Source organism: Hylobates moloch, unplaced genomic scaffold, assembly GCF_009828535.3.
Source record: "Hylobates moloch isolate HMO894 unplaced genomic scaffold, HMol_V3 SCAFFOLD_5, whole genome shotgun sequence".
Taxonomy (NCBI): domain Eukaryota; kingdom Metazoa; phylum Chordata; class Mammalia; order Primates; family Hylobatidae; genus Hylobates; species Hylobates moloch.
In genome coordinates this window covers 84,162,406-84,295,941 of record NW_026652280.1, presented here as the reverse complement: position 1 = coordinate 84,295,941, position 133,536 = coordinate 84,162,406, and the positions used below count along the sequence as shown (strand labels likewise).

Genomic DNA, 133,536 nt, shown 5'->3' with positions numbered 1-133,536 from the left:
GGACTAGAGCTTTTCATTCCCTATTTTTTTCATTTTTAAACTTTATCTCCCCTTAGGGGTACACTGTTCCTGGAGGTACTGCAATGCTAGGTAAATGTGTGGAGTGGGTGGGGCAAGCTCCTATTCCATCTCTTAGTTCCAAAAATCTATTTAATATAGATTGTGTCCTCGAATACAGGACATATCAGATATTAAACTGATAAAACAGATACTACACTTGATCCTACCCAAAAGGCTGAGAATGGAGCTTTGATTCTCCTCTACATGGGCCTCCCCACAGGACTGCTTGGGCTTCCTCACAGCATGGTGGCTGAATTCCACCATGAATTCCACCAAGAAAACAGAGGCTGCCAGTTCTGTCTTAAAGGGTAAGCCCAGAATTGCACACAGCATCATTTCCACCATATTCTACTGGTTCAAAGCAAGTCATAGGCCAAGTCCAGAATTAAGGGGGTGGAGAAGTAAACCCCACCTTTCCATGAGGGAAGGGATAAGGAATTTATGAGCATTTATAATCCACAAACCTAACTAGGAGTGCAGTTTCATGCTGCTTGGATTGAGGAATTGACTGATTGGTTGGATAACTGACTGGGTTTGATTAACACAAACTAAGGATTATTTCTCATTATATCTGTTTCCGCATGGTGGGCCTTTTCTGGAGTAACTAACACTGCAGAAAAGTGGCCTTGTCCCACTTTCTCTCACTCACCCCTCCCAAGAAGTAGAGAAGAGACTTTTCTTGGTGAAGTTGTTAGAAGCAACTATGTATGGGACCCAAAGTGAGGTAGGAGGCAGCTCTCGATTCTGGAGGTGGGGCTGGGACACCAGAACAAATTGAGGACTTGCTAAAACAGGGATGGGGTGGAGGCAGTTTTCCGTAAGACACACCCACCAGTGTGCCATGTCAGTTTACCATTGCCATGGTAATACCTGGAAGTTACTGCCTCTTTCTGTGTTAATGACCAAATGACTCAGAAGTTACCACCCTATTTTTAGAAATTTCTGCATAATCTGCTCCTTAATTTGCATATAATTAAAAGTGGGTATAAATATGACTGCAGAACTGCCTCTGAGCTGCTACTCGGGGTAGCCCTGGTGTACAAGGAACAGCACATCTGCTGATGTTGTGCACTGCCACTTCACTAAAAGTGTCTGTGTAACAGCACTGGCTTACCCTGGAATTGTTTCCCGGACAAAGCCAAGAACCCTCCCAGGCTAATCCCCTATTTGGGGGCTTGCCTACCCTACATCGAAAGAAGGAGAAACCTTTGGGAGCAGAGTGGGTAAGTCTGTGCAACTCTGGGACGGGTACAGGGACTTCAAATGGCATTTTCTCAACAACTCTATTGGTTACAGAAGTAACATTTTTTTCTCTATCATATATGTCTGTTTTTCAGATGGTACTAAACTTGGGCAGGGAAGGACAGGGTGTTATGTTGTATGCCCTGTAAAAACCCTTGCTCTAAATCTGTCACATACTTGGCGCTCAATAAAAACATGTTAAATGTTAACTAAAAGAATGTTGACATCAGGTGTGAGAGGTTTTCTTCTTCTTTTTTTTTTTTTTTTTTTTGAGATGGAGTCTCGCTCTGTCGCCCAGGCTGGAGTGCGATGGTGCGATCTTGGCTCACTGCAACCTCTGCCTCCCGGGTTCAAGCTATTCTCCTGCCTCAGCCTGCCAAGTAGCTGGGACTACAGGCCCGCGCCACCATGCCCAGCTAATTTTTGTATTTTTAGTGGAGACGGGGTTTCACCATGTTGGCCAGGGTGATCTCGATCTCCTGACCTCGTGATCCCCCCGTTTCAGCCTCCCAAAGTATTGGGATTACAGGCGTGAGCCACGGCGCCCGGCTGCGAGATTCTTCAAGCAGTCACTATATCAACAGACACAGATGTTTCCCTTTCTTCATACGATGAAGCTCAGGGATCCAAACCTCTTCGTAAAGCTAAAGAGGCACTATTGGTACCCGTTGGAATAGCAGGTTTTGCAGCACTTGTTACATATGGATTACACAAATTGAAGAGCAGGGGAAATACTCAAATGTCCCTTCATCTGATCCACATGCGTGTGGCAGCCCAAGGCTTTGTTGTAGGAGCAATGACTGTCGGTATGGGCTATTCCATGTATCGAGAATTCTGGGCAAAACCTAAGCCTTAGAAGAAGAGATGCTGTCTTGGTCTTGTTGGAGGAGTTTGCTTTAGTTAGACGTCTCATTATTGAAGTTATGTGTTATTGTGGAAAATAAACTATTTGAGTGGGTTTAGATGGTAACACGGCATTTTGAATATTGGCTTCCTTTCTTGCAGGCTTGATTTGCCTGGTGACTGAATTACTAGTGACTAGTTTACTAACTAGGCCATTCAAGGAAATCAAGTTAGCATAAAAGAAACATGTCACCTAAATGCACTAGATGGTGTTGAAATGTCCACCTTCTTCAATCGTGAAGATGAACTTAGTTCTAAAGGAGATAACAGGCCAACCCTGAAGTACTCCCAGTTTGCTGCAGGATCTCACATGTTTTGGATGTTATATAAGAGTCCTATTTGCCCCAGTTAATTTAACTTTTTTCTGCCTGTCTTGTGGACTGGCTGGCTCTTTCAGAACTCCGTCCAAAAAGTGTATGGAATATAACTTGTAAAGCTTCCCACAACTGACAGTATCTATGTGTGTGTGTTTAAACCAAATCTAGAAAGCTTACATTATAGCTGCATAGTAGTGGTATTTATTAAAGAATCACAGTTGTAAACATGAGAATAACTTATGGATTCGAGTTCAGTTATTTTGTAATTGCAGAATTATATTTTTGCTGCTGTTATAGCTGAATAATTTTTAAATGTCATCTTGAGATAGAAATATGTATTTAAGCACTCATGCAAAGGTAAATGAACACTTTTTATTTATTTATTTATTTTTGGAACGGAGTCACGCTCTGTCACCAGGCTGGAGTGCAGTGGTGTGATCTCGGCTTACTGCAACCTCCACCACACGGGTTCAAGTGATTCTCCTGTCTCAGCCTCCTGAGTAGCTGGGACTACAGGTGCACACCACCATGCCTGGCTAATTTTTATACTTTTAGTAAAGACGGGGTTTCGCCATGTTGGCCAGGATGGTCTCGATTTTGACCTCGTGATCCACCGGCCTCAGCCTCTCAAAGTGCTGGGATTACAGGCATGAGCCACCGTGCCCAGCCCAATGAACACTTTTTAAATGTGTGCACTGCTTATTTTTTCCATAAGAATTACAAACATTAAACTAATCAAATTACCTATAATGGAATTGATTAATGACTTATGAGCAAGCTGGTTTGGCCAGACAATATACCCAAACTTTTATAAACTATAGAATGTTATTACATTTGTGAAATTCTCTTGTCTAACCTGAATTTACATTTCATGGTGATAACATTGTATAAGTACTGTTGTTAAAGTAAGTGACCATCTCAAAAAAAAAAAGAATGTCAACATCATTCTGACAGGACAGGAATTTGGACAATGTAGCTTTTACTTATTCATTCTTCCACTAATGCATTCATTCAGCAGATAGTCAAATACCCTGCAATTAGCTTGTGGATCTCTCTACCATGAGACTGAAAGCTCCATAAGGTCAGGGAATGTATTTTGTTCTCCACAATGTCCTCAGAACCTGGCCTGGGGCCTGAACACAGTAGGCCCTCAGTAAATGTTTGTTAATTGAAGGAATGAGATCAGAGGCAAGGGAAGTCCAAAGGCAGTCTAGACAGACCAACAGACAGACAAACTGACCTCATGTGTGGTCAGTCCCACATCCAATGCACACTTCTTGGTGGGGGGTCATTCAGGGAAAGTTGGAGGGTCTGGCCTCCCAGGCTGGAAGTACCTGGAGTGTTCCACCATGGAAGAGAGAGAATAGTTCCTCATTTTCTCTTTCATGGAGGGAGAATGTGAGAATCCAGATGTTGTTGTCAAAAATGTTGAAAAACTTTAAGCCGAACGCAGCAGCTCATGACTGTAATCTCAACACTTTGGAAGGCCAAGGCAGGTGGATTGCATGAGCCAAGGAGTTTGAGACCAGCCAGGGTAACATGGCAAAACCCCATATCTACAAAAAGTACAAAAATTAGCCAGGCACGGTGGCGTGTGCCTGTAGTCCCAGCTACTCTGCAGGGCTGAGGTGGGAAGATCACTTGAACCCAGGAGTTTGAGGCTGCAGTGAGCCCTGATCATGCCACTGCACTCCAGCAGCCTGGGTGATAGAGCAAGACACTGTCTCAAAAAAAAGCCTGGTGTGGTGGCTCACATCTGTAATCCCAGCACTTTGGGAGGCCGAGGCAGGTGGATCACAAGGTCAAGAGATGGAGACCATACTGGCCAACATGGTGAAACCCTGTCTCTACTAAAAATACAAAAAATTAGCTGGGCGTGGTGGCGGGCGCCTGTAGTCCCAGCTACTTGGGAGGCTGAGGCAGGAGAATCGCTTGAACCCAGGAGGCGGAGGTTACAGTGAGCCGAGATCACGCCACTACACTCCAGCCTGGGCGACAGAGGAAGACTCCATCTCAAAAATAAAATAAAATTAAAAAATACTTATCAGTTCATGTTTTCTGTTGTGTCTTAGGTCAGTTTTAGGGCATCTTTTATTTTCTAGGAAATTGTCTATTTCTCCTAAATTTTCAAATGTATTGCCATAAAATTGCACCTACTGCATTCTCATTATTTTTAAATTTCTGCTGTGTCTGTGTCTGTTTATTGCTGTTTTCATTCATTATATTATTTGCTTGTGCAAACCTTATTTTCTTGACCAGTCTCTCTGGAGATTTGTCTATCTTATTAGCTTATTCAAAGAGCCAGCTTTCAACTTTGTTGTATTCTATTTTAACTTTATCTATTTTCTTTTTTTTTTTTTTTTTAGACAGAGTCTCGCACTGTTGCTCAGGCTGGAGCACAATGGCGCGATCTCAGGTCACTGCAACCTATGCCTCCTGGATTCAAGCGATCCTCCTGCCTCAGCCTCCCCAGTAGCTGGGATTACAGGTGCCCGCCACCACGCCCAGCTAATTTTTTGTATTTTTAGTAGAGATGGGGTTTCAACATGTTGGCCAGGCTGTTCTCAAACTCCTGACCTCATGATTCGCCTGCCTCAGGCTCCTAAAGTGCTGGGATTACAGGCGTGAGCCACTGCGCCTGTCCTCTATTTTCTTAATTTCTATTTTGTCTTTGTTATTTCCTTACCTTTTTTATTGATGTAATTAACATACCACAATTCATTATTTTAAAGTCTACAATTCAGCCAGGTGTGGTGGCTCATACCTGAATCCCAGCATTTTGGGAGGTTGAGGCGGAAGGATCACTTGAGGTCAGGAGTTCAAGACCAGCCTGGGCAACAGAGTGAGACTCTGTCTCTACTAAAAATAAAAAAAAATTAGCCAGGCATGGTGGCATGTGCCTGTAGTGTCAGCCACTTGGGAGGCTGAGGTGGCAGGATCACTTGAGACCAGGAGTTCCAGGCTGCAGTGAGCCATGACCGCGCCACTGCACTCCAACTTTCGCAACAGAGCGAGACCGTGTCTCAAAATAAATAAAGTATACAATTCAGTCGTTTTTAGTATACTCACAAAATTGTGCAAGCATAGCCACTATCTCCTCAAGAACATTTTTATCACTCCTCAAATAATAAACCCCATACCAATTAGCACTCAGGCCCCATTCCCCATGCCACCAGCCCTTGACAACCACTAACTACTTCTGTCTGTGTGGACTTGTCTATTCTGGACATGTAACATAAGTGCAGTGATATGAATGCTTTTTTCACTGAGCACAGGGTTTTCAAGGTTCATCAATGTTGTAGCATGAAGCAGTACTTCATTCCTGTTTACGGCTAAATAATACTCCATTGTGTGGATACATTACATTTTGTTTAGCCATTCATGGACATTTGGGTTGTTTGTACTTTTTGGCTATTATGAATAACGCTGCTACGAATGTTCTTGTACAAGTGTTTGTATGACCAGATGTTTTCAGTTCTCCTGAACATATACCTAGAAGTAGAATTTCTGGGTCATATGGTAATTTTATGTTTAATTTACTGAAGAACTGCCAAACTGTTTTCCAAAGCATTTACACTATTTTACATTCCCACCAGAAATACATAAGGGTGCCAATTTCTCCACATCTTGCCAACACTTGTTATTGTTGGTCTTTTTTTATCATGATGATTTTAGTGGGTATGAAATCATCTCTCTATGATTTTGATTTACATCTCCATAATGAACAGTGATGTTTAACATATTTTTTGTGCTTATTAACCATTTTCTTTTCTTTTTCTTTCTTTTAGAGATAGGGTATCTCTCTATCACTCTGGCTGGAGTGCAGTGGCATTATCTTAGGATCATAGCTCACTGCAGCCTCGAACTCCTGGGCTTGAGCAATCCTCCCACCACAGCCTCTTGAGTAGCTGAGACTACAGCCACCTGCCACCACACCTGGATAATTTATTTTTTGTAGGAGGGGGGTCTCACTATGTTGCCAAGGCTGAGAGGATTGCTTGAGCTCAGGAGTTGGAGACCAGCCTGGGCAACCATGGCAAGACTCTGTCTCTCTACAAAAAATACAATAAACAAACAAACAAATAAAAATTTAAAAGACAGACCTAACCATTCTCTCCCTAATGGATATGTGGTTCTATTGTCTTGTTTTACTATTTCAAACAATGCTGTGGCAATCATCCTTGGACTTAAAATCTTTGGGGTCATGTACAAGCTCTTCAACAAGATAGATTCCTGAAAGGGGAAAATCTAGGTCAAAATGTAAGTTTGCTTTCAACAACTTTTATGTCAACTTAACTGAGGTATAATTGTATGTTAATACAATAAGATTTGCCAGTTTTAACATACAATAAGATTAGCCACTTACACAATTTGGTGTGCTTTAACAAACGTGTATAAGTCAGGTAATTACCACCACTATCATGATATATAGAATGTTTCCACTATCCAAAAAGTTTGCTTGTGCCATAGAGCAATCTGTCCTCTCCCCCAGCCTCTGTCCCTGGCAACTACTTGAGATGCTCTCTGTCACTAGTTGTATGAACATATATTTGCATTTATCTTGGGTAACTTAAGAATGGAATTGCTGGGTCATATGGTAAATGTATATTTAACTTTGTAAGAAATTACCAAACCTTTTTTCAACATGGCTATACCGTTTTGTATTCCCACCAGCAATCTAAGAGAGTTCTAGGTGTTCCACATCATTACCACCACTTTGTATGACATCTTTTTAATTTAACTATTCTAGTAGTAATAGTATGGCATTGCTTTCAATGAATTTATCTAATAATTGATGATGTTGAGCACATTTTTATGGGATTATTCTCATCTGAATATCTTTGATTAAATGTCTGCTCAAAATGCTGGCCCATTTTGTATTAGCTTTTCTTTTTTTATTATTAAATTATAAGAATACTTTATGTATTCGCGATATGAGTCCTTTGTCAGATATACGCTTGGCAAATATTTTCTCCCAATTTTTCTCCCTTTAACTGTCATTTGAACAGCTAAAGTGTTTAGTTAGGATTAAATCCAATTTATCAATTTGTTTCTTTGATAGTTTATGCTATTTGTATCCTATTTAAGACATTTTTGCCTAACCCAACATTACTAAGATTTTTTTATTTTCTTCTAGAGATACTATAGTTTTAGGTTTTACATTTAGACCTACGGTTCATTTCAAGTTAAGTGTTGTATATGATGCAAGGTAGGGAATGAGGTTTTTTGTTTTCGTATGGATATCCAATTATTTCAGCACTTCTGTTGAAAAATCATCTTTTAGCCAGGCACGGTGGCTCATGCCTGTAATCCCAGCACTTTGGGAGACTGAGGCAGGCAAATCACCTGAGGTCAGGAGTTCCAGACCAGCCTGACAAACATGGTGAAACTCCGTTTCTACTAAAAATACAAAAATTAGCCGGGTGTGGTGACGCGTGCCTGTAATCCCAGCTACTTGGGAGGCTGAGGCAGGAGAAATGCTTGAACCCCAGGAGGTGGAGGTTTCAGTGAGCCAAAATCACAAAAATCACACCAACTGCACTCCAGTCTGGGTGACAGAGCAAGACTCTGTCTCAAAAAAAAAAAAAAGAAAGAAAGAAAAATCATCTTTCACCATCGAATTGCCTTGTTACCTATATTGAAAATCAATATATTGCGGGGCGCGGTAGCTCACGCCTGTAATCCCAGCACTTTGGGAGGCCGAAGCAGGCGGATCACAAGGTCAGGAGATCGAGACCATCCTGGCTAATATGGTGAAACTCCGTCTCTACTAAAAATACAAAAAATTTGCCAGGCGTGGTGGTGGGCGCCTGTAGTCCCAGCTACTCAGGAGGCTCAGGCAGGAGAATGGCGAGAACCCGGGAGGCGGAGCTTGCAGTGAACGGAGATGGCGCCACCGCACTCCAGCCGGGGCAACAGAGCGAGATTCCGTCTCAAAAAAAAAAGAAAATCAATATAAATGTTATTCTATTTCTGGACTGCATTCTGTTTCACTAACCTACATGTCTGTCTTTACACCAAAAACCACACTGTCTTAATCACTGTAGCTTTATAGCAGTCTTTTTTTTTTTTTTTTTTTTGAGACAGAGTCTCATTTTGTCACCCAGGCTGGAGTGCAATGGTGGGATCTTGGTTCACTGCAACCTCTGCCCCCGAGTTCAAGTGATTCTCCTGCCTCACCCTCCCGAGTAGCTGGGATTAGAGGTGCGTAGCTGGCATTACAGGCGCGCACCAACACGCCCAGCTTATTTTTGTATTTTTAGTAGAGACAGGGTTTTACCATGTTGGCCAGGCTGGTCTCAAACTCTTGACCTCAGGTGATCCGCCCACATCAGCCTCCCAAAGTGCTGGGATTACAGGCATGAGCCACCATGCCCAGCCTATAATAAGTCTTAAAATCAGGTAGTGTAAGTTCTCCAACTTTGTTTATACTTTGCAAGGTTGTCTTGGAAATTATAGGTCTTTTGAATTTTCATATATTTTAGAATCAGCATCAATTTTTTAAAAATGCCTACTGAGATTTTGATTGGAATGGCATTAACCCTATAAATCAATTTGGGAGAAATTGACATCACAGGAGTATGGAGTGCTCTGATCCATGGATATAGTATCTCTCTCCATTTATTGGATCTTTACTTTTAGCAATGTTTTATACTTTTCAGTGTACAGGTCTTGCACATCTTTGATTATATTTTATTATTAAACATTTGCTTTTTTTTTTGAGACGGAGTTTCATTCTTTCACCCAGGCTGGAGTGCAGTGGCGCAATCTCAGCTCGCTGCAACCTCTGTCTTCCGGTTTCAAGTGATTCTCCTGCCTCAGCCTCCTGAGTAGCTGGGATTACAGGCTCGTGCCACCACGCCTGGCTAGTTTTTTGTTTTGTTTCATTTTGTTTTTTGAGATGGAGTCTCGCTCTGTCACCGAGGCTGGAGTGTAGTGGCGCGGTCTCGGCTCACTGCCAGCTCTGCCTCCTGGATTCACACCATTCTCCTGCCTCAGCCTCCCAAGTAGCTGGGACTACAGGCACCTGCCACCATGCCCGGCTAATTTTTTTTTTGGTATTTTTAGTAGAGACGGGGTTTCACCGTGTTAGCCAGGATGGTCTCAATCTCTTGACCTCATGATCTGCCCGCCTCGGCCTCCCAAAGTGCTGGGATTACAGGCATGAGCCACCGCACCCGGCCATGCCTGGCTAGTTTTTGTATTTTTAGTAGAGACGGGGTTTCACCATGTTGGCCAGGCTGGTCTCGAACTCCTGACCTCAAGTGATCTGCCTGCCTCAGCCTCCCAAAGTGCTGGGATTACAGGCGTGAGCCACCGTGCCTGGCCAAACATTTGATTTTTTGAAGCTATGTAAGTAGTATTTTGAAATTTTCAATTTCTGATTGCTTATTGTTAGTTCTTAGAAGCACAACTGCTTTTTTTCGAGGCATGGTGGCTCATGCCTGTAAACCCAATACTTTGGGAGGCCAAGTCGGGAGGATTGCTTGAGCCCAGGAGTTCAAAAGCAGCCTGGACCTGATAGCAAGACCTTGTCACTACAAAAAAAATTTTTTAATTAGCCAGCCATGATGGCATGCACTCCACCCAGCCTGAGGAAGTAGGCAATGCTTTTTGTGATATTTGAGGAGAAAGACATTCCTGGGAGAAGGAAAGACATATGCAAAAGGTGATGGGCCCGCCTGGGGCACGGTAGGGATGGTATACCTGAGGCCCCACAAACTGGGCATTATGCCTGAAGGGCAGAGTATGGGAGGGAAGGCAAGATGTGAGCTCAGGTGTCAGGAGATCTCTCTGGCCGTTGTATGGATAACAGATGAGGAGGAAAGCACAGGAAAGGGGACTGTTGCATTTTCCCAGGCATGAGATGATGATGATCTGGACTAGGACAGTGGCGGTGAAAATGGCAAGGAAAGAATGAATTCTAGAGACACTCAGGAGGTAGAACCAACAGGATGTCCTCTCTTGCCTAATGCACCACCAGAGCCTCCTAACTGGTTTCCCTGCTCCCACACTTGCCTTCCTCCCCACTACAGATTATTCCAACACAGGAGCTGGAGTGACTTTATTTTTTTTATTTTTAGGTTTTTTTGAGACTGAGTCTTGCTCTGTTGCCCAGGCTGGAGTGCAGTGGCACAATCTCCGCTTGCTGCAAGCTGCGCCTCCTGGGTTCACGCCGTTCTCCTGCCTCAGCCTCCTGAGTAGCTGGGACTACAGGCGCCTGCCACCACGCTCAGCCAATTTTTGTATTTTTTATTAGAGACAGGGTTTCACCGTGTTAGCCACGATGGTCTCGATCTCGTCACCTCATGATCCGACCACTTCGGCATCCCAAAGTGCTGGGATTACAGGGTGGGCCACCACGCCTGGCCTGGAGTGACTTTATTACACCTAAGTCAGGGCATGTCACACCTCTGCTCAGCACCCTCTAATGACTTCTCACGTCACTCAAAGGAAAAGCCAAGGTCCCTGTGATGGCCAATGCCATCTTGCCCTGGCCTCTCTCCTCCTACACACCCTTCACTAGTTCCACTATAGCCACACTCATATCCTTCAACAAAGCAGCACCGCTCCACCTTTATTGAGCTGTAACTCTTTACCCAGACATCCACTTGGCTCATAATCTCACTTCCTTTAAGTCTTTGCTCAAATCTCACCTTCTCAAGGAAGCTTACCCGATTATCCTCGCTGATACTGCAACCAGCTTCAAGTACCCCACCACATCCTGATCCCTTTTATTCTGTTCTACTTTTTTCCTATAGCACTGATCATCTTCCAGCATATTAGATTTTTCACTTATGTCTATGGTTTGCTGTCACATCTACTAGGATAAGCTCCACAAAGGCAGAGATCTTTATTTTGTTCACTGACTTCCTAAGTCCCTAGAACAGGAGACACTTGATCCATATTTGTAGACTAACTGAATAAATGACTTAATTACCAGTTTGGATGTGGGGGCAGATAGTGAGCATGATGCCCGCTTCCGGAGCTGGGGTGCAGACAGTGTCTAGGGACACTGAACTGTTTTAAAAGCAGGATAGATCCCGGCTGGAGACATGGAAATCATCAGCACCTGGGTCAGGGGGTGGAATGGAGCAGAGGAAATCATGCAGGAAAAGTAAAGAGAAGGCCATCAGGTAAGGAGAAGAGGTCACATGCATAGCCAAAAAGAAAAGAGGAGCAGAGGCATGTGGATCACAGAAGCTTAGGGAAGAGACTTACAAGAAGGGGAGAGAGGTTGAGTCAAGCAAGGGCTGAAAGCCAACCATTGGATGCAGTTACTAGAAAGTTACAGATAGGCGAGGTGTTGTGGCTTACGCCTGTAATCCCAACACTTTGTGGGGCTGAGGTGGGAGGATCGCTTGAGCCCGGGAGGTCGAGGCTGCAATGAGCCCTGATGGCGCCAGCGCACTCCAGCCTGGGCGACAGAGCGAGACCCTGTCGCAAAAATTAATAAGCAAGTAAATAAAAAGAAAAGGGGGAAAAAAAGTTATACGTGGCCTTACGGGGAAGCCAACTCTGACTGGTTATAAGCTGAAACTGTCAGGTCAACAGGTGGCAGGGAAGATGGCTGAGACCAACAGCACAGAGCTTTAGAGGCAGACAGACCTGGCGCCAATCCTAGGACAGGTTTTGATAAGCCTTTGAATGTCAATTGCCCCACGTTTCGGGGGAGGGGGTAGCACCCCCTAGCTCATAAACCTTAGATTAAAATGATTAAATGAGATGACGGAGGAAAACGTAAGGCACAAAGTAGATGTATTAGCTCCATTTTGTTAATCAGCAGCCTTAGTTGGCTGCGACCCAGACATGAACTAAAATACAGTGCAGCCCAGGACCAGTGGGAGTCTTGCTTATGGCTCAGAGCTGAACAACACATGGACAGCAAAACCAGACACTGAGATGCGGGCAGGCCTGCGACGCTGAAGTCAATTCCTTTGAACAAACACAACACTTCCGTCCCAAGATTAGCAGGAATTAATCTCCCAGTCTGGGGTACACCTGGTTGTCCCTCCCTGTCCTGGCGCGGCAAACGTCCCCGGAGGCCAGCCAGGGATCACCCGCCCAAGGACTGAGCTTTCCCTACTCTCAGCCAACTGGAGCAGGACCAGGGCCTAGGCAACGCAGCTGTCCGCCCCTAACAACCACTCACCTGCTTTCCCCTTTCTATAGGCCAGCAAAGGTACTTTCTTTTTCTTATTGGGCCGCGTAACTTATCGCAACCAATCAGTGGCAGCCACGGGACCCAACTCACTCCCACACAACTTGGGGGGGTGATCATGGAGAAGACAAGGTTTTGTTTTCCGCATCCAGTTCTCTCAGAGAGCACCGTATTTGTCAACCTGTTGTGACTCTCCCTAAATGTTTAAGAAAACATTTCATTCCCCTGAGGTTTGTACAGTCTGTCCCTGGCCTACACCCCCTCCAGGTGGTACAGCCCGCAAGCGGCTCCACCTCCCAGCTGCTCGCGGGGCCAAGTCCCCCAGTCGGCTGAGGCCACTCAGCGCAGGGGCCATACCATCTGTGACAAATAAATAATAGGGGGACCTCCGACTCCCCCCTGTTGCCCTATTACCTTCTGACCACCTCTCGGACCTCTTGCCCAGCCCTTCCCCGTAGACATGGCCCCAGATACGGTGGTGACACCATTGCTATGGACCCACGTAGGGCGCAGTGCGAGCCAGGGCAGGACGCACTTGGTACGACCCACGCCGCGCCCCGCGCCGCCGGAAGTGAGGTGTCTGACCCCCGAAGTTCCGGTTCGCAGGGGGTGGGGAGTGTTGTTAACCGGAGCTGCAGCCGCAGTCGTGCGGATTGAGCGGGCTCGCGGCGCTGGGTTCCTGGTGAGTGGGCCGAAGTCTAGCCCGAGTTGTGGTTGGGGTCGGGACCCGAACCTTCCCTTTGAGGTCTCCGGAGTCGGCGCGCCCCTCAACCCCGCCGCACGCTTTTGGCCTGTCAGCTGGCCGGAGACCTCAGACGCCGGTGCGGCCGCTCTGCTCAAGCCTGGGCCCTGCCTGCGACACCCGCAACTCCTGGTGCTCACAGGTGCGCGGCCGCGAGGGCGACCCGGCTCCTCCCGTCCCGCTGCTGCTCTCTGCCGGTCGGCCGTTCTTGTGGTGCCCTGAGTTGACACTACTCCGGGGGTCAGGGGACCCCAGGATTCCAGGCTGACGTTCCCCGCCCGCTCCCGCAGGGCACGCGTCCGAACTGCCCACCCTAACACAGCTGTCACCGGCGCTGTCGCCTGCCCAGTCTGCTACCCTCTGTGCCTTGGCTGCTCTTAGCCCTGGCTGCGCGTTCCCGCCCCTGGAGCAGATTTCTGCTGTTGCCTCCCACCCCATCTCCACCCGAGGGTCAGCGGTGCAGCTCCCCCTCCTCCAACACTGCAGCTTTTCCTCATCGCCTCCCTAGAGGAGGCGGCTTGGCAGGCAGCGTGGAAAGAGCCCTAGATTTGAAGCAAGACTGACCCAGGTTCCAGGCCTTGCGTCAGTGTGATCACTGAACCCCTTCGAGTCTTATTTGTAAAATGGGGTAGCGTAAGCTATTCTTTGATGATTTGGAGGGCGAAATGTGATTTTCCCCTCACTTTATCCTATTAATTGAGGCTGTGCCAGGCACCGGGCTATTTTGCACAGCACGAGCATCACGTAAGTTATTTTCTTGCCCCATGCAGGTCTCCGGGCCAGGGCAATGTTCCGCACGGCAGTGATGATGGCGGCCAGCCTGGCGCTGACCGGGGCTGTGGTGGCTCACGCTTACTACCTCAAACACCAGTTCTACCCCACTGTGGTGTACCTGACCAAGTCCAGCCCCAGCATGGCAGTGAGTTCAGGGCTCAGGGAGGGAGGAACTCCCTGGGAGGGAAGGAGGAGTCTGCCTGGGCCAGGGGCGGGGCTAGAGGTCAGGTAAGTAGGGAAGTAGCCGCCAGCTGCTTAACTTTGAATAAACTGTGATGAGGATGTGGAGGATCCTGCATGATGAGTTCCAAGCAGAGGAAAGCGGAAAGTGACCTCAAACCATAGCCTCTCCCCACTCCTAGGTCCTGTATATCCAGGCCTTTGTCCTTGTCTTCCTTCTGGGCAAGGTGATGGGCAAGGTGTTCTTTGGGCAACTGAGGGCAGCAGAGATGGAGGTAAGATGTCGGCTGCCCCAAAGGTGAGGGCAGGGTGCTGGGAAAGAATGTTTGGGATCCACATTATTCCCTGCCTGGCCCCCAGCACCTTCTGGAACGTTCCTGGTATGCCGTCACAGAGACTTGTCTGGCCTTCACCGTTTTTCGGGATGACTTCAGCCCCCGCTTTGTTGCACTCTTCACTCTTCTTCTCTTCCTCAAATGCTTCCACTGGCTGGCTGAGGACCGTGTGGACTTTGTGAGTCAAGTCAGGGAGTTCTGGAGCAGGTGGAAGCCAGGGAGTGGCCAGCGGGCAGGCTTAAGGAGCAGGGAGGGCTGGGTTGAGGATGTGGGGTGAGCCCCAGGCTTCCTGACAGGCCTCTTCTGTGCTCTGTCTCAGATGGAACGCAGCCCCAACATCTCCTGGCTCTTTCACTGCCGCATTGTCTGTGAGTGAGATTCAGGGGAGGGGAGGGGAGGACTGGAACGTGAACCGTGGACCTGTACTCCAGAGCACAGGCTACCCCCGACAGCTGTACAGGAAAGATAATTTAGGAAGTTAATTTGCATAGTCTCTGTCCTGTTCCACTCCAGGGCTTCTCAACTGCCTGGGCCCTGAGCCCTTTGCCTTCTCACCTGCAGCCTGGGCAGCCCCAACGACTCCCCCTCCCCCAGGAAGTTCCCAGAGGGCCAGGTTCAGTGGAGTGTGCCCACCTGACTAGATTACTGGGGCCATGGTGGGCTTGAGGGTGGGGCTGTCCTAGAGCATTAAACAGCTGTTGGGCCCTGGGCTGACCCCCCCTACCCTGCATGTGTCGGGGTCCCCACAGCTCTTATGTTCCTCCTGGGCATCCTGGACTTCCTCTTCGTCAGCCACGCCTATCACAGCATCCTGACCCGTGGGGCTTCTGTGCAGCTGGTGTTTGGCTTTGAGGTAAAACTGGCTTGGGAGGTTGAGAGGACAAGCCCAAGGTGACCCCACATGTGCCATGAATAACCCAACAGACCCTTCCTCAGCACCTGCTATGTGGCCAACATGTGCTGGCCACCAAGGGGCAGTGATCAGATATGGCTCCTGCCCTCCACACCCTCACTCCTGGGTGATTGGGGAGGAGCACAAAGAGGCTAGGACAGAGGAGGAGCCTCAACCTGGGGCTCAGGAGAGGGTTCCTGGAGGCTCGTGCCGGAGCTAGCTGGTAATGGACAGGAGAGGATTAGTTCGATGGACAATTGGAGGCATGTCCCTGGCAGAGGGAGAATGTGTTCAGTGACAACAGCTCATATTTGTTGAGTGCGAATTTCACACCAGGCCCTGTGCTGAGCTCCTGACCTGCATCTCTTATTCAGCAAGACAACACTGTTATAAAGGAACAGTTAATTCTGTCATTTTATAGATAAGTAAACTGAGGTTCACTGAGTTGCCAAAAGTCACAGCTAGTAAGTGGAGGGGCTAGGAGGACCCCGGGTATGTCTAGAGCCTGTGATTGTACCACTGCACCTGCTGTGCAGAGGCCTGGGGGAGCAGTGTGGGTGCAGCAAGGGGGAGCTGTGTGTTTACATCCCCCTCGTCCCCCTCTCCCTTCAGTATGCCATCCTGATGACGATGGTGCTCACCATCTTCATCAAGTATGTGCTGCACTCCGTGGACCTCCAGAGTGAGAACCCCTGGGACAACAAGGCTGTGTACATGCTCTACACAGAGCTGTTTACAGGTGAGGGGGCCTGGGCCTCTCCTGATCTGGACCAGCATCCTCCACTCTGCCTCCTGGCCCTGTGACCTGCTGCTTTCTGCATCCCCTCCCCTCAGGCTTCATCAAGGTTCTGCTGTACATGGCCTTCATGACCATCATGATCAAGGTGCACACCTTCCCACTCTTTGCCATCCGGCCCATGTACCTGGCCATGAGGTGAGCCCGGCCCTGTCCCCCGATCCTCCTGACCTGATCCCGTCCCTTCTCCTGCTTTCACTGACTGTCTTTTCAGACAGTTCAAGAAAGCTGTGACAGATGCCATCATGTCTCGCCGAGCCATCCGCAACATGAACACCCTGTAAGTAGGCTTGTCATGGCTGCTGTCCCAAGCTCTGTCCTGGGTCCCTCTGCTTCCAGCTCTGGACCTGATACGCCCCTGTCATCCTAACCAGGTATCCAGATGCCACCCCAGAGGAGCTCCAGGCAATGGACAATGTCTGCATCATCTGCCGAGAAGAGATGGTGACTGGTGCCAAGAGACTACCCTGCAACCACATTTTCCATACCAGGTGGGAGGGGCCCTGGGGAGTCTGCACAGCAGGGCACAGGCCCCAGAAGGCAGGCCCCTAGGGACCTGCTGACCTCTGCCTGGCCTTGACCCACAGCTGCCTGCGCTCCTGGTTCCAGCGGCAGCAGACCTGCCCCACCTGCCGTATGGATGTCCTTCGTGCATCGCTGCCAGCCCAGTCACCGCCACCCCCGGAGCCTGCGGATCAGGGGCCACCCCCTGCCCCTCACCCCCCACCACTCTTGCCTCAGCCCCCCAACTGTGAGTATCCCCTTGTCTGGCCACCCAGCATACCACTGGATACTTGCCCTGGGCAGGGTGTGGAAGATGCTGGGAAACTGGAGAGTCCCTGCCCTCCAGAATCTCAGTCTGGGCCAGGGAGGGATGAAAAGATGAGAAATAGATGCTTGCAGTCAGTGTGACCAGTGCTGGGCTGAGGGCCTGTGGGAATAGGACAGAGCTCTCAATAGCCAGGCCCCCTGCCTGGGAGTTGGGTCTGTGTCCATTTGGCCCTTTTCTTACCTCCCTGTCTTCTCTCTGCAGTCCCCCAGGGCCTCCTGCCTCCTTTTCCTCCAGGCATGTTCCCACTGTGGCCTCCCATGGGCCCCTTTCCACCTGTCCCGCCTCCCCCCAGCTCAGGAGAGGCTGTGGCCCCTCCATCCACCAGTGCAGGTGAGCCTTTGGGTACTGTGACAGCCAGGGGGTGGCAGGGATGGAACACTCACTGACTTCTTGTTCCTGCTCTTCAGCAGCCCTTTCTCGGCCCAGTGGAGCAGCTACAACCACAGCTGCTGGCACCAGTGCTGCTGCTGCTTCTGCCACAGCATCTGGCCCAGGCTCTGGCTCTGTCCCAGAGGCTGGCCCTGCCCCTGGTTTCCCCTTCCCTCCTCCCTGGATGGGTATGCCCCTGCCTCCACCCTTTGGTAAGCTGGGCCACTCTCTGGGTTCTTCTTGGGGGTGAGGTTGGTGTCTGGCCCCAGCAGCCCAGACTGAGCCTCTCTCTCTCCAGCCTTCCCCCCAATGCCCGTGCCCCCTGCGGGCTTTGCTGGGCTGACGCCAGAGGAGCTACGAGCTCTGGAGGGCCATGAGCGGCAGCACCTGGAGGCCCGGCTGCAGAGCCTGCGTAACATCCACACGCTGCTGGACGCCGCCATGCTGCAGATCAACCAGTACCTCACCGTGCTGGCCTCCTTGGGGTGTGTGTACAGGGGAAGCAGAGTGGGTTTGGTGGGTCAGGAGTGGAGCTGCCAAGAGGTCCCCAGCAGTGGTTCTTGGCCTTTGACACCTGCCAATTCAGGCTACCTACCTACAGGCCCACCAAGGGTCTCCAGGAGTTCTTGGTAACTCCTGGTGCCTGTATTTCCCACTCCAGAAAGCACGTCTGGATCTAAGTAGGAGTGATGTTTATTCGAGAGCTGACTTTAGATCTTACTCCTTTTTATTTTTCCAAAGTCAAATTATTCAGAATTTACAGTGCTTTAGTTCATCACATGATTTTCTCCTGAGATGTGGTGACACTTAGATTGGCAATTGCTGCCCCCAAACTGAGGGAGCGAATAATAGGAAGTCACTTGGAGCCATCCTGGCCGAAGTTCAAGCACTGGTCCCATCACTCGTTTTTGACCTCTCGTTATTTGAATAAAGGGGTCTTAATTCATATTCATAAGTGATGTGTACTGCCAGATACACACCTATAATCAGCACTTTGGAAGGCTGAGGCAGGAGGATTGTTTGAGCCTAGGAGTTTCAGGGTACAGTGAGCTATGATTGTGCCACTAAATTCCAGCTTTGGTGACAGAGCCGAGACCCTGTCTTTTAAAAAAGTGACATGTACATAATGCCTGGCATCTAGCAGTGACAGCACAAAGGCTTAGAGAGGAACTTGAGTCCAAGGCTTGAGCACTGTGGCTTATTGAGTGAGTCCCCTATAAGGTGCCTGACTCCCCAGGGTGGAGACTGCAGGGTAAGAGTGAACAGGTCAACAGTCCCTGCCTGCAAGCACCTTACAGCTAAGGGATAGAATCACTTGGCCCTTGAGTCAAGTCACCCTGTCTGAGTTCATTCAGCATGTTCACTTATGTTTGCCAGGCACTGGGGCCACAAGGGCACATCATTCTATACTCTGTTCTGCAAGGCTCACCAAGGGCAGGAGAATCTGCCCAACCTAGGATGCCAAGGCCAGGCCCGCCTCTCGTCCCTTCTCTTCCCAGGCCCCCCCGGCCTGCCACTTCAGTCAGCTCCAATGAGGAGACTGCCACTACAGTTGTTGCTGCTGCCTCCTCCACCAGCATCCCTAGCTCAGAGGCCACGACCCCAACCCCAGGAGCCTCCCCACCAGCCCCTGAAACGGAAAGGCCTCCAGGTAGGTGTGATTGGCCTCCAGCCGGGGGAGCAGGGAACTTCTCTAGGTTCCACTTCCAGTCTCTCTGTCCCCAGCTCCTGAGTCAGTGGGCACAGAGGAGATGCCCGAGGATGGAGAGCCTGACGCAGCAGAACTCCGCCGGCGCCGCCTGCAGAAGCTGGAGTCTCCTGTTGCCCACTGACACGTCCCCAGCCCAGCCCCAGCCCCTGCTCTCTTGAGCAGCCCTCGCTGGAACATGTCCTGCCACCAAGTGCCAGCTCCCTCTGTGTCTGCACCAGGGAGTAGTACCCCCAGCTCTGAGAAAGAGGCGGCGTCCCCTAGGCCAAGTGGAAAGAGGCTGGGGTTCCCATTTGACTCCAGTCCCAGGCAGCCATGGGGATCTCGGGTCAGTTCCAGCCTTCCTCTCCAACTCTTCAGCCCTGTGTTCTGCTGGGGCCATGAAGGCAGAAGGTGCAGCCTCTGAGAAGCCCTCTTCTTCCCCCACCCCTTTCCGGGAGAAGGGGCAGCCCCTCCAAGCCCTACTTGTATGTGCGGAGTCACACTGCAGTGCCGAACAGTATTAGCTCCCGTTCCCAAGTGTGGACTCCAGAGGGGCTGAAGGCAAGCTATGAACTTGCTCCCTGGCCCACCCCTAAGACTGGTACCCATTTCCTTTTCTTACCCTGATCTCCCCGGAAGCCTCTTGTGGTGGTGGCTGTGCCCCCTATGCCCTGTGGCATTTCTGTGTCTTACTGGCAACCACACAACTCAGGGAAAGGAATGCCTGGGAATGCGGGGGGGAGGCGGGCAGCACTGAGGGACCCTGCCCTGCCCCTCCCCCCAGGCCCCTTTCCCCTGCAGCTTCTCAAGTGAGACTGACCTGTCTCACCCAGCAGCCACTGCCCAGCTGCACTCCAGGCAAGGGCCAGTGCGCCTGCTCCTGACCACTGCAATCCCAGCGCCCAAGGAAGGCCACTTCTCAACTGGCAGAACTTCTGAAGTTTAGAATTGGAATTGCTTCCTTACTAGTGTCTTTTGGCTTAAATTTTGTCTTTGGAAGTTGAATGCTTAATCCCGGGAAAGAGGAACAGGAGTGCCAGACTCCTGGTCTTTCCAGTTTAGAAAAGGCTCTGTGCCAAGGAGGGACCACAGGAGCTGGGACCTGCCTGCCCCGGTCTTTTCCCCTTGGTTTTGTGTTACAAGAGTTGGAGACAGTTTCAGATGATTATTTAATTTGTAAATACTGTACAAATTTTAATAGCTTAAATTGTATATACAGCCAAATAAAAACTTGCATTAACAATTGGTGGGGTTTGTGTCACAGAATCAATCAAATCAGTGTCGGGCTCCTTGCTGTGGCTGTACACTTGAGAATGGAATGGAATCTCCAGGAGTGAGGGTTTCCATGGAAGCCAGCACTATCCTTGGGGACACCATTGACCATTAACAGATTAGGAAGATGTGCCCATTTTACACATAGAGAAGCAGCCCAGAGTTCAGTGCCCTGCCTCAGGACAGAGACCAAGTTGGGGAGCCAGGAACTGAAAGCTGTCTTAGCCAGTTTGGGGGCAGGGTGGGGTCGCAGGCCTTTGGCCCCTGTGACTCCAAGTATGAGGCACATATGAAGGCTAGTGAGCTGGGTTGGGATGGGATGGCAGGCTGAAAGGTCAGCATATTCCTGCCTGCAAACCCTTCCCTAGCCTTGATTCCAGGTCAGGAGGCTGGTGGGCATGGCCCTATGCTGGCTGTTGAGTTCCCAGCCACTCCCTTGTGGTCAGGCCAGCAAGTCTGGTCTGCAATGGAATAGTGACCAAGAATGGGCCTCCTACCTCTCTATCAGAGCCCAGTGCCAGCACTGTACTTTGAACAGAAGATCTCCAAGACCCGTGCCCGAGTCATCCGTGTTCTCCATAACCTGCACCAAACAAGATCTGGCCTAGAGCAAAGGCTTGGGGATGTTTGCAACAGTGAGCTCTGGAGGGCCAAGGAAACAAAGTGCCCAGTGGCTCTGCCCTGTGCTGCCTTCCCCTAAACTGGGGTTGGGCTACTGCTTCCACCAAATAACAACTAGAATTTGAATTGCTGAGCCCAAGGAAAGGAAAACAAAACAGGCCAAGGTGGACCAGGCACATGGCTCATGCCTATAATCCCAGTACTTTGGGAGGCCAAGGTAGGCAGATCACTTCCGAGTCAGGAGTTTGAGACCAGCCTGACCAACATGGTGAAACCCCATCTCTACTAAAAATAAAAAAATTAGCAGGCTGTGGTGGTGGACGCCTGTAATCCCAGCTACTCAGGAGGCTGAGGCAGGAGAATTGCTTGATCCCAGAGGTGGGAAGTTGCAGTGAGCCAAGATCATGCCACTGCACTCCACACTGGGCAACAGAGTGAGACTCCGTCTCAAAAAAAACAAAAAAGAACAGGCCAAGATAGGAGGGAGAGAAAGCTGCTGACGCCCCCCATTAGCCTGGTTATTCCTATGTGGTCTCCCACATTAGGCACTCTCCCCCAGCATGTACATAGGGTCGTTTTCTCCTTCATGCAAGCAAGGCCTGACCCCAAGGTCCTTTAGCCTGAGTTTCTGTATCCCCTGTCTCAGGGGCTCCAACACCCACCTCCCTCCTCCTGAGGCCCCCTAGACTTGATCCACAGGGCACGCTGACATGCAGGCTGCTCAGCTGGGCCTCAGAAGCCTTTCTCCAAGAGCCAGGCTTTAAGCTCCTGGTCAAAGTAGCCCTTGATCCGTAGGGTACCTGTCACCTCATTGACCTGGGTGACGGGTGTCTTCCCCAGCAGCGGGCTCAGAAAATCTTCCACATCTTTCTGCAAGGCCTGGGGAAAGATGACACATCAGGTCAGGCCAAGAGTCCCTTCCCTTGAAAAGACTCCTCTCCCTTCAGCCCTGAAAGGGTCAGGCCAAGCCCCAGACCCACCCACCCACTTACCCAGATGTCCCCTTCCACTTTCCGGATCACAGTCATCTGCCGGTTGCCATGAGTGATGTCCTTGTAGACAGGGATGCTGTGCATCCGAGAGCGTCGTACAAAGTAGGGCAGGTTGGGTGGGGGGTCTGCAACAGGGAAAGACACTGTTAAATCAACTCTTCCTACGTGCCATCCCACCTCAGCCAAGGCCCTTGCTCTCAGTCTGCAGAGGGCCAGTGCACCCAGCTGGACCAAGCCACCTCTAGACTTTAGGTCAGGGGGTCTCCTCTTTCCTTCAGCTTGGAGTCAGGACCAAATTGTTCACCCCGGTACCCTAAGGCCCCACACAAGGCCTGGCACTAAGTAGGTGCTCAAGTAAAAATGAAGTCAGGGACATGCCTCCCTGGATCTTTGGGTCCCCCTCTAGGCCAACCCTTGCCCTCTTCCACTGGGTCAGGGAGGCTGAAATCAATCTCTGGAACAAAGAGATGGGGATTTACAAGCACTGAGCACTTACCATATGCTGGGCTCTGCACTAAGGGCTCTATGTACTGAGCAGATTATCTCTAATTTACTAAAACAGGTTGGGTCAAGCTAAGTGACTAATTCAAGATCACATCAACAGTAAATAAAGCCAAATTCAAACCCAGAACTGCCTGACTTCAAGCTGTGTTGTTAATTACAGTACATAGTCTGCTGGGGGGAAAGAAGGTCCAAGCTCTTGGGTTTTCTCTCTGTTGTTTACTTTCCCCCACATGGGGAAGACCTGATCCCAACAGTGCAGATGGATGAGTACCGGTGAACAACAGAGGGCTCCACTCCTCGGCTCTTCCTTGGGCATGAGACAGATGTAACCCAGAGGGATTGCAAAACAAGTTCTGAACCCACTGGAGAGTCCGGAGCCTCATGGGGGAGGCCAACCTCAGGGGAGGAGGTGATGCTCCGTGAAACTTTCAAATCATCCCTAACCACCCAGCTCACCTCTGGGAGGCTGCCAGCCACTAGGGGTAGGATGATGTTCATGCTTTGGGGGATCTGGGATCCTGGTAGCCGGTAACAGGCGCTCCACAAACTGATATTCATCCACAGACTCCACAAAGCTGGGGTAATCTGGAGGGCCCTGGGTCTGGCTCTGAAGCAAAACAAAAATCCCATTTCTCCATTAGCCTACCCAACACAGGATGGCATAACTTCAGTAAGTAGAGAATGGAAACATTACAGGCAGAGAGAATGACATAAAGGCTGGGCGACGGTGTGAAAGCTATCAGAATCAAAATGGAGTGAGTCACTTGGGTTAAAAATCCCAACAAACAGAGTTAGGGAGGGCCATGAAGAGAGAGTTCTTGTGCACAAATACTTAATAATAAGAACTATCACAAAAGACTGCAAAAACCACAGCCTTGCACAAAGGCCACTGCAACCTTACACAAAAAAATATTTCTGGCTGGGCAAGGTGGCTCACGCCTGTAATCCCAGCACTTTGGGCAGCTGAGGCAGGAGGATCACCTGAGGTCAGGAGTTCGACACCAGCCTGGCCAACATGGCGAAACCCCGTCTCTACTGAAAATACAAAAATTAGCCGGGCATGGTAGTGCATGCCTGTAATCCCAGCTACTTGGGAGGCTGAGGCAGGAGAATTGCTTGAACCCAGGGAGTGGAGGTTGCAGTGAGCTGAGATCGCGCCGTTGCACTCCAGCCTGGGTGACAGAGTGACGAGACTCACTCAAAAAAAAAAAAAAAAAAAAATTCTGCAAGGCCATCTGTCCAACTGCCTGTCCAATCTCGAACTGGCACCACCCATGTTATTCATCCTTGTAGCCAAGGATAATTATCTCAAAACAATTATGTAATACTCATTTTTCCTTTCCTTTATTTTTATTTTTTTTTTTGAGATGGAGTCTCACTCTGTCACCTAGGCTGGAGTGCAGTGGTGTGATCTCGGCTCACTGCAACCTCCGCCTCCGAAGTTCAAGCAAGTCTCCTGCCTCAGCCTCCCAAGTAGCTGGGACTACAGGCACACACCATCACACCCGGCTAATTTTTGTCTTTTTTGTAGATACGGGTTTCACCATGTTGGCCAGGCTGGTCTCAAACTCCTGACTCCAGGCGAAATACGTGCCTTGGCCTCCCAAAGTGCTGGGATTAAAGGCGTGAGCCACCGTGCCTGGCCCATTTTTCTGTTAAAAACTTTTGTCTTCTTTTACCTCCCTGATAAGCACATAGTCTATACCCATTCCCGAATAAATATCCTTTTCTTTTAGAGTTTGTTATTTAGGTTGACATAAGATAGCACCAGTCTTTGGTTTTCCATGGTGCAGGGTACAGATGGGATGGAAAGGAAGCTCAGGTACTCTGAATGGTCGGCCTCTCTTAAGATTTCTGTGTGATTCAAAAGAGTATGTGTACGCTTCTGAAAAGTCAATTAAGCCTTTAGAAACTTAAGGCTTAACTTTCTGTCTCGGTTTTAGAAATAGATATTATTATTACATCGGCAGCGTGGCCCTGTTTGTACCTCCATGATTGCCTGGCTGGCCTTGCTAACCTAATCACATCTGTGATGGGATATAGTGGTGTTTAATCTTATGATTGCCTTAAGAATTAAGGCAATCAGCCGGGCGCAGTGGCTCACGCCTGTAATCCCAGCACTTTGGGAGGCCGAGGTGGGCGGATCACGAGGTCAGGAGATCGAGACCATCCTGGCTAACAAGGTGAAACCCCATCTCTATTAAAAATACAAAAAATTATCCGGGCGTGGTGGCGGGCGCGCGCCTGTAGTCCCAGCTACTCGGGAGGCTGAGGCAGGAGGATGGAGTGAATCCGGGAGGCGGAGCTTGCAGTGAGCCGAGATCGCGCCACTACTGCACTCCAGCCTGGGCGACAGAGCCAGACTCCATCTCAAAAAAAAAAAAAAAAAAAAAAAGAATTAAGGCAATCATAATTCCCCACGCACACTCATATGCTAGGACCCCGCCCTTATCTGAAACGTTGTGGCTAATATAGACACTGTCAGGCACTGTGTTAAGTGCTCCCAAAAACACCCCAGTCTACCATTTTCCCTCTCGATTCTGTATTTACACTCAAGTTCTCCTGATCGAAAACGGCAAAACCAAGGCCGCAAGTAGGAATGCCTTAGTTTTCGGGGTTAACAATGAGGGTTAACAATGATTAACACTGAGCCTCACACCCACGCGATGCCCTCAGCTCCTCGCTCAGCGCTCTCACCAACAGCCGTAGCCCGCAGCTCCGCTGGACACCGGTTCTCCATCCCCGCAGCGTAGCCCGGAACATGGTACCTGCCATCTTTACCTGCTACGCCAGCCTTCTGTGCGCGCAACTGTCTGGTCCCGCCCCCTCCTGCGCGAGCTTCCTGCTCAGGCAGGTTCGCCAGTGCGAGCGTAAAGGGGCGGAGCTAGGACTGCCTTGGGCGGTACAAATATCAGGGACCCGCGCGGTCGCTCAACAGTGACGTGACACGCAGCCCGCCGTCTGGACGGACGTGCCCTCGCATCTTCCTCTTTCTCGACTCCATCTTCGCGGTAGCGGCAGCTAGGACCGCGGTTCAGGTAAGAATGGGGCCTTGGTTGGATCCGAAGGGCTTGTAGCAGGTTGGCTGCGGGGTCAGAAGGCGCGGGGGGAACTGAAGAACGGGGCCTGCTCTGTGGCCCTGCTCCAGTCCCTATCCGAACTCCTTGGGAGGCCTGGCCTTCCCCACGTGAGCCACCGCGACCACCTCCATCCCGTCGCGATCGTTTCTGGACCGCTTTCCATTCCCAAACCTCCTTTATCCCAGAGCATTTCTTGGCTTCTCTTACAAGCCGTCTTTTCTTTACTCAGTCGCCAATATGCAGCTGTTTGTCCGCGCCCAGGAGCTACACACCCTTGAGGTGACCGGCCAGGAAACGGTCGCCCAGATCAAGGTAAGGCTGCTTGGTGCGCCCTGGGTTCCATTTTCTTGTGCTCTTCACTCTCGCGGCCCGAGGGAACGCTTACGAGCCTTATCTTTCCCTGTAGGCTCATGTAGCCTCACTGGAGGGCATTGCCCCGGAAGATCAAGTCGTGCTCCTGGCAGGCGCGCCACTGGAGGATGAGGCCACTCTGGGCCAGTGCGGAGTGGAGGCCCTGACTACCCTGGAAGTCGCAGGCCGCATGCTTGGAGGTGAGTGAGAGAGGAATGTTCTTTGAACTACCGGTAAGCGTCTGGTGGGTGTGGGGTGCATAGTCCTGACAGCTGAGTGTTAACACCTATGGTAATAGAGTACTTCTCACTGTCCTCAGTTCAGAGTGATTCTTCCTGTTTACATCCCTCATGTTGAACACAGACATCCATGGGAGACTGAGCCAGAGTGTAGTTGTATTTCGGTCACATCACGAGATCCTAGTCTGGTTATCAGCTTCCACACTAAAATTAGGTCAGACCGGGGCCCCCAAAGTGCTCTATAAAGTTAGAAGCTGGAAGATCCTGAAATGAAACTTAAGATTTCAAGGTCAAATATCTGCAACTTTGTTCTATTACCTATTGGGCCAGCTTCTATTACCTATTGGGCTTCCAATTACCTATTGGACCCAGCTTCTCTTTAAAGGCTTGAATTGAGAAAAGGGGTTCTGCTGGGTGGCACCTTCTTGCTCTTACCTGCTGGTGCCTTCCTTTCCCACTACAGGTAAAGTCCATGGTTCCCTGGCCCGTGCTGGAAAAGTGAGAGGTCAGACTCCTAAGGTGAGTGAGAGTATTAGTGGTCATGGTGTTTGGACTTTGTCTTTTCCTGTCACAGCTAAACCAAGTCCCTGGGCTCTTACCCGGTTTGCCTTCTCCCTCCCTGGAGATGAACCTGAGGGAAGGGATGCTAGGTGTGGAAGACAGAAACCAGGGCCTGATTAACCCTCCCTTCTCCAGGTGGCCAAACAGGAGAAGAAGAAGAAGAAGACAGGTCGGGCTAAGCGGCGAATGCAGTACAACCGGCGCTTTGTCAACGTTGTGCCCACCTTTGGCAAGAAGAAGGGCCCCAATGCCAACTCTTAAGTCCTTTGTAATTCTGGCTTTCTCTAATAAAAAAAAAGCCACTTAGTTCAGTTATCTCATTGTTCCATCTTTATTTGCAAGGCCTCAGGGAGAGGTGTGGCTTCTCGGGTTGGTGTATGTCCCCTAGGAGAACAGTGAGGCAGAAAAGGTAGAAGCCCTTGGTATGGGAGGAAGAAATGGTAAACTACAAGAGAAATTTCCTGTGAAGAAACAGTAGGTACAGATCCTGGGGCTCCAGATGTAAAATTGGGGTTATTCCCTATCCTAAGTAACTTGATCAGTCCCCCCAAGTCATTCTTTTTCATCTTCTAAACAGAGAAGGTAGCAGGAATCATTGTGGTGAGAGGTTTGTTATGGAGGCAGCAATGGAAGGGATGGGTGGGGGAAGAAGTTTGTATAGAAGGTGAACCTGGCCATTCCCTGAACTTGGTACCAGCTGTGGCCTTAGAGTCCAGGGCAGGAATCTGGTCTGCCTCGGCTTTAGGAATAAATACTATGTTGGGAGCATGGCCTCGTTTGTACCTCTGTGATTGTCTGGCTGGACTTGGTAACCTAATCACATCTGTGATTGGATATAGTGAGGTTTCGGTGTTCCCAAAAGTTGGATTACCTCTGGGGCTGATGCAGGTTCCCTTCTAGCAACTGAGCCTGCCAGCACTTCTGAACCCCACTTACTCATTCAGCTAAAGTTTCTGGACCTGCCAGTTCTTGAGAAATAGCATCCAACAGGGCAAAGCCCCTGGGCTGTGGACTTTGACTGCCTGAGTTTGGACCTTCTTTTTCTTTGTACTCCAATTACTGGGTGGCTGGCCTTTGAACTAACTACTAATTTAATCTCTGCTGTCTCCAGAGCTGCTGTGAGTGTTAAAGGATGTAGATCAACATCTGGCTTACAGTAAGTGTGTGAATCTTGGCTATTTTTGTCTCTGTGGTGTTAAAGACATGCTTTGTGCCTTCTAGCAATTTAGAAAGGGGGAGGATGTGGACAGATACAATAGCATCCCAGAGAGGGCCTCTTTTTTTTGTCTTTTTTCTTTATTTTATTTTATTGAGACAGAGTCTCGCACTGTCGCCAGGCTGGAGTGCAGTGGCACAATCCCAGCTCACTGCAATCTCAGCCTCCCGGGTTCACACCATTCTGCCTTAGCCCCCCGAGTAACTGGGACTACAGGCATGTGCCACCACGCCCAGCTAATTTTTGTATTTTTAGTAGACATGGGGTTTCCCCATGTTGGCCAGGATGGTCTGGATCTCTTGACCTCGTGATCGCCCACCTCTGCCTCCCAAAGTGCTGGGATTACAGGCGTGAGCCACAGTGCCCGGCCTTTTCTTCTTTCTTTTTCAGACAAGGTCTCTCTGTCATCCAGGCTGGAGTGCAGTTACACAGTCATGGCTCACTGCAGCCGCCAACTCCTGGGCCCAGGTGTTCCTACTCAGCCTCCCAAGTAGCTAAGGACTACAGGCATGCACCACCACACCTGACTAATTTTTTGTACTTTTTTGTAGAGACAGGGTTTTGCTGTGTTGTCCAGGCTGGTCTTGAACTGGGCTCAAGTGATCCGCCCACCTTGGCCTCCCAAAGTGCTGAGATTACAGGCATCAGCCACTGTGCCCAGCCGAGAGGGCCTGTTTAAATGACATGTGTGAGACCTGAGATGAACCAGTCAAGTGATCAGGTAGGGGAATATTTCAAGCCAAGAGGACTGTATGAAGATGGGGAAGAGGTGATGTCTAGGGATGGGGGCAGATGCTGCAAGGCCTTGTCAGCCATGGAGAGGAGTTTGGGTTTGAGTCCAAGTGCAATGAAGGGTCGCAGAAGGGTTTTGAGTAAGAGATGGATCTCATCTGACTTGTGATCTAATTTCTCTGGCAGGTTTTTCTGGAGGGCTGGCAAGAAAGTTAGGAAAAACAATGTGTTGTCATCCACATGAGGGGTCAGGAAGCTTAGACCACCAGTAGTAGTAGGGATGCAAAGAACACTCACAGTTTGGTTCATCACACCCCCCACTCCACCACAAGAGTGAGCTCTATTAGAACAGGGACCCCCGGCTCCCTTTGATATGCATTGTGTTCTTGGCACCTAGAATGGGGCCTGCACTTAATAAGATGGATGAATAGTGGTATTTAATGAGAAGATACTTAAGAAGAGGCAGTTTTGGAGGAAAAAAATCAAATAAGAGCTCAGATATTTCTTAAATACTGCTTTTTATTTATCTTTTTGAGGTGGTGTTTCTCTCAGTGGCCCAGGCTCCCAGGCTGGAGAGCGGTGGCGCGATCTCGGCTCACTGCAACCTCCACCTCCTGGGTTCAAGCGATTCGCCTGCCTCAGCCTCCAGACTAGCTGGGACTACAAGCACCCGTCCCCCACGCCCGGCTAATTTTGTATTCTTAGTAGAGACGGGGTTTCTCCACGTTGGTCAGGCTGGTCTCAAAACTCCTGACCTTAGGTCATCTGCCCGCCTCGGCCTCCCAAAGTGCTGGGATTACCGGCGTGAGCCACCGTACCTGGCCCCAACTGTCATTTTATTTGTCTGTGTTCAGCGCAGGGATGCATCGCCTCCCGTAGGCTTGGCACAATTAGTGGCCCAGGGTAGGTGCCTAGTAAAGATGGATTTCTGCCACAGCACATTATAGTGCTAAAAAGAGAGGGTTTTTTTTCTCTTTAGACGATCGGGCCACGTTTTGGTGTGCCCACTAGGGGGAGACGTGACACCGGCGGAGCGCTCGCCAGACCCATTTTTCCGCTCCTTGCGTCATCGCACAGGGCGGGGCTCGTACCTGACGCCTGGCTTCTGGGCCTGCTCTCGCCCTACTAGGGAAAGGGGTGGTGCTCGGCTTTCGGGCGTGGGCGGAAATTGCCGAGAATCCTCGGGAGCTTTGCGAAAAGAAAGCGCGCCGTCGGCCCCGCGGCGAACCGGAAGTAATCGAAGAAGCCCCGGAAGTTTCGAACTACCGCCGGCGTGCGCTCGCAGGTAGATCGCAGTGCCGGTTGTCATGGAGCCGGTCGGGCCCTGTGGCTTCTGCCCGGCGGGGGAGGCCCAGCCAGCGCGTTACACCTGCCCTCGCTGTAATGCGCCCTACTGCTCGCTGCGCTGCTACCGGACGCATGGCACCTGCGCAGAAAACTTCTACCGTGACCAGGTGCTGGGAGAGCTCCGCGGCCGCAGCGCCTCGCCCAGCCGCCTAGCAAGCGCCCTACGCCGGCTGCGTCAGCAACGCGAGACCGAGGACGAGCCTGGGGAAGCAGGCCTCAGCCCCGGCCCGGCGTCCGGCGGCCTGTCGGGACTCTGGGAGCGGCTGGCGCCGGGCGAAAAAGCTGCCTTCGAGCGGCTGCTGAGCCGCGGTGAGGCCGGGCGGCTGCTGCCTCCATGGCGGCCGTGGTGGTGGAACCGCGGAGCCGGACCGCGGCTTCTGGAGGAGCTGGATAATGCCCTGGGTAGTGACGCCGCGGAGCTGGAGCCCACCCCTGCGAGGATCCCGTCGGAAGCTGTGAAAGATGCCTCCCCCACGGAGCCCGCGGCCGCCGAGCAGGTTCTTGGAGATGTCCCGGGGGCCTGCACGCCCGTCGTACCCACCCGCATCCCCGCGCTAGTCAGCCTGAGCCGCGGCCCAGTCTCACCGCTCGTGCGCTTCCAGCTGCCCAATGTGCTGTTCGCCTACGCGCATACTCTCACCCTGTATCATGGCGGTGACGACGCGCTGCTCTCTGACTTCTGTGCCACACTGCTCGGCGTTTCCGGAGCCCTGGGTGCCCAGCAAGTCTTCGCCTCTGCGGAAGAAGCCTTGCAGGCCGCAGCCCACGTGCTGGAAGCAGGCGAGCACCCGCCGGGGCCCCTGGGCACACGAGGGGCTGTGCACGAGGTCGCCCGCATCCTGCTGGGCGAGGGCCCAACCAACCAGAAAGGCTACACGCTGGCAGCACTGGGGGACCTGGCACAGACCCTGGGCCGTGCCCGGAAACAGGCCGTGGCTAGAGAAGAGCGAGATCATCTTTACCGGGCCCGGAAAAAGTGCCAGTTCCTCCTGGCCTGGACCAATGAAAATGAGGCGGCCCTCACACCCCTGGCTCTAGACTGCTTCAGGGCTCACCAAGCCCATGCTGTGGCAGCCGAGGAGGTGGCCGCCCTCACTGGGGAGCTGGAGCGGCTTTGGGGAGGCCCCGTGCCACCTGCCCCAAGAACTCTCATTGAGGAGCTCCCTGGCTGAACGGGTTACCCTGGTCGTTAATAAAGCTGTGACTGGTAGCCCTGTTGCCTGTTTCTGAAGGATAGCTATTGTCCCACCACACCCCAGATTCCTGGGCCCACAAGCCACTGCTCAGCTTCTCCCTGATCAGTGCTGACCCAGCCAGTCCTAGGGGAGAGAAGTGCACCAAGGGTTCCCAATGTTTATCCAAAGGAGGAACACCATCTCCGATTTTGGTCACTGGTTTCATTTTTTTTCTTGCTCTAAACCACCTCTTCTCTGAGGCTGTTCATCATCAGGGCTGGGTGGGGTGCAAGCCCTTGAGTCCCAAGTGTGTCCAGGCTCCTAGTCCTGGGTGTGCTGGTGGATGAGTGGGCACATGCCCCCACCTGGGGTGGTGGAGCCGCTTCAGTAGATGTAGGGCATGATGCGGTAAGGCACACGCCGGCAGTACTCCTGCCAGGCCAGGCCGTACTTCTGCAGGCACTGCCGCTCATCCCGGGCCTCACGGTGCACCAGCAGCGCGGTGAAGTAGAGGAGGTAGAAGTAGGGCAGCAGGTGTGACACCCCTGTAGAGAAGGAGGCTCTGTGACCACCCTGCCAGCCCCTTCCACCCCTCAGTTCACAAACGTTTCCACACCTCATGGCTCATGTGGGCATCAGGGCTCAGCAGCAAAAGCTCCAGGGTCTGCAGCAAAGCACACGGTACTAGGTTGGCACAGAGGTGTCCCCCAGCCACACACTGGGTCCATCCTCAGCTCTCTGACTACTCTCACTTGTGCATACCCAAAGTAGGCATCCTGTGGTCGCTGAGCCACCTCTTCCCCTCACAAGTCCCTACTCATATCCACATGGGCCACTCACCGCAGGGCAAGGACCAAGCCAGAGCCATGATGAGGTCTCCAAGGTAGTTGGGATGGCGGACCATACCCCACCACCCAGACACCAGCAGTTTCCGCCCTGTGGCTGTAGAGATGGTCTCAAGCCCTGGGGAAAGAGCAGGGTGGGGAGTTCCCAGGAAGCCCAGCTGCCCCACCTCACCCATGGCCCTAGAGACCCAGCTCACCAGCCACTCTGGGGTCAGAAGGATTCTTTCGGAAAGTGTTTTTCTGGGAATTCGCCCCACGGAAGATGTAGTAACCAATAGCTGGTGAGAGAGTGTGAACCGGTGGTCAAGGTCAAGGGTTGCAGCCTCCTGCCTGACCCCGACCATCTGCCCAACTTGTCTGCAGCCCAGACTCTGCCTGGACACCCAGGACCCTGCCCTGGCTTTAGAGAACCCTGGGGGTTAGCACCTATGTGGTGGTGCATGTAAACAGAACATGAATCAAAGGGAGAGGGGGAAGATGGGCCCAGCCTGCTGCCCCTTCCTGACTGACCATTGATGAGGCAGATGACGGAGGCCATGGGCAACCCCAGGGGCTGCGGGTGGTGCAGCAGGAACTGGGCCTGCAGGCTGTAGGTGAAGGGCACCCAGGCTATGTCCCCAAACGCCAGCATGAAGCCAAAACCGTCATGTGTGATATCCATGGTGGTGAGGATGGCCTCCTGCAGGGACAAGACCCAGACACACTGGCTTAGTCCCCATGCGGCCCTCAGACACCTACCCTCGTCCAGTCCAGCCTCACCTCGTGCCAGAGGGCATCACCCACGTAGAGTAACTGGAAGCCATTGACCAGCCACATAGCCAGTGAGGGACTGCCCCGAAGCTCTGCCTCCTTCATCAACAGGGCCAGGTTGATGAGGACCTGGGGGAGGGGGAACAAGGCAATCATCTCCACAGAAGTGGCAGCCCTGGGCAGAGCAGTGGCCAGCCTCTGCCCTTCTCAGCTGTCAGTTACACTCCCGCTCTTTGTTAAGTGGATCTAGGCTCTGGACCCAAGGACAGAGACTGTGGACAGGGAGGTGCCCGCAGCCTGTTTCTTCTTGCCTTGTGTGTCCTAAGCCCTTGCGGGCTGAAGCTTCAGAGCTCAAACAGACCTGTTTTCAAATCTCAGCGTCATCACTTGGGCAGGTTGCTTGCCCTCTCCACAGCCTACTTTCCCCCACCCGTGTGAAAAATGGGGATAATCATAGGCCTGTCATGACTCAATGGCATCATCGTGTTTGAAGCCCTCCATGGCGTCCGTGGCAAGTGGTACGTGCTCAGTGGTGGCTAGCCGGAGCAAGCCTGAGATGGGCGCCTGCATTTGACACTGCGCTCTGTTCTATCATAAAGATTACCTTTTCTAATCTTCCCAGTAATCTTAGGAGAAAGCTTTAATTTTATCCCATTTCACAGATGAGGAAGTGGCCTCAGATGTGCCCGTCATCAGGCCAGGACCCAGGTGGGCACCTGGCACTCCTGCCTCAGGTAAGATAATTTCCAGGGCGACAGGAGAGGCCTTGCCCAAGAGTTTCTTCGGGTAATCTTGGCCACTGAACCAGAGATCACAGTTGGAATGTTGTCAAGGCCACTAGGGACGGGTAGGTTGCTAAACCCAGCGATCAATTTCAGGTTCTGCACTGCCTTGACCATAAAGCAGCATGCAGTCACTCCCTGGAAATAGATTCTGTGCTTGACTGCTTTTGAGAATTGCACGTGCTCTCCTAACGTCATCCCTGACATGCTGTATATATTTTACTTATTTTTTGTCTGTCTTTCCCACCAGAATGTAGGCTCTCTGCGGCAAAGATGTTTTTCTTGCCTCTAACTTTATTTTTGTGTCCCAGTACCTAGAGCAGTGCCTAGGGCACAGGTGGATTTAACAAATGTTTGTGGAATATGAATGATTAATGATTCGCATCTGCACAGTTTTGGCCCTGCCCTGCCCAAGCGCTGCTCACCCACCCTAACCCTCCCCCTGGCCTGAGGCCAGCTCAGTCAAGCCCAACATACCCAGCCGATGAGGCCAGGTCGCAGTTCACAGAAATATTTGAAGTCGAAGAAACAGATACGAGGGTTGAGCTCCCGTCCCAGAAAAAAGTCATAAATCGGATTGCCTGGAGAATATTGGAGAGTGAATGTACAGGCAGACGCCCCGATCTGCCTCCATCTCCACCCCAGGATCCCTCTCACCTGAGTTCCCCCCAGGTGCCAGGGCCGAAACTGGGGCTACCTGCGCCTTCATGTAGAGAAAGAGGCTGAAGATGAAAGCGGTGAGGGTGGCGACAAACGCCAAGGGCAGGAGCATTTCCGGGAGCGCCCCCAGAGGCAGCCCCGCTGACATCCCCAGCCCTACCAACAGGGCTGTCAGCACCAGGGCCTGGAAGCCTGAACCACAGCGCAAAGTGAGCCCTGGGGCTGCGCGCCTCCACATCCCCACCCCGCAAACACACACAGAGCCCAAAACTCTGGGGGGCCACAGACCCTGCCCCAAGCATTAGGCTGCCACCCTGGCCTTCAGAGAATCACCCCAGCCACTGCTGTGGTGCACAGAGTAGCAGTAAATGGGGTAAGGGTGTGGGGACGAGGAACTTAGGGAGAGCCTCCGGCGTCTGTCCTGGGCGTAACAGAGGCACACAAAGGAGCCTGGGGTGGAGGCCAATCTCCGTGGACCTCCCCGCTAGGCCTGGAGCTCCACCCCCGGCCGCTTAACTCCAGCGCGAGGGCCCGTCCCCTAGGCACCGTTAATAGGATAGCGCAGGCGACTCTTGTCCTTCAATTCCTGACCCTCGGCCACCTGCGGGTCCAAGGGGGCTCTGATAAGGCCCGGGGCGTCCTCTCCCTCGCCGAGCCCCTTCGCCTCCTTCCCCCGAGCGTCCGCGAGCGGGGCCCGCACCTTGCGCGCCGGCAGTAGGTACAGCGCCGCCTGCAGGCCGAGCCAGGCGAGCCACAGCAGCAGCGCCCGTGGGCTCCACAGCGCCTCCAATCCGGGCAGGGACGCGGGTGGACCTAGCAGGCGCGCGGGGCCCGAACGGGCTGCCAGGAGCAGGTGGAACATGGTGGCGGGCAGCAGCAGCAGCAGAGCCGCGGCGCCTGCCAGAAGGGCCATCACGTCGGGCGTCCGCCCCTAGCCCCCCAGCTCCCCGCCGGCCCCCACGGGCGCCCTGACGTCTCTGCGGGACACTCTCGGCATTCCCAGAGTGCGCCTCCGCACCCCGTCCTCAGCCCTCGGCCCCCAGGCACCCCGCTGCCTCCCAGTTCCCTTCCCAGGCGTCCATCTTGGTCCCCCGCCCCCAGGCCCCCTCGAAGACCCTCCTCCTGCTCTCAGTCGACACCATAAATCCCCGTTCTGCAGCCCCCAGAACCGGCCCCTCCTCAGCTCTCCCTCTCCAGACACCCTTCGCTGCAAACCCCCGGGTCCCTCTGCCTCCGACACCCCCAAAGCCTCCTATCCTCAGATCTCGCCCCCGCTCTTAGTTCACCCGCTCCAGCTCTCCTTCGCTCAGCCTTTGCCCCAGGTCCCCTCTCTCTGCCCCATTACCCAGGGGCCCTCCGAATTCCAGCGGGGCCCGGGGGCCCTGAGTGGGGGCCATGGTCTTGGCTCCGCCGGAGAGAGAGGGCGCTCACAATAGTCGGTCAAGGAAACACAGTCCGCCCCATTTCCCAGGAGATGGACTCGGCCGCGCGGAGGATCCGGCCCTGCGGCGCCAGCACCTGCCTGGACACCCAACGCAGACAAGGACCGCTCTTGTCCCAAGGTTTTTAAGTGGAACCGCCCCCTGCCCATGCTGGGCCCAGCACACCAGCCAATCGGAGCTCGGAGGCGGACCCGACGCGGGCGCCTCAGAAGCCTCAGCTTCAAAACCCCGCCCCCGGAAAGGCCTGCCCAGCAAGCGAGAGGAGGAGGCCACACATGTTTTTATTAGGCGGGTCCTGACACCTGCCTGCGGGGAAGGACCACCGAGACCAGAGCCTGGGTGCCATAGGGTCCCGGGACAGGCCGGTGCATGGCAGCGGCTGCGCCTAGCCGCGCTCGCAGATGACCTCGACCACACTGGGCTCCATGGGCACAGGGTCTGGACAGCGCAGGGCAGCCGAGGCCACCACTTCGTCTAGCAGTAGGTGCACGAGTTCTTCGTCGGCCACAAAACGCCACAGGTAGAGCTGCAGAAAGTGGCAGTCCACTTGCACCTGCTGCAGCCCGAAGCGCCCAAAGGTGCGCAGCCGCACACACTCCAGCAGCGTCTTCAGGCTGATCTTGATGATGCCAGTCAGCACCGACACCTGCAGGCAGGGACACAGGGAGGCAGCTTGGGGACAGCAGGTGTTGGGGGGGGGCACCCAAGTTCCAAGCAGGGGCCCGGGAGACATACGATGGAAGTAGCTGGGATGAGGCAGAAAGTCTCCGGGGCCAGATAAGAGGGGAAGAGGGATACAATGTTAGCGCCGTCATCTGGAGGGCAGGGGACAGGTAGGGCCCAGCAATCAGAGGCATCCCTGAGCTTGGGGTAAGGTGGGGCAGGGACCATGGGTGAACAGAAAACCCTGGGGAGGACCCAAGACTACTGTGGGGATAAGGACAAGGGCAAAGAGTAATCCCAGGTCAGCACCCAGACTCAGGCTGGGCACACACCAAGATTGGGACAGGGGCTGTGGGATTTGGGGGCAGGGCACTCTGTACTACCTAAAAACAGCCCTAGAGACAGAGACCGGAGGGTCAGGGTCACCCCCAGTTGGTCACAGAGTCCTGGGGCTCCTTGGGCAGGTGTGGGGCTGCTCCAGCCAACCCTCCCCGGGCTCCCTGGAAGTCTGAGTCACGTTGGAAGTCGGACCTTGTTGAACTCCACAGGGCTGAACACATCAATACGTTCAGAGAATAGCTTCTGGATATTGCTCAAGAGGTTGGTGTCCATCGGGGCACTGGATTGGGGAAGACAAGGAATCAGAGCCCGCCCTGCACCTTCGCCCTCTTTTGTCCCTTCCCCCTAGGGCTCCCCTGACCAGCCAGACCTGGGGGTATAGCTGGGGGCGTAGCGGCCCTGCTGCCGAGAGCTGCTGTACACGGAGAAGGTCCTCTTGCTGGAGTCGCTGCTCTGGGCCTTGCGAACACCCTCTTCGTACAGGAGCCCCACCTGGTGGTAAAAAGAGGTACTGCAAGGAGGCCCGAGTCAGGGGAAACCACCAAGCCCATCGGTGCTGAGGATGCCCTAAGTCAGCTACTCAAGCATTACAAGGATCACAGGGTAATCACCGCGGGGCCTGCTATTTAGTAGGTACATGGTCGCTATTTATAGAACCAGTGGAGTGGGGCAAAGGCAGGATACAAGAGTTGGTCTGAGGCCTAATCTTCAGCACCAGCACCAACCCTGCCCTGACTTCCTGGGTAACCCTGAGCCTCTGCTTCTCCACAGGTAAAATAGGGGCGAAGATGTCATAATCCTGGGCTGAGGAGGAACAAGACCGTGGACACAGGCACTGCCCAGCCCCTTTCGTCTTCATCCTTGGAGACTTGTTCCCCTGGGGTTCCCTCACGGACGCCCTGGCTACAGAACTGGCCCCCTGAGAAGCCCAGAGACGCACGTCCCCTCCTCCAGGTAGGGACTGCTAGTGATCCTCTGCTGCCCAGCCCCTCTTGAAGGGACAGCACCCCCAGCCTGCGTCAGGGCTCCCCCGGCCAGCCTGGGCAGCACCTGCACGTCGATGGCGGTGGTATCCTCCACCACCCGCTTCATGACGGCCCGCACATTCCGGGGCTCCAGAGTGCTGAGCCAGTCGCGAGTCTCCACGCTCTTGCGCAGCATCTGTGATATGACCAGGCCCTGCACCTTCACGTAGTGGGTCAGCAGCCGCCGCGCCGTTTCCCTGGCCTCTGCACACAGTGTGCTCACGGGCGTCACTGGGAACTGATCCTGAGCCGAGGCAGAGGACAGAGGGAGTGGATATGGGGGGGCAGCTCAGGGGCCACTGCCAACCAGGAGCTGGGCACAGATTGGGCAAGGTGGAGGCTGGGGTACACACAGGCAGCTGGTCTGGGGTCTGGCCATGAGGGCACTGTCCAGCCACCTGCATTCCCAGCAACACCATTCCCTGCCCCGCTAGGAGCTAGTGCTTCACCTGCACCAGAAACTGTTCATCAGTGAGAGTAAGAATGTAGGAGATGGTGGCCGTCTCGTAGTCCAGGCAGAGGCGGGAGAGCAGCAGGAGCAGGGCAGGTGGTGTGGCACCCCCCTTCTCCCCAGGGCTGTCGCAGAAGCTCTGAGCCGTCTGGCACATAGAACGGATGAAGCCCACGATGAGGCCCTCACGGACACCCTGACTGCAGAACTCACCCTGCAAGGAGAAGGTGCCCAGGTCCACAGCAGGTCCCCTCTTCCAGGTAGGGCTGTTAATGACCCTCTGCTGGGGCTCTAAGTGCCCCAGCCCCCTCTGCAAGGGACAGCATCATCCTGCATTCTAAGTACCCCGGAGCAGCTTCCCTGAGTGGGGGCAGAGAAAGCCAACACTGGGGACCCCACCATGCCCTGCTTCTCAGCCCAGCTGCAGATGCCCCAAGCCTTCCCCACCCCCCAGACCGTGCATAAGAACCTGAAACCACACCCAGAGTGCCTGGTTTCCCCAGTTTCCCAAGCACTAGTATAAAAGGTTTTGGAGGGTCAACCAGCAGGTTGAACAAGGAACACCCAAGAGGAGGCGTACCCGGAAGTAGGGCTTGTTGGAGAAGGACACCTCTTTGGCGGTGAAAAGGTGCACTGCTGCCAGAGAGGCCTTAATGTGGCTCAGGATGGAGCTGGCCACATTGGCCAGCAACTCGGCCAGGCCAGGGCCCTCCTTCCCAGCCACGCGAGGCGCTGCCAGCGCCTGGCGGACGTCAGTCAGGCAGCCCAGGAAGGCCGCCCGGAGACCCTGCAGGTGGTGGCCCAGGCGCTCGCGGGCCACTCGTTCCACGATCTCCGTGGCAGCGTCTGCGAGCCCGGCAGCGGCCAGCAGGGCCCCGGGAGCCCGCAAGCGCCGGTGGAAGCGGTCCAGCGCCCGCACCAGCAGTGAGTTGTCACCACCACCCTGCTCCTGCGCCAGCCGCCGCTCCACCAGCGCAAAATAGCGGCTACCCAGCTCCCGGGCGAAGGCCGCCAGCTTCTCGGCACCTGCTGGGCCCTGGGCCGCAAACAGCTCCTGGTAGGCCGCCGCCACCTGGCAGAGGCCGCCCACGAAGCCACTGCCTCCATGGTCGGTGAACTCTAACACGTCGGGAGCCGGAGGCGAGGGCCCCAGCTCGGCCTCCAGGCTTCTCAGCTCCTTCTCCAGCCGGCCGCGGGCGTGCGCCAGGAACTCCTCGCACAGCTCCTCCGCAGGCTCGCCCAGGGCCAGCAGCAGCTCCACGCACTCTGCCTGCTCCGGGGCGCCTGAGCCGCCCTCCCTGCACGAGGGAGAGGTAGTGAAGGGCAGGGCCGGGGCTGCCGGTGGATGGCGCAGGAGCAGGAAAGCAAAGCACACACAGGGCAGGGCGACAGCTCCAGGAGGGCCCAGGAGCTGGGCACAGATGGGGCTCGGGGCTGGCAGGAGCGCTGGGGTCAGGGCAGAGGGGCCACACCTGAAGCGCTGCCGCAGCTGCTGGGCCAGACGGGCCGTGATGACCTGGCAGTCGTCCTGGATGGCGCGGAACGAGGGCAGGTGTTGGTACTGCTGCAGCACGGCCTGCGCGCGGCCCTGGTAGCGCACCGCCTGCCCGTAGGCGCCCAGTTCCACGCACTTGGTGAGGCGCGAGGGCAGCTCAAAGAGGAACTGCAGCTTCCGCAGCAGCGCGTGGACCCCTGGGGGACGGAGGGTAACGTTAGCCCCAGAGCCCCAGGAAAGGCCCACTGCAGGCCCTGCCCGGCGGCGCCCACCTGCCAGCTTGGTGATGCGCTCGTGGCGGTCCTGCAGCGTGGCGCTGATGCGCGCACTGAAGTCGGTGATCACTGCCATGTTGGTGGCCAGCCGGTCCATCTCATCCTCCATCTTCCGGAAATCGTTCTTCATCTTCCGGATGGTGTCTAGGAGGGCAGGGGCGGGGAAAAGGGGAGAGCAGGTGACTGCAGGGCAGGCGCTATCTCAGCTCGTTCTCACCCACCCCTTCACAGACGCCCCAGCTTGCTCCAGGGGCGCATGGATGATTCGAGAGAAAGGACTGCGAGGGCGCGGGTCACAGTGCACATGGGGGCGGGGGAGGGGGTTTATGTTCCCAAAGCAGGCGTCACTCACATACCCCCCCGTGACCCCCTAGCCCTGGTGCCCAGGAGAGCCGGCCCTCAGAATTAGTCCAGATCCGAAGCAGGCCGCAGGTGCTTAGCCAGCTGCCACCACTGTGCCTGAATTGCTCCATCAGACCACAAGCAGCCAAGGCAGGGACTGCTGGCTCCCAGGCGCATCTGCGTGCCCAGAGCACTGCCCGGAGGAGGCAATACATTCTTGTTCACCCTCATCTCCTTTCCAGACCTCCCAAAGCCTTTCATGTGCTTTCCGGAACATGGGCCGTCTTCTCTGAAGGGCCCTTTCCCTTTGGTCCTGATAGAATCCTGCCTAGGGAGGCTGTTCTTCCTTTCACACACCAGGTGCCTGGGAGCCTGGTCCCTTCATGCTTCTAAATCATGCCTAGACCTCCTCTCTTCAAAACCCCGGCTTCTCGGAAGACCATGCCATCAAAGCCACAACACTCCTCTTTGCTGTCTCTACTGTCCTCTGACACTCCTCTCAGTTCCTGATCACTGCCTCTTGTCCTCCTCCTGTCACCTCCTTGTGCACATCCACATGGATGAGCCTTCCAACGTTCCTGACTGTTCAGTGACCGCCTCAATTCCACCTATTCTTTTTTTTTTTTTTTGAGACTGAGTATGGCTCTGTCACCCAGGCTGGAGTGCAATGGCGCCATCTCGGCTCACTGCAAGCTCCGCCTCCTCGGTTCACACCATTCTCCTGCCTCAGCCTCCCGAGTAGCTGGGATTACAGGCGCCTGCCACCACGCCCGGCTAATTTTTTGTATTTTTAGTAGAGACGGGATTTCACCGTGTTAGCCAGGATGGTCTCGATCTCCTGACCTTGTAGTCCGCCTGCCTCGGCCTCCCAAAGTGCTGGGATTACAGGCATGAGCCACCACGCCCGGCCAATTCCACCTATTCTTGCGTTTGCCTTTTCTGATCCACCCTCTCCTTGCCATCACCAAGGACTGCCCCCTCTAAAATCCCAGCCTCAAGCCACACTGCCTTTGTAATTCGGGACACTCGCCCTTTCTGCCCTCTCTGACAATCCATTGGCCTCTGCAGGAAGTCTGGACACACTGACCTCAGCACTTGGTCCCTGTTCACAATGCCCCTCCTGGCTTCACTTCCTTCCCTCCTCACTCCTCTCAGAATTTGGGGTCCTCCATCAGCATCATCACACGTTTGCAAGCCCCCTTGCCTCTCTTGCCCCACCCACCTCCATTACTTGTCAGACAAAACCCTAGTGCAGGTTAAGCCCAATGGGCCACTTAACCCTGGCACCTGAACCAATCACCCCAACTGGTCTCCCTTTAAACTTTATGACCTCAAGTCCCAAAGTGGCACTCCACACTGCCCAGCCATCCTTCCAAACCTTCTAGTGGGTCTATTTTCCCATTTTCCAAAGTAACATTTTCTCCTCAGCCCTCAAAACTCCAATACAAGGCTGGGCTCGGTGGCTCATGCCTGTAATCCCAGCACTTTGGGAGGCTGAGGCAGGTGGATCACTTGAGGTCAGGAGTTTGAGACCAGCCTGGCCAACATGGCGAAACCCCAACTCTACTAAAAATAAAAAATTAGCCAGGCGTCATGGTGTGCCTGTAATCCCAGCTACTCGGGTGGCTGAGGCAGGAGAATCACTTGAACCTGGGAGGCGGAGGGTGCAGTGAGCTGAGATCGTCCCACTGCACTCCAGCCTGGACAACAGAGCAAGACTCTATCTCAAAAACAAACAAAAACCAACAAAACTTCCAATACATGCTCACTAACTCTCAACTGGGACCCTGCTTCATACACGTACTTCATGGAGAAAATAAAAGCAAACATCAACTCCCTCTAAATCTGCAAAGCAAACAGACTTCTGTGCACAGTCTACGACTTCTGCTCTCCCTCTCCTGAGAAGTCTCATCCAATCCTGCAGCTGTGGTGACTGAGACACTTCTGACTCCTGTCCTGACCAGAGCGCTGCCTAATGACCTATTTAACACCTTGATGGGGACGGTGCACAAAGAGCTTACACGTAACACCTCCAAAACAAAACTCTTGGCCTTTCGGAAGTCATCTTTGATTCTTATCCATCTTTCACCTAGTGATATGGTTAAGCTTTGTGTCCCCAACCAAATTTCATCTTGAATTGTAATCCCCATAATCCCCATGTGTCAAGGGAGAGACCAGGTAATTGAATCACGGGGGCGGTTCCCCCATGCTGTTCTCGTGATAGTGAGTTCTCACGAGATCTGATGGTTTTTTTTTTTTTTTTTTGAGACAGAGTCTCGCTTTGTCGCCCAGGCTGGAGTGCAGTGGCGCAATCTCTGCTCACTGCAAGCTCCGCCTCCCACGTTCACACCATTCTCCTGCCTCAGCCTCCTGAGTAGCTGGGACTACAGGCACCCGCCACCACACCCAGCTAATTTTTTGTATTTTCAGTAGAGACGGGGTTTCACCGTGTTAGACAAGATGGTCTCAATCTCCTGACCTCATGATCCGCCCACCTTGGCCTCACAAAGTGCTGGGATTACAGGCGTGAGCCACCGCGCCTGGCAAGATCTGATGGTTTTATAAGGGGCTCTCCCTGCTTCGCTTGGCACTTCTCCTTCCTGCTGCCTTGTGAAGAAGACGCCTTGCTTCTCTTTCACCTTCTGCCATGATTGTAAGTTTCCCGAGGCCTCCCCAGCCATGCTGTGAACTGTGAGTCAATTAAACCTCTTTCCTTTATAAGTTACCCAGTCTCGGGCAGTTCTTTATAGCAGTATGAACCCGGATTAATATACCTAGTAATCAATCCATTACCAAGTCATGGAAAGTCTACCTGCAACATTTTCTTTCTAAGCCACTATCATCTCTTGTCCAACAACTGCCAACATTTCCCAACTAATTTCCCTAATTCCATTGAACATACCAACAATGTTCATAAAGAAAGGTGAAGAGGATAAGACAGAAATGTGTATCTGTAACAGGAGATATTTTTGTTTTGTTTTGTTTGAGAAAGAGTCTCACTCTGCCGCCCAGGCTGGAGTGCAGTGGCACGATCTCAGCTCTGGAGGCTCCTGGAGGGTGGCATGCCCGGGGAGGGCATGGAAACTCCACGCTCCTTCTCCTACGCCTCGCCCTATGCACCTCTTCATCTGTACCCTTTGTAACATCCTTTGTAATAAACTGGTAAATGTGTTATCCTGAGCTCTGTGAGCCGCTCCAGCAAACTGAGCCCAAAGAGGGAGTTATGGAAACCCTTACCTGGAGCCAGTTGGTCAGAAATTCTGGAGGCCTGAGGCCCTGACCTGCAGCTAGTGCCTGAAAGCGGGAAGGCAGATTTGGGGACTGAGCCCTCAACTCATGGAATCTGATGCTATCTCTGGGTAAATAGTGTTGGTGTTAAATCAGAGGACACCCAGCAGGTGTCTGCTGCTTGGTGTGTGGGGAAGAAACCCAACACATTTGGTCACAGAACTCTCCTGAGGTCATGATTGTGGTGATGTGAGAGCATAGGAAGCACACAGTTTGCATTTTTCCCAAACAATGCCATAAAATATATACAAACCTTTCCATGTGGTAGGTCACAAAGAAAAAAACCTCATTCTTTTTTTTTGAGACAGGGTCTCCCTCTGTCGCCCAGGCTGCAGTGCAGTGGCGTGATCTCAGCTCACTGCAACCTCCACCTCCTGGGTTCAAGCGATTCTCCTGCCTCAGCCCGAGTAGCTGGGATTACAGGCGCATGCCACCATGCATGGCTAATTTTTGTACTTTTAGAGAGGGTTTCACCATGTTGGCCAGACTGGTCTCTGACCTCAAGTGATCCACCCGCCTCAGCCTCCCAAAGTGCTGGGATTACAGGCGCGAGTCACCGTGCCCAGCCGAAAAAACCTCGTTGTTAACCAATTATGAGGTCAGAAAAGGAAATCAAAACTGAAATTGCAGCATGGGTAAAATACCAAGAAAACACTAAATTGGTAAGGGCTTGGTGAATTCTATGGAAGAAATGGATAATTTGCTACAAAAATAGGATTTACCAAAATAGATTGCAAAAAACAAGAAAACAGAAACAGAAAAAATAGAGAATGTTCTGAAAGAAAGGTCCTCCTCCCCTTTCCCCTCCACACAAAGGCATCTGGCCCAGATGTCCAGGGGTGTTGCGGCGGCTTGAAGGACAGCGCCTTCCAATTCTCTGTGTAAACACTGCCCCAGCAGAGAAACGAGAACAGCTCTTACACAAACTTGATGGAACAAACGTAACACTGTTATGAAAACATAACAGAAATACCTCACATATACACATTCATATCTCTTATGAATGGAGATGCAAGGATGAATTAAATAAACAAATGGAGATGCAAAGATAAATAAGCAAACAAAATCCAGCAGCATATTAAAATAATAGTTGATAAACACAAAGGGGTTTTTGTTTCATGAATGCCAGGATGACTCAAAATTAGAGGATCTCATAATAATTTGCCATGTTAATAGATGAGATATTTCGGCCGGGTGCGGTGGCTCAAGCCTGTAATCCCAGCACTTTGGGAGGCTGAGGCGGGCGGATCACGAGGTCAGGAGATCAAGACCATCCTGGCTAACACGGTGAAACCCCATCTCTACTAAAAATACAAAAAATTAGCCGGGCGTGGTGGTGGGCGCCTGTAGTCCCAGCTACTCGGGAGGCTGAGGCAGGAGAATGGCGTGAGCCCGGGAGGCGGAGCGTGCAGTGAGCCGAGGTCGCGCCACTGCACTCCAGCCTGGGGGACAGAGAAAGACTCCGTCTCAAAAAAAAAAAAAAAAAAAAAAATAGATGAGATATTTCAACATCTATTCTTGATTTTTAAAAAACTCTCAATAACATATGAGCAGCTAAATATTTCCCTAACCTCCAAACTCAGTATCATGTTTACCGAGGCAGTGCTAGAAGCACTCCAATTAAAGTCAAAACATAGCAAGGACAACCTTGATTGCCAATGTTATCTGCATTGTTCTGGGGCATTAGCCAACTCAGCTAGAGTCACGAGATGTATTATGGAGATATACAAATTGGAAAGGAGGGAAAAGTATCACTAATTGCAGATGACATAATCAAATAAATAGGCCGGCCGCGGTGGCTCATGCTTGTTATCTCAGCACTTTGGGAGGCCGAGGCAGGCAGATCACTTGAGGTCAGGAGTTTGAGACCAGCCTGGCCAACATGGTAAAACCGCATCTCTACTAAAAATACAAAAAGTAGTTGGGCATGGTGGCAGGTGCCTGTAATCCTAGCCACTGGGAAGGCTGAGGCAGGAGAATCACTTGAACCCTGGAGGCAGAAGTTCCAGTGAGCTGAGATTGTGCCACTGCACTCTAACCTGGGTGATAGAGCAAGACTCTGTCTCAAATAATAATAATTGAATAAATAGAAAGCCCTAAAAAAAAAAGCCACCTGTAAACGTTACTATAAACAATAAGAGATACCACTTTTCACTTCTCAGATTGTCAAAGATTGAAAGAGGTATTCTCTTCTTTGCTGGTGGTTATGCAAACTGATCAGCATTTATAAAGAAGAATCTGGAAATATCTAACTACAATCACTTGTGAGCCTTCACACACCCACACCTGGTCTGTGTGTGGCTCTGGGACTGTGGGAATGTTCTCCAAGCAACATTGGGAATCTACCCCACTTGGGGAGACAGCTGGATGGGTGAGTAAGGAGAAAAGCATTGATGTCAATTTGACAAGGAACAAACAGACACAAAAATGCAGGAAAAAAATACTAGAGAAAATCCAAGAGAAAGAACTGCCTGAGACAAAGAATCTACAGGGCTCACATCTGTAGAGCTATTAAGGGATTTTTTAAAAAATTGCATGGGAAAGTAGATCATGTATCAGCAAAATGGACTTTTCATTTTAACAACACAGTCCACAAGAAAGGATCATTTAGCCCTCTTAGAGACGATTTCATAGAAAGGAAGGTTACTAAGGAATAAAATCACATGATATGAAACATCTATATTACTTTTGGGACCATAGGGACCATTGCCTGCATTTTGTTGGGAAATCATAATTTTTTTGGGTTCCTTTGCTTGAGATAGGGTCTTGCTCTGTCTATAGGCATGGTGGTGCACACTTATAATCCCAGCTACTCAGGAGGCTAAGGCAGGAGAATCACCTGAACTGGGGAGGCGGTTACAGTGAGCCAAGATGGCATGTAGTGGTGCAAACAGTTTACTGCAGCCTTGAACTCTGGGGCTCAAGCGATCCTCGTACCTTAGCTTCTGAAGTAGCTGGGACTACACACAAGCGCCATCACACCCGGCTAATTTTTTAATTTTTGTTTAAATTTTGTGTAGAGATGGGGTCTCTCTATGTTGCCCAGGCTGGTCTCAAACTTCTGGGCTCATGCAATGCTCCCACTTCAGCCTCCCAAAGTGCTGGGAGCACAGGAGTGAGCCACTGTGCCTGGCAGGAAAATTTTTCTTGCCAATTCATAGATGGTGAACTAAAGGACACATAGCAAAGGCAGCGCTATGCAGTGAAAAACAATAAAAGCAGAGCCGAGGCTGAGGTTTGTAAAGGGATCATGGGCTATTGATCTAAAGGAGACAGACAGAGGCTTGGCAGTTGATGAGGCATTTGGTCTTCACCCAGTGAATTACTGGTTTTGTTTACAGGCCATATGACAAAATCTCCTTCCAGGTCTGCCAAAAGCTACCATGAAAAGAGCAGACTCTTTTGATAGTGGGTGTTTGAGCCCATGACACTTAGGGGCTACCTCAAGAAGGAAGCTTGAATCCAATTTCTAAAGGGTAAAATCCAGACACTAAGTTGTTAGGAAAATAGAGTAAAAGAAAACCCAACACTGCTGTGTGCTGTCATTGTCGCTGCCTTCCTAGCCATGGAGCCATTAATCTGGAGATAAAAGTTGTACCGTATGTAAAAACAACAGTGAAAAGCATCCATACCATTCAGTCATAAAGACTACACTGTTTATGTTTGCATTTCAAGCTTGTTAAGAAAAGCAGACTGGGCACGGTGGCTCACGCCTGTAACCCCAGCACTTTGGGAGGCCAAGGCAGGTGGCTCACCTGAGGTCACCAGCCTGGCCAACATGGTGAAATCCCGTCTCTACTAAAAATACAATAATTAGCCAAGTGTGGTGGCAGGTGCCTGTAATCCCAGGTACTTGGGCGCCTAAGACAGGAGAATCACTTGGACCCTGGAGGCGGAGGTTGCAGTGAGCCGAGATTGGGCCACCGCACTCCAGCCTGGGTGACAGAGCAAGACTGTGTCTCAAAAAAAAAAAAAAAAAAAAAAAAAAGCTTGTTAAGAAAAGCAGTTTGCAACCAGGCAGAGTGAAAACCATCTGGATGCGAGGATGTTGGCTACCTTGGGAGCAGACTGGGTGGTAACTGGTAGGAGGCTCAGGGGGCTTTGCTGGTTATGCTGTTTCCCGACCTGGATGCTGATTATGTGACTGTGTTCCCTTTGTGAAATCCATGGAGCTGTCCACTTATGTGCACTTTTCTGTATGTCTGATAATTTTCTTTTTTTTTTTTTTTTTTGAGACAGGGTCTGGCTCTGTCACCCAGGCTGGAGTGCAGTGACACAATCTTGGCTCACTGCAACCTCTGCCTCCCAGGTACAAGCCTTCCACCTCAGCTTCCCGAGCAGCTGGGACTACAGGGACACAACACCACACCCAGCTAATGTTTGTATTTTTTGTAGAGACAGGTATAACCTGTTGGCCAGGATGGTCTCGAACTCCTGAGCTCAATCAATCTGCCTGCCTCTGCCTCACAAGCGTTGGGATTATAGGCATGAGCCACCACACCTGGCCTCTATTAATTTTCAGTGAAATGTACTGTCAAAGACTGCTTTGTCTTTGCCTGGAGAAAAGAATTAGAAGAGGCTTTTCCCTGTATAATGTTTGAGATCTTTCTAATTTTGACACAAGTAAATGCATTATTACATAATGAAATTCAATGTCTAGGTGAGAGGTTGGCAAACTACAGCCTGCGGGCCAAATCTGGCTCAATGCCTGGTTTTCTTTTTAATTGGGATATAACTGACATACCAATTTAGTGGTTTTTGTTTAATATATTCACAAGGTTGTACAAACAACCTCACTATGTAATTCCAGAACATTTCATCATCCTCTAAAGAAACCCTGTAACCCTTGGCAGTCATTCCTTATTCCCCCACTCCTAGAACTTGGCAACCATTAATCTAGTTTCTGTCTGTATGGATTTGTCTATTCTCTACAGAATACATTTAACAGAAATGGAATCATAGGCATATGAAACATTAGCATGTTTCCAAGGTTAATCTATGTTGTAGCCTGTGTCAGTATGTCATATCTATTTTTATGGCTGAATAATATTCCACTGTGTGGTTATTTGTTTATATTCATTCATCAATTGATGGTCATTTGGATTGCTTCCACTTTGTGGCTATTATAAAAAGTGCTGCTATTGGCCAGGCATGGTGGCTCATGCCTGTAATCCCAGTACTTTGGGAGGCCGAGGCAAGTGGATCACTTGAGGTGAGGAGTTCAAAGATCAGCCTGGCCAACAGGTGAAATCCCGTCTCTAGTAAATATAAAAAAAAAAAAAAAAAAAAAATTAGGTGAGTGTGGTGGTGCACACCTATAATCCCAGCTACTCAGGAGGCTGAGGCAGGAGAATGGCTTGAACTGGGGAGGCAGAGGTTACAGTGAGCCAAGATGGCACCACTGCACTCTAGCCTGGATGACAGAGCTAGACTCCATCTCAAAAAAAAAACAACAACAAAAAAACGCTGCTATGAACACTTGTGTACATGTTTTTGTGTGAACATGTTTTCAATTCTCTTTGGTATATTCCTAGGAGTAAAATTGCCAGATCATATGGTAACCTTGTATGTGGTTTTGAAGAATGGCCAAACTGTCTTCCACACTGGGTGCAGCATTTTGTGGTTTGGATTTGCATTTCCCTAAGACCTAATGATGTTGAGCATATTTATATGTGCTTTTTGGCCACTTGTATTCTCTGGAGAAGTGTCTATTCAAATCCTTTGCCCATTTTAAATTAAGGTTGTCTTTTTAGCCCTGAGCTAAAAAACACTCTTTATATGTTCTGAACACCAGATTTTTATTAGATAAATAACTTGCAAATATTTTCTCCCATTCTGTGGGCTGTCCTTTTATTATTTTTTATTTTATTATTATTATTTTTGAGACGGAGTCTCGCTCTGTTGCCCAGGCTGGAGTGCAGTGGCATGATCTCGACTCACTGCAACCTCCGCCTCCTGGGTTCAAGTGATTCTCCTGCCTCAGCCTCCTGAGTAGCTGGGACTACAGGTGCCTGCCACCACGCCTGACTAATTTTTGTATTTTTAGTAGAGATGGGGTTTCACCATATTGGCCAGGCTGGTCTTGAACTCCTGACCTCAGGTGATCTGCCTGCCTCAGGCTCCCAAAGTGCTGGGATTATAGGCAGGAGCCACCGGGCCCGGCCTTATTTTTTTTATTGTTATTTTTTGAAATAGGGTCTCGTTCTGCCACTCAGGCTGGAGTGCAGTGGCACAATCTCAGTTCACTGCAGCATCAATCTCCTGGGCTCAAGTAATCTTCCCACCTCAGCCTCCCAAGTAGCTGGGACTACAGGTGTACACCACCATCCCTGGCTATTTTTTGTATTTTTGGTAGAGATGAGGTCTTGCCATGTTGCCCAGGATCCTTTTACTTTCTTGATAGGGTCCTTACAGCACAAGACTTAAATTTTGTTGAAGTCCAATATATCTGTTTTTATCTTTGGTTATTTGTACTTTGGGTGTCATCCCTAAGAAACTGCTGCATAATCCAAGGTCATAAAAATTTACACCTATGTTTTCTTCTAAGAGTTGTATAGGCCAGGCGTGGTGGCTCATGCCTGTAATCCCAGCACTTTGGGAGGCCAAGGCGGGCAGATCACTTAAGGTCTGGAGTTCGAGACCAGCCTGACCAACATGGAGAAATTCTGTCTCTACTAAAAATACAAAATTAGCCAGGCATGGTGGTGCATACCTATAATCCTAGCTACTTGGGAGGCTAAGGCAGGAGAATTGCTTGAACCCAGGAGGCGGAGGTTACGGTGAGCAGAGATCGCGCCATTGCACTTAAGCCTAGGCAACAAGAGCAAAACTCCATCTCAAAAAAAAAAAAAAAGTTTTATAATTTTAGCTCTTATGTGTAGGTCTATGATTCATTTTGAATTAATTTTTGTATGTGATGTGAGGTAGGGATCCAACTTCACTCTTATTTTTTTGTTTTTGTGGTTTGTTTGCTTGAGACAGAGTTTTGCTCTCTCACCCAGGCTGTAATGCAGCTGCAGCCTTAACCTCTCGGGTTCAAGCAATCCTCCCACCTCAGCCACTCGAGTAGATGGGACTATAGGGCTAACTTTTTTTAAAAATTGTTTGTAGAGATTGAGGATTCACTATGTTGCCCAGGCTGGTCTTGAACTCCCTGAACTCAAGTGATCCTCTCACCTCGGCCTCCCAAAGCACTGGGATTACAAGCATGAGCCGCTGTACCCCGCCTTCAACTTCATTCTTTTGCCTGGGGATATCCAGTTGTCCCAGCACTCCACCATGTGTTGAAAAGATTATTCTCCCCATTCAATGACCTTGGCATCCTTATTAAAAATCAGTTGACCTTAAGGATGAGCTTGCAGGAAAAAAATCAGTTGACTACAGATACATGGGTTTGTTCTGGACTCTCAATTCTATTCAGTTGATCTGGATATCTATCCTATGCCAATATTACACCACCTTAGTTATTGTAGATTTATACTAAGTTTTAAAGCTTGGAAGTGTGGCTAGGTACAGTGGCTCACACCTATAATCCCAGCACTTTGGGAAACCAAAGCAGGAGGATCACTTGAGCCCAGGAGTTCAAGACCAACCCGGGCAACAAAGGGAGATCCTGTCTCTACAAATTTTTTTTTTTTTTTTTTTTTTTTGAGACAGAGTCTCACTCCATCACCCAGGCTGGAATGCAGTGGCACGATCTCAGCTAACTGCAAACTCTGCCTCCCTGGTTCAAGCGATTCTCATGCCTCAGCCTCCCAAGTAGCTGGAATTACAGGTGTGTGCCATCACACCCAGCTAATTTTTGTATTTTTAGTAGAGACGAGGTTTCACCATGTTGGCAAGGCTGGTCCCGAACTCCTGACCTCAAGTGATCCACCCACCTCAGCCTCCCAAAGTGCTGGGATTACAGGAATGAGCCACCACGCCTAGCCCAAAAAAATTTTTTTTAATTAGTCAGGTGCGGTGACACACACCTGTGGTCCCAGCTATTCAGGAGGCTGAGGTGGGAGGATCATGAGCCTGGAAGGCCAAGATTACAGTGAACTGTGATCATGCCACTGCATTCTAGCCTGGGCCACAAAATGAGAACAAACTCCATCTCCAAAAAAAAAACAAAAAAACAAAAAACTTGGAAGTGTGAGTCTTCCAACTTTGTTCTTCTTTTACAAGGTTATTTGGGAAATTCTGGGTCTCCTGCAATTCCTCATACAATTTTATGCTGTTTGTCAATTTCTGCAAAAAAAAAAAAAAAAAAAAAAAAAAAGTCAGTTGGAAAAGTGATAGGGAAGACATTGAATCAATTTGGGAAGGACTGCCATCTTAAATAGTAAGTTAAAACATAAAGTTCTCTGATCAATGAACATGGAATGTCTTCATTTATTTAGGTCTCCTTTAACTTCTTTTTTTTTTTTTTTTTTTTTGAGATGGAGTCTTGCTGTGTCGCCCAAGCTGGACTGCAGTGGCGCGATCTTAGCTCATTGCAAGCTCTGCCTCCCAGGTTCACGCCATTCTCCTGCCTCAGCCTCCTGAGTAGCTGGGACTACAGGTGCCCACCATGACACCTGGCTAATTTTTTGTATTTTTAGTAGAGACTGGTTTTCACCATGTTAGCCAGGATGGTCTCGATCTCCTGACCTCGTGATCCATCTGCCTCGGCCTCCCAAAGTGCTGGGATTACAGGCGTGAGCCACCACGCCCAGCTTCCTTTAACTTCTTTCAGTAATGTTTTATAGCTTTCAGTATACAAAATACCGAAAATACCTTTACTTCTTTTATTAAATATATTCCTAAATATTTTATTCTTGATATTACTGTAAATGGAACTGTTTTCTTAGTTTCTTTTTTTTTTTTTTTTTTTTTTTTTTGAGACAGGGTCTCACTCTGTCACCCCAGGCTGGAGTGCAGTGGCATGATCACATCTCACAGCAATCTAACCTCCTGGACTCAAGCAAGCAATCCTCCCACCTCAGCCTCCTAGGTAGCTAGGACCACAAGTGCATGCCACCACACAAGCTAATTTTTAAAGATTTTTTTTTGTAGAGGCCAGGCGCAATGGCTCACATCTATAATCCCAGCACTTTGGGAGGCTAAGGTGGGCAGATCACTTGAGGTCAGGAGTTCAAGACCAGCCTGGCCAAACGTGGTGAAATCCCATCTCTACTAAAAATACAAAAATTAGCTGGTCCTGGTAGCACATGCCTTTAGTCTCAGCTACTCAGGAGGCTGAGCCAGGAGAATCACTTGAGCCCGGGAGGCAGATGTTGCAGTGTGCAGAGATCGCGCCTGGGCAACAGAGCAAGACCCTGTCTCAAAAAAAAAAAAAAAAAGATTTTTTGTAGAGATGGGGGTCTTATTATGTTACCCAGGCTGGTCTTGAACTCCTGGGCTCAAGCAGTCCTCCCACCTTAGCCTCTCAAAGTGCTGGGATTACACGCATGAGCCACTGTGCCTGGCCTCATTTAGTTCTTTAGACATCGTTTCCTTTAGCTCTGTGAACATACTTAAAATAACAGATTTAAGCCTTTGAGCAGTAAACCCAATTCTATTGATTACTGGGGTATTTTTCCTGTGAATGGACCATGCTTTCTTGTCTCTTTGCATGTCTCATCAATTTTTGTTCAAAACTAACCATATAAAATATACTGGCTGGGTACGGTGGCTCACACCTGTAATCCCACCACTTTGGGAGGCTGAGGCAGGCGGATCACAAGGTCAGCAGTTTGAGACCAGCCTGGCCAACATAGTAAAACCCCATCTCTACTAAAAATACAAAAAAAAAAAAAAAAAAATTAGCCAGGCGTGGTGGTGGGTGCCTATAATCCTAGCTACTTGGGAGGCTGAGGCAGGAAAATCGCTTGAACCTGGGAGGTGGAGGTTGCAGTGGGCCAAGATCGTGCCACTGCACACCAGCCCGGGCAACAGTGCAAGACTGCATCTCAAAAAAATAAATAAAATAAAATAACATAAAATAACAAAATAAAATAAAATATATTATGGAAACTCTGGAAATCAGATTATCTTCCCTCCTCGGGTTCATTGTTGCTGCTTGTTGTAGTTGCTGTTTGTTTGTTTATTGAGTTTTCTGAGTTACTAAGCCTGAACTAATTAGTTGCTGAGCAAATACTATATAGTTTGTGTTCTTTTTTTTTGAGACGGAGTCTCGTTCTGTCGTCCAGGCTGGAGTGCAGTAGTGCGATTTCCCCTTACTGCAAGCTCCGCCTCCCTGGTTCAGGCCATTCTCCTGCCTCAGCCACCCGAGTATCTGGGACTACAGGTGCCCACCACTACGCCCGGCTAATTTTTTGTATTTTTAGTAGAGACAGGGTTTTACCGTGTTAGCCAGGATGGTCTCGATCTCCTGACCTCGTGATCCGCCCGACTCAGCCTCCCAAAGTGCTGGGATTACAGGCATAAGCCACCGCGCCTGGCTATAGTTTGTGCTCTTTGTTGTATATAGTCACTAAAATCTTTACTTGGCCAGCTTGGTGGTCAGCTAATAATTGAGCAGCAATTTCCTTAAATGCCTGGAACCGGCCAGGTATGGTGGTGTGCACTGTAATCCTGGCTACTTGGGAGGCTGAGGCAGGAGAATCACTTGAACCCAGAGGGCAGAGGTTGCAGCGAGCCGAGATTGCACCACTGCACTCCAGCCTGGAAGACAAGAGCAAAACTCCGTCTCAAAAATAAATAAATTAATTAAAATTAAAAATTAAATGCCTGGAACCAATAGTTCTCTCTGTCTTTGCTGAGGAGCTCTGTGTGCGTGTTTTGGCACACCTAAAACACTCAGCCAGACAGTTTCTAACTTGGCCTTAGCTTTCACTACCTGCTTGTGCAGAAATGCCTCAAGATGAGCCAGGCATGAGAGCTTAGGGCATTCTCAGGTCTTTCCTGAGCAAACATACAGCCCTACAAATGCATGTGGCCTTCAAGATTCCCGGGAATCTTGTCAGAGCTTGTCAGAGCCACTGTGGGTATCTCATTCCTCGGCTTTCCATTAAGGCTTTTTGGTTAGTCTACGTCTGTACCAACTATTATCCAGCAACTGGGGCAGTCACAACATTGGCCTATGATTATTTTGACAATTAAAAAGCCCTGGTGGCCAGGCATGGTGGCTCACACCTATAATCCCAGCACTTTGGGAGGCTGAGGTGGGAGAACTGCTTGAGCCCAGGAGTTCAAGACCAGCCTGAGCAACATAGTGAGACTTCTTCTTTAAAAATAAACAAACGAAATTAGCCGGGCGTAGTGGCGTGCCCTGTGGTACCAGCTACTCAGGAAGCTGAGATGGGGGGATCGCTTGAGCCCAGAAGGTTGAGCCTGCAGTGACCCATGATCGCAGCACTGCACTCCAGCCTGGGTGACAGACCAAGACCCTGTCTCAAAAACAAACAAAAAGCCCCCGTGAAAGGCTTTTAGCATAGGGTATCCTCTAAGTCAGTCAAATAAAGACAAGTCTGTGGTGTGGAATACCTCAAAAAACCACTGGACAGGTCAAATGATGAACATCTTTGGGCATGAGGCTTTGAAAGAGCCTTGCTCTGCTCTATTCCACCCAGTACCAGCAATATGTGCTGTGTTTGTTTGTTTTTTGAGATGGAGTCTCGCTCTGTCGCCCAGGCTGGAGTGCAGTGGCGCAATCTCGGCTCACTGCAACCTTCGCCTCCTGGGTTCAAGCAATTCTTTGCCTCAGCCTCCCGAGTAGCTGGGATTACAGGCATCCATCACCACGCCTGACTAATTTTCGCATTTTTAGTAGAGACAGGGTTTCACCATATTGGCCAGGCCAGTCTCAAACTCCTGACCTCAAGTGATCTGCCCGACTCGGCCTCCCAAAGTGCTGGGATTACAAGGCGTGAGCCACCGCACCCAGCCATGAGCTGTATTTTATTTATTTATTTATTTTCTTTACTGAGACGGAGTCTCGCTCTGTCGCCCAGGCTGGAGGGCAGTGGTGTGATCTCGGCTCACTGCAACCTCTGCCTCTTGGGTTCAAGCAATTATCCTGCCTTGGCCCTGAGGAGCTGGGGTTACAGGCACCTGCCACCACGCCCAACTAATTTTTGTATTTTTAGTAGAGACGGGGTTTCACCATGTTGGTCAGGCTGGTCTCGAACTGCTGACCTCATGATCTGCCCACCTTGGCCTCCCAAAGTGCTGGGACTACAGGCATGAGCCACCACACCTGGCCTGACCTGTTATTTTTTAAGGCTACAGCTGAGTTGGAGAGCAAGCAGTGGGGCTAGGGCAAGTTCAAACACCACAGGGTTCACTATTCTTACCAAGATTCAGCAGTTTTTCTTAAATAAATGTTCCCTGGATTGCTTGCTGCAAACCTTGGTTAATTTCTGGAGTTCGGAAAAAGTTGTTTCTGACTATTCTGGCTAGATTTTTCATGGCTTTTTTTTTTTCTTTTGAGAATGAGTCTCACTCTGTCACCCAGGCTGGAGTACAATGGTGTGATCTTGGTTCACTGCAATCTCCACCTCCCAGGTTCAAGCGATTCTCTCCTGCCTCAGTCTCCCAAGTAGCTGGGATTACAGGTGCCCACCACCACAACTGGCTATTTTTTTGTTTGTCTTTTGTTTTTGAGATGGAGTCTCCCTCTGTCACCCGGGCTGGAGTGTAGTGGCTCGATCTTGGCTCACTGTAACCTCTGCTTCCCAGGTTCAAGCAATTCTCCTGCCTCAGCCTCCCTGAGTACCTGGGACTACAGGCACCCGCCACCATGCCTGGCTAATTTTTGTATTTTTAGTAGAGATGGGTTTTCACCTTGTTGGCCAGGCTGGTCTTGAACTCCTGACCTCAGGTGATCCACCGCCTCAGCCTCCCAAAGTGCTAGGATTACAGGTGTGAGCCACTGCCCCCAGCCTAATTTTTTTCATTGCTTTTATGGAGGATAAAAATATTTAATGTATTTACTCCAGCATCTTTGCTGATGTCACTCCAGAACCTCACCGCCCACATTTGTAAATGAAATCTTACTGGAATACAGCCATGTTCTTTCATTTGCATACTGGCTATGATGCTTTCAGGCTACAATGGCAGAGGCGAGTAGCTGCAAGAGACCAGATAGTCCATAAAGCCTAAAATACTTTTTTGTCCTTTTCAGAAAAAAAGTTTGACAACCCCTGGTTTATGGTCTAGCCCTGCTCGCTTCATTCCCAACGTTCCTGTTCTTCCTGCACAGGAGAGCTTTCCCAGGGCCTCGGCATAGGTTGTTTCATGAGTCTGTTTATTAACCGTCTCTTTCTCTAGAATGTATGTTCTGTGACAGCTTAATGTTGTCTTGTTTGCTGCTATATCCACCATTCAGTGCTTAAGCTGAAAGCCAGGGGTCATTCTTTACATCCAGAGTTCCTCAATACCAGAGGTGTCCATATCCCAGTCTGCTTATCACTGTCCAATTTCACCATTACCATCTTGGTGTCAAATCTCAGAATCTCTGGCCCAACTATTGATATGATGGCCTCGCTCCTGCCACCTCTCCAACCCATTCCTTTTTTTTTTTTTTTGAGACAGTGTCTCGCTGTGTCACCCAGGTTGGAGTGCAGTGGCCCGATCTCGGCTCACTGCAAGCTCCACCTCCCAGTTTCACGCCATTCTCCTGCCTCAGCCTCCTGGGTAGCTGGGACTACAGGCGCCCGCCACCACGCCCAGCTAATTTTTTGTATTTTTAATAGAGACAAGGTTTTACCATGTTAGCCAGGATGGTCTCGATCTCCTGACCTCATGATCCACCCGCCTCGGCCTCCCAAAGTGCTGGGATTACAGGCGTGAGCCACCGTGCCCGGCCCCCCCGCCCTTTTTTTTTTTTGAGATGGAATTTCACTCTTGTTGCCCGGGCTGGAGTGCAATGTCACAATCTCGGCTCACTGCAACCTCCGCCTCCTGGGTTCAAGCAATTCTCCTGCCTCAGCCTCCCAAGTAGCTGGGATTACAGGTGTCTGCCACTACACCTGGCTAATTTGTTGTATTTTTAGTAGAGATGGGGTTTCACCATGTTGGCCAGCCCTGTCTCAAACGCCTGACTTTAGGTGATCCACCCGTCTCGGCCTCCCAGAGTGCTAGGATTATAGGCATGAGCCACACACCTGGCCTTTATTTTTTTTTTCTTTTGAGACTAGGTCTTGCTCTGTCACCCAGGCTAGAGTGCAATGGTGAGATTATAGCTCACTGCAATCTCCAACTCCTGGGCTCATGTGATCCACCCACTTTAGCCTCCCCAAGTAGCTGGGTTTAATCTAACAAGTGTGTGCCACCATACCCAGCTATTTTCTTTTTTCTAGATATCGGGTCTCACTATGTTGCCCAGGCTAGTCTCAAACTCCCGGGCTCAAGTGATCCTCCCACCTCAGCCTTCCAAAGTGCAGGGATTACAGGCATGAGCCACTGGGCTCAGCCCCATCCATTCCTGCCAGTGCAGCTGGAGGAATCTATTCAAACCAGAAATCTGAGCACATCACTCATTTGTTTTAGCTCTCTGTGGATAAAAGCCAAATCCCTAACACGTTCTGGAAGGTTTCTAGTTAAACTGCACATCTACTACCTGCCTGGCTCTGCCCACATCCTGCTTCCCCTCCTGCTACCACAGATGAGCTCCCGGCCCTTTGCTGAGGCCAACGCCTCCATCCCTGCTCTGTTCCACCCTCCCCCCTCCTTCCTGAGGACCTAGTTCCTTTCTCATTTTTCTCTCTCTCTTGCCCAGTCAACACACACTCCATGCTACATTACTTTCCTGAGTGTCTCGCCCAAGTCTATCAAATCCATGTCTTGAACCACCTTCCTCACGCAACCTCCACCTCCTGGGTTCAAGCGATTCTCCTGCCTCAGCCTCACAAGTAGCTTGGACTACAGGCACGCACCACCTTGCCCAGCTAATTTTTGTATTTTTAGTAGAGACAGGGTTTCACCATGTTGGCCAGGCTGGTCTTGAACTCCTAGCCTCAAGTGATCTACCCGCCTCAGCCTCCCAAAGTGCTGGGATCACAGGTGAGAACCCCATGCCCAGCCCATCACGTAAGCTTCTAAGACATCAATGCTCCTGGTTATCCTCGCACTTTTCCAAATGTTTGTTCCTTTTGTGAGATGTACAAAAAGAGCTAAGTCTCAAAATATTATTATACACATTCCAACAAATGGAAAATGTAATCTTACTAAATTCCTGTGAGAAATATCCCAGCAGAGAAACTATGATTTCTTGCCATTTTGATGCTCGTATTAGCTAACAGAAGGATGCCTACTCATGGAATCTGCTTCAAATCAGATAAAAGAACAATGTGTATAGGTTACCACACCCACCACTGTGACATGAGAGTAACAGACATCAGAATGCAACCCCACATATGCTCCCAGAACATTCCACAGGCTGCAGGTAAACCCTTTGGATCTGGCTCCTGGACTTACTACACATGGGTGTACAATTACTACAAAAGTCTGAGTAGTACATCTCCTCAGAACAGCACAGAAGCTAGTGTGGAAAATAGCGGAACACTGCCTGGCACTGGAGAATAAAGAGGACAGAAGAAAAAAAAAGCCTCGACATGATCTTTATGCCCCTTAATATCATACATCTTCTCTCTTTGCTTAGTTAAGGAGGGAAGGGAGAAAGAAAGAAAGGGAGGGACAAGACCACCTTTTCTTCTCTGGAGCAGAAAAGAAAGCTATCAATAATAAGAGAAACTACACCTTACTGAGGTTTCCTTGGTGTCAGAGATTCTTCTTCTTCTTCTTCTTCTTCTTTTTTTTTTCAGACAGTCTTGCTCTGCTGCCTAGGCTGGAGTGCAGTGATGTGATCTTGGCTCACCGCAGCCTCCGCCTCCCAGGTTCAAGCGATTCTCCCACCTCAGCCTCCCGAGTAGCTGGGATTACAGGTGCCTGCCATCACACCCAGCTAATTTTTTTATTTTTAGTAGAGAGAGGGTTTCACCATATTGGCCAGGCTGCTCTCAAACTCCTGACCTCAGGTGATCCACCTGCCTCGGCCTCCCAAAGTGCTGGGATTACAGGCATGAGCCACTGAGCCCAGCCTACTGTCAGAGATTATTCTTCAGACAGATACTTTCTTTTTTTTGAGACAGGGTCTTGTCTTGCTCTGTTGCCCAAGTTGAAGTGGAGTGATACAAGCACAGCTCACTGCAGCCTCCACCTCCCAGGCTCATGTGATCCTCCCTCCTCAGTCTCCTGAGTAGCTGGGACTACAGGCATACGCCATCATGTCCGGCTAATTTTTATTTTTTATTTTTTTTGTAGAGATGGAGTCCCACTATATTTCCCAGGTCAATCTTAAACTCTTAGGCTCAAGTGATCCTCCCACTTCAGCCTCCCAAAGTGCTGGGATTACAGGCATGAGCCACCATACCTGGCCTTTTAAGTGCTTCAGATAAATACATTTCATTTTAAAATTTCATTTTGGGCTGGGCCAGGGACTCACACCCGTAATCCCAGTGCTCTGGGAGGATCCAGAAGGATCACATGAGCCTGGGATGTCGAGGCTGCAGTGAGCCATGATCATGCTACTGCCCTCCAGCCTGGGAGACAGAACAAGACATTGCCTCTAAAAAATAAACAAATAATCATCTTTTGTCTTTTCTCTCCTTTGGTACTTAAGACAACCCTCTGAGAGCAGCTATTATCTCTATAGTAGTCTGACAACGAAGGCTCAAAGGAAAGGAGGTGAGAATGGAATAATGTCAGGGCAAGACTGGAATCTGAGTCTCCCCCCTCTAAATCCCTTGCTGGTTTTCCCAACACAGGTGGGAGAATGGGGGCTGTGAGACTTTGGAGGGTGTGTCCCCGTGGGGATCACCTGTGGCTGAGATGAACTTGTTGTAGTTCTCATAGACCAGGGTCTGCATGTCGCTGTCTAGAGCCCGGATCTGCCGCACCATGTCCGTCTCACTGTCCATCAGCTGGGCCAGAGGGCACTCTCTACGCAGCTGAAGAAGTTGGGTGGTTAGTGTTCCGGTCAGGAGGCATTCATGTCCCCCAGCCTTGACTGCAGCTGATAGGCTTTCAGTGCAAGACATCTCTGATCCCCACCCACCCCGCAAATCCCCGCCAGCTGTCAGGAATCCCAGGCATGGGGCCCTAAGTGGCCTAGCTCAGGGGTTACTAGGTTCAACCCTGTTTAGTGTTTGTCAGCATTTGAAATCCTGGGGCTCGGCCTATGCCCAGCCCCGCGCCTGTCAACGCTTGGGCCACGCCCCCAATCCCGGGCCTATCACATCAGCCCAGGAGACCTCAGATGCCGCATCACCTTAGGCCAGTCCAGTCCTACTCACATCCCCTCAGACGCCTGAGCTGCTCGTACTCCCTGGCCGAGGCTCGTCCTCTTATGAACCCCTGCTCCCCTCAACCTCACAAAAAGTCGGAGGCATGATCTGGGGGAGCAATATAGCAGGGGCCTGGTTCCCTTCCCCCCTCACCGCACCCCCCACCCCCCGCACACACACCTTGTCTAGGTAAACTTCCGGGTCGAAGTGCGCCCCGTTCAGATCAATCGGGTCCAGGGGGTCGGGCCCCGCGGGGCGTCCCGCTGCCTCCCCTTCCGAGAGGCCGTAGTAAAGCTTCAGCATCCCATGCGCCTTCCGCCGACGCTCCGGAGCCTCCCCGTCAGGCCCTTCTGGGGAGTCCCCAGGTCCAGACCCCGGGCTAGGCCCAGCGGCAGCTGCCGCCGCCATCGTTCCAACTGCAGCCCACGGGCGTGAGGCTGGGAAGGAAGGGGGCGGGGAGGAGGCACTTCCGGGAGCCATAAAGTTGTTGTTGAAACGAGGCAGTCCTTCAGATGAAACGTCCCCTTGCAGCCCTAGGTCCTTTCGAGACTAGAGTTCCCCCGCACCTATCTTCCCCGGGTGCAAAGGTTCCGGGAGAGCCCTGAATTCCCCCAGTTTCCTGGGTGGAAGCATTTTGTGGAACTGCCTGGGGTTGCTGCTGTCCCAGAAGGGGGACGGGTAGTGGCTCCCCAACCTGCACTCCCGCAGGCAAGCGGCCCACGGAATATGTGCCCAGATGCAATGGACGTATGCGGGACGTGAGGCCAGAGTAGAGTGTTCCTGGGATCCTGCCACTGTCTCGAGACCTGGGCAGTGGCTCAGTTTATCCCATTCCTAAAATTGGGGTACATACTTCACAGGGGGGCTACGAGGATTAAATGCATATACACTATTCTGTACCATGCCTCTAACGCAGTTCTTCTTAGGGCCTGGTCCTCTGACGTGCATCAGAATTGCCTTCAGGACTATCTGTGGCGCATTATAAGTCTCTGCGCTGAGCTGCGCCAGGCACTCCCGTAATCCCAGCACTTGGGGAGGCCGAGGCGGGTGGATCGCTTGAGCCCAGGAGTTCCAGACCAGCCTGGGCAAAATGGCGAAACTCCGTCTCTATTAAAAAAAAAAAAAAAAAATACAGGCCGGGCGCGGTGGCACATGCCTGTAATCCCAGCACTTAGGGAGGCCGAGGTGGGCGGATCACAAGGTCAGGAGTTTGAGACCAGCCTGGCCAATATGGTGAAACCCCCCTATTAAAAATACAAAAATTAGCCGGGAGTGGTGGTGCGCGCCTGTAATCCCAGCTACTCGGACACTGAGGCAGAAGAATCGCTTGAACCCGGTAGGCAGAGGTTGCAGTGAGCCTAGATCTTGCCACTGCACTCCAGCCTGGGTGACAGAGCGAGACTGTCTCAAAAAAACAAAACAAAAATTAGCCAGGATGATGGCGCACGCCTGTGGTCCCAGCTACTCGGGAGGCTTAGGTGGGGGAATTGCTTGAGCTGTGATGGTGCCACTGCACTTCAGCCTGGGCGACAGCAAGAGAAAAAAAAAAAGGACTCTGGGATTCTCCCAGATCTAGCTTCTTTTTAGAAAGTTCCCAAGTAGTTCTGATACACACTCACATTTAATAACCCCTAAGGCCAGGCACAGTGGCTCACGCCAGTAATCCCAGCACTTTGGAAGGCGGAGATGGGAGAATTGATTGAGCCCAGGAGGTCAATACCGGCCTGGACAACGTAGTGAGACCCGCCCCCTCTCTATTATTGAAAAAAAAAAAAAAAAGGACAGACTCAGCAGAGCTTAAGTGACTGATGTAATGTGCTGAGTGAAGGGTTGGGTGGAAATGTGAAGGATAACTCTCAGGGTTCTCGTTTCCTTTTTTTTTTTTTTTAATTTTTTATTTTTGAGACGGGGTTTTGCTCTGTCATCCAGGCTGGAGTGCAGTGGTGCTATCTTTGGCTCACTCCAGCCTTGACCTCCCCTCCCACCTCGGCCTCTTGAGCTGCTCTCCTAGGGTTCTGACTTGAACAAAAGTGCAGCTGTGCACAAAGGTGAAGAGCTCATGAAGACAGGGAACGATCTGGAGTTCAGATTAGGACACAGAGGTGGAATGGAGGAAAAAGAGAAAAAAACTTTCTTCATCAAAGTGGCCCTTGAAACATTACTTATGAAGGGCTGTTGGAGGAAGGTTGGAATGGAAAAACTCACTGGTTTACTTGTTCTTTGCCAGGGATCCTGTAGGCCAAACACAGCTCACCACCTGTTTTCATATGGTCTGTGAGCTAGAATGCTTTTCTTATTTGTAAATGGTTGGGAAAAAAAATAACATTTCATGACACCTGAAAATCATATGCAATGCTTATCCCATTTCCCGTAACTCTTATTGGAACACAGTGACACCCATTTTTTAACATATGATCTATGGCTGCTTTTGCTCTATAAGAGCAGAGTTGAGGCTAGGCACGGTGGCTCATGCCTGTAATCCCAGCACTTTGGGAGGCCAAAGCAGGCAGATCACCTGAGGTCAGGAGTTCGAGACCAGCCTGGCTAAGATGGTGAAACCCCATCTCTACTAAAAATACAAAAACTTAGCCGGGCGTGGTGGCAGGTGCCTGTAGTCCCAGCTACTTGGGAGGCTGAGGTGGGAGAATCGCTTGAACCCAGGAGGCAGAGGTTGCAGTGAGTCAAGATCACGCCATTGCACTCCAGCCTGGGTGACAAGAGCAAAACTCCATCTAAAAAAAAAAAACATAAAAAAGCCCACAAACAACAACAAAAAAAACACAGAGCAGAGTTGAGTAGCTACCACAGAGACTGCATGGTCCTCCAAACCTACAATATTTACTATTTTACAGAAAAAGTTTGCTGACTTCTGAATCAATAGGATGTCTAGAAACCATTTAAAATACTTGATTTCAGCCTATGAAGCTATAATCTTAAGAAAATGAAAAAGGGTATAGATTGAGGTCTACTCCAAGAAGTCTATGAACATTTTTAAAAGTTGGAGAATAGTGTTAAGAAAAATCATCCAGGCAGGGCGTGGTGGCTCATGCCTATCATCTCAGCAATTTGGGAGGCTGAGGTGGGCATATCACCTGAGGTTGGGAGTTTGAGACCAGTCTGACCAACATGGAGAAACCCAGTCTCTACTAAAAATACAAAATTAGGCTGGGTGCAGTGGCTCATGCCTGTAATCCCAGCACTTTGGGAAGCCAAGGTGGGCGGATCACCTGAGGTCAGGAGTTCAAGACCAGCCTGACCAACATGGAGAAACCCCATCTCTACTAAAAATACAAGATTAGCTGGGCTTGGTGGTGCGTGCCTGTAATCCCAGCTACTCAGGAGGCTGAGGCAGGAGAATCGCTTGAACCCGGGAGGCCGAGGTTGCGGTGAACTGAGATTGCACCACTGCACTCCAATCTGGGCAACAAGAGCAAAACTCCGTCTCTAAAAAAAAAAAAAAAAATGAAAAATTCAAAAATTGGAAGTCCAAGAGTGTAGTGGGTCCTTTCATTGTCACACTGGGGCATCGTTTCAGAAGCCCTCCCAAGGATTATTTACCCACAAGAATACACAGTTGTTTGATTTTGCTATTCACTAGTAAGGTAAATAGACTGAAATTACAAGGAGATATTGTCCAGGAGAGATGAAAAATATGTATATCCAGTAGAAAAACTAACCTCAAAGGGTACAATTTTTGTCATGTAGGACATCCATTGCATTTTGCATCTAACCTAGTAATCATATGCTAACATTCTTCTTTATTTTATTTTATTTTATTTTATTTTATTTGAGACTTGCTCTGTCACCCAGGCTGAAGTACAATGGCGCGATCTCAGCTCACTGCAACCTCTGCCTCCCAGGTTCAAGTGATTCTCCTGCCTCAGCCTCCCGAGTAGCTGAGATTACAGGTGCACACCACCATGCCCAGCTAGTTTTTTTGTATTTTCAGTAGAGACAGGGTTTCACTATGTTAGCCAGGCTGGTCTCGAACTCCTGACCTCAAGTGATGCGCCCACCTCGGCCTCCCAAAGTGCTAGGATTACAGGCATGAGCCACCGCGCCTGGCCTAACGTTCCTCTTTAAATGCTTGTCCTGTCCAGCTCCTCATGTGCATTACCACCTTACCAGGTGGGAATCCCCTCACTGATGAGTTAAAGATCTTTTTTTTTTTTCTGAGACAAGGTCTCACTATGCCCCCAGGCTGGACTGCAATGATGCAAGCAGGGCTCGAATTCCTGGGCTCAAATGACCCTCCCGCCTCAACCACCCAAGTAGGGGGTACTACAGGCATGGGCCACCACAACCAGCTAATTTCATTTTTTTTAATTTTTAGTAAAGAGGAGGTCTCCCTATGTTGCCCAGGCTGGTCTCAAACTCCTGAGCTCAAGTGATCCTCTCACTTCAGCCTCCCAAAGTGCTGAGATTACAGGCGTGAGCCACTGCACCCGGCCTAATAAATCTTAGTTACGTGTTGATTCTATATTTAGACGTAGGTTTTAACTTTTTGAAAAGTACACTTTGACAAAACATATGATTTTTAAAAATGCTTTAAACTTATGCATGTATATGTACATCTAGATGTATGAAGTTACCGTTACACAAAGAAGTGACCTAAAAGATGCCAAGTCACCAAACTGGGGAAGGGGGTACTTCAGTGGTGGGGATGCAGCAGGGAGCCTGTTACATTTTCCACTGTATGCTTGTGTATTGTGAAAATATTTTACAAGAACACATTCATATATACATACATACGTGTGTATATATATATATATATTTTTTTTTTTTTTTCTTGAGATGGAGTTTTGCTCTTATTGCCCAGGCTGGAGTGCAATGGCGCAATCTCGGCTCACCGCAACCTCCACCTCCTAGGTTCAAGCGATTCTCCTGCCTCAGCCTCCCGAGTAGCTGGGATTACAGGCATGCACCACCATACCCAGCTAATTTTTGTATTTTAGTAGAGACGGGGTTTCACCATGTTGGTCAGGCTGGTCTCAAAACTCCCAACCTCGTGATCCGCCCGCCTCAGCCTCCCAAAGTGCTGGGATTACAGGTGTGAGCCACTGCGCCCAGCTTAATTTTGTATTTTTAGTAGAGACAGGGTTTCTCCATGTTGTTCAGACTGGTCTCAAACTCCTGTCCTCGGGTCATTTGCCCGCCTCAGCCTCCCAAAGTGCTGGGATTACAGGTGTGAGCCACCATACCCAGCCCATATTCATATATTACATGTATATAATTTTTTTAAATTAGGAGCTAGGGGTGGGCACAGTGGCTCACACCTCTAATCCCAGTACTTTGGGAGGCCAAAGAGAGTGGATCACCTGAGGTCAGGAGTTCAAGAGCAGCCTGGCCAACATAGTGAAATACCGTCTCTACTGAAAATACAAAAATTAGCTGGGTGTGGTGGCGGGAGCCTGTAATCCCGGCTACTTGGGAGACTGAGGCATGAGAATCACTTGAACTCGGGAGGCGGAGGTTGCAGTGAGCCAAGATCATGCCACTGCACTCCAGTCTGCGTGATAGAGTGAGACTCTTTCTCAAAAATAAAATAAAATTAGGAGCTAAGAACTTTAATGTATAAAAGTTCATTTGCATTCAAATGAGGACTGAGGTCCAAACAATTGTTTCAACAGTGGGACCACAGCTGGGCCTTGGGGCATCACCCCTTTCATGTGGGTAGGATGGGGCTCTGAAGCACTATTGTGCTTGTCTGGAGACTGGGCAGCAAGCACAGATGGTGGGTGCAGGCTCTAATCCCACTGCTGGGAGGCAGCCTGTGGGTCTTGGGCTGACCTGGGACCTAACTTTTGGGGCAAACAGTTGGGCAAGAGGCAGTGGGGTGGCTGAGTTTAAAAACAAGTCCTCTCCTCCTCCTTCCTCTTCTCCTGCTTCAATCCCTGGGAGCTTTCATGTCACTCCACACCATTTCTGGCTGTTTTATTGGCATATTTTGTTGACGGCCCTGGAGTTCTCACCTTTTCTTTTTTCTTTTCTTTTTTTCTCTGTCACCCAGGTTGGAGTACAGTGGCATGACCATAGTTCACTGCAGCCTGGGACTCCTGGGATCCAGCAATCCTCCTATCTCAGCCTCCTGAGTAGCTGGGACTAAAGGCACACACCACCACACTCAGCAATTTTTTTTTTTTTTTTTTAGAGATGGGGTCTTGCTGGCCAGGAGCAGTGGCTCACGCCTGTAATCCCAGCACTTTGGGAGGCCAAGGCAGGCGGATCACCTGAGGTTGGGAATTCAAGACCAGCCTGACCAACATGGAGAAATCCTGTCTCTACTAAAAATACAAAATTAGCTGGGCGTGGTGGCACATGCCTGTAATCCTACTTGGGAGGCTGAGGCAGGAGAATCGCTTGAATCCAGGCGGCGGAGGTTGCGGTGAGCAGAGATCGCGCCATCGCACTCCAGCCTGGGCAACAAGAGGGAAACTCCATCTCAAAAAAAGAGAGAGATGGGGTCTTGCTGTCTCCCAAGCTGGTCTTGAACTCCTGGCCCAAGACAATCCTCCCACCTGGGCCTCTGAAAGTGCTGGGTTGCAGGTGTGAGCTACGGCACCCAGCCTAGTCCTCATCTCTCACATGCATGGAGGAAATTTCTTCCTCCTGGCTTGCATCTGACCCTGCTCACTCAGCACAGCCTCAGGTAGCATCGGATCTTCGTTTCAGTACTGACTCCCTGCCTCACTGGCTATAACAGCTTGAGGAAGACCATCCTCCCTCTGCCTCAGACTCAAGCATCAAACAGGACTTATGCCACCAGCCCCAGCTGTCTCATGGGACTCTTGGACTGACGGAGGTGAAAATGCTGCAAGCACCTGAAGGTGGCGGAGCGGAAAGCTGACCAGCATCAGGTCCTGTAAGAACATCTGGGCAGAGAATGGAAAAGCCAGGTGCCCTCTGGGCCACACCTGGGAAGGGCACAGGGAAGGTCCCAGGACAGCTCTGAAGAATCTGTTGATCCTTCCCTTCTCGTAATTCCTCTCCACCAGAGGGTAGAGCAAATACTTGGAACCTGGGATCCACCCCAGGCCTCCCCTCACCTGAGAATGCCTTTCAGCTATGCAGCTGGGTCCTAATCTCTCATCTGCCTAAGACTTGCTGTAAATCTAGACCATGCCCCTCAACTTTTCTGAGCCCCAGTTCTTCATCTGTAGACTGTGTTCACACTGCCTCCGTTGTGGGAAAATTGAGATGTGCACAAAAGCGTCTAGAGTGAGTACGGGATAACTAGGGCTGCTGCCCCTTCGCCATTGCCATGGGCCCCAACTGATCTCACAATTCAAAGCACCCCTACCACCCGTGAGGCACTCCTGTGTTGGCTGGAATCAGCCTGTGTTCTAGAATCTTGTCCCCTCCACTGTCCTCCTGGTTCTAGAATCCCACTGCTATTCCATACCAGGCACTCTAGAACCAGAGACTCTGCTGCTTTTCCTGGGCAGGGCCTGCTTGCTCCACCTCTCAAGTCTGACTTGCATCTACGCTGTGGGCAAGATGCGGCTGCGAGACCGCATCGCCATGTTCTTCTTCCCAAAAGGCATGATGCTTACCACGGCTGCACTGATGCTCTTCTTCTTACACCTGGGCATCTTCATCAGCGACGTGCACAACTTCTGCATCACCTGCCACTATGACCACATGAGCTTTCACTACACGGTCGTCCTGATGGTAGGCTCAGGGCAGGGACGCAAGGGCTGGCTGCGGGAGACCCGAGGGGCTGATGGAAACCCCACTGTTGTGCGAGGGGGCCACTCTCCCACTGGATGGGCCTACAGTTCTCCCAGGTGATCAGCATCTGCTGGGCCGCCATGGGGTCACTCTACGCTGAGATGGCAGAAAACAAGTACATCCGCTGCTCTGCCATGACCATCCTGAGTGAGTGGTGGGAGGGGGAGGGAGCAAGAGGGAGCGGGGAGCTTTGGAACCCTGATATGTGGCAAGGAGTAGCCAGGGAAGGGTACTGGGGCTCATGGGGGGCTCTCTCCCCCGCCCAGTGCTCAACGGAGCCATGTTCTTCAACCGCCTGTCCTTGGAGTTTCTGGCCATCGAGTACCGGGAGGAGCACCACTGAGGCCTGGGGAGTTGGAACAGGGCTGAGGAGGGGGAAGGAAAAGGCTGCCTCGGGTGTTTTAATAAAGTTGTTGTTTATTTCCACCTGCCAGCTCCTTCATGGGGCGAGGGGTCGGAGGCTGGAGACCCGGGAGGAAAGCAAGTCAAGACAAATGCTTGACCCACAGGGACTCCAGGCCTGGCCTGCAGCCACTCTGGTGGACTTGGCTTTGGGTCTGGGGTCTTAGTGTCTTAGGCTTGAGGGAGAGAGGCAGTGAAGAAGTGCCCTCAGCCTCCCCATTACCCCGCCTCTCCTCCACAGGACCCAAGTCCTAGGCTGGCCTAGCCACAAGCAAGGGGGCTCAGGAGGGGCCCACGCGGATGTGAGGGTTCATGAGTGGGTCCAGGTTGGGATCGCTGTCAGCTGCGGCCCGGCCTAGGCGAGACATGAGGGCAAGGAGGGCCAGGAAGCCCAGCAGTCCCAAGAGTAGCAGCAGCCCCGCCCGCTGGAGCAGGGTCAGCGGCCGCTTCCGAGACCCGGCCCGGCTCCTGGGGGGATGAGGGGAAAGTCAGGTCAGGCCCCAGTCCCTGGTGGCCCCCACGGCTGGAGAGAAGCCCTGGTCACCACCCATTCTTGAGCCTCCATCTCCTCGTCTGTGCCTCAGGAATGATCACTCCTGCACCTGCCACCATAGGGCGTTATTGTGCAGCTCAAACCAGCTGAGGCGCACGACTGTATTCTGGAAACCACGGTGTGCCAGGCGTCAGGGAGAGTTACAAAGATTAGGGGGTGTCAGATCGGGAAGGGGCCTCAAAGAACCTAAGTCCTAGCCTCCTGTGTAGGAGGCACAGAGACAGCCCCAGAGAGAAGCAAAACACAGCTTCTGCTGCACAGCCAAGGCCTCTCCGCACAGCCCCAGCACCAGATATTGTTACTCCCCACAACAAGCCCCTTTTGTCATGAAACCGTCCCTCCCAGGGCCTCTGGCTCCCACTCCCTCTCCACCCCTTCCTGGCATTCCGCCCTCCCTGACCCTGTGTACCTTAGCAGCTGGGCCAGCCAACCCAAGGCAGGCCGACGTCGGTACTTGTCATCGTCACAGTCTCCATGGAGGCCTGGTGTCCGGTCATCATCCCGCGTATCATACACCTTCCTAGGGGCTACAGAGTGGAGCCACTAGCATCAATAGACTCAGGAAAACTGGCCGCTTTGGGGAGGGCTGGGGGATCACCTGCTCTCCTCACTCTGACAGAACATCTCAGAATTGTGAGGAGGTAGTGGCTGTGCCTAGATTAAGGAAAGGTTCCTCCAGGTGGGTCTCTGGATCCTCAAGCTCCCCCTACACAAACCACTCCACCCTCTTTCTATCCTTCTGCGGCCTGGATAACTCCCAGGCTCACCGTGAGTCAAGGGCTCAGGACTGCCCATGTGGATCACTGTGTGCTGCTCGGGCCGGCCTGGGGAAGCCGGGGGCCGGGGGGCCTGGCTGTAGAAGGCTGGGGCAGCAGAGGCGCTGTCTACCTCCTCTGGTCCAGGGGTACTGCTGGCTGTGGGCGGAAAGACAGCCATCAGCAGAAGCAGTGGGTAGAGCTCAGGGGTAGAGCATGTGACTGCAGACCAAGGGAGCTGTCAGCAGAGCAGGGAGGCTAAAGCCCAAATAGTCGGTGGAAGTCACCACTTACCATTAAAGCTAGACCAGTCAGAGAAGTCAGACGTGTTGAGGGGCTCGGGCTCTGGGCTCACCACCTCATCGATCTGGAGGAAGGAATCTGGGTCACCAGGCTGCCTAGTACTGTCCCCACCCACCCATCTGGCTCAGGTGGGGCCCAGGGCAGATGGATGGTCAGACAGACAGAGGGACTCTCACCAGAGGGAGGCCCAGTCCTGCCCGGGCCCAGTTGACTGTGGCCAGCTTCTCTCTCAGTGCAGAGGCCACGGGGCCAGCCAGGTTAGTTGGGGGGAAGATGGGACCATTGCAGCTGGGGCACTGGTAGCCGGCAGGTGCCGTGTTTCGGGGTAGCTGGGCAGCACGTTCATTGAGGCAGGCCCAGTGAAAGAGATCTTAGGGCCCATGAGACAGGGGAGAAGAGACATGAGGAAGAAGACACTTAGGGCTCCTAGCCTAACAATAGCCCCCAGACCATTGCAGGACATATGGACATATGTGTGTGCCAGAGCCTTCTCCTCCCCGTCCTGTTCCCTAAAATGTCAGTCTTCTTGGCTACCACCATCTAAGTCCAGGCAGGTGCTACCAAGCTGTCCAGCTCACAGGGGTAAGTTTGGGTAGGAAGAAAACGCCACCTCCCCTTTTAGTGAGTCCTCTCTGGGCCTGCACTCATCATACTCTTTGGGCTAATGGCTAATAATGAACAGTTTCAGAAAAGGCTCCTCGATATACACACAGGCACACATATGCATGTACACATCCCTGGGCACAAATGTACATGTGCTTATAAGCACATAATCAAACACAAGTGGCATTCCCTATATCTACACTATGGGCACAGGAGCCCTCACACATACACATCTATACACTCACAGGTTTGCTAACAGGCACCCTCAACCATGCATTCTCTTGCACTCCCACAACACACCTGTGTTCATATGTTCACGTACATACATTTACCCATTCACCCCAAGCACTAATCAACACACTAACACTCATTTAAACACACAATGTACATTAAGTGCCTGCAAGTACACACATGCACTCACAAGGAGAAACACATATGGAGCTGCCTCTTGCATGAGCTCCTTCAAAAACTGGAGCTAAGGCTCTTACCCCAGATTCAGGTCAAAGTCATGACACATATGTCTGCTGACTTCTTTTAGCTAACTTTAATGTGGGAAACTCACTTCCTCTCTGTTTAGCTTTGGAATCAGTGGTGGATCCTGAATATCTGAAAGCGACATGCCGATCTGGCTAGCTAATAGTTACAGCCACCAGCATACCTGTAAGCTTGACTGGTTCTCGCTCAAACCTCCAGATTGTCAGGGCTTAATTTTTAGGAAAGAGGAACTAGCAGCTTTAATTTTTAGGAAAGACAGTGAGGCCTAGAAAGGAAGAATAACTTGCCTGAACTTACACAGCAGGTAAGGAACTTTAACAGGACTAGAATCTGGGCTCTGAGACTCAGGGGACTCACTGTCCTGCTGCTTGAGGAGGGCCTGGAAACCAGTCACCAAGCTGGCCCCTGAGGCTGGCCTGATCCCCCCGAGGTGCCAAGGCCTCACCATAGCAGACAAGGCGGGTCGTCTCTCGGCTGGCCAGGGGTATGTTGCACAGGCGGCAATTGGGGTTGTAGTCGCTATCTTGGAGCCATTGCAGGTAGGACTGGACGATGCACTGGAGTGGGAGAGAGATGTCACAACTGGTGCTGGGGCTGCTCGGCCTATCACCCCAAGGTCCGACTGTCTCTTTTTCTCTAGTCACAGAGGAGACTCATCCTTTCGTTTGTTCAACCAATAAATATTTATTGAGCACATACTGTGCGCCAGACTCTCTCCTGGGGGCGGGGGATATATCAGTGAACAAAATAAATCAAGTCCTTGCCCTTGTGGGGCTTACATTCTAGCGCGGGGCCCCTCGTGGATTTGGAGGAAGCCAATACCGCCTTGCCCACCCAGTGCCCTGCTCAGTCGCTCCCCTGAAGGCCCCACCTTGGCGTGATTGGCTACCAGGCAGTGCTCGCAGACGTTGACCCGATGTTCGAAGCAGAACAGGTTGGTCACTTTTCTCTTGGGGCACTTACAAAGCCCCATGATCGATCCTGGGAAAGGGGCCTGAGTTGGTAGGAAGTCAGGTTCTGGTGGCCACCACTACGCTCTCACCAGCCCAGTTTCCACTCTTAACTCCCTCAGACACCTCTCATACTCGCCCCGATCCCAGATTCCTGCCCACTGTCCCTCCTTATGCGGAGAAACACCCCCTGCATAAATCCCGCCTCCGGCGACCCCTCAATCCTTCTGGATCCCGCCCCCGGCCAGGCCCCTCCATCAGAGGCTCCCCGATACCACCGGCCCCGCCCCCAAGACCTCTCCTGAGCCCCACCCCCTCCAAGCCCCGCCCCTTCGCTACAGACCCCAGTCTCTGTGTTTACTGATCGGCCGCTGCACCGGTTCCGAAGAGCGGTAGCGATGGTTAGAGGCGCGGAAGGGCAGGGACCACGCTCCCCAGGGCTCCTGCTCCACTCACTTCAGCCCTGGCCGCCCCGATTATCCCTCCGCTGCCACGTCTCTTCCGGGTGCGGCGCGCGCTGATGACGCCATCGCGCCCCTGGGCCACGCCTCCGCTGCCGCCAGACGGGAAGACGGGTGGAAAAGACTTGGTGGTCCGAGCGCCGCGGACCTCTAGCCCTACGTCACTTCCGCTTCCTTTCCTGCAGGGCGGGTAATTCGAACGTTTTTTGCAGTGAGTGGCCTTCCCGGTTGGCGCGCGCCTGGGGCGGCGGGACTGGAGGAGCTCGAGACGGAGCCTAGTTATGTCTGGGAGGCGAACGCGGTCCGGAGGAGCCGCTCAGAGCTCCGGTGAGCGGAGGGCGCGCGGGAGACGTGAGGTCGAGCCGTTTGGGGGACGCAGTCCCGTGAAAGATGACCCTTCCCTCCCACTGCCGCCGCCGGACGAGGCACCCTTAAAAGGGCTTGTTTGGGAATCTTCTCGCTGTCCCTAGAACCTGTTCTCTGGACTCTTAAGGTCTAGAGTCCTCCTCTACCACTTAACTTTTTTCTCTTTCCAGGGCCAAGGGCCCCATCTCCTACTAAGCCTCTGCGGAGGTCCCAGCGGAAATCAGGCTCTGAACTCCCGAGCATCCTCCCTGAAATCTGGCCGAAGGTGAGCCCCAGATTTCTCATTTCCTCCCCTTGTGGCCCCTCACCTAATGTTGAGCTCACGTTCATCCCTGTTCTCCAGACACCCAGTGCAGCTGCAATCAGAAAGCCCGTCGTCTTAAAGAGGATCGTGGCCCATGCTGTAGAGGTAAAGGCTAAGGAGAGTGTTGTGGGTGGGTAGGTGGGCAAAACTGGGGACCAGCTATGTGATCAATTGGTATTGTCCCCCGCAGGTCCCAGCTGTCCAATCACCTCGCAGGAGCCCTAGGGTGAGTTCACTTTCATCTACTTAATTAAGTAGAATCTGGGTCACTCTAGAGCTGGACAGCACACATTGGCTGCTCACATCTGCCCAGGGAGCTGTTTTGCAGTACTGCAAAAACAGTTTGCCAGTGGGCACCTGCATTCATTGCCAGTCTTGATTACTCCCTGAAGACTTAACACACTTAACTTTTTATGCCTTGTGTATTTCTACCATTTTCCTGGAACTTCCTTTAAAAGCTGAGCTATGTCTTAACTCCACGTACTGCCTTTCTAATCCATTTTGCTTTCAGCTTTCATTTATGGGTGTTCTGAGATAAGTCATGTGTATGACATTTTTACAGTTTTAGCAGAAGTTATTATCAAAGGATGTTTCATTAATAGACAATCTGAAGACATACTGACTGAGAAATGTGAACTCCTTTGAAGAGCTGATAGGGCTTAGAGTCAATTGGGGAGAAAGACCAATGACAAGTGATGGCAACGCTGTGTACTGGGACTGCGATAAGGAATACTAGATGCTATGATAGTAGCTAACCCAGACCATGTGGCTCAGGGAATGTTTCATGGAAGAAGAAACATTTAAACTGAGTCTTTAAAGACAAGTAGAGGCCAGGTGCAGTGGCTCACGCTTGTAATCCTAGCATTTTGGGAGGCTGAGGCGGGCAGATCACTTGAGGTCAAGAGTTTAAGACCAGCCTGGCCAACATGGTGAAACCCTGTGTCTACTAAAAATACAAAAATTAGCCAGGCATGGTGGCACATGCCTGTAGTCCCAGCTACTCAGGAGGCTGAGGCAGGAGAATCGCTTAAACCCAGGAGGCGGAGGTTGCAGTGGGCCAAGATCACGCCCCTGCACTCCAGCCTGGGTGACAAAGCAAGACTCCATCTCAAAAAAAAAAAAAAAAGACAAGTGGGGGTGTTCCAGGCCAAAGAAGCCATGTTTGCAGAGATTGGGAATTTAAAGAAAAATCACAAGGTTCAGGGAATAGCAATTTGTTTAGTGTCTGCAGCAGACCTCAGCAGGCGAGGGAGCACCCTAAGGCAGAGCAGATCCTGATGAGGCACAAAAGCCACACTCATGGCTTGGGCATCATTCTTGGGTCTGTGGGCAGCCTTTGGAGAGTTCTGGGTAAGGGAGTGACTGAGTCAAGTTTGAGTGTTTTAAGAAAGACCCCTCTGGGGGCTGTAGGGAGAACGGTTTTTTTTTTTGTTTTTTGTTTGTTTGTTTGTTTGTTTTTTTGTTTGGTTTTTTTTTTTTTTTTTTTGAGACGGAGTCTCGCTCTGTCGCCCAGGCTGGAGTGCAGCGGCGCAATCTCGGCTCACTGCAAGCTCCACCTCCCGGGTTCACGCCATTCTCCTGCCTCAGCCTCCAAAGTAGCTGGGACTACAGGCACCCGCCACCACACCCGGCTAATTTTTTTGTATTTTTAGTAGAGACGGGGTTTCACCATGTTAGCCAGGATGGTCTCTATCTCCTGACCTCATGATCCGCCCGTCTCGGCCTCCCAAAGTGCTGGGATTACAGGCTTGAGCCACCGTGCCTGGCCGGGAGAATGGTTTTAAGAAGGGCTACTCTGGGGCTCTAAGACCAGTGGAATGACGTGAAGTCCAGGAATTCCGAAGCATGAAGCCAAGGGCGTGAGCTAAAGCCAGGATGATACACAGTACTGGGTTCAGAGGGAATCACCCCCGAGAGGTCTTCCCTGGCCACCCTTACCCTATTGCTGTCACATTTCTCTATGTAATTCTCTTAGGCCTTACCAGTTCTAAAGACAGGGTCTTGTTCTGCCATGCAGGCTGGAGCGCAGTGGCGAGATTTCGGCTCACTGCAGATCCTCCCTCCTCAGCCTCTCAAGTAGCTGGGACTACAGTCACATGCCACCATGCCTGGCTAATTTTTTGATGTTTTCTCTAATTTGTTTTATAGAGATGAGGGTTCACTATGTTGCCCAGGCTGGTCTTGAACTCCTGGGCTCAAGTGATCCTCCCATCTTGGCCTCCTAAAGTGTTGGGATTACAGGCATGAGCCACTATGCCTGGTCCTTATCAGTTCTTATAGTGTATTTTCTTGCATGTTTGATGTCTTTCTCTCCCCTCTAAGAACATAAGCACCTTGAGGGTAGGGACTTCTGCCTTTCCTAGTAGCCACTCATTCTTGTTGATTGACTGAGATTCATGGTACATCGAGCAGGATAAAGTTGCCAGGACCTGGGTGACTGCTTGGCTATAGAGGATGAGGAAGTGGTAGTCAGCGGTGACCACCAATTTGTTCAGCTTCCCTGTTTTTTTGTTTTTTGTTTTTTGTTTTTTTTGAAATGGAGTCTCGCACTGTCACCCAGGCTGGATGCGGTGGCGCAATCTCGGCTCACTGCAACCTCCGCCTCCCAGGTTCAACTGATTCTCCTGCCTCAGCCTCCCGAGTAGCTGGGCTTACAGGCACCTGCCACCACACCTGGCTAATTTTTTTTGTATTTTCAGTAGAGACGGGGTTTCACTATGTTGGCCAGGCTGGTCTCAAACTCCTGACCTCAGGTGATCCACCCACCTCAGCCTCCCAAAGTGCTGGGATTATAGGCGTGAACCACCATGTCTGGCCACCCATTATCTCTTGAACTTCACCTTCAGTTTCTTCGTCTTTCCTTCACTTCAGCCATACTGGCCTCCTTGTTGTTTGACCCTGACTAGTACGCTGTGGCCTCAGGGTTTTTGCACCTTCTGTTCCCACTGCCTAGAACACTTGGCCATGAGTCACTCCCACACCTCCTTCAAGTTGAAGCTTGAATGTCACCTCAGTGAGGCATATATTGACCTTTATCTTTTTGCAGTTCTAACCTGCCCCAAGCACTCCTGTTCTGTGTTTTCCTGTAGTGCTTGATACTGCTGACATAATACTGAATTTTCTTATCTGTTTTTCTCTTAGAATGGGGCAGGGGTTTTCTCTGTTTTATTCCCTGCTGTATTCCCAGTGCCTGGCACAGGACAGGTGACCGATAAATACTTATGGACTGAGTGGACATTTAGGACAATCCTCCTCAGCTGTGTGGCAGATGGACCACAGCAGGCAAGGGCGGAAACGGAGAGAGAAATCAGAAGGTCGCTGGGACCAGCCTGGGCAACATAGGGAGACCCCCCCTACTCTACAAAGAAACTAAAAAAAAAATCAGCCAGCCAGAGTGGCACATGCCTGTAGTCCCGGCTACTCAGAGGCTGAGGTAGGAGGATTGCATGAGCCCTGGAGGCTGAGGCTTCAGTGAGCCATGATCGTGCCACTGCACTCCAGCCTGGGCAACAGAGTTGAGACCCTATATCCAGAAACAAAACAAAATAAAAAAGGTTGCTGAGCTGGTCTAGAAAACACCTAGTGAGGGCTTGAGCTGATCAGAGGGGAAGCTGGATGCTGGGCACATTTTGGAAACAAGCGACAGCACCAGCAGATGGGGGCAAGTCCACTTGTGTCACAAAAGCAGACTCCTCGGAAGCAATGGTGGGTTGTTTTCTTCTCCCCGTGTCTCTTTCAGGGTCTGATTTGTCTCTTTCTTAAAAAAAGTGTGTGTCGGCTGGGCACGGTGGCTCACACCTGTGATCCCAGCACTTTGGGAGGCCGAGATGGGCGGATCACAAGGTCAGAAGATTGAGACCATCCTGGCTAACACGGTGAAACCCCGTCTCTACTAAAAATACAAAAAATTAGCCAGGCGAGGTGGCGGGCACCTGTAGTCCCAGCTACTTTGGAGGCTGAGGCAGGAGAATGGCTTGAACCCCGGGGGGCGGAGCCTGCAGTGAGCCGAGATCGCGCCACTGCACTCCAGCCTGGGCGACAGAGCGAGACTCTGTCTCAAAAAAAAAAAAAAGTGTGTGTCCTGGGGCCGGGCGCGGTGGCTCACGCCTGTAATTCCAGCACTTTGGGAGGCCGAGACGGGCAGATCCCGAGGTCAGGAAATCGAAGACCATCCTGGCTAACACGGTGAAACCCCATCTCTACTAAAACTATAAAAAATCAGCCGGGCGTGGTGGTGGGCGCCTGTAGTCCCAGCTACTCGGAAGGCTGAGGCAGGAGAATGGCGTGAATCCAGGAGGCGGAGCTTGCAGTGAGCACTCCAGCCTGGGTGACAGAGCGAGACTCCATGTCAAAAAATAAAAAAAAGTGTGTGTCTTTTGGGTCCTTCCACCCTGAATCTTCTCGGGCTTTTCTGAAAGTAAGCAGTCCAGCTAAGTATTGAGGGCATCCTCTCTTCTGTCCTGGTGCAGATTTCCTTTTTCTTGGAGAAAGAAAACGAGCCCCCTGGCAGGGAGCTTACTAAGGAGGACCTTTTCAAGACACACAGCGTCCCTGCCACCCCCACCAGCACTCCTGTGCCGAACCCTGAGGCCGAGTCCAGCTCCAAGGAAGGAGAGCTGGACGCCAGAGACTTGGAAATGTCTAAGAAAGTCAGGCGTTCCTACAGCCGGCTGGAGACCCTGGGCTCTGCCTCTACCTCCACCCCAGGCCGCCGGTCCTGCTTTGGCTTCGAGGGGCTGCTGGGGGCAGAAGAATTGTCCGGAGTCTCGCCAGTGGTGTCCTCCAAATTCACTGAGGTCCCCAGGGTCTGTGCAAAGCCCTGGGCCCCAGACATGACTCTCCCTGGAATCTCCCCACCACCTGAGAAACAGAAACGTAAGAAGAAGAAGATGCCAGAGATCTTGGTGAGTGAGAGGCAGGGGTTTTTCTCTGCCATGTGCTCCGGGAGACATGCAGGGCTGGGGCTCTGGCTCTTTTGGGGGATAGGCAGCACCTGCAGGGTGTGGTGAGATGCTCCAGCCACCATCTTCCCTTCTCACTCACCTGCTCCCCATTTCTCTTCCCTCAGAAAACGGAGCTGGATGAGTGGGCTGCAGCCATGAATGCCGAGTTTGAAGCTGCTGAGCAGTTTGATCTCCTGGTTGAATGAGATGCAGTTGGGGGTGCACCTAGCCAGACTCTCCCTCCTGTCCCGTACATAGCCCCTCCCTGTGGAGAGGACACTTAGGGTCCCCTCCCCTGGTTTTGTTACCTGTGTGTGTGTGCTGGTGCTGCGCATGAGGCCTGTCTGCTTTGAGGGCTTGGGCAGCAGCAGCAGCCATCTTGGTTTTAGGAAATGGGGCTGCCTGGCCCAGCCGCTCACTGGTGTCCTGTCTCTTGTTGTCCTGTCCTTCCTATCTCCCCAAAGTACCACAGCCAGTTTCCAGATGGGCTGCAGACTGGGGAGGAGAATCAGTGGCCCAGCCAGAAGTTAAAGGGCTGAGGGTTGAGGTGAGGGGCACCTCTGTTCTTCTTGGGAAGGGTGGCTGCTTGGAAATAGGCCCAGGGGCTCTGCCAGCCTCGGCCTCTCCCTCCTGAGTTGCCTTCTGTTGGTGGCTTTCTTCCTGAACCCACCTGTGTAAAAAGGTTTTCTGTTCCGTGGATTTCCCCTTCAATTCTGTAAATAGTCCCAGAGAGAATTCATGGGCTGAGGGCAATTCTGTCTTGGAGGAAAAAGCTGGACATTCAGCCTGTGGAGTCTGAGTTTTGAAGGATGTGGGAAGCCTTAGTTGGGTCTCACACTATAAGTGTGTACTACACAGAAGCTGTGTTTTCTAGTTCTGGTCTGCTGTTGTGATGTTTGGTAAATGCCAGGTTGATAGGGCGCTGGCTGCTTGGAGCAAAGGGTGCATTTCAGGGTGTGGCCACCAGGTGCTGTGCGTTTCTGTGGCTCACGGCCTCTGGGCTGGTCCCTTGCACGGGGCCCACACTGGAGTCTTACCACTCTGCTGCAGGGGTGGAAGGTGGCCCCTCTTGTCACCCACACCCATTTCTTACAAAATAAGTTACACAGAGTCTACTTGGCCCTAGAAGAAAAAGTTGAAGAGTCCCAGTCCTACTAGCATTTTGCGACTATGCTTGTAAAGTCCTCGGAAAGTTTCCTCACGTACCAGACAGCGGCGGGGGCTGATAGCAATTTTAGTTTTTGGCCTCCCTATCCTCTCACATGAGAACACTGCCTGGATGCATCTCATGATCTCCAGAGAATTTCCATCTTTCTCCTCTTTCAATCCTGTGGATTCAATAGTGTGGATTTGAAGGCTGCCCTGCCCCCAACCCTCCTGCCGCACCCCTGGCCGTTGTACCTTTTGATGTTTAGAAGTTCGTGGAAGTAGACGCTGAGGTGTGCAGAGGAGCTGGTGGATAACAGAGAATGCCAGGGAAGATGAGTGCTGGGTCAGGGTACTTGGATGAAACGGTGCAGGCCCGGCAGGCCCTAATGAAACCCTCTGCCAGTCCTGGGAGTCCCAGGCCATCTGCTCAATGCTCTGTGCTTTGTCAGACCTGCAAGCAAGCCCCCTTGCCAGGGAAGCCTAGGTGTCCTTGAGCCGAACCGCACTGAAGAACTCTTGTCCTCACTGGCTGATGCAGCAGAACTCTTGGGAAATGTCTTAGTCCTGCAGAATCAGGGGTCACCAGATGATGCGGAGTTGAGATCATCATTGCAAACTTCTCTGTTCCTGAGGAACTAAATTTAAGGAAAAAATGGGATTTTGTTTTAGAGTTGGAAAAAAAGCCTGATTAAAGAGTTTCTGCCTGTTCATGGACTGTGTTTCTTTTACTGAGTCAAAGGCAGAGCTGAAGGTAAGGCCAGGCCTCCGGTGGGCTGCATCACTGGGGTTGTCCCTTTGTCCAGGCGCTCCTAGCCCCGCTTCCCCCCATTCGCCCCATGGTAGATCACTGCCCCACAGACTTTTTTTTTCTTTGAGTAGGAGTCTTGCTCTGTCACCCAGGCTGGAGTCCAGTGGCGTGATCTCAGCTCACTGCAACCTCTGCCTGCCAGGTTCAAGCGATTCTCCTGCCTCAGCCTCCCAAGTAGCTGGGGTGACAGGTGCCCACCACCACGCCTGGCTAATTTTTATATTTTTATTAGAGACGAGGTTTCACCATGTTAGCCAGGCTGGTCCCGAACTCTGACCTCAAGTGATCTGCCCTCCTCGGCCTCCCAAAGTGCTGGGATTACAGGCGTGAGCCACTGCGCCTGGCCTGTGCTGCCCCGTGTCTTGTTTATTTCTGCCCAGTCCCCAATCTGCTCCTCTTCCAGGAGGAAGAAAGTTGGGTCTGGGGTGAGAGTGCTAAGAGCTCCCCCAGTGCCCACGGAAGATGCCTGGGAAGCAAACACCCTCCCGAGTCCAGCCCTCGTTCCCCATTCCCTTTCAGGCTCCTTTGAAGGAGCCCGAGTTGCTCACTCCATGGTCCAGACTAGACGCTGTATAGCAGCAGGTGCTGTGGGACCCCTGGGGAGCTGATCAAAGATGCTGATGCCTGGAAATTCTCCCACTTGGCCTTAGGTAAGGCTAGGACCCTACAGGCAGGTGGCACAGACCAGTCTCCCATCCCATCCTCCACACTTGTACTTGCCTCCTAGTCATCCAAACAAATCAAAGCTATTAAGTTCTCCACAGACTTAATCCACTTTGACCTCCTTCCCCCACCCAGAGGAGATGGGTCCCCTCTTCCATGCTAGCCTTTCCACTTTGGTTTTTGTTCCAATTATCTTGTCTCTGAAACCTTCCTCCTCTTTTTCTTCCAAGTCCTAAATGGCTTTTATTTGCTTTGTTGTTAAAAAATGACAACCAGGCGCCGGGCGCGGTGGCTCACGCTTGTAATCCCAGCACTTTGGGAGGCCGAGGCGGGCGAATCACGAGGTCAGGAGATCGAGACCATGGTGAAACCCCGTCTCTACTAAAAAATATAAAAAATTAGCCGGGCGTGGTGGCGGGCGCCTGTAGTCCCAGCTACTCGGAGAGGCTGAGGCAGGAGAATGGCGTGAACCCGGGAGGCGGAGCTTGCAGTGAGCCGAGATTGCGCCACTGCACTCCAGCCTGGGTGACAGAGCGAGACTCTGTCTCAAAAAAAAAAAAAAAAAATGACAACCAGGCTGGGCACAGTGGCTGACACCTGTAATCCTAGCACTTTGGGAAGCTGAGGCAGGAGGATCACTTGAGCTCAGGAGTTCAAGACCAGCCTGGGCAACATAGGGAGACCTTGACTCTACAAAAAATGTAAAAAAAAAAAATAAATGGGCATGGTGGCACATATCTGTAGTCCAGCTACTCAGGAGGCTGAGGTGGGAGGATCACCTGAGCCTGGGAGGTCGGGGCTACAGTGAGCCATGGTGACGCCGTTGCACTCCAGTCTGGGCGACAGAGTAAAGACCCTGTCTCAAAAGACAAAAAACCAAAAGTCGACCAGCATCTGTCATTAGCTACCACCATTACTCCCTCCTTTTAAGCTTGAAGGAACGTTCCAAGTTGCTGTTTACTTCCTTTGAATTTATTCCCAATGCCCTCATCACTCTCTTTAACAGCTCAGACAAAGGTAACCAGTGATGTCCTAATGTCCAACATACTAAGCTCGGGCCTCTGCCAGGACACCCTCTTTGGGGCTATGGCACTGCCAGCTCCTTTTTCTTGGCTTTTCCTGAAATGTCCGGATACCAGGACTCAGTCCTGGACCCTCTTTCCCACCTGCCTGTTCTTGCCGGGTAGCCTCGCTCTCTGGACTGCCTCCTTGCTCAAGACTTGTCCATCTTTATCTCCAACCTAAAACTGTCCTGAGCTACAAATCAGAATCTAGAACTGCCTTTCAGGAAGTCATCTGAAGCTCTGCTCATCCAGCAGCTTGCCTACTCATGTGTTCTCTGTGCCATTAGCAGAGCCACCAGCTGACACAGTCACACTGGCCAGGATCCGAGGACCAGCTCCTTCTTCCTTCACCACATGTGGCCAGCCCCATCCCCCTCCACATCCCCCCACCCTACAGCCACTAGATAATTGCACTAGCCTCCTGTGGGTCATTCCCTTGGGCGGCTGTGTCCCCACACTGTCTGCACTGCAGCTAGAACACATTTCCTAAAACACACAATATGATCCTGTTTCTCCCCTCCTTTTTCATTTTTATTTTTGAGACGGAGTTTCGCTTTTGTTGCCCAGGCTAGAGTGCAGTGGTGCAATCTCGGCTCACTGCAACCTCCACCTCCTGGGTTCAAGCGATTCTCCTGCCTCAGCCTCCCGAGTAGCTAGGATTACAGGTGCCCGCCACCATGCCCGGCTAATTTTTCTATTTTTAGTAGAGACGGGATTTCATTATGTTAGCCAGGCTGGTCTTGAACTCCTGACCTCAGATGATCTGCCCAACTCGGCCTCCCAAAGTGCTGGGGTTATAGGCGTGAATCACCGTGGCTGGCGTGCTGGGCCAACCTCCGCCTCCCGAGGTCAAGCTATTCTCTTGCCTCAGCCTCCTGAGTAGCTGGGATTACAGGTATGCACCACCACTCCCAGCTAATTTTGTATTTTTAGTAGAGACGGGGTTTCTCCATGTTGGTCAGGCTGGTCTTGCACTCCCGACGTCAGGTGATCCACCCTCCTCGGCCTCCCAAAGTGCTAGGATTACAGGTGTGAGCCACCACGCCCAGCCAAAACCCCTGTCTTTTTTTTTTTTTTTTTTTTTTTTTGAGACAGGATCTGGCTCCATCGCCCAGGCTGGACTGCAATATTGTGATCTGGGCTCACTGCAATCTCCACTTCCCAGACTCAAGCCATCCTCCCATCTCAGCTGCCTAGCAAGTAGCTGAGACTACAGGCACGTGCCACCATGCCTGGCCTTTAAAACCTTTTAATACAATTTCATAGCTGAGTGCAATAAGACCAAAGAAAGTTGAAAGCAGGGACTGGAATAGATTTGTACACCGATGTTCCTAGCAGCATTATTCAACAATAACCAAAAAGCTGGAAACAACACAAATGTCTACCAGCAGCTGAATGGATAAAGTGTGACCTATCAATCAATACAGTGGAATATTATTCAGCCTTAAAAAGGAGGAAATTGGGCCAGGCACGGTGGCTCACACCTGTAATCCCAGCATTTTGGGAGGCCAAGGCTGGTAGATCACTTGAGGTCAGGAGTTCAAGACCAGCCTGGCCAACATGGTGAAACCCCATCTCTACTAACAATAGAAAAATTAGCTGGGCATGGTGGCGGGTACCTGTAATCCCAGCTACTCGGTTGGCTGAGGCAGGAGAATGGCTTGAACCCAGGAGGTGGAAGTTGCGGTGAGCCGATATTGTGCCACTGCACTCCAGCCAAAACAGAAACCTCTGCTGACTTCCCATGCTCTGTGCAGCGGTGGAATGGATGGTCGCTGGTGTCTGGCTGCCCAGCACTGTCTCAGCCTCCAGGCATGCGCTGTCTGCAGGACCCCAGCCATTCGGTGGGAGTGAATATCCCAGATGCTTGCTCTCCCTGATCCCGGCAACCAGGACCTAAACTGATCAGATTCTCCACCTTGAATGATGGGTGTGAGGAGGATGAAGGCACCACCTGTCCAGCAGTGTCTGGTATGGGGAATGCGTGTTTGTCCGTCTGCAGGCCCTCCCCTGTCCTAATTCTGGCAGTCGGTGCCCTACAGTGCCTGCCCTTTGAAGTCTCTTCTTCCCGTGAGTTCTGTGACTCCCCAGCATCCTCCCAATAAACTCCTTTTTGCTCAAATCAGCCAGCATTGTTTCCTGTTTGCACCCCAGAACCCTGGCTGGTCTAGGGGGCTCCTGACACCTTAGTGGGGCTCAAGGCTGGTATCCAGGCTTCAGCCCACAGACCCACTGCAGGCCGTGAGCTGCTTGGAGGTCCCTGCCTCTGAACCTTTGCTCTCTGCCTTTTGTGTCTTTCCCCACTCCTGCGTCACCTGGGGAGCCCCGCATCATTAAGTCTGGCTCACGTGTCACCCCTGCTCAGCCTTTCCTCCCCACCTGCCCCACCCTGGTGAAAGCAAAGAACACAGGTTCTGCAATCCAACCGGGTTTGAATCCTGGCTCTGCCAGCTTCTAGCTGTATGACCCCAGGCAAATGATAATAATTAGACTGCTGTGCCTCAGTTTCCTTAACAGTAAAATGAGGACAATAATAATACCTATGCCACAGTGTTTAAAAATGAGATAGCCGGCCGGGTGCGGTGGCTCACACTTGTAATCCCAGCACTTTGGGAGGCCGAGGTGGTTGGATCGCTTGAGGTCAGGAGTTCAAGACCAGCCTGGCCAAGATGGTGAGACCCTGTCTCTACTAAAAATGCAAAAATTAGCTGGGCATGGTGGCGGGCACCTGTAATCCCAGGTACTCAGGAGGCTGAGGCAGGAGAATCACTTGAACCCTGGCGGGTGGAGGTTGCAGTGAGCCAAGATCATGCCACTTCACTCCAGCCTGGGTGAAAGAGAGAAACTCCGTCAAAAAAAAAAAAAAAGAATGAGATAATACAAGTAAAGCACTTAGTGTATGGTAAGTGCTCAATGAACAATTTTCAAGTAGAACTGACCATTCCCTCCCTTTTTAAGTCTCAGAAGTCCACATAGACCTCCATCTCAGCACCTTCAAGCTCCGTTCTGTCTGCTCTGCACACACGTTTACACAGTAGCTGTGTAAACTCCAGCTCAGGCTGGAGGCAAGGTCATTATTTGTCTCTGTCCCCCCAGTGTCCAGGCACATCATGGAGTAAGTGGATGTGGTGGTTTCCCACCAGCCTGGGCAGGTGTGCCCCTCCAGTGGGAGCTGGGGACAGGGGCTTCAGAGAGCCTCTGAATGCCCGGTAGGAGGGGCACAGGTGGAGTCAGGAGTGATGGCGCCTGGCACCCCGCCTCAGTCATGAGCCTCCCACAGCACAAATTCTAGTCCCACCAGTGTGCATGTGAGGTCTGAAGCCAGCCCCATGGCTCACACCTGTCCCCATTTCTTGGAGAGTGGACTTCACCCTCCCTCTCCACAGGGCAGTTCCCCGCACAGCCTACGGACCCCTGCCTCCTCGCCTGGGTCCTCAGCCCAGTGGCTCACCACCCCTTCAGATGAGGCTTTGGCTCAGGCCTGGTGGTTCTCCCAACACGTGGGCCTAGACCAGGCTGCCTTCCCCTCTCCACAGTGTGGCTGACAGGTTGGCAGGCTCCCTGACAGCCACCTGCTTGGGGATCAGTCCACCCACATCTGAGACTCTTCTCGAGCCATGGTTTTCTCTTCTGAAAAGTGAGGCCAATTCCATCTCTCTAACGGAGTTGGTTGGGAGGTTGTTTTCAAGGTTGATGTCATCTGCAAAGCAGCCAGCAGAGTTCCTCATCACTGATGGCTAGTAGCATTTTACCCAGCCTGCGATTAACCCCTCAAAGGAGGAGATTCATTTTTGTACCCTCTCAACATTCAGGGAAGGGCCTTTAAAAAGTTAGGGCTCAATCAATATTTGCGCCGTTGAATACCCATTTCACAGGCTAGGAAGCTGAGCCCGAGTTCCTGCAGCTGCCCCACCTATAAGCAGCAGAGCAGGACTGAAATCCGGGTCCTGAGCTATCTTCTGTCCAAGTCTGAATTAAGCATCCGTCTGTGCTTGGCTGGGGGGACCCTGAGAGGACCCCAGTCCTGTCTGTCTGTCTATCTGCTCATCCTCCTCACGTACCAACTGGTAACCATGGAGCTTCCCAGTGTCCTCTGATGGGCACCAACATGTGGCCATAGTGTTAGAGTTGCTAGATTTAGCAAAAAATACAAGATGCCCACTTAAGCCTGAATCTTAGATAAACAACACAATTTTTTAAGAGTAAGAGTGCCCCTGCCTGTAATCCCAGCACTTTGGGAGGCCGAGGCGGGCGGATCACAAGGTCAGGAGTTTGAGACCAGCCTGACCAACATGGTGAAACCCCGTCTCTACTAAAAATACAAAAATTAGCTACTCAGGAGGCTGAGGCGGGAGAATCGCTTGAACCCGGAAGGCAGAGGTTGCAGTGAGCCGAGATCACGCCACTACACTCCAGCCTGGGCAACAGAGTGAGACTGTCTCAAAAAAAAAAAGCGTTTCCCAAATCAGACAAATAATAGATAGTTTTCTAGTACAAGTATGTTCCATGCCACATATGGGGTATGCCTATGTGGGTTGAAAATCCAAAATCCTGGCTGGGCGCAGTGGCTCACACCTGTAATCTCAGCACTTTGGGGGGCCGAGGCAGGCAGATCATGAGGTCAGGAGATTGAGACCATCCTGGCTAACACGGTGAAACCCCGTCTCTACTAAAAAATACAAAAAGTTACCTGGGCGTGGTGGCGGGTACCTGTAGTCCCAGCTACTCTGGAGGCTGAGGCAGGAGAATGGCGTGAACCTGGGAGGCGGAGCTTGCAGTGAGCCGAGATTGCACCACTGCACTCCAGCCTGGGCGACAGAGCGAGACTCTGTCTCAAAAAAAAAAAAAAAAAAAAATCCAACATCTGAAACTGTGAGCACTGCCCTGACATTCACTGTAGCATTTTGGATTCTGGATTTTCAGATAATGCTAATATTCCCAAATCCTAAGAAATCTGAAATCCAAAACACTTCTAGATAGGCATTTTGGAGAAGAAATTCTCAACCTGGCTGGGTACAGTGGCTTATGCCTATAATCCCAGCACTTTGGGAGGCCAAGGCAGGAGGATTGCTTGAGCCCAGGAGTTCGAGACCAGTCTGGGCAACATGGTGAAACCTTGTCTCTACAAAAAATACACAAATTAGCTGGGTGTGGTGCCAGGCCTGCAGTTGTAGCTACTCAGGAGGCTGAGGTGGGAGAATCATCTGAGCCTGGGAAGTCGAGGCTGCAGTGAGCCATGAGGGTGCCACTGCACTCCAGCCCGGGCGACAAAGTGAGACCCTGTCTTGAAAGTAAATAATAAAGTCTCGCCGGGCGCGGTGGCTCACGCTTGTAATCCCAGCACTTTGGGAGGCTGAGGCGGGCGGATCACGAGGTCAGGAGATCGAGACCACGGTGAAACCCCGTCTCTACTAAAAATACAAAAAAAAATTAGCCGGGCGTAGTGGCGGGCGCCTGTAGTCCCAGCTACTCGGAGAGGCTGAGGCAGGAGAATGGCGTGAACCCGGGAGGCGGAGCTTGCAGTGAGCCGAGATTGCGCCACTGCACTCCAGCCTGGGCGACAGAGCGAGACTCCGACTCAAAAAAAAAAAAAAAAAAAAAAAAGTAAATAATAAAGTCTCAAAAAAAATTCATCGTTTATTTGAGATCCAAATTTAACCTGGCATTCTGTGTTTTATTTGGCAACCCTACATGGGTACGCTGGTACCCAGCTCATACCACCGTCAAGACCCACTTTTGTGGTGTGACAGGGTCTCACGCACACCTTCTCCAGGATTAACACAGTTTAGACACTTGTCACATGCAGCAGTTGGTGGCTTGCCTCTCTTCTTCACATCCAAGGCCCTTGGCATCCTGCCCCCAGTGTCTATTCCTTCCACCCAGCCTCTGAACTATGGCCAAACAGCCCACGTAACAGACACACAAAAATCCCCATGCCTCCTCATCCCCTGTGGGCTACAGCCCAGGCCCTGTCATAGGCCCTTCGCAGGACCCCACGGCTCTTGCTTACACCGTTCCCTCTTCTGGTTTCCCCTGCGTCCTTGTTTGAGATCCGGCGGCACATCCTGTGTGCAGTCTTTCTGGAGCTCCAAAGCAGAGTGCATGGCTCCCTCCTCTTGCAGCCAGGGCTCTCTGTACAAACCTCTGTGTGGCTCATCTCCCCGCACTGTGGTCAGCTGCAAACCTGAGGCCTCCCTCATCCTCCGGGAACTTCTGGGCAGAACCAGGTTGTGTCCATCTATATGTTCCCAAGGCCTATGCCACAGGCAATGGTTACAGGGACCAGTAAGCAAGCGCATGAGTGAATTGTATCCTACCATGTGAAGAAGTCTTTGTTTCCTTATCACTTCTTATATTTGGGCCTTTTAGGCCCCTTCCAGTTTTTCTTCATGGGGCAAATCAGCTACTGTGGTCGTCCATGTGAATTACTTTTATTTAGAGTTGTTTCTTTAAGCCATTTCCAAAGTGAGGTTCTCAGAGGCACAACTCTCCATCGTTCTGTGGATCTGGATCTTGTTATACGCAGCCAGGTTCCCCTGGTGACAGAGCTGCCTATTCTCCAGCAGCCATACCACGCTGGAGCTCAGGGACTTTCCAGGCTTACGGGGCCCTCTGCAGAGCTGTCGGTTTATGTCACGTGGTCAGGAAATGTGTAATTTTAGGCTGGAGAGGGTCAATGTAACACAGCCACAAGCCCATGCCACAAGTCCCCTGCCACAAGTCCATGGGGATCTAGAGGCACAGGTGGACTCAGTGTGAAGAAGGACCATGTCGCCGGGCACAGTGGCTCACGCCTGTAATCCCAGCACTTTGGGAGGCCGAGGCGGGTGGATCACGAGGTCAGGACATGGAGACCATCCTGGCTAACACAGTGAAACCCTGTCTCTACTAAAAATACAAAAAATTAGCCGGCGTCGTGGTGGGCACCTGTAGTCCCAGCTACTCAGGAGGCTGAGGCAGGAGAATGGCATGAACCCGGGAGGTGGAGCTTGCAGTGAGCCGAGATGGCGCCACTACACGCCAGCCTAGGTGACAGGGCGAGACTCCACCTCAAAAAAAAAAAAAAAAAAAAAAAAATAGAAGGACCATGTCTGTGGTTACTTGGCCAGTAGATGCACAAGATTCTGAAAACTACCGGGGTGAAAAATAGCCAGAATACTATTAACTTCAGCATTTTTTTTTTTTTTGAGAGTCTCGCTCTGAAGCCCAGGCTGGAGTGCAGTGATGCAAACACACCTGAGTGTAGCCTCAACCTCCCAGGCTCAGCCTCCCAAGTAGCTGAGACTACAGGCACACGCCACCATGCCCAGCCAATTTTTTAATTTTTTTGCAGAGATGGGGTCTTGCTATGTTGCCCAGGTTGGTCTCTAACTCCTGGGCTCAAGCGATCCTCCCGTCTTAGCCTCCGAAAGTGCTGGGATTACAGGCATGAGCCACTGCACTCAGCCTCAAAATATTTTTAGCATGTAGTTTGGTAGGACTGCCAGATAAAATACAGGACACCTAGTTAAATTTGAATTTCAAATGAACAGTCAATCGTTTTTTAGTGTAAGTATATCCCAAACATTGTGTGAGACAGATACTGAAAAAGTATCCATTTTCAGCTGAAATTCAGATTTCACTGGGGAGCCTATATTGTATTTACTAAATCTGACAACTTTCACTTTGAGGGGGTCTGGCTTGCTGGACAGAGCTGGTGATAGACACTTGCCAGGCTGGAAGCTGCCCCCCAAAAACCAGACCAGGCTAGAAAGAGCATGGGGGGGATGGTAGATGTGGGTGACTAGCAGGCTTCTGTCTCTCTCAGTCTCTTAGGGGCAGACAAAGAGCCCACTCCAAGCTGGCCAACAAGCTAGTGGTGCGGCCTGTTGAGGAGCAGGAACCCAAGGGCCCTCAGGCTTCCGAGGAGCGGAACTTGGAGGTGACGGGAAACCCCAGGGCCTCCCAAGGCAGCGGGCAGAGGAGACAGGAGAGCTGGAGAAATTCTTCCTGTATCTGAATGGAGGCCTGGACCCCCGTCGTCACACCCAGCCTCCAGCTGTCAGGGTGTCCAGGCCCAGCTCCTGGGTTCAGGGCTGAGGAATGGGTGCAGGGGAGTTTAGCGCTGGGGGGCCTCCTGGACAGGTCCCATTCACACCTCCTACCAGGCTTTCCCTACAGGGTGGGGGATACAGACGATGGGGACCCTGAAAGACAGGGAGATGGCAAGGATGGGGGCTGTGGGAGGACCCAGGCTCTTGGGCGACCAGCTTTGACCCTCTCCAGTCACCTTGGCACTTTCTCTGCAAAGCCACCTTCCTCAGAACAACTGGAACCCACTGTCACGTTCCTGTTTACACTCCTGAACACCTCTGAGCCCACGGAGCCAAAAGACCCTGAATCGTAAGGCTGCATGAGAGAGAGAGAGAGAGAGCACGTGCAGGACATGCTGGCACGTGCAAAACTGGGGGAGGTGGATGGTGTTTCTCCCCACCGCATACCCGGAAACATTCAAAGCTGGGCCAGGACTCAGCCCTGGCCCGTGCAGAGAGGAGGCCCAGAGAGGCCTGCTGGAGCCGGGGCCTTTGGCTGGGCACCCCCACACCACCCACCCACCTCCCTCATCCCCTAGACCCTCTGGCCTGACCTTCACTACCCACTTGCTCCAGGGATTTGGAGATCCAGGAGTACCAGTTCCTCGATCAGGAAGACTGGGGCCCCCAGCGGATCTCAAAGGAGATCAGGCAGTTGCAGAATGACTGCATGAGGTGAGCTGGGCGGGCAGATGGGAGCGGGTAGGGTGACAGGGCTTCCCCCAACCAAGGCCAGGCCTGGCTTTCAGGTCAGGTCCCACGTGCCTGGTGAACAGGCATTCAGGAACCCCCACCTTTAATTGTCCAAGAACTTGAGGAGTGTTCAGTCTGGGAGAGGGGCTTGCTCTCTGGATGTCGGGCTCTGGAGCTGGGGTCCACACAATCCCATGGCCGCTCGCCCCTCTCAGGTAATGCTGAGGTCAGAGCCCCATCTGTCAGCAAAGGTCTTGAGGTGGGGGCAGGGCATGACGGAGGCTTCCAGGCCATAGACCTGAGTGATCAGCTCTCCCATTCATACACAGCTGACCTGGAGCGCCTAGGCAGGGCTGGTTCCAGCATTGACCCTGTCGCTGGCCTGGAGCCACAGAGAATCCTGTTGCAACCCTGCCTACAGCCCAAAGGAGCGGCTAGCCCTCTACCACCCACCCCTTCCAAGAGGAGCCACAGAGGGTTTCTAGCCCACCCACAGAAGCAGCCTGCCCTGCTCTTGCAAAGGAAGACAAAAAGCATAATTAGTCTCTCTCTCGGTCCCCTGCTACCAGTCACTCAGGGAGAACAATTCCCATCCCACCTGTGGTTTTGCCGGGACAGGAAGACTGGGCTCTTAGTGAAACACTGGTCCCAGGTGGCTATAGGACCAGGTGGCTGATGCAGGAGGTGGGGGGGTGGGGGTGGGGAGTGCTGCCTGGAACAAAAGCCGGGCTGAGGTGGGAGGGGTCTGTTTTTCAACCCTAGGCTTCGGGAGTCACTGAACACCACCCAAGTGCACAACCTGGCCCTGGGGGAGAAGCTGCAGAACCTGGTAAGACCCTGAGCCAGGACCCCCTTTCTTTGTCTTGCCTCCTCCCTGCCTCCCAGCCCAGCTCTCCTAGAGGGGCCTCCGGTTGTCCTGCACGGCTGGCTGCCCACCTCGGGCCCTGCAACCCTTTGTCCAGCCCACCTTGTTGTATAAGAGCCTGAAGGAGGGAGCCCAGGCCATCCAGGAGGAGGCCCAGGCCATCCAGGATGAAGTGAAGGCCCTGCAGGAGGAAAGCCAGGCCCTGCTGGAGGTGGCTCTGCTCAGGTGTGTGGGCAGCCATGGCGGCGGGGAGGGAAGAGGCGGCTGCCCCACGCTGCTCACTCGAGCTCTCTCTGCCTGCAGTGACCCAAACCCCCCGAAGGCAGGTCTCCTCTTCATGCTGCCTGACCTGCCCCACGACCACAGAGACAAGGGTCAGGCCTGGCCGGGCCCCAGGCCAGAAGTCGGACACCTCCTCGGGAGGCCGCTCCATCAGCCAGTTCCTCCCTAGATCCCGGAAATAAACTTGGAAGCTAAGCTTCAGCTCCACCAAGTGTCTGTGGGCCCTGGGCTCATGTGGGGAGCAGGAGGTCACCATGTCCACACTGAGCTCAGCCCCTTAGCCACCCTCTGACATCACCCCGACTCCCTCAGTTCACCCATTCTGGATCTACCCCTCCCCGACATGGCCCTGCCCTCCCCCCACCCCTCACAGAAGGTTCCAGGCCTGGTTGTTGTCAGCCTGGAGATGAGAGCTCAAGGGCGATGTTCCCAAGATAAGCACTGGGGTGGGGCCAGAAAGGGGCCGCAGTCCCTCCCCGGAGGATCCGGGTACCTGCTCTAACTCCAAAGTGCAGAAGAATACGGGGGTATGGGTGGAGGAGGGATAGGGGAAGAGCCACTAACCATCTGGTGACCTTGGAAAAGTCCCTTCCCCTTCGTAAGTCATGGGGTTGGGGGGCAGAGAGAGGTGGTGGCAACTCCCCAAGGGCCCGCATCCTACACCCCTCAGGCCTGGAGATACATATGGATTTTGAGTTTCACCCCCAACCCAGGAGCCCTCTGGCCCAGGGCCTCCTGGGAGCCCCCAACCCCCCTCCACCAATGGGGTTGCAAAAAATAATACAAAAAACTGACACATATATAGTCAAGGGGGAGAAAGGAAGGAATCCTGATAGAAGATTGCTAAATTACATACAAAATTGGTTAATATTCTAAAGGGCATTTATTTTTAAAATCCCATAACCCAGGCTGGGCACAGTGGCTCACACCTGTAATCCTAGCACTTTGGGAGCCCGAGGTGGGCAGATCACCTGAGGTCAGGAGTTTGAGACCAGTGTGGCCAACATGGAAAAACCCGGTCTCTACTAAAAATACAAAAAGTAGCCAGATGTGGTGGCGCGTGCCTGTAATCCCAGCTACTTGGGAGGCTGAGGCACAAGAATCACTTGAATCTGGGAGGCTGAGGTTTCAGTGCACCAAGGTGGCACCACTGCACTCCAGCCTGGATGACAGAGGGAGACACTGTCTCAAAAAAAAAAAAAAAAGAAATTTTAAAATGTAAAATAAAATAAAAACTCCCATAACCCTGAGGCTTGTATTATTCACTGGGCAGAAATCATTTGCATCTTAATCAGTTTTCTGTAAAGTAACCTCTAACTTTACAGCATCCAGGCCTAATTGATGGTAAAAGATCCACCAAGCAGAATTCCTTCGTTAATCCTCGTGTGACACGGAACGGGCTGGGGATGATCATTTTGCCTTATGTTCACTGTAGGGAGACAACAGCCAAGAGGATGGAAATTCAGGTTTGTGGCTCCTCCCCAGGCCTGGTTTGACTTACACCAGGCTCCTAGGGATCAGGCCTGGGCAGAGTAACTGATGAAGTGCTTGATTAGTGATGGTTTGATTCTGCCCCAGCTTCAGGCCGAATTGAGCTGAGCTAACCTCTCTTTTCTTCATATTTTTAAATTTTATTTTTATAAATACAGACAGGATCTTGCTATATTACTCAGGCTGGTCTCAAACTCCTGGGCTCAAAGAATCCTCCCGCCTCAGCCTGCCAATGTGCTGGGATTACAGGCATTAGCCACCGTTCCTGGACTAACATCTCTGACTTAGCAGCCCACCCCTTCTGAGACTCCACCCTCCTCACCTGATGGCTGTAGGGATCCCAGACCTCCCCAAACACCTACTTCCTGACCTGTCCTTGACCAGGGGCCCTGCTGTGCAAATAGCTGTCCCGCCATTTTCCCAGAGGGAATCATAGGGTACTGAGGTTGATGATAGTTGGATCAACAGCTAAATCAATTACCCATTTAAGGACTTCTGTCAATAAGATGCAGTCATCAGCATGGTCCCATTTGATGTTTCCTTTAAAAGGACCCAGAGAGAGACTAATTATGCTTTTATTTAACTATGTCTCAGCCTGGGACAGCGCTCGAATAAGGTTACATGAATACTGCTTGGCTGCAGGAAATGGAGTCTATTAACAGAGTCCCCTCCCCAACCAGCTCCAAACCACAGAAGTGCTTATAGATTCTAATGCATCCTGGCCGTGGTTCTGCAGCTCAGGGCCCCTGCACTGGCTGTCCTGAGGTCAGTCCCTGTAGCCACTCCTGTTGACACTGCATCCAAGCAGTCCCAGCCCAGCCCAGAGGTTCCTGTCAAGGAAGGTCCCACAGCAAAGCTGTGTGGGCCCCAGGGTGTTACCGGGTCCTTTCATTCACACACATTTCTCCCAGTCAAAGGAGGCTACCATGTGAGTCACAAGCTGTGCCCACATCTCCTGGGCCTCTGTCATCAAGGCACTGGGCTTGGGTTAGCAAATCAGCCTCCTCTGTCTGGCTGGCACCATTTATCTAATGAGGGGCAGAATGGGATGCCTCTCTCCTGCCTAGTGACGTCACGTGGGATAGCTTTGTGAATGTGCAGGTGCTGCATTCTACTCTCAGCTCCACCCCTTGCTGTTTGGTGTGAACTTGACTGAGTGCCTGGACACACGTCTTCATCTGTAACATGGAGTTCCACTGTGTCCACCTCGGAGGATGAATGATTTAGTGTGGACTTGGTGCATTCCATGTGTTGGCGACTGTTATCTGATCTCCAGCGGATCTACCCCGGCCCCCAAACTGGCTTTGCAGGCCCAGTGGGAGCAGCTCTGAGTACTAGTGCTCTCAGCAGGCTCCCTTCCCCACTAAAGGGCCTGGTATTCCTGCCCAAGGGGGTGGCCAGACCCTGCAGCCTGGCAGGGCCTTCCTCCATCCTGCAACATCATCCTTTGGGAGCACCCAGCACTGGAGGTCTGTTAGATCCCGTCCCCATCTTGTGAGGGCACCTGCACCTGTTACGCAGGTGTCCTATGCATGGCTGCCTTGGCAATCTGGTGGGGCTTGCCCAGAGGGGGTCTGCTTCCCAGGGGTCTCGTGCCCACCTTTTACATCTCTTATTGCTCTGAACACCCCTTGGACAGAAGACAGCTGGAGCAGGAGTGTTGAGTTGCTGTGCTGGCGTAGGTCAGCTTTGCCTCCAATCTACAAATACTCGTTGAGTGCCTCATAGGTGCCAAGCACTGCTCTGGACTCTGGGGCTTCAGCAGTGAATAAAACAAAGATGCCTGCCCTGGTAGAACTTACGCTCTGGGAGGGGCGGCAAGAAATAATGAACAAGTAACATGAGGATAGATGCAATGGAGAAAAATGAAGCCACAGAGGAAGAGGAAGCCTGAGGGAGGGGGAGGAATGCAATTTTATTTTATTTATGTATTTTTAAACATGGATTCTCACTATGTTGCCCAGGCTGGTCTTGAACTCCCGGACTCAAGCGATCTTCCTACCTCAGTCTCCCAAAGTGTTGGGATTATAGGTATGAGCCACTGCACCCAGCCAGGAATGCAATTTTAGATAGAGTGGTCAGGGAAGATCTCATTGAGAAATGACATTTGAGCAAAGACACAAAGGACCTGAGGGAAGGAGCCCTGTGGACAGCTGGGGAGCAGGGTTCTAGGGAGCGGGAGCTGCCAACACGAAGGCACTGAGTCAGGAGTGTGCCTGGTAGGCTCAGGGGACAGCAGCAGGCCAGAGCTACAGGAGCCGTGAGTGAGGAGGACAGGGAGGGGACCAGGTCTGAGACATGAAGGGCTCTATGGCCACTGTCATGACTGTTACTCTGAGTGTAAAGGGAGACTTGGAGGGCTGTGAGCACGGTCGTGACATGGCCGACCTGGGTTTCACAAAGATGAGTCTGACTGCTATGTACAGAAAAAAACTAGAGGGGACAAGAATACAATCAGAGAGGCCAGTTAAGAGGCCTCTGTAGGCTGGGCATGGTGGCTCATGCCTGTAATCCCAGCACTTTGGGAGGCCGAGGCGGGAAGATCACCTGAGGTTGGGAGTTCGAGACCAGCCTGACCAACATGGAGAAACCCCATCTTTACTAAAAACCCAAAATTAGCTGGGCATGGTGGCACATGCCTGTAATCCCAGCTACTCAGGAGGCTGAGGCAGGAGAATCACTTGAACCTGGGAGGCAGAGGTTGTGGTGAGCCGAGATCGCGCCATTGTGCTCCAGCCTGGGCAACAAAAGCGAAACTCTGTCTCAAAAAAAAAAAAAAAAAAAAAAAAAAATTAGGCAGCTGGAAATACAAGAGTTAACGGGATAGGTTAGATTGGAGACATATACTTGTGGGTTTCTGGTCTATATTTGGTCATTTGTATTGGTTCTCTATTTTGCTGTGTTACAAATCACTCTAAAACCTAGTAGCCCAAAACCATAAACATGTATTATCTCACAGTGTCCACAGGTTAAGAATTTGAAAGTGGCTTGGTTGGGTGGTACTGGCTGAGGGACTCTCGTGAGGCTGCTGTCAAGATTCCAGCAGGCCGGGCGCAGTGGCTTATGCTTGTAATCCCAGCACTTTGGGAGGCTGAGGCGGGAGGATCACGAGGTCAGGAGATCAAGACCACAGTGAAACCCCGTCTCTACTAAAAATACAAAAAATTAGCCGGGCGTGGTGGCGGGCGCCTGTAGTCCCAGCTACTAGGGAGAGGTTGAGGCAGGAGAATGGCATGAACCCAGGAAGCAGAGCTTGCAGTGAGCCGAGATCGCACCACTGCACTCCAGCCTGGGTGACAGAGCAAGACTCCGTCTCAAAAAAAAAAAAAAAAAAAAAAAGAAAAGAAAAAGAAAAAAAAAAAAAAGATTCCAGCAGGGGCTGCCGTATTCTGACGGCTTGGCTGGTGCTGGAGGACCCATTTCCAAGTTGGCTTATTCACAGGGCTGGCAAGTTAGTGCTGAGTGTTGGCAGGAGGCTTTAGCGCCTCACCATGAGGCCTGTCCACAGAGCTGCTTGAGTGTCCTCACAACATGGCGTCCTGGAGGCCACATGACTCTGCAGGCACATCCAGAGGCAAGGGTGCAGGCACAGAAGAAGCAGAGATTGAGTCAGATGTAACCAGAATGGGGTTTTCCCAGTGGATGTGACCAAAGCAGAGAGGATTGGGGGTTGAGACGGCTTCCAGGGCCTCAAACTGGGCAAGGGAGTACACGTGGGAGGTGAAGGAAGGTGGGACAGAGGCGAGTGTGTGGGGCAGGTGGAGAGTGGGGAGGGAGCCAGCAGCAGTGCATTGCTGGTCCTGGAGGATTGAAGACCCCTTGGAGCCAGAGCCATTGGGAGAATAAGGCAGGAAAATGAAAGGTGTTCGTGTGCTCTAACTACCTTAAGTTATTTCCAGGAACTCCCACAATCCAGAATGTTCTGGGAGGGGCCATACCACCCACCCAGCAAAGATGGAAGAAAGAAAATTGACCAAGTTAATGTCTGGTGCCTACAGCCATGTAGACACCAGTGGATTCCAACAGCCTGAGTGGATCTCTTGGGTGTCACACACACAGCTGTTTACACACTCTCCAACACAAACCACACTCCCAGGTGTCATCACTCAGATGTCACACACTCTTGTCCAGGCGTCCTGTTTGTGACTTCACATGATCGGGGGGTTAAATCCTTCCAGGAGTGGGTGGGGTAGGACCATGGGGCTGCTGCCTCAGTCCCTCAACTAATCAGCTGACCTTGGCGTCCCACTCCCGACCTGGTGGTGACTGTCCTGTGTCCTCATAAGGAAGGAGTATGCTCCCTGCACTGATGGGCTTCTGATAAGATCCAAGGTCATATTCTGGGCGTCGATAATCACGTTGCCAAGAACTGTGGCTTCCTGTTGCACCTCCCTTAAGTCACTGATCACATGACATCCCTTCCCAGCCACCCCTAGTCCTCCCATGCTGACCCTCCTCACCAGCAGCACAAGAGATGGTGGTGCCGGCAAAATGGGGTTGTGAGCAGGAAGGAGGCTGCTCTGAGAGGGGTCTGTGAAATCTCACACACACACATGCACGTGCACACACACACACACACACACACACTCTGCCCTGATCCAGCCCCTCTGCAGGCATCTTTGAGCCCATCCATGGGCTGCAAACTGCAAGGCAGAGTCAAGGCAGGATAGGCCATGGGAGGGTGGGAGAAGTCCCAGCTCAAGTCCCTAGGGACCCCCCCGGCCCCGCCTGGCTCTCCGTGAGGTCTGGAAGAGGCTCAGTATGTGTATGGTATACCTGGGGTCTCACTTCCCTCTCAGCCCTTGCACGTGCTGGAACACCTTTTCAGCCTTGGAGGACCCCCTCAGATGTTCCCTCCTAGACAGAACTCCTCACTCTCTCACTGGGAGCATGGTGGTCCTCCCTTTACAGGGCACTTACCACATGGCTGAACCCAAAGCCTGTCTGCCTCGCCTGCTGGACTTTGCTTCCCCACGGCCTTGCGTGGCTCTAGTATAGCGCAGAATGAACAGTGCTTGCATGTATAAAGGAAGGAATGAATAAGTGAATGGAGGGATGGGTGGATGGGTAAATAGGAGGGTGGATGACAGAGTCCAGGCAGAGCCAGGGAATAGAAGAGGAAGTCACCTTGCCAGGGAGGCATGGGCTTCCCCTGCTGTGTCCTCTGGGACAGCCTCCCTTCCCAGGACTCCCACTCCTCGTATCACTGGGCTCCCTTCAGGATAGATGCAGAGAATTCTTCTGGGTCCTCCTTCTTCCTTTAGCTCTAGGCCTTATGTTTTCCAGGGTCAGATGAGGGATGAGTAGTTAAAATTAATGAGCTCCCACTACATGTCAGACACTGCACTAGCTATTTCTACGGATGTCATATTGTTTAATGAAAATGACACTGTAGCGTGGTGGCTCACTCCTGTCATCCCAGCACTTTGGGAGGCCGAGGCGGGTGGATCACCTGAGATCAGGAGTTTGAGACCAGCCTGGCCAACGTGGTGAAACCCTGTCTCTACTAAAAATACAAAAATTAGCTGGATGTGGTGGTGCACACCCGTAATCCCAGCTACTCAGGAGGCTGATGCGGGAAAATCACTTGAGCCCAGGAGGCGGAGGTTGCAGTGAGCTGAGATCGCGCCACTGGACTCCAGCCTGGGTGACAGTGGAAGACACAGTCTAAAAAAAAAAAAAAGAAAAGAAAAGAAAACAGGCATAGAGCATAGAGAAGCTGAGTGAATTGCCCAAGGTCACACAGCTTACGTCCAGCAACAAGGGGGATCTCAACTCAAAATCTGCTCAGGCAGGCAGGGTTGGGCATGCTGCAGATCAGCTGCCTTGGAGGGAGGCAGAGGCAGTGAGGGTGGGCAGTGGGCACGGCCCTGCTGTGAACACAGGAGCTCTGAGTTCCAGCCCTGGCTTGGCCTCTGTTTTCCTGGGATACCCTGGATGAGACCCTTCCCTCTCGGCCTCAGTGTCCCTGGGTGACCTTGCTGCCCTTGGAGGGCCATTCCAGGTAAATTGTGCAGGATGTGGTGGATGTGGATGGCTCCTGGCTCTCATTGCAGCATGTGCCCTCACTCTCCCTGCCAGCTGGGGGTCAAAGGGCAGTGCCACCCATGGGGTAATGTTTAACCAGGCACGACACCCCCTGCATAGGGAATAACCTATAGACCAGTCCCGTCCCAGCTGGCCAAGAGTCCGCAGGATGCAGTGGACGAAGGTGTTGGGGCTGGGGCTGGGGGCTGCTGCCCTCTTGGGGCTGGGGATCATCCTGGGCCACTTTGCCATCCCCAAAAAAGCCAACTCACCGGTCCCCCAGGACCTGGACCTGGAGATCCTGGAAACCGTCATGAGGCAGCTGGATGCCCAAAGGATCCGGGAAAACCTCAGGTGAGAGGTGGGGCCATCTGCTCCTCCGTTTGCCAGAGGCCCTCTCCCTGATGCTGGCCCTGCCCCTCCCTCTGCCCACCCTGCAGAGAACTCTCCAGGGAGCCACATGTGGCCTCCAGCCCTCGGGATGAGGACCTCGTGCAGCTGCTGCTGCAGCGCTGGAAGGACCCAGAGTCAGGCCTGGACTCGGCCGAGGCCTCCACGTACGAGGTGCTGCTGTCCTTCCCTAGCCAGGAGCAGCCCAACGTTGTGGACATCGGTGAGGTCCTGCCCAGCCTTGGGAATGCCCAGATGGGGAGCTGCTGGGCCCAGCCATGACACTGCCACTCCCTCCAACAGTGGGCCCCACTGGGGACATCATCCACTCCTGCCACCGGACTGAGGAGAACGTGACCGGGGAGCAAGGGGGGCCAGATGTGGTACAACCCTATGCCGCCTATGCTCCTTCTGGAACCCCACAGGTGGGCCCAGAACCCCCCCTACTGCCCTGGCCTATCTCCCTTGGTTCCACCCAGGGTTCTCCCTACCCTGACCCAGGGAACGTGCCTCAACTGGGGCACAGCACCCCCTCCCGAATTTACTCACCTGGACACTCCATCGCTGCTCCTTTCCTCCATCAGTCATTCAACAAACACTAATGGCTCTGCTCAAGGCCAGGCCTGTTACAGGGCACCCAGACATGGAGGAAACCAGGGGTGACTGTCCTTGGGGAGCTTACAAGCTCTGGGTGAGGTGGGGGAACAGAATCTAAATTCTCCCTCCTGCCATGCAGTCTTCCACCCCCCTTTCCCCACCCGCACTTTGCTGGGCCCAGCTCTAAGGATCACCCCCTCTTGGGACTAGGGCCTCCTCATCTATGCCAACCAGGGTGCGGAAGAAGACTTTAAGGAGCTACAGACTCAGGGCATCAAACTCGAAGGCACCATCGCCCTGACTCGCTATGGGGGTGTAGGGCGTGGGGCCAAGGTGAGTGGCAGCCCCCCCAGTGCAGGAGGCCTCAGTGAGGAAGGGGCCGGGCAGTGGACTGGAGGAAGTGAGGGGAAGGGGAGGAGAAGAGGCAGTGTTGAGTGGGGAACCAAGCCCCGGGGTGGGGCAGGAAAGGCGAGGTGTTTTCAGGTTGTCCCACCAATGGGCTGTGTGGCCTCGGATGCCTCCCTGACCCTCTCTGAGCTGTAGGAAATAAAGGGGTTGAGTACAATTTTCAGGTTTGGTATTCTGGACGTCTAAGTCCTCCTGTGAAGTAGTTCTGAATATTCAACTTAAGTCCCTCCTGTTGGCCCTCTCCCTGCCATTTCTTTTCCATCAAAAATTCTGACTAGGGGCCGGGCACAGTGGCTCATGCCTGTAATCCCAGCACTTTGGGAGGCCAAAGTGGGCAGATCACCTGAGGTCAGGAGATCAAGACCAGCCTGGCCAACATGGTGAAACTGCATCTCTACTCAAAATACAAAATTAGCCACGCATGGTGGTGCATGCCTGTAATCCCAGCTACTGGGGAGGCTCAGGCAGATGAACTGCTTGAACCTGGGAGGCAGAGATGGTAGTGAGCTGAGATTGCACCACTGCACTCTCCAGCCTGGGAGGCAGCAAGACTCCGATTAAAAAAAAAAAAAAAAAAGGCTGGGCGTGGGCGTAGTGGCTCACGCTTGTAATCCTAGCACTTTGGGGGGCCAAGGCAGGCGGATTGCCTGAGCTCAGGAGTTCGAGACCAGCCTGGGCAACACGGTGAAACCCCATCTCTACTAAAATACAAAAAAAAAAAATTAGCTGGGCCTGGCGGTGTGCACCTGTAGTCCTAGCTACTCGGGAGGCTGAGGCAGGAGAATTGCTTGAACCCGGGAGGTGGAGGTTGCAGTGAGCCAAGATTGTGCCACTGCACTCTAGCCTGAGTGACAGAGCGAGACTCCATCTCTAAACAAAACAAAACAAACAAACAAAACATGAATATAAAAAAAGTAGAATGAGAGAGGGGAAGGGAGAGTTGGTATTTAATGGGGACTGAGTTTCGGATTTGTCAGATGAAGAGTTCTAGAGACGAATGGTGGTGATGTTGCACAATATGGATGTACTGAATGCCACTGAACTGCACACTCCACATGCTAAGTTTATGTTATGTGTATTTTACCACAATTTTTAAAAAAGTGGGCTGGGTGCTGTGGCTCATGCCTGTAATCCCAGCACTTTGGGAGGCCAAGGCAGGCAGATTACCTGAGGTCAGGAGTTCGAGACCAGCCTGGCCAACATGGTGAAACCCTGTCTCTACTGAAAATACAAAAATTAGCCGCTCACGGTGGTGGGCGCCTGTAATCCCAGCTACTCGGGAGGTTGAGGCAGGAGAATCACTTGAACCCAGGAGGCAGAGGTTGCAGTGAGCCGAGATCACGCCATTGCACTCCAGCCTGGGGGACAAGAGCAAGATTTTGTCTTAAAAAAAAAAAAGTGTCCATAATAAGAGCTGGGAAAAGAGAAAGAAAGAAGGAAGGTGGGGAGAAAGGAAGGAAGAAAAGAAAGGGAAAAAAGGAAAAGAAAAAGAAAGGGGAACAAGCAGTGTAGAAATACACAGATTATTAATTAACCATCACCACTACCCATTTCCAGAACCTTTTCATCATTTCAAACAGAAACTTTATTTAACAATAACTCCCCAGGTCCCTGCCCCAGCCCCTATTCTATTTTCTGTAACCTCAATTCTACTTTCTGTCTCTATGAATTTGCCTATTCTAGGTACCTCGCATAAGTGAAAGTATAAGATATTTGTTTTTTTATGTCTGGCTTATTTCACTTAACATAAGATCTTCAAGGCTCATTGATGTATCAGAACTTTATTTCTTTTTAGGCTGAATAATATTCCATTGTTTTTTGTTTGTTTGTTGGGGTTTTTTTGAGACAGAGTCTTGCTCTGTCACTCAGGCTGGAGTGCAGTGGCATGATCTCAGCTCACTGCAACCTCCGCCTCCCGGGTTCAGGTGATTCTTGTGCCTCAGCCTCCCAAGTAGCTGGGACTACAGGTGTGTACCACCACACCTGGCTAATTTTTGTATTTTTAGTAGAGACAAGGTTTCGCCATGTTGGCCAGGCTGGTCTTGACCTCAGGTGATCCGACCTCAGGTGATCTGCCTGCCTCGGCCTCCCAAAGTGTTGGGATTACAGGCGTGAGCCACCACACCCGGCCTTCATTGTATGTTACAACCCACATTTGGTTTAGCCATTCATCTGTTGATGGACACTTGGGCTATTTCCTCCTTTTGGCCATTGACGATAATGCTGCTGTGGACATGAATACACAACCGTGTTGTTTTATGCAGCTTCATGGTATTCCACCGTAGGATGTCCCTGTTATTCAACCAGACTCCACTGATAGGCACTGGCTTGGCTGTGCCAAACTGGCCTTTACTGTTGCAAGAGGCACTGCCATAAATGACTTGTGCAAACATCATCTTGCCCATGGGAAGATTGGTCTATCCTGGCTTCCACAGTCGAGGAAGGAGGAAGAGGAACAGGACATATCTGGTCCCAGTCCCTCCCTTACACACAGCCTCTTCTGCCCGCTGCAGGCTGTGAACGCTGCCAAGCATGGGGTAGCCGGGGTGCTGGTGTACACAGACCCTGCCGACATCAACGATGGGCTGAGCTCACCCAACGAAACCTTTCCCAACTCCTGGTACCTGCCCCCCTCAGGAGTGGAGCGAGGCTCCTACTACGAGTATTTTGGGGACCCTCTGACTCCCTACCTTCCAGCTGTCCCCTCTTCCTTCCGCCTGGACCTTGCCAATGTCTCTGGATTTCCCCCAATTCCTACACAGCCCATTGGCTTCCAGGATGCAAGAGACCTGCTCTGGTGAGTTTGTGCCCTGGGGTGTCCTGCCCAGCCCCCAGTGGCCTCCAGACTTCAAGCCCCACACTCACATTTACCCTGAAGGGCCTCTTCCTCCTCCCCAGTAACCTCAACGGAACTTTGGCCCCAGCCGCCTGGCAGGGAGCACTGGGCTGCGGCTACAGGTTGGGTCCTGGCTTCCGGCCTGACGGAGACTTCCCAGCAGACAGGTGAGATGCAGCCAGACCAGTTCTCCCTCAGTTGCCCTCTCCCACAACTCGCCTCTCCCCTTCCCTTGTGATTATGTTCCCTCTTTCCACTTCAAAGCCTGACCTTTTTCCCTTTCTTCTCTCTCCCAGACCCTCTCCTGACCCCAAAATATCTGTCTTGTTTGTGGGGAAGCCCGTGAAACAGCTGCTGCTGTTTCCTGCGGGGATTCCCCTGCCCCTCCCACCTCATCTCGACGTCTGCACCCCACGACTCTCTCTCTTGAAGATGCCAAGCTCCTTCCCAAATCAGGGCCCCTGCCACTCCTGACCTGCACCAACCTCCCTCTCTGCAGCACCCCCTGGCCTCCAGGTGCCCTCTCCTCCCAGGCCCCTTCACCCAGCTGTTCCTGTCCTCGTGGTCTGTCTCACTCAGGAGAGGGAGGCCCCACGAGCACCAGGTCCACATCTGTTGCCGTCATTGCCCAGAGCCTAGTCAGGGACTAAGTACCCAATAAGTACCTACCCAGCGAGTGGGCAGGAGAGCCTGGCTCCAGCCTTGCTGCCTCTCTTGGTACTTCGGGGCCAATGAATGACCTTGCCATGTCACTTTCCAGCTCCGGGCCTCAGTGTCTCCTGCATTGGGTGGGGGGCAGTGGGCAAGGCCAAGAGTCTTCTCACACCTTTCACCCTCCCCAGCCAGGTGAATGTGAGCGTCTACAACCGCCTGGAGCTGAGGAACTCTTCCAACGTCCTGGGCATCATCCGTGGGGCCGTGGAGCCTGGTGAGCCCTCCTCTTGCTGACTGCGCCCCAGGCCCCTGCTCTGCTCTGGATGCCGCTGCCACTGTGTCCTCATCCAGCCCTGCCCTTGCCACCACCCAGCCCAGCTCCCCCCACCTACCTCTCCCTCTCCTCTGGTTCTCTGCCCCTTTACCTCTGGCCAGATCGCTATGTGCTGTATGGGAACCACCGAGACAGCTGGGTGCACGGGGCTGTGGACCCCAGCAGTGGCACCGCCGTCCTCCTGGAGCTCTCCCGTGTCCTGGGGACCCTGCTGAAGAAGGGTGAGGCGGCCCCCTCCCCTGGACCAGGGACCCTCGCCCCTGGAGGTCCCCTTCCTGTTCCACCTCCTCTCCCTCACACTGCAGTGCTCCTTGTGCCATGCCTGAGGGCCCTGGGGGCAGAAATGCATGATACCAGCCTTGGCCCATAGCAGCCCAGTGTGGTACAGGGAATAGACGGTGGGTTGATTCATGTGCAGCTTCCAAGTGCCTCCCGTGTGCCTGGATGGAGCGAGGCCCGATGCTGCTGTGAAGCAGGCAGAGCCCAGGCTCTGCCCTCTGGGAACTTTAGCTCAGCTGGGTCAGGGACGGCAGCCGATCGTTAACTCTGATGTCTCTAATATCTCATGTGCCTTTGATGTGCCAGGCCAGGTTGGGACAAGTCTCTCAGCGGAGGCAGCACTTCAACGTTTCAGTGCTTCAGGGAAGGGGAGGAGGGCAAGGAGATGGCAGCCGGAAAGGAGGTGGGCAAGGCTGGGCGAGGTGGCAGAGCAGGCAGGGCCAGGCCAGGCTGAGGAGTTTGGAGTTCAGTACAAGGGTTGTGGGAAGCTGGTGAAGGATTTCACGCAGGAGAAGGACATGATAGAGTCCCCATGTTAAACGGCTCCTGGCCAGGCATGGTGGCTCACGCCTGTAATCTCTGCACTCTGGGAGGCCGAGGCAGGCAGATCACGAGGTCAGGAGTTCAAGACCAGCCTGGCCAACATGGTGAAACCCCGTCTCTACTAAAAATACAAAAATTAGCAGGGCGTGGTGGTGTGCGCCTGTAGTCCCTGCTACTCGGGAGGCTGAGGCAGAAGAATCACTTGAACCTGGGAGGCGGAGGTTGCAGTGAGCTGAGATCGTGCCACTGCACTCCAGCCTGGGGAATGGAGCAAAACTCCGTCTAAAAAAAAAGCGAGGAGCAGGGGAAGGGCACACCATGTAGGGGGCCCAAGTAGACGCTTGTCATTCCAAGGCTGGAGATGCTGTGGGGCTTGAACCCAGATGGAGGGCAGTGGGACAGGGACAGGCTGCTGGGCCCGGGTCTGCTGGCTCCAGGGGCAAGAGGGAGGACAGTCGAGGGCTCTGGTCTGAGCGACTCGACATTAGTGCCATTTAAGAAAAACAGAACTGGGCAGATCTAGGACAGATCTAGAAGGAAGACGTGAATCTGGGTCTTCCCATATTGATTAGTTATTTATTTTTATAGTGAGACGGGGTCTCACCATGTTGCCTAAGCTGGTCTTGAACTCCAGGACTCAAGTGATTCACAGGCATTGAGCTCCCATGCCAGGCCCTCTTTCGTTAGTTTTAAAAATTCATGGTAAAATATACGTAACAAAATTGACCAGTTTTACATTTGTAAGTATTTGATTCAGTGGCATTAAGTATGTTTCTAAAGTTGTGCAACCATCACTGCCATCAGCTCCAGAACTTCTTCATCTTCCCTTACATATAATATCCCGGAGTGCTAAGCATGGCATTTGAACCGATACCCACTCAACTGTAATTGCACACAAACACGCCACTGCTGCGAAACTCCATCCCCCCTTGTATGATATGATGTCACAGTTCAGAAATGAGACCTGAAGTCTGGCCACAGTGGTTCATGCTGGTTATCCCAGCACTTTGGGAGGCCGAGGTGGGCGGATTGCTTGAGCCCAGGAGTTCGAGACCAACCTGGGCAACATAGTGAGGCCTTGTCTCTACAAAAAATAAACATAAAAAAATAGCCAGGCGTGGTGGCATGCACCTGTGGTCCCAGCTACTTCGGAGGCTGTGTGGGAGGAATGCTTGAGCCTGGGAGGTTGAGGCTGCAGTAAGCCATGATCACGCTACTGCACTCCAGCCTGGGCAACAGAAAAAGACCCTGTCTCAAAAAAAAAAAAAGGAAAGAAAGAAGAAAGAAAGAAAGAAAGAAAGAAAGAAAGAAAGAAAGAAAGAAAAGAAAGAAAAGAAAAGAAAAAGAAGGAAAGGAGAGAGAGACTTGAGAGATGACTTGGGGAGTTGGTAGCAAAATGGTTTGTGAAACCACAGGTGTTGCTGAGATCAGCTCAGAAGCCAGGGGTAGAGGGAGTGGGCAAGCTGCTTTCGACTTTACCCTTATGGGTAGCACAGAAATTCCCGTATTTTTTTGTTTGTCGAAGTGTTCTATGTTGAAATAATTTCAGACTTACAGAGATGTAAAAATAGTACAAAGAAGCCTCTTATACAGACACTCCTAATATTAATGTTTCACCACATTTGCTTTCTATCTCTATATAATATATGGGCCAGGCACGGTGACTCATGCCGATAATCCCAGCACGTTGGGAGGTAAGAGGCAGGAGGATCGCTTGAGCCCAAGAGTTTAAGACCAGTCTGGGGAACATACTGAGACCCCTGTCTCTATAAAAAATAGGGGAAAAAAGCCTTGGCTATTTATAATATAACTATATATGTTTTTGTCTGAAGTATTATTATTATTGTTATTTTGAGACACAGTCTTACTCTGTGACCCAGGCTGGAGTGCAGTGGCGCAATCCGGCTCACTGCAACCTCTGCCCCCCAGGTTCAAGCCATTCTCCTGCCTCAGCCTCCCGAGTAGTTGGGATTACAGGCGTGCACCACCGCGCCTGGCTAATTTTTGTATTTTCAGTAGAGATGGGGTTTTACCGTGTTGGCCAGGCTGATGTCGAACTCCTGACCTCAGGTGATCCACCCGCCCCAGCCTTCCAAAGTGCTGGGATTACAGGTGTGAGCCAATGTGCCCGGCCAATTTTCCACAACTTTTTTTTTTTTTTAGACAGAGTCTTGCTCTGTCACCCAGGCTGGAGTGCAGTGGCGCGATCTCGGCTCACTGCAAGCTCCGCCTCCCAGGTTTGCGCCATTCTCCTGCCTTAGCCTCCCGAGTAGCTGGGACTACAGGCGACCGTCACCACGCCCGGCTAATTTTTTGTATTTTTAATAGAGATGGGGTTTCACCGTGTTAGCCAGGATGGTCTCGATCTCCTGACCTCGTGATCCGCCCGCCTCAGCCTCCCAAAGTGCTGGGATTACAGGCATGAGTCACTGCACCAGCCCCCACAACTTTTAAATACTTCCAGCCGGGCGTGGTAGCTCATGCCTGTAATCCCAGCACTTTGGAAGGCCAGGGTGGGTGGATCACCTGAGGTCAGGAGTTCGACACCAGCCTGGCCAACATGGTAAAACCCCATCTCTACTGAAAATACAAAAATTAGCTGGACGTGGTTGTGGGCGCCTGTAATCCCAGCTACTCGGGAGGCTGAGGCAGGAGAATGGTTTGAACCTGGGAGGCAGAGGTTGCAGTGAGCTGATTGCGCCACTGCACTCCAGCCTGGTTGATGAGAGTGAGACTCCGTCTCAAAAAAGAGAAAAAAATATTTTTTGAGACAGGGTCTCACTCTGTTGCCCAGCCTGGAGCGCAGTGGTGCAACCAGCTCACTGCACCCTCGACCTCCTGGGCTCAAGCGATCCTCCTGCCTCAGCTTCCTGATTAGCTGAGACTACAGGTGTGTGCGCCACCAAGCCCTGATACTTTTCTACTTTTTGTAGAGACAAGGTCTTGCTGTTACTCGGGCTGGTCTTGAACTCTTGGGCTTAAGTGATCCTCCTCGCCTCAGCCTCCCAAAGTGTTGGGATTACAGGCGTGAGCCACTGTGCCCAGTGATAATGACCTTGATAGCAAAATAATTTTTTGGCCCAAGCTCCAATCCAGGATCACGCTAGTGATCTGATTACTAGTTTCCTTTAATCTATAATAATTGTTTAGCTGTTCTTTGTCTTTCATGATCCTGCTATTATTATCCTATTATTTTGTCAAATAACCCTCAATTTGGGTTTGTCTCATTTGATTTAGATTATATATTTTTGGCAGAAAAAAAGTGTAAAAATGTGTAATTGCAAGCATGTAATCATATCACACTGAAAAATTCTGCATTTGCTGGTTGCGGTAGCTCACACCTGTAATCCCAGCACTTTGGGAGGCTGAAGTGGGTGGATCGCTTGAGCTCAGGAGTTCAAGACTGGCCTGGGCAACATGGAGAAACCCAATCTCTACCAAAAATACAGTAATCAGCCAGGCGTGGTGGTGTATGCCTGTGGTCCCAGCTACTTGGGAGGTTGAGGTGAGAGGATCGCTGGACCCCAGGAAGTTGAGGGTGCGGGGAGCCCAGATCACACCACTGCACTCCAACCTGGGCCACAGAGTGAGACTCGGTCCCCCAGGCTGGATGCAGTGGCACGATCTCAGCTCACTGCAACCTCTACCTCCCAGGCTCAAGCAATTCTCCTGCCTGAACCCGGGAGATGGAGCATCCTGCAACCTGGCTTCCACCTCCAGTCCCTATACCCACAGTGTGGAGCCAAATATCTGGATTTGAAACTGGCTCTGCTGCCTACCAGCTGTGTGACCCTGGGAAAGTCATTTAGCTTCTCTCAGTTTCTTCAACTGTGAAATGGAAATAATAATAGTATCTCCCTCAAGGCATTGTTGTAGGGATTGGTTCAATGTGGATAACGCCCTAACAGGAAACGTTCATGTGTCATCACCAAGTGAAGATGGCTATGGAGTTTGGCCTGGAGGCGGGGGTTGAGGGTGTAGGGTCGGAAGTCTTCCCAGAGCATGCCCACAGAGAGAGGGGCAGTGGGCATTTTGGTAGAAAGGACCACCCGACCCTTCAGGGGGCTTGGAGTTGGGGTCAGTGTTTGGTGCGGGAGCCTCCTGGAAGGCCTGGCTGCAGGGTGCCAGGACCTCCTGTCACGAGCTGCCCCGCCTTTTCCCGCTCTCCCCTACTCCTCACGTCAGCAGCCTTTCTCCTAAGGCACCCTAGGATCAGGAGGACCCTGTCCTCCAACCCTCTATTCCCCATTCCCAGGCACCTGGCGTCCACGCAGATCAATCGTGTTTGCGAGCTGGGGGGCTGAGGAGTTTGGGCTCATTGGCTCCACGGAATTCACAGAAGTGAGTGGCCCTACAGGGTAGGGGATCGAAAGGGGTTCCCAGGGCAGAACGGCGCGGGGCTGACGTCGCCCCTCGCACCCGCAGGAGTTCTTCAACAAGCTGCAGGAGCGCACGGTGGCCTACATCAACGTGGACATCTCGGTGTTTGGTATGGGAGTGGCGAGGCAGGAAAGGGGAGGAGACGGCCGGACGACGGGGTGGGTAAAAGAAGGGGCTGGGGCCCAAATAGTCTTTCTCCCCTCCTCCCACAGCCAACGCTACCCTTAGGGTGCAGGGGACACCCCCTGTCCAGAGTGTCGTCTTCTCTGCAACCAAAGAGGTGGAAGGGGGCAGGCCGGGCGCGGCTGAACTAGCGGGGGCGGGGCAGCGCGGTGGGCGGGCCGTGTGCGGCTGGCGGGGCCACATGGGCGGGCGGGGCTGGGGAGTGGTACTATCTAGATCTGCTGGGGCTGGACTGAGGCTGGGGCGAGCCTCGTAAGGACTGGACCGTGGGTGGGCAGGAGACCGGTGGAGGACCCGCCCTGTTGTTGGGGCTGGGGAGGACCCCGCACTGAGACTAAATTCTCCTTCCGGCCAGATCCGCTCACCAGGCCCTGGCGACCTGAGCATCTACGACAACTGGATCCGGTACTTCAACCGCAGCAGCCCGGTGTACGGCCTGGTCCCCAGGTGAGCCCAGGGACAGAAGGGGGCCCGGAGCGAGGCGGTCCGGCCCAGCGCTCTTTATCACGGCCCCCTTCCTTCCCGCAGCTTGGGTTCTCTGGGTGCTGGCAGCGACTATGCATCCTTCATTCACTTCCTGGGCATCTCCTCCATGGACATCGCCTATACCTATGACCGGGTGAGCAGGTGCCCCTCCGTCCCTGCCTCGGTACCTTGCTGCATGCGTCCCCTCCTCTCCTTGGCGCTGTTCTCATACAGACTGAACCCTGCTCCTTTACTCATTGCTACCTCTGTCAAGTTTCTTAAAAAAATACACACACACACACACACACACACACACGTTTTATATAGACGGAGTCTTGCTTTGTTGCCAGGCTGGTCTTGAACTCCTGGACTCAAACCATCCTCCCGCCTCAGCCTCCTAAAGTACTGGGATTACAGGCGTGAGCCTTGGTGCCCGGCCTCTGCCAAGTTTAACCTTTTCAAGCACCTCTTTATGCTCATCTATGTTATTTTATCAAATGTAAGATACTACTGATTATAAGATGTGCCATTATGTTATGCAATATTCAGGAAAGGAAAAAAAACCACCGCTTCCAACCAGTTGTAAGATGACATTGCCTGTAAAAAGCATTCTGTTTCCAAAGATCTTAAAATGTCGGGAGGGAAAGGTTAATCTCAGCATTTGATTAACTCAGACCATTGGCGTGAGCGTTGGCATGAAGGTAAAACAAGACAAGGGGTGCAGAGTGCCCAGCTGGCACCTCCCTGTTTGATGCTCCAAAAAGTACGTTCTCCACCTCACAGCCACAGTGATTCTCGGTAGTAGAGCTGGGATTTGAATCTATCTGATCCCAAAGCCCCAGGTTCTTCTCCTTCCTGTGAAACTGGAAACTGGCACCAGACCCAGCTCTTCCACTAATTAGCTATGTGATATCAGCAGGTTAACCTCTCTGAGCTTCAGTTTCCTTTTCTGTTGGAATTCTAGAAGCCACCTCATAGACATGGCCAAGATTCAATGGAGATAATGCCCACATTTTGCAGCTCACTGGAGGTACACCTTCTCCCACTTCCCATCCCAAGCCTGTCACCTCTGGGCTTTGTTCCCCCAGAGCAAGACTTCAGCCAGGATCTACCCCACCTACCACACAGCCTTTGACACCTTTGACTATATGGACAAGTTTTTGGACCCAGGTGAGGAGGGAGACAAGGGGCATCCTGAGACCAGAACAGGAGAGGCTGAAAACTGAGCTCTGGCCTTGTCACCTTGCTGCAGGCTTCAGCAGCCATCAGGCTGTGGCCCGGACAGCAGGGAGTGTGATTCTCCGGCTCAGTGACAGCTTCTTCCTGCCCCTCAAAGTCAGTGACTACAGTGAGACACTCCGCAGCTTCCTGCAGGCAGCCCAGCAAGACCTCGGGGCCCTGCTGGAGCAGCAGAGCATCAGTCTGGGTATGCACAGCCCTGACCCTGAAGCATGGGGAGCCCTGCACCCCCAGGACTAAGCCACTGCTTGTTCCTCACAGAGCCTCTGGTGACTGCAGTGGAGAAGTTTGAAGCAGATGCTGCAGCCTTGGGCCAACGCATATCAACACTGCAGAAGGGCAGCCCTGAGTGAGCAAGGGCAGCCGGCAGGGGCTGGGAGGGCAGCATCCAGGGCAGGATACCAGGCTGATAGCTGGGCTGCTGGCTCCAGGGTGACTGGCAGGTCCTGCCTCCACCAGACCCCTGCAGGTCCGGATGCTCAATGACCAGTTGATGCTCTTGGAACGGACCTTTCTGAACCCTAGAGCCTTCCCAGAGGAACGCTACTACAGGTAAGTCGGTCCCAGAGTCCTGGGAGGTGCCTCCAGGTGGGGCCGGGCAATGGCCCCCCACCTGAGACGAGGTGGTCAGCTTCTCTGCCCTTTAGAGTGCAACCCAGCTCCTGAAGAAGATGGGAATGTAAGGCTCAGGGAGGGGAGGAAAGTTGCTTGAGGGTCCCTCTGGGAGCTAGGACTGGAACCCACATTTCGTCCCCCCACTGCCACTGCTCTAAGAGTCCCCTGGCCTTCAGAGACAGGTGGAGGGGGGTGCTTTTCTGCCTCGCTGCATACAGGAGCTGAGCCAGTTCTAGGCCCAGGCTTCTCCTTCCTGGCTCCTGACTGACCCTGATCCTGTCCCATTTCTCGTCAGCCATGTGCTCTGGGCACCTCGCACGGGCTCCGTAGCCACATTCCCGGGCCTATCCAATGCCTGCTCCAGGGCCAGGGACACAGCTTCTGGATCTGAAGCTTGGGCTGAGGTCCAGAGACAGCTCAGCATTGTGGTGACAGCCCTGGAGGGTGCGGCAGCCACCCTGAGGCCTGTGGCTGACCTCTGACCCCAGCCCTCTTTCTTCAGCCCTCCCTTTACCCCAACCCTCTCCTGCCTGCTTTCCTGAGATGTCCTGGTCTTCCTTGGTGCCAGGAGAGGGCACTACCACAGGACCCTCTCAAGCTTCTCTGGCAACAGCTTGGGGTCCCTGAGGGGAGTGGCAAGCCCTAATGCAACTCACCCTCATCCTGGTGCTTAGGTGGCAGAGGGTGGGCAGCAGGGGACAGGGATGGGATGGCAAAACCACCAACTGCCCTTGGTGGCAGGTGGGTGGAGATGGGATGCATAATGCCAACCTCAGATGCCAACTCAGGTCATCAAGGCCAAGGACCAGTGGCGAAAGTGAGGCATGGGGTGCCTTAGGCCTTGCCTAGTCTGCGTTCCTCTCCCTGCATGCTGTGTATCCTAACTCCCAACAACAGCCCCTCAAATAAATCACATCTAGTGACTGGTACCAACAAAACAAGTTCCTTTTATTATCTGGGAACCATGGAAAAAGAAACCTAAGTGCTCTGGCCCAGTCCTGGGGCTCTGGGAGGCTCACACTCCCTCCTCAGGCTGGGGACCCGGGTCTGTCCGCGCCCTAATCTTCCTCCTCTGCCATGACCACCTCCTCCAGGGTACGTCCTCGAAGTTTGCTCTCCACTAACACCTTGCACGTACTGGCAGGTGGTAGCCCTTCCTCCACGTAGCGACCCCTCAGGAACACAACTCTCTCCTCTCCGTCCAAGGGCAGCCCGTGGGCCTGGCACAGGTCCTGTGCTTCCCTGAGTCCATCCAGGGCCAGGAGGTTGACCATGAAGCCCAGAGGCAAGGTCTGGCCCTTGGGGGTGCTAAAGGCACAAGCGAGGCGGGCTAGGGCTTCCCGGCGGGCATGGCCCACATGGCACTGCACAGCACAACTTGGCAGGTAGGGCAGGGTCTGGAGCAGACGGAACAGGCGGGCAGCATTGCCCTCTCGGAAGGCAGCATCTACCGCCAAGGCCTTGCGGAGGGGCGGGCAGGTGCGCAGGGCAGCAGGCAGCTGTAGAACCTCCCGCAGGGCTTCCACGGAGCCTGTGAGAGCGGGAAGCCAGAATGAGGACGCCTGGTCCTTACAGGATCAGGCCAATCTCGGCTCCCAACACCCTGTCCTTCCTCTCTCCTCGACCACGCCCCTTCTCTAGGCCTAGCCCAACTTCCCTCTCCCCTCTAAGGGCCAGCCTTTGGCTCCTTCCCTGACCTATATTTGAATCAGTTGCCTCAGGCTCTTGACTTCCTGCAGTCCAGATCTTAACTTACAACACTAAAGTGGGCAGGGTTTACGGATTTTGGAAGCTGGCCCAGATAATTTAATGATTCGCCTGAGAGTGTCCTAAGGTGGGTATGTAGTTGAGCCTGACCCCAGTCCAAGTTTTCTGACTTGGATTTCCCACTACCCTGGCTTCCCTGCACCCACAGTTTTGGGAGCCAACTCTGCCCCACTTTCCCCTGACCACCTGGGAAGGCCCCTTCCTTCAGGAGACTGCCCCTGCTTCCCTTCCGGAAGAGTCGCAGACACTGGAACCTTGGGCCTCATTTGTAAACTGGGGCTTCTGACCAATAAGTAGGTTGTGAAGTCAACAGCATTTTATTAAAATTGTATAGGGCAGGGCCTTTTTAAATTTTTTTTGAGACAGACTTGCTTTGTCACCTAGGCTGAAGTATAGTGGCTCTTGGCTCACTGCAATCTCCACTACCTCCCAGGTTCAAGTGATTCTCCTGCATCAGCCTCCTGAGTAGCTGGGATTACGGGTATGCGCCACCACACCCAGCTAATTTCTGCATTTTCAGTAGAAGGGGCCCAGCCAGAACAGAGCTTTTTTGGGCACAGTGGCTCATGCCCGTAATCCCAGCACTTTGGGAGGCCAACGCGGTAGGATCACTTTAGCCCAAGAGTTTGAGACCAGCCTGGTCAACATGGCAAGACTCCAATCCCTATATAAAAATAAATTTTAGAAAATTAAAAGAAAAGAAAATCATGGTCCTGCCACTGCTACCGTTAACCAGTGCTGTGTCAACAGGCAAGTCACCTCACCACCCTGGGCTTCAATTTCTTCCCCCACTAGACCAGGGATAATTACCATGCCTTCTTCACAGGAGCAGTGTGGACAAAAATAAACCATTAACCGGCCATGATGACAGGCACCCGGCTACTTGGGAGGGTGGGGCAGGAGGATCACTTGAGCCCAGGAATTCGAGTGGCAACATGCGAGACCCCATCTCTACAAAAAAATTTTTTTTAAGTTAGCCGGGTGTGATTGCACACATCTGTGGTCCCAGCTACTCGGAAGGCTGAGGCAGAAGGATCCCTTGAGCCCACGAGGTTGAGGCTGCAGTGAACTATAATCAAGCCACTGTACTCCAGCCTGGGCAACAGAGTGAGGCCTTGTCTCAAAAAACACAAACAGGCCGGGTGCAGTGGCTCAGGCCTGTAATCCCAGCACTTTGGGAGGCAGAGGTGAGCTGATCATTTGAGGTCAGGAGTTCGAGACCAGCATGGCCAACATGGTGTTGGCCTGTCTCTACTAAATATCCAAAAACTAGCCGGGCGTGGTGGCGCGCGCCTGTAGTCCCAGCTCTTCGGCAGGCTGAGGCAGGCGAATAGCCTGAACCCGGAAGGCGGAGGTTGCAGTGAGCCAAGATCATGCCAGTGCACTCCAGCCTGGGCGACAGAGCTAGACTCTGTCTCAAAAACAAAGAAAGAAACAAATAATAGAGTTTATTAGAATGCATCACCCATAGAAAGTATCTCCAATGCCTTAAACTTCTGTCTCAGGTATATTCGTGGGCATATGTGTTCTTGTTTGCTGTGTAACCCTGACTGGGTGGGGAGGTTTAAAAAAGTTTGAAAATCAGCCGGGCGCGGTGGCTCACGCCTGTAATCCCAGCACTTTGTGAGGCCAAGGTGGGCAGATTACGAGGTCAGGAGTTCGAGACCAGCCTGACCAACATGGTGAAACCCCCGTCTCTACTAAATACAAAAATTAGCCGGGTGTGGTGGCGCGCTCCTGTCATCCCAGCTACTCAGGAGGCTGAAACAGGAGAATTGCTTGAACCAGGGAGGCGGAGGTTGCAGTGAGCCGAGATCGCGCCACTGCACTCCAGCCTGGGCGACAGAGCGAGACTCAAAAAAAAAAAAAAAAAATTTGAAAATCACTAGACCAACTCTCCCGTTCCACCCTTGCCCCCTCCACTTTTATTCCTGAGACAACTGAGACCCAGAGATGGGCCCGAGGTCCCACGTCGGGGCTCGGTGGATCTTGTGCTGTCCTGGGAGGGGGCTAATGGTGAAATGTTAAAGCTAATCCTTCCTTTCCCTACCTCCACTGTCATGGTGGGCTCCTGTCCCCACGCTCTGCCCAGCCGCCAGGATCCCAACTCACCCAGGTTATAGAGCAGAAAGAGGCCTTGGAAGGCGGGCTGGCGGGGGTGCGCCCCGGCGCCCCGCGCGTAGCAGCGCCGCAGCGAGCCGAAGCCCTCCTGCACCTGGGCCTGCAGCAGCACCGGGTCCGCGGGTCCCCGCGCCGCGTCGGGCCCAAGCCGCGCCACCACGGCCAGCAGCGTGGCCAGCGCCGCCTCCAGCACCACCGCTGCCTCGGCGTCGCCCGCGCCCTGCAGGGCCAGGTCCAGGCGCACAGCTCGCAAGCGGTCTGCCACGAAGCTGGCCACCTCGGCGCGGGCGACGTCGGCGCTCTCCGCCACCTCACCGGCCAGGTAGCGCACGGTGGCCAGCAGCACGGAGGGCGGACGCAACTGGCTGGGCGGGGGCCGGGGCTTGCCGGCGGCGGGTCGACTGTACTCCTTCACCGCGCGCTGCGGATCGGCGCGGGGCGGGTCCTGGCGGCACCCCGGCACCACCTCCAAGCGGTGCAGGCGGCGCTCTCTTTCGCGCTGGGCGCGCTCGGCGGCCGGGCACATGTCCGGGCAGGTGCCCACGGGCAGCTCGCAGCCGGGCATGAGGGGGCTGCGGGCAGACGGTGGGCGCTCAGCATCCCGGGGACGGCGGTGCTGCGGGAAGGCACGCGAGGCCGGCCGGGGGTGGGGAGCGGCGGGGCGGGGCTGAATCTGGCTGGGCCCGCCTGTCCGCCATGATCCCCGGCCTTCGGGCCGCCCATCGAGCCACCTCTGTCCTCTCACCCGGTCCAGTCGAGTTGGCCTCCCGAGATGCACTGCGTTGTAGTCCAACTACGCCTCTGCGGCTCCGCGCGCTCTGGGGCGGCTAACGGGCCCCATCCAGCGCCAAATTCTGCTTCGCGCGCTCCCCTTAGTGTTTTTAACGTGTAGCCCGGGCCGCTCCCATGATACACCGGTGTAGTCCCTGCCGCAACCAACCGCTTTGTGGTGAGGCGGGGCGGGGCGGGGCTGAGGCCACGCCTTCCAGCCCGCTGAGCAATCAGGATTTGGCTTTGGGGCCTCGGAGACAGGTACCCGGGCTTTGGGTTCCTCTCCTTCGTCCCTTCCACCCAATAAACCGGCTCCATCGGCTTGTCCTCTATTTCCCTGGAAACTGTGCTCCCTATTTTCTAGCTCAGGGGCCAGCAAATGTTTTCTGCAAAGGGCCAGGTTGTAAATGTTTTGGGATTTGCAGGCGGCAAAGACTCAACTCTGCAACTGTTCAACTGCCAGTGTAGCGCGAAAGCAGCCATCATAATAGTAAATGAATTAGCCTGGTTGTGTTCCAACAAATTTTATTTATAGACTCTTAAATTTCATATAATTTTCACTTGTCACATATAAATTTCACCTGTCATTGTCACAGAATATTATTTTGATTTTTTTAATCATTAAAAAGATGTAAAAACCACTCTCACGGGCCTTACATTAAAAAGGAGATGGGCCAGATTTGGCTGCAGGTGGGAGTTTGCAGACCCCAGTTCTAGACGGGTAAACTAATGGTTTAATGACCACAGCTGCTGCTCACACATCAAGACAGACAGACATGGGCCGGGCGTAGTGACTCATTCCTGTAATCTCAGCACTTTGGGAGGCTGAGGCGGGTGGATCACTTGAGGTCAGGAGTTCGAGACCAGCCTGGCCAACATGGTGTAACCCGGTCCCTACTAAAAATACAAAATATTAGCTGGGCGTGGTGGCGTGTGCCTGCAATCCCAGCTACTGGGGAGGCTGAGACAGGAGAATTGCTTGAACCTGGGAGGCGGAGGTTGCAGTGAGCCACGATCGCACCACTGCACTCCAGCCTGGGCGACACAGCGAGACTCCAACTCAAAAAAAAACCAAAAAGACAGGCAGGGTCAGAAGTGTGAGTCCTTGATTCCAAGGTGGCAGGCGTAATCAGGGAGCTGAGAATTCATTATTTTTCTTATTCTTGGTCCAGTTACCTACAGAAATGGCCCCTGTAATTACAAGACCAGAAGGTAGGGCCAAGCCCTGGGGAGAGGAGAAGGGGCTGGCAGTGCAGGAGCGAGAGTCCCAGGGAAGGGCACACTCCCTGTTAGGGTGGGAGTTGAGACAGGTGCAGGCGCAGGATCTCCTCTGCCCGCTTCAGGTACTCAGCTGCCTTCTTCTTCACACCTTCCTGGCGGGCAGGCAACGGGTCACCTGTGGAGACAGAATGCTCAGCTGAGGCACTTGGGCACCACTGGTCTGGTCAGAACCCCTGGTCTGGTGCTTTACAATTCACAGAGCATCACCATGTGCTTTTCCCTCCTCTCTGGGGCCCAGCATCCATTCTCCCCATTCTACAAATAAGAAAACTGAGGCCATGCCGGGCGTGGTGGCTCACACCTGTAATCCCAGTGCTTTGGGAGGCTGAGGCAGGTGGATCACGAGGTCAGGGGTTCGAGACTAGCCTGACCCAACATGGTGAAACCCCGTCTCTACTAAAAATACAAAAATTAGCTGGGCATGGTGGCATGTGCCTGTAATCCCAGCTACTCAGGAGGCTGAGGCAGGAGAATTGTTCGAACCTGGGAGGCGGAGGTTGCAGTGAGCCGAGATCGCGCCACTGCACTCCAGCCTGGGCGACAGAGCGAGACTCCGTCTCAAAAAAATAAAAAATAAAAAATAAATAAATAAATAAAAATTCAAAAATTAGCCAGGCATGGTGGTGGGCACCGGTAATCCCAGCTACTCGGGAGGCTCAGACAGGAGAATCACTTGAACCCGGGGGACGGAGGTCGCAGTGCGCCGAGATTGTGCACTCCCAGCCTGTGACAAGAGCAAGACTGTGTCTCAAAAAAAAAAAAAAAAAGAAAGAAAAAAGAAAACTGAGGCCACAAGAAAAAAAAAAAAAAAAACAGAAACAAAAATCTGCCCAGGTTACACAGCTGGTCAGTGAGGAGTAAAAGGGCTCCTGATCTGTGAATTGCTTGTTTTTTTGCTCCCTTCATCACTGCTCCACCTGGGACCCAAGCCTGACCCTCCACCCTCAGTCCCTACTCACTGGGAACTCCCTGAAGCAAGACGTGCACACCGTCTCGGTAGCCCTGGAGTGCGGCAGCGTAAGCGCCTGCCTTCTCATCCCGCAGGGCCTGGGTGATGAGTTCTGTGGCCTGGCTTAGGTAGGCAGGGGTGGGCCCTCCTTCCCCGTCCTCTTCCTCCTCCTGCCCTCCTGGCTCCCAGGGTTCCTGGTCCAGCCTTGCCGACTCCACCCCCATCGTTGCCAGCTCAGCCACATGGGTGGGGCTGGGGGCTGCGCCTTCTGCAATTAGAAAGGGAGGACTCAGACCAGACTGGCCCTTCCTTTCCCAGGCCCTCTGCCCAACCCCAAGACCTCTTTTGTCCCTCAGGGTATCAGCTTGTCCCCAGTAGAGGGGACCAATGCCAGAGCAATCCAGAAGTCATCTGTGGATCAAAAACTAGCCATGATCTATTTGATCGATAGGGTTCATGTGCTTCTGTAAAAACAGCCTTACCTTCCTAATTATTTCTTTAGGTTACATACTCTAGTTTGTAAGCTCTGGGTCACTGGTCCTATTTCCCTCTTGACTCCAGTTGACCTAGAAATCCAAAAATCCCCTCCAGAAAGTTTCCCTGAAGGATGCTAGGCCAACACCACCAGGCTGAGGGTAGAAATGCTCCAAGACTTGGAATAATCTTAGAATAGGAGACTTAGAGAATCTTAGGGGTTTTCTGAAGCCTTGCAGTTTCAGCTGAGGCCCCCAAATGTAAAGACAGTGAGTGACAGGTGTCCTCACATTTCCCAGGGAAAGGCTCATTATATCCCCCTGGACTGGCTAAAAGGGGGTCGGACATCCTCCCTGCAGCTTGCACATGAGGTGGCTGGAAATCTGGTGCACCTTTGGTGAAAAGGCCTCTGAGGGGAAGGTGCGGGGGCAGGGAGCATCATGATATCCTACCATCCTGGAGAGGGAAAAGGTGGGTGCCTCTCTAACCCCATCCCTGTGAGGAGTTCCATGAGAGCCCTGAGAAGTCCGGGCCTCCTGCAGGAGGGAGAAGGCACCTCCTGGCTGGGCCTACAGCCTTCCATGTATTGCTCAGGGAGCAGAGAGCAGAAAAGTGCCTGGGACACCTGCACACTCGAGTTCAGGAGTTTGCTGTGAAGAAGGGAGACACAGGTGCCCGCTCCTTGCTTCGAGAATTCTGGTGGTGAGAGGCTTGTTGGAGGTCCCCACCATGGCAGGGCAGGGAAATAAGGCAGTGTCCAAGCACACTGCAGTTCCAGGCTTTGGGGACTTTTCCCATGGGCTGAGTGAAGGTCTCACTGGAGCTGTCTGTGAAGGGTCTTGAAAAGATCCTGGCTGGACACAGTTGCTCATGCCTATAATCTAGCACTTTGGGAGGCCAAGGTGGGAGGACTACTTGAGTCCAGGAGCTTGAGACCAGCCTGGGCAACATAGTGAGATCTCATCTCTACAAAAAATCAAAAACTTAGCTGGGTATGATGGTGCATGCCTGTGGTCCTGTCCCAGCTATTCGGGAGGCTGAGGCGGAAGGATCGGTTGAGCCTAGGAGGTGGAGGCTGCAGTGAGCCGTGATGGCACCACTGCCCTCTAGCCTGGTGACAGAGCCAGACTCTGTCTCAAAAAAAAAAAAAAAAAAAAAAAAGAAAAGGAAAGAAAATAGAAAAGCTCCTGCCCAGGCAGCTAGCTGCCCAGCAGGGACTCAGCTGGCACAAGGACAGAGCACTTGGATGCCTGCCACCCAGAGGCCAGGCATAACAGCCCTGTGACACCAACACTGCCTTTCCCTCCCATTCCTTCTTCCCACTCCCCAACCCTGGAGAGGCAGGAGCAGGAACGGGAGGAAGCAGAACAAGAAAAGTGAAAGAGGCAGGGCACTTTGGCTCACGCCTGTAATCTCAGCACTCTGGGAGGCCGAGGCGGGTGGATCACTTGAAGGTCAGGAGTTTGAGACCAGCCTGACCAAAATGATGAGACCCTGTCTCTACTCAAACTACAAAAATTAGCCAGGCGTGGTGACGTGCGCCTGTAGTCCCAGCTACTCAGGAGGCTGAGGCAGAAGAATCGCTTGAATCCGGGAGGCGGAGGTGGGAGTGAGCCGAGATCGTGCCACTGCACTCCAGCCTGGGCAATCCAGAGCAAGACTCGATTTCAAAAAAAAAAAAAAAAAAGGGCCGAGCATGGTGGCTCACATCCGTAATCCCAGCACTTTCAGAGGCTGAGGCGGGCACATCACCTGAGGTCGGGAGTTTGAGACCAGCCTGACCAACATGGAGAAATCCCACCTCAACTAAAAATACAAAATTAGCCAGGCACCGTGGTGCGCAACTGTAGTCCCAGCTACTCGGGAGGCTGAGGCAGGAGAATCGCTTGAACCTGGGAGGTTGCAGTGAGCAGAGATTGCGCCACTGTACTCCAGACTGGGCGACAGAGTGAGACTCCGTCTCAAAAAAAGAAAAAGAATAACAGACATGGGCTCTCGCTATATTGCCCAGGCTGGTCTTGAATTCCTGGGCTCAAGCGATCTTCCTGCCTCAGCCTTCCCAAGTGTTGAGATTACAGGTGTGAGCCAATGTGCCAGGCCTTGGCGAATTTTCGAATGAAAAACTCCAGTGTCTCAGAGCTTGGGACTGTCGAGTCCCAGGATCTCACAGCAAGAAGGTGCCCAGAACCCTGACCTCCATCGGGGGGGCCCTTCTACCTCCAGCATCCCCAAATGCCAGTGGCTCCAGGCCCCCAGAGGGATTTGCCTTTGCAGCTGCTCTTTGAGCTGAGAACTCACTCCCATTGACCAGCAGGCCTCTTGCCTTCAGGATCTGCAGCCAGACCCTGGCCAGTCAGGAAATCCCACCACGAGCTTGCAGGGAAGGAACTAAAATGTCCCAGAGCAGTGTGACCCGGCTCTTTCCAAAGCCTTCTCAGTGAGATGGCCCCAACGTGGGAAGTGCCTCCTCTCCTTCCTCGTGGCTACTTGTTGCACAGGTGCATCCAGCACACCACACCACGTGCCCTGGCACGGGGCTTCTAATTCTCATTGAAGCTGCTATTGGCCCACAGGGCAGCACTGCTGAGGGGACATCCCCGATCTGTGCAGGCACTGAGCAGGCTAGTGGGGCTCTGCCCTCCTCCCTGTCCCAAGGATGTCCTGCCCTGGCTCCTTCCCTGCTGTCCCAGCTCATTACCTTCCTTGGAGAAGGGGTCGAAGAGGGCAAGCTCAGCCTCAGTGAGGGAGCCTCGGGCAGGGGAACCGGACGCCTCCTCGGTGCTCTCACAGTGAAAGAGGAGATCCAGGGCCTCCTGGGCAGGGCTGGATGGTGGGGGGTCCACTGAGGAAGAGATCATTGGGGTCATGAATACCTGCGTTTATTTCTCAGCTTTCAAAATGGAATTACTCTCTCCTTAAACCCTTGCAGCAACCATGGGCATAGACAAGCCTGTTATTAGGGTTTGTGCCCATTTTACAGATTAAGAAACTGTAGCACAGAGAAGGAAAAGGACCTGCCCAAAGTTCCTCAGCCAGTAAGTGATAGACCTGGGACACACACACATTTCTCAGTAAGATCACTGAGGAGGGAGCGTGGCCCTCCTCCCCACTCTGCACCCTCCAGCCCTGGTTCCCTCCTCCCACCCCGATGTACCTGGCACCTCCAATTCCTCGAGGCCCCTCCTTTCTGCAGGGAGCAGTTGGGGTAGCCGGGGGTCATCAGGGGGCGGGGTGGGGATCAGAGGGGGTGGCAGGATGTGCAGGTCTCTGGACACCTCCAAGGGTCGGGTCACCTCCCCACCCTGCAGGACAGAAAGATCAGACATGGGGAGTCATGGGGTGCAATCTGGTGGGTGGGTAAGTGGCCCAAGTTCTGGGAAGGTGGAAGGTGCACATACCCGGAAGAACTCTTTGAGCTGGGGGCTGTTGTTGAGCGCAGGTATGTGCACAGTGAAGCGAAGCAGGTCCTCTGCCCCCTTTCGCCGCTCCTCGATCACTGAGGCTTCAAACCGGCCTACAGCCCCCAGGACAAGGAATAGGGGAGAGTGGCGGTGACTCACAGGGGCTTCTGCTCCAAGGCCACTTTTCCTGGTCCTGCCTGAGATGCTCTGAGCAACTCACTGCCCTCCTATCCATTCTCCCAGCAATCTTCCCTGGCTCCTCCTGGGGTGAGGTAGGGGCTTCCAGGAGGGATCAATTTCCCTATTCATTCATTTGCCAGATGTTTACTGAGCACCTACTATATGCTAGACTCGGAAGGTGAACAGGGGAGGAACCAGTCTCTGCTCTTGTGAATATCATATCCTACACAGGGGGAGCTAGGCAGTTAACAAGAAACAGAAGTATTTCTGATGGCTTTGGTCTAATGAGGAGAAAAGTAAGGCTCAGAGAGGGAAAGTGACTTGCCCAGGGTCACAAAGCAAGGAGCCCCCCTCTTTATTTTTTGAGACAAGGCCTGGCTCTGTTACCCAGGCTGGTGTGCAGTGGCATGATCTCAGCTCTCTGCAACCTCTGCCTCCTGGGATCAAGCTGCCCTCCCACCTCAGCCTCCTAAGTAGCTGGGACTATAGGTGCACACCATCATGCCTGGCTAATTTTTGTATTTTTTGTAGAGATGGGATTTTATCATGTTGCCCAGGCTGGTCTTGAACTCCTGAGCTCAAGTGATTACCTTGCCTTGGCTTCCCAAAGTGCTAAGATTACAGGTGCGAGCCACAGTTTCACTGCTCTGTCCTAGGTATTTTGCAGAGCAGGCTAACTCTGGTCCAGTTACTGTGCGGCCAGTCTGTGGTACTTCCCCAATGGCCTGGCATAACCTGACAGCAGCAATCCTTTACCTTGCTTCAAAAGAACATCTCGGCCAGGCGCGGTGTCTTACACCTATAATCCCAGCATTTTGGGAGGCCGAGGCAGGTGGATCACTTGAGGTTAGGAGTTCGAGACCAGCCTGGCCAACATGGTGAAACCCTATCTCTACTAAAAATAAAAAAAATTAGGTGTGGTGGCGCACACTACTTGGGAGGCTACTTGGCTATTTGGGAGGCTGAGGCAGGAGAATCACTCAAACCTGGGAGGCAGAGTTTGCAGTGAGCTGATATCATGCCACTGGACTCCAGCCTGGGCGACAGAGTGAGACTCTGTCTCAAAAAACAAAAACAAAAACCAACAACAAAAAAGAACATCTCACATGAGTATGCAGACCCAAGCAACTGGTCAGCACTGTCTAATACAGATACGAGCTACATATGCAATTTTAAATTTTCTAGCAGCTACATTAAATAAAAGGAAAAAAGAAACTTTTTTTTTTTGAGACAGAGTCTCACTCTGTCGCCCGGGCTGGAGTGCAATGGCACAGTCTTGGCTCACTGCAACCTCTGCCTCCCAGGTTCAAGCGATTCTCCTGCCTCAGCCTCCTGAGTAGCTGAGATTACAAGCACCTGCCACTACACTCAGCTAATTATTTGTATTTTTAGTAGAGACGGGGTTTCACCACGTTGGCCAGGCTGGTCTCAAACTCCTGATCTTGTGATTCACTTGCCTCGGCCTCCCAAAGTGCTGGGATTACAGGTGTGAGCCACCACACCTAGCCACAAGTTAATTTTAGTATTTTATTTAACCTAATATATCCCAAATATTCTCATTGCAACATGTAATCAATATACTAAGTATTGATATGGGCCGGGTGCAGTGTCTCACGCCTGTAATCCCAGCACTTTGGGAGGCTGAGGCGGGCAGGTCAGCTGAGGTCAGGAGTTCAAGACCAGCCTGGCCAATGTGATGAAACTCTGTCTCTACTAAAAATACAAAAATTAGCCAGGTGTGGTGGTGCACACCTGTAATCCCAGCTACTGGGGAGACTGATGCAGGAGAATCCCTTGAACCTGGAAGGTGGAGGGTGCAGTGAGCCAAGATAACGCCACTGTACTCCAGCCTGGGTGACAAAGTGAGGCTGTCAACAACAACAAAAAAGAAAAAGGAAAATAAAATGGAGCTAATAAAGACAGGATTTTTTTTTTTTTTTTGAGATGGAGTTTTGCCTCGGCCTCCCAAAGTGCTAGGATTACAGGCGTGAGCCACCACACCCGGCCCAACAGGAATGTTAAAAGGTGCAATACACAGTAAGGGTTAGGCTGCTCTGAGCCTCAGTTTTGCCATCTGTCAAATGAGGTCATCTCTAAGGGCCTTTCCAAACATGTCTCTGCCCAGGGTTTCAGGCCCTCTCTATCCAGCCCCCACTGGCAGAGGTCCCCTTTTGCCCAATGCTCCCTCCATCCAATCTAACACTCACCAAACACCTGGGCCCGGGGGAAAGCAGGGAACTCCTCAAGGCGGCGGAAGAGGTTGCGGTGGGTGTAGGCCAGGTCTCCATGCAGCTTGCGGAAGTCGCTGTACCGCTTCCAGACCACCACCTACGAGGGACACGAGACTTGCCCAGAACCAGCAATGGTGGGAGGCAGCCGCCCCCATGCCCAGCCTGCCCCCAGGGGGTGTGAGGATCAGGATGCAGCTGCAGCAGCCCCTCGCCCGGGGACAGGGAGGAAGGAGGGCCGATGTCCAAGCAGAGTTACCAGCTGCCCCTTGACAGTTTCCAGATCTGGAACTGCAGAACAGTCCCTCTTCCTCCCAGGAGCCTCACCTCTTTGACATCTTCTGGGTCCTTCTTTGAGATGAACTGAGAGAGAAAGGCAAGAGCTGGTTGAGACCAGAGACCGCCATCTGACACCCTCTCACCCTGTAATGCCCCAGGTGCCTCCTAGTCCCCTTCACGGGGCAGTGGCCTTTGGCGGCAAGGCACCCTGGCTTTAAGCCTTCGCGTGTAACTTTAGCAACTTTTCCTACTATGTACCTCAGTTTCTCCATCTATCAAATAGGAGGACCCCTAAACGCCCATTTGGACTGCTCCAACTTCAGCCCAACTTTTTTTGAGATGAAGTCTCGCTCTGTTGCCCAGGCTGGAGTGCAGTGGCGCACTCTCAGCTCACTACCACCTCTGCCTTCAGGGTTCAAGCGATTCTCCTGCCTCAGCCTCCCAAGAAGCTGGGACTATAGACATGCACCACCACGGCTGCTAATGTTTGTATTTTTAGTAGAGATGGGGTTTCACCATGTTGGCCGAGCTAGTCTGGAACTCGTGACCTCAAGTGATCTGCCCGCCTCAGCCTCCCAAAGTGCTGGGATTACAGGCGTGAGCACCCGGCCATCAGCCCAATTTTTATCCCGGTTCCTTGAACAGGCCGAGTCCCTCCATCTCCTTCTGAAACCAAAGAACCCCAAGTCTCCAAAGAAGGGAGGTTCTGCCTCAGGAACCTCCTTCCCTGAGGGAGAAGGTCCTGCGCTTCAGCGCCCTGGACACAGAAGAAACCATCACTGGAGCTGAAGTCCCTGGAAGAGCAGACTTGGGTCTGAGGTGAAAACAAGATTCAGTTTTCATCATGTTATGTTCATAATAATTTTAAAATAATGTCCCATGGTTTGGGGTACTTGACAGTTTAATAACATCTCCTATGCCAGGCACGGTGGCTCACACCTGTAATGCCAGCACTTTAGGGGGCCCAGGTGGGCAGATCACTTGAGTCCAGGAGTTTGAGGCCAGCCTGGGCAACATAGTTGCCAGTATCTGGAATAAATACAAAAAATTAGCTGGGTGTGGTGGCATGGCACACCTGTAGTCCAGCTACTTAGAAGGCTGAGGTGGGAGGATCACTTGAGTATGGGAAGCAGAGGTTGCAGTGAACTGAGATTGCACCACTGCACTCCAGCCTGGAGAGAGACCCTGTCTCTCATACACTAAATAAATAAATAAAAGCATCTATTTCTTATCTTAGATCCCACCGAGGCAGACATAATTAACATGCCCACTTAAGAGATGAGGAAATGGAGGCTCTGAGAGGTGTGGCCATAGAAGATCACACACTAAGTAAGAAAGATGGCTGGGACTAGAACCCTGGACTTGGCTTTTGACAAGAGACTTGCGTAAAATATTCTGGTAAAAGAAACTATTTAAAAACCATTGAGTGGCCAGGTGTGGTGGCTCACGCCTGTAATCCCAGAACTTTGGGAGGCCAAGGTGGGCGAATCACTTGACGTCAGGAGTTCAAGACCAGCCTGGCCAACATGATGAAATCCTGTCTCTACTAAAAACACAAAAATTAGCCAGGCATGGTGGCAGGCACCTGTAGTCCCAGCTACTCGGGAGGCTGAGGCAGGAGAATCATTTGAACCTGGGAGGCAGAGGTTGCAGTGAGCTGAGATCACGCCACTGCACTCTAGCCTGGCAACACAGTGAGACTCCATCTCAAAAAAAAAAAAAAAATTATAGGCCAGGTATGGTGGGTCATGGTGGCCTGTAATCCTAACACTTTGGAAGGCCAAAATGGGAGGATTGCTTGAGGCTAGGAGTTTGAGAGCAGCCTGGGCAACATGGCAAAACTCTGTCTCTACAAAAAAAAAAAAAAAATTTTTTTTTTTTTTTTTTTTTTGAGATGGAGTCTCACTCTGTCACCAGGCTGGAGTGCAGTGGCGCGATCTCGGCTCACTGCAACCTCTGCCTCCCGGGTTCAGGCAATTCTCCTGCCTCAGCCTCGCAAGCAGCTGGGACTACAGGTGACCGCCACCATGCCCAGCTAATTTTTGTACTTTTAGTAGAGACGGGGTTTCACCATGTTGACCAGAATGGTCTCGATCTCTTGACCTCGTGATCTGCCTGCCTCGGCCTCCCAAAGTGCTAGGATTACAGGCGTGAGCCACAGTGCCTGGCCTCTACAAAAAATTTAAAAATTAAGCTAGGCATGGTGGCACATGCCTGTAGTCCCAGTTACTCAGGAGGCTGAGGCAGGAGGATGGATTGAATCCAGGAACTTGAGGCTGCAGTAAGACATGAATCATGCCACTGCACACCAGCCTAGGTGACAGAGCAAGACCCTGTTGCAACTAAAATACAATACAATACAATACAATACAATACAATACAATACAATACAATAAAAAATATAAAATAAAATAAAATAAAATAAAATAAAATAAAATAAAATAATAAAATAAAATAAAAATATAGGCCGGGCACGGTGGCTCACAGCTGTAATTCCGGCACTTGGGGAGGCCGAGGTGGGAGGATAACTTGAGGTCAGGAGTTTGAGACCAGCCTGGCCAACACAGTGAAATCCTGTCTCTACTAAAAACACAAAAAGTAGCCGGGTGTGGTGGCACACGCCTATAAGCCCAGCTACTCAGGAAGCTGAAGCAGAACTGCATGAACACAGGAGGTGGAGGCTGCAGTGAGCCGAGATCGTGCCACTGTACTCCAGCCTGGGCGACAGAGCAAGACTCCATCTCAAAAAATATATACATATATATATTTATATATTATGTGCTTTATATTTTATATGTATTTATTATAAATAATACATTATATTATATAATATGCATAAAAATATATCAAAGTAATGCATGTTGCTTGGTTTAAAAAGCCAACAGGAGGCCGGGCGTGGTGGCTCACACCTGTAATCCCAGCACTTTGGGAGGCTGAGGCCGGTGGATCACTTGAGGTCAGGAGTTCCAGACCAGCCTGGCTAACAAGGTGAAACCTCATCTCTGCCAAAAAATACGCATATTAGCTGGGCATGGTGACGCGCGCCTGTAGTCCCAGCAACGTGGGAGGTTGAGGTGGGAGAATCTGAACCCGGGGGACGGAAGTTTGCAGTGAGCTGAGATCGAGTCACTTCACTCCAGCCTGGGCAACAGTGAGACTCTGTCTCAAAAACAAAACAAAACAATGACACAAAAAAACCACTGGGAAGACTTATTTGTATTTATTTATTTATTTATTTATATTTTTGAGACGGAGTCTCGCTCTGTCTCCCAGGCTGGAGTGCAGTGGCACGATCTCGGCTCACTGCAAGCTCCGCCTCCCGGGTTCTCTCCATTCTTCTGCCTCAGCCTCCTCAGTAGCTGGGACTACAGGCGCACGCTGCCATGCCCGGCTAATTTTTTGTATTTTTAGTAGAGATGGGGTTTCACCATGTTAGCCAGGATGGTCTCGATCTCCTGACCTCGTGATCCGCCCGCCTCCGCCTCCCAAAGTGCTGGGATTACAGGCGTGAGCCACCGCGCCCGGCCGCCACTGGGAAGACTTATAATAAAAGGTTACAGTTCCTTGCCACATCCTTCCCACCCCAACCCCACCTCCAGTCTATCTTCCCAGGGACAATCTATTTATTTGCTTTTTTTTCTCTTTTTTTTAAGTTGTGTGTGTGTGTGTATTTTAATATTGAGCCGGGGTCTCACTATGTTGCCCAGGCTCGTCTTGAACTCCTGAGCTCAAGCAATCTGCTGCCTCAGCCTCCCAAAGTGCTGGGATTTACAGGCATGAGCCACTGAGCCCGGCCTTATCTGCATTATTTTTAGGCATGGAAAAGACATAAACGATTTGGGGAAAGCATATTTTAAATAGCTAAGATTCTGCACTTAGATCACTTTGGAAGTGTCCTTATGTGCCTGCTTTGCTTTTATAGTTAACTAATGCACAAGCTTAATAGTCGCCTAGTTGAAAATTCTAAAAGTACAAAAAATTTACAGTAAAAATCTTCCCCCAACTCCTGTCCCCAGTGACACAGTTCCTCTCCCTGGGGACCTTCCTTGTTACCAGTTCTTGTATGTCATTCTACAGGTGTCCTGTTTTACTGTTTTATTTTTAATTATTTTCATGGTTTCCTCCATGTCTCTCTATAAATTGTGCTTATGATGTTGTTATCGCTTCATATATCAACTCTAGCCTATCTTCCTGCTGTGACCTTGATATGGCGACTTACTCCTTAAGTCCTTCTGAACTGCATAAATTTTTTTCAACCATTGACCAGTATTATTTTTTGAAAAATTAAAAATGGTTAAATTTGTTAAAGGGAGTTTATGTAACATCAAACAAACCAATAAACAAAACTTACTCTACGAGAATGGAGTACTAATATTTGGATTAAACCAGAGTTTTCATGTTAATTTAGAGAAATTCACAGCCTGATGCCCAGACACTACACGCCGGACGTGGGCATACACGCCTTGCCTGTCCGGGAACGGCCGTCAACGCCCTTTTAAAAAAGACAGCGCCCACCCAGGGCCCCGCCCCCTGGTAGTTAAAGATGTAACGAAGCCTCGTACTGCAACCCTCCCCTTAAAGGGGAAACCCATTTCTCTCGTCTAAAAATGGAGCAGTGGCTGCACCGCCTTTCCTTAAGGTAAAACTCGGCGCCCCTCTAGTTAAAAGGGTAAAGTACGCACTGGGCCCCCCCACCTCACCTGCGCGGTTACTTTGTACTCGGTGTAGCCCTTGGGGTGCGTCCTGGGGTCCGACACTGTGTAGTGCCGCAGGAAGTCATCCTTCGCCTGGCGGGACATGAAACCGAGCCTGAGCGGAGCGCAGCGCCGGCTTCCACCTCCTCGCCGTCCCCACCCCTCCGGTCCGGCCTCCGCCCGCCGCCTCGCCGGGGCCTGCGCTCTTCTTCCTCTGGCCTAGGGATTTTGTCGCAAGTGACAGCGCTGTTCCGATCCCGGGTGCGCGGCCAAGGGAGCGTCTGAAAAGTTCCTTCTCTGTGGTGAAGCGTAAACCCAGGTCATTCGAAAGATAGGTTGGGGAGGCTGAGATCACTCGTCTCATTTCTGCTGGGTGATCAAGCCCACCCTATCCAAGCGTAAACCCTTGTCACAGACCTCCAAACGACTTCTTCCCTGCTTCCCAAATCCCTCCTTTCATTCATCCACCCAACTCTTATTGTGTCCAGTATGTGCAGGACAACGTCAAATTATTTCCCTGTCTCCCTCCACAGGATTCCCTAATTCATGTTTTCTGGAAAGTAGAGGAAGCAAAGAACGCTGGAGAAGCAGGATGGTGTCATGGGCTCTGAGTCACGACTCTTACTAGCTGTAGGAGTTTCCCTTAACTACTCAGCCTCAGTTTCTCATTTGTAGAATGGAGATGTTTATAATAGAATCTGTGTAGGGCAGTGGAGCTTTTTTGCAATGGGTTTGCTGCCAGAACACAGGTGTCGTGAAAACCACCGTTAAATCAAAGCCAAAATGGGGGTTTGGCGCGGTGGTTCATGCCTGTAATCCCAGCATTTTGGGCAGTGGAGGCAGGCGGATCACTTGAGGTCAGGAGTTCAAGACCAGCCTGGCCAACATGGTGAAACCCCGTTTCTACTAAAAATACAAAAATTAGCTGGGCGTGGTGGCGCATGCCTGTAATTCCAGCTACTCCAGAGGCTGAGCTGGCTGATGGCTTCAGCCCAGGAGGTTGAGGCTGCAGTGAGCTGCAATCACACCACTGCACTCCAGCCTGGGCAACAGAGTGAGACTCCATATCAAAAGAAAGGGAGCAGGGGAAGGAAAAGACTCAGCTCAACATCGTCATCTGATTTGGGCAAGTCCAGCACTACTGGCCATCTGATCTACAAGTGTGGTGGGATCCACAAAAGAACCATCGACAATTTTGAGGAAGCTGCTGAGATGGGAAAGGGCTCCTTCAAGCATACCTGGGTCTTGGGTAAGCTGAAAGTTGAATGTGAGAGTGGTATCACCACTGATACCTCCCTGCTGGCAATTGAGACCAGCAAGTACTATGTGACCATCATCAATGGCCCAGGACGCAGAGACTTTATAAAAAACCTGATTACAGGCACATATCAGGCTAATTGTGCTGTCCTGATTGTTGCTGCTGGTGTTGGTGAATTTGAAGCTGGCAATTCCAAGAATGGGCAGATGCTTGAGCACACCCTTCTGGCTTACACGCTGGGTGTGAAATTAATTGTTGGTGTTAACAAAATGGATCCCAGTGAGCCACCCTAAAGAGGAGAGATGGGGGCTGGGCGTGGTGGCTCACGCCTGTAATCCCAGCAGTTTGGGAGGCAGAGGTGGGTGGATTACGAAGTCAGGAGTTCAAGACCAGCCTGACCAAGATGGTGAAACCCCATCTCTACTAAAAATACAAAAATTAGCTGGGCATGGTGGTGGGCACCTGTAATCCCAGCTACTTGGGAGGCTGAGGCAGAGAATTGCTTGAAACCGGGAGGCAGAGGTTGCAGTGAGCTGAGATCGTGCCACTGCACTCCAGCCTGGGCAACAGAGGACAGAGTGAGACTCTGTCTCAAAAAAAAAAAAAAAAGAGGAGAGATGGGGGAAATCATTAACGAAATCAGTGCTTACATTAAGAAATTGGAGGCCGGGCATAGTGGCTCACGCCTGTAATCCCAACACTTTGGGAGGCCGAGGCGGGTGGATCACAAGGTCAGGAGATTGAGACCATCCTGGCGAACACGGTGAAACCCCGTCTCTACTAAAAATACAAAAAATTAGCCGGGCGTGGTGGTGGGCGCCTGTAGTCCCAGCTACTCGGGAGGCTGAGGCAGGAGAATGGCGTGAACCCAGGAGGCAGAGCTTGCAGTGAGCCGAGATCGTGCCACTGCACTCCAGCCTGGACGACAGAGCGAGACTCCGTCTCAAAAAAAAAAAAAAAAAAAAGAAAGAAATTGGCTACAACCCTGACATAGTAGTATTTGTGCCAATATCTGGTTGGAGTGGTGACAACAGGGGGGAGCCAAGAGCTCACATGCCTTGGCTCAAGGGATGGAAAGTCACCTGTAAAGATGGCGATGCTGTGGAACCATGCTGCTCAGAAGCTCTAGATCGCATCCTACCACCAACTCAAAAGCTCTTGGTTCTGCCCCTCCAGGCGTCCACAAAATTGGTGGTATTGGTACTGTCAGTGTGGG

The 133,536-nt window shown here is 52.0% G+C and overlaps 13 protein-coding genes and 1 non-coding gene across 30 annotated transcripts in view; 7 read left to right on the top strand and 7 right to left on the bottom strand.

Annotated features, from left to right (window-relative positions):
- Positions 1-2,158, top strand: part of LOC116467887 (HIG1 domain family member 1A, mitochondrial-like) — a 2,336-nt gene extending 178 nt beyond the window's left edge. The window contains exons 2-3 of the mRNA XM_058439708.1: positions 57-75; positions 1,859-2,158. Of these exons, the coding sequence (XP_058295691.1) occupies positions 57-75; positions 1,859-2,158 (319 nt within the window). The remainder of the gene's footprint in view (positions 1-56; positions 76-1,858) is intronic.
- On the bottom strand, positions 54-247 carry LOC116470131 (U2 spliceosomal RNA). Its single transcript, XR_004248546.1, has one exon. It is a non-coding gene; the product is annotated as a U2 spliceosomal RNA (small nuclear RNA).
- Positions 2,159-13,287: 11,129 nt separating the features above from the next.
- On the top strand, positions 13,288-20,537 carry SYVN1 (synoviolin 1). Of its 6 annotated transcripts, none has more exons than XM_058438916.1 (16): positions 13,288-13,366; positions 14,197-14,345; positions 14,563-14,655; positions 14,741-14,893; positions 15,035-15,083; positions 15,465-15,568; positions 16,220-16,346; positions 16,442-16,541; positions 16,618-16,683; positions 16,778-16,894; positions 16,991-17,154; positions 17,437-17,565; positions 17,643-17,816; positions 17,903-18,089; positions 18,982-19,255; positions 19,330-20,537. In XM_058438916.1, exons 2-16 carry the CDS (start codon positions 14,214-14,216, stop codon positions 19,471-19,473), a joined length of 2,013 nt encoding a protein of 670 aa, XP_058294899.1. In that variant the 5' UTR covers positions 13,288-13,366; positions 14,197-14,213; the 3' UTR covers positions 19,474-20,537. The 6 variants fall into 6 exon arrangements, with proteins under 6 accessions (XP_058294899.1, XP_032009276.1, XP_058294900.1 ...); XM_032153385.2 differs by having other exon boundaries at positions 13,348-13,366; positions 17,646-17,816; positions 19,104-19,255; XM_058438917.1 differs by lacking the exon at positions 13,288-13,366 and adding an exon at positions 13,377-13,568 and having other exon boundaries at positions 17,646-17,816.
- Positions 20,460-25,513, bottom strand: MRPL49 (mitochondrial ribosomal protein L49). Its single transcript, XM_032153389.2, has 4 exons — positions 25,381-25,513; positions 23,140-23,290; positions 22,180-22,304; positions 20,460-22,066 (listed from the first exon to the last, which is right to left on the bottom strand). Exons 1-4 carry the CDS (start codon positions 25,456-25,458, stop codon positions 21,920-21,922), a joined length of 501 nt encoding a protein of 166 aa, XP_032009280.1. The 5' UTR covers positions 25,459-25,513; the 3' UTR covers positions 20,460-21,919.
- A 46-nt stretch (positions 25,514-25,559) lies between these two features.
- On the top strand, positions 25,560-27,229 carry FAU (FAU ubiquitin like and ribosomal protein S30 fusion). Its single transcript, XM_032153390.2, has 5 exons — positions 25,560-25,721; positions 25,993-26,075; positions 26,170-26,314; positions 26,817-26,872; positions 27,050-27,229. The coding sequence occupies exons 2-5, from the start codon at positions 26,001-26,003 to the stop codon at positions 27,173-27,175; spliced, it is 402 nt and encodes a 133-aa protein (XP_032009281.1). The 5' UTR covers positions 25,560-25,721; positions 25,993-26,000; the 3' UTR covers positions 27,176-27,229.
- Positions 27,230-29,996: 2,767 nt separating this feature from the next.
- On the top strand, positions 29,997-31,419 carry ZNHIT2 (zinc finger HIT-type containing 2). Its single transcript, XM_032153388.2, has one exon. The coding sequence runs from the start codon at positions 30,170-30,172 to the stop codon at positions 31,379-31,381; it is 1,212 nt and encodes a 403-aa protein (XP_032009279.1). The 5' UTR covers positions 29,997-30,169; the 3' UTR covers positions 31,382-31,419.
- TM7SF2 (transmembrane 7 superfamily member 2) lies at positions 31,387-36,027 on the bottom strand. 3 transcript variants are annotated; one of them, XM_058438913.1, is made up of 10 exons: positions 35,853-36,027; positions 35,122-35,318; positions 34,968-35,022; positions 34,419-34,613; positions 34,239-34,342; positions 32,989-33,108; positions 32,740-32,908; positions 32,427-32,507; positions 32,225-32,347; positions 31,387-31,929 (listed from the first exon to the last, which is right to left on the bottom strand). In XM_058438913.1, the coding sequence occupies exons 1-10, from the start codon at positions 36,010-36,012 to the stop codon at positions 31,769-31,771; spliced, it is 1,365 nt and encodes a 454-aa protein (XP_058294896.1). In that variant the 5' UTR covers positions 36,013-36,027; the 3' UTR covers positions 31,387-31,768. The 3 variants fall into 3 exon arrangements, with proteins under 3 accessions (XP_058294896.1, XP_032009278.1, XP_058294897.1); XM_032153387.2 differs by having other exon boundaries at positions 35,767-35,962; XM_058438914.1 differs by lacking the exon at positions 34,419-34,613.
- A 98-nt stretch (positions 36,028-36,125) lies between these two features.
- On the bottom strand, positions 36,126-61,546 carry VPS51 (VPS51 subunit of GARP complex). Of its 3 annotated transcripts, XM_058438911.1 has the most exons (11): positions 61,195-61,211; positions 60,549-60,678; positions 51,715-51,973; positions 40,109-40,255; positions 39,814-40,033; positions 38,922-39,639; positions 38,340-38,555; positions 37,916-38,134; positions 37,236-37,357; positions 37,058-37,145; positions 36,126-36,509 (listed from the first exon to the last, which is right to left on the bottom strand). In XM_058438911.1, exons 4-11 carry the CDS (start codon positions 40,239-40,241, stop codon positions 36,249-36,251), a joined length of 1,977 nt encoding a protein of 658 aa, XP_058294894.1. In that variant the 5' UTR covers positions 40,242-40,255; positions 51,715-51,973; positions 60,549-60,678; positions 61,195-61,211; the 3' UTR covers positions 36,126-36,248. The 3 variants fall into 3 exon arrangements, with proteins under 3 accessions (XP_058294894.1, XP_032009272.1, XP_058294895.1); XM_032153381.2 differs by lacking the exon at positions 51,715-51,973 and having other exon boundaries at positions 61,195-61,546; XM_058438912.1 differs by lacking the exons at positions 51,715-51,973; positions 60,549-60,678; positions 61,195-61,211 and adding an exon at positions 58,898-59,156.
- Positions 61,547-68,432: 6,886 nt separating this feature from the next.
- Positions 68,433-69,171, top strand: TMEM262 (transmembrane protein 262). Of its 2 annotated transcripts, none has more exons than XM_032153378.2 (3): positions 68,433-68,685; positions 68,793-68,892; positions 69,012-69,171. In XM_032153378.2, the coding sequence occupies exons 1-3, from the start codon at positions 68,512-68,514 to the stop codon at positions 69,086-69,088; spliced, it is 351 nt and encodes a 116-aa protein (XP_032009269.1). In that variant the 5' UTR covers positions 68,433-68,511; the 3' UTR covers positions 69,089-69,171. The 2 variants fall into 2 exon arrangements, with proteins under 2 accessions (XP_032009269.1, XP_032009270.1); XM_032153379.2 differs by having other exon boundaries at positions 68,793-68,860; positions 69,012-69,114.
- Positions 69,143-73,389, bottom strand: ZFPL1 (zinc finger protein like 1). 3 transcript variants are annotated; one of them, XM_032153375.2, is made up of 8 exons: positions 73,263-73,389; positions 72,728-72,837; positions 72,302-72,413; positions 70,935-71,128; positions 70,750-70,822; positions 70,468-70,614; positions 70,110-70,227; positions 69,143-69,615 (listed from the first exon to the last, which is right to left on the bottom strand). In XM_032153375.2, the coding sequence occupies exons 2-8, from the start codon at positions 72,827-72,829 to the stop codon at positions 69,429-69,431; spliced, it is 933 nt and encodes a 310-aa protein (XP_032009266.1). In that variant the 5' UTR covers positions 72,830-72,837; positions 73,263-73,389; the 3' UTR covers positions 69,143-69,428. The 3 variants fall into 3 exon arrangements, with proteins under 3 accessions (XP_032009266.1, XP_032009265.1, XP_032009264.1); XM_032153374.2 differs by having other exon boundaries at positions 72,728-72,850; positions 73,150-73,376; XM_032153373.1 differs by having other exon boundaries at positions 73,150-73,375.
- Positions 73,390-73,466: 77 nt separating this feature from the next.
- CDCA5 (cell division cycle associated 5) lies at positions 73,467-92,782 on the top strand. 2 transcript variants are annotated; one of them, XM_058438910.1, is made up of 11 exons: positions 73,467-73,594; positions 73,804-73,898; positions 73,977-74,042; positions 74,128-74,163; positions 78,407-78,841; positions 90,372-90,485; positions 90,855-90,946; positions 91,213-91,311; positions 92,092-92,158; positions 92,292-92,419; positions 92,498-92,782. In XM_058438910.1, the coding sequence occupies exons 1-11, from the start codon at positions 73,549-73,551 to the stop codon at positions 92,643-92,645; spliced, it is 1,326 nt and encodes a 441-aa protein (XP_058294893.1). In that variant the 5' UTR covers positions 73,467-73,548; the 3' UTR covers positions 92,646-92,782. The 2 variants fall into 2 exon arrangements, with proteins under 2 accessions (XP_058294893.1, XP_032009267.1); XM_032153376.2 differs by lacking the exons at positions 90,372-90,485; positions 90,855-90,946; positions 91,213-91,311; ... (1 more) ...; positions 92,292-92,419; positions 92,498-92,782 and adding an exon at positions 79,006-80,739.
- Positions 92,783-100,131: 7,349 nt separating this feature from the next.
- On the top strand, positions 100,132-113,855 carry NAALADL1 (N-acetylated alpha-linked acidic dipeptidase like 1). Its single transcript, XM_032153366.2, has 18 exons — positions 100,132-100,348; positions 100,435-100,607; positions 100,688-100,809; positions 101,192-101,314; positions 103,903-104,186; positions 104,288-104,392; positions 105,068-105,153; positions 105,315-105,434; positions 110,291-110,376; positions 110,461-110,524; positions 110,628-110,695; positions 110,954-111,045; positions 111,127-111,217; positions 112,152-112,233; positions 112,316-112,489; positions 112,564-112,651; positions 112,762-112,854; positions 113,213-113,855. The coding sequence occupies exons 1-18, from the start codon at positions 100,164-100,166 to the stop codon at positions 113,397-113,399; spliced, it is 2,223 nt and encodes a 740-aa protein (XP_032009257.1). The 5' UTR covers positions 100,132-100,163; the 3' UTR covers positions 113,400-113,855.
- Positions 113,845-117,739, bottom strand: SAC3D1 (SAC3 domain containing 1). Of its 3 annotated transcripts, XM_058438906.1 has the most exons (3): positions 117,551-117,739; positions 116,797-117,377; positions 113,845-114,448 (listed from the first exon to the last, which is right to left on the bottom strand). In XM_058438906.1, the coding sequence occupies exons 2-3, from the start codon at positions 117,368-117,370 to the stop codon at positions 113,976-113,978; spliced, it is 1,047 nt and encodes a 348-aa protein (XP_058294889.1). In that variant the 5' UTR covers positions 117,371-117,377; positions 117,551-117,739; the 3' UTR covers positions 113,845-113,975. The 3 variants fall into 3 exon arrangements, with proteins under 3 accessions (XP_058294889.1, XP_032009259.1, XP_032009260.1); XM_032153368.2 differs by lacking the exon at positions 117,551-117,739 and having other exon boundaries at positions 114,365-114,448; positions 116,735-117,544; XM_032153369.2 differs by lacking the exons at positions 113,845-114,448; positions 117,551-117,739 and adding an exon at positions 115,504-115,635 and having other exon boundaries at positions 116,797-117,544.
- Positions 117,740-118,084: 345 nt separating this feature from the next.
- Positions 118,085-131,267, bottom strand: SNX15 (sorting nexin 15). Of its 2 annotated transcripts, XM_032153370.2 has the most exons (8): positions 131,069-131,267; positions 126,417-126,452; positions 126,069-126,189; positions 123,679-123,794; positions 123,435-123,582; positions 122,979-123,122; positions 119,817-120,074; positions 118,085-118,972 (listed from the first exon to the last, which is right to left on the bottom strand). In XM_032153370.2, the coding sequence occupies exons 1-8, from the start codon at positions 131,165-131,167 to the stop codon at positions 118,866-118,868; spliced, it is 1,029 nt and encodes a 342-aa protein (XP_032009261.1). In that variant the 5' UTR covers positions 131,168-131,267; the 3' UTR covers positions 118,085-118,865. The 2 variants fall into 2 exon arrangements, with proteins under 2 accessions (XP_032009261.1, XP_032009262.1); XM_032153371.2 differs by lacking the exon at positions 119,817-120,074.
- Between the last annotated feature and the right edge of the window lie 2,269 nt (positions 131,268-133,536).

Bases quoted from the DNA above. Each gene is read 5' to 3' on its own strand.
- ZFPL1 (XM_032153375.2), bottom strand. From the start codon at position 72,829: ATGGGGCTTTGTAAGTGCCCCAAGAGAAAAGTGACCAACCTGTTCTGC. The intron at 72,414-72,727 runs GTGGGGCCTTCA...CTCCCACTCCAG, and splicing joins TGGTAGCCAATCACGCCAAG to TGCATCGTCCAGTCCTACCT. The intron at 70,823-70,934 runs GTGAGAGTCCCT...TCCTTCCTCCAG, and splicing joins CAGGACTGGGCCTCCCTCTG to ATCGATGAGGTGGTGAGCCC.
- VPS51 (XM_032153381.2), bottom strand. From the start codon at position 61,494: ATGGCTCCCGGAAGTGCCTCCTCCCCGCCCCCTTCCTTCCCAGCCTCA. The intron at 38,135-38,339 runs GTGAAGCACTAG...GCCTCGGCTCAG, and splicing joins ATGAACAGTTTCTGGTGCAG to GATCAGTTCCCAGTGACGCC. The intron at 37,146-37,235 runs GTCTGGCTGGTC...TCCCCAATCCAG, and splicing joins GCCCCCAGCTATACCCCCAG to TGCCCCGATGGACACCAACC.
- CDCA5 (XM_058438910.1), top strand. From the start codon at position 73,549: ATGTCTGGGAGGCGAACGCGGTCCGGAGGAGCCGCTCAGAGCTCCG. The intron at 90,486-90,854 runs GTGACGGGAAAC...TTCTCTGCAAAG, and splicing joins CCGAGGAGCGGAACTTGGAG to CCACCTTCCTCAGAACAACT. The intron at 92,159-92,291 runs GTAAGACCCTGA...CCCTTTGTCCAG, and splicing joins GGGAGAAGCTGCAGAACCTG to CCCACCTTGTTGTATAAGAG.
- TM7SF2 (XM_058438913.1), bottom strand. From the start codon at position 36,012: ATGGGCAGGGGGCGGTTCCACTTAAAAACCTTGGGACAAGAGCGGTCC. The intron at 33,109-34,238 runs GTATGTTGGGCT...CCCCTCCCCCAG, and splicing joins GACCTGGCCTCATCGGCTGG to GTCCTCATCAACCTGGCCCT. The intron at 32,909-32,988 runs GTGAGGCTGGAC...TTGTCCCTGCAG, and splicing joins GTGATGCCCTCTGGCACGAG to GAGGCCATCCTCACCACCAT.
- ZNHIT2 (XM_032153388.2), top strand. From the start codon at position 30,170: ATGGAGCCGGTCGGGCCCTGTGGCTTCTGCCCGGCGGGGGAGGCCCAG.
- TMEM262 (XM_032153378.2), top strand. From the start codon at position 68,512: ATGCGGCTGCGAGACCGCATCGCCATGTTCTTCTTCCCAAAAGGCATG. The intron at 68,686-68,792 runs GTAGGCTCAGGG...ATGGGCCTACAG, and splicing joins ACTACACGGTCGTCCTGATG to TTCTCCCAGGTGATCAGCAT. The intron at 68,893-69,011 runs GTGAGTGGTGGG...TCCCCCGCCCAG, and splicing joins CTCTGCCATGACCATCCTGA to TGCTCAACGGAGCCATGTTC.
- SAC3D1 (XM_058438906.1), bottom strand. From the start codon at position 117,370: ATGCCCGGCTGCGAGCTGCCCGTGGGCACCTGCCCGGACATGTGCCCG. The intron at 114,449-116,796 runs GTGAGTTGGGAT...CCGCTCTCACAG, and splicing joins CTTTCTGCTCTATAACCTGG to GCTCCGTGGAAGCCCTGCGG.
- NAALADL1 (XM_032153366.2), top strand. From the start codon at position 100,164: ATGCAGTGGACGAAGGTGTTGGGGCTGGGGCTGGGGGCTGCTGCCCTC. The intron at 100,810-101,191 runs GTGGGCCCAGAA...TCTTGGGACTAG, and splicing joins CTCCTTCTGGAACCCCACAG to GGCCTCCTCATCTATGCCAA. The intron at 110,696-110,953 runs GTGGAAGGGGGC...CCTTCCGGCCAG, and splicing joins TCTTCTCTGCAACCAAAGAG to ATCCGCTCACCAGGCCCTGG.
- SNX15 (XM_032153370.2), bottom strand. From the start codon at position 131,167: ATGTCCCGCCAGGCGAAGGATGACTTCCTGCGGCACTACACAGTGTCG. The intron at 123,795-126,068 runs GTGAGTGTTAGA...TGGGGGCTGTAG, and splicing joins CCCCCGGGCCCAGGTGTTTG to GCCGGTTTGAAGCCTCAGTG. The intron at 120,075-122,978 runs GTAATGAGCTGG...TTCTAATTGCAG, and splicing joins CGACCCCTTCTCCAAGGAAG to AAGGCGCAGCCCCCAGCCCC.
- FAU (XM_032153390.2), top strand. From the start codon at position 26,001: ATGCAGCTGTTTGTCCGCGCCCAGGAGCTACACACCCTTGAGGTGACC. The intron at 26,076-26,169 runs GTAAGGCTGCTT...CTTTCCCTGTAG, and splicing joins AAACGGTCGCCCAGATCAAG to GCTCATGTAGCCTCACTGGA. The intron at 26,873-27,049 runs GTGAGTGAGAGT...TCCCTTCTCCAG, and splicing joins TGAGAGGTCAGACTCCTAAG to GTGGCCAAACAGGAGAAGAA.
- SYVN1 (XM_058438916.1), top strand. From the start codon at position 14,214: ATGTTCCGCACGGCAGTGATGATGGCGGCCAGCCTGGCGCTGACCGGG. The intron at 16,542-16,617 runs GTGAGCCCGGCC...CTGTCTTTTCAG, and splicing joins CCCATGTACCTGGCCATGAG to ACAGTTCAAGAAAGCTGTGA. The intron at 17,566-17,642 runs GTGAGCCTTTGG...CCTGCTCTTCAG, and splicing joins CCCTCCATCCACCAGTGCAG to CAGCCCTTTCTCGGCCCAGT.
- MRPL49 (XM_032153389.2), bottom strand. From the start codon at position 25,458: ATGGCAGGTACCATGTTCCGGGCTACGCTGCGGGGATGGAGAACCGGT. The intron at 22,305-23,139 runs GTGAGCTGGGTG...TCCCTGTTGCAG, and splicing joins TGGCTGGCAGCCTCCCAGAG to ACCCCCCACCCAACCTGCCC. The intron at 22,067-22,179 runs GTAAGTGGGTGG...ATCTTTCCCCAG, and splicing joins AAGTGGAAGGGGACATCTGG to GCCTTGCAGAAAGATGTGGA.